Consider the following 142,247-nt stretch of genomic DNA (forward strand, 5'->3'; position numbering starts at 1 on the left):
CAAGGCCTAGAGAAGGGTGGATTAAGCTTAACTGTGACGGATCCTACCAAGATATTTTAGGTCTAACTGGTTGTCGTGCTCTCTTAAGGAATTCAGATGGTAGATGGCTTAAAGGGTGTTGTCGAAATAGGCATGTGTGATGCTCTCATTGTTGAAATGTGGGGAATGTTCTTGGGAATGCATCTTGCTTGAAGACAAGGATTTCATCACCTTCAATTGGAAAGTGACTCAAAAACTTTGGTTGACATGATCAAAGGGAACTTCAAAATTAATGGCAAAGCACCCACCTTGGTGTGTCATATTCAAGAGCTTTTAAAGTTAAACTCGCAGGTGCAATTCAACTATTCCTAACGGAAGGGAAATAGAAGTGTTGATTGGCTTCCTAATTTTACTTTCTCTTTATATTCTTTTAACATTCATGTTATAAAGAATCCTCCTAGTGAGGTTTCAAGTCTCATTTTTTATGATATTTCTGAAACTTGTATACCTAAGAATATGCATATAACTATGTAGTTTTTTTTTTCCGCTTGGGACTTTTACCCATCTTTTTTCAACAAAAAAAAAACACGGAGTTTAACTTTTGGAACGTACATAATGTGTCTAACAAAAGTTTTTCTTTTGTCTAACAAAAGTTAATTTCTAGGTCATCTTTTGATTATTTTTGTTTCAATGTATATTCCAATAATTCTTGTGTATCAAGTCAAGAAAAATAATCTTGTGCTTTAAAGAACTTAACCGTTATTCATGCACAACAACAATCTTCACCCTCATCAATTCATCGGCGCTCAAGTGTTACTAACAACCTTTAATGAAAAGAATATGGCTTAGAAGAATATGATGAAAGGAAAACAATTTCATGCATAAATATATTTCTCTTTTGGTTGAGAATTTATTCTTAACATAAATTAGTGTAATTTTATATTTATAAAATTAACATAAAGTATATATTTAATTCATATACACTATTACAGTGTAAATATTTTTCACAGTAGTTCAGTTAATCATAGTTCACTATATTTTTAGGGAAGTAATAATTGAACTAGAGTAAAAAAATATATACTCTATATATGAGAAGATGAGAAGATAGTATAATTTTCTCAATTTAAAAACATTAATTTCATAGTATATATACACTACTGTATTATTTTTATTTTTTTAAGGATGCTACTGTATTAAAATAAATGTTAAATCAACACCAACCAACTAATTTTAATTATCCCTCCTTAATACTACTATAGCATAAGTTTTTACTACTATGTATATTCTCTTTCCATCGTTATCAATATCAGTTTATGATACCTAGTCCAAAAAAATTATATAATCAGTTTATGATACAATGACGTAGAAACCGTACAAAATAATTTTTCCACTTGTCTCCCAAATGTCATCCACTTTGACTAAAGAGATATTCTTCCTAACCCTAAGCATATTCTTCTGCATAGTCTTTAACGACAATTTCCATGCTTCTTTTAGATTGATGAATCACAATTAATAAAAACATGGATAGCTAAATTGACATAATTTATTTGTCATAGTTTTTTTTTTGGCACGGAAAAGAATGAGTTTTTTTTTCTTTTTTTTTTAGGTGAAACTGAAAAGAATACTATAAAGTTTATCCCTCCTTAGAACATTTAATTTTTTTGGGTGAACAGCATAGAAATCTTAATTAGTCTCGATAGTTGGTACTATTAAGTACTTCATCGTCCCTTATTAGAAGCTGGTTTGATGAATTTCACATATATTGAGAAAAATCGATAATGTAGTTAATGTATTTATTTTATGTGTGAGGAGTATTAAATTATTATTTGTTTCATGTGTATTTTAATTTTACTTTTCATATTTTAAGATAAGTGATACTACTAATTATGATTATATATCAAATAATTTGTGTACGAACTTTTTTATAAAGATAAAACTTTTATTTCAAAGGGTGTATATAAATAGGGATGAAGGGTGTATATAGCATTTAAGAGTTTTTTTTCTTTCTTTTTTTGCTAAATAGTCTAGAACACCCCTCTTCTCTCTTTCTCAAACCTTAGATGTCATCCCGTTCTTCTTCTTGTCAATCGAAGATGGGTGATTTATGATTAATTTTGACTTAGAATCATCCCTCCGAGTTATTTTTATTATATCCTAATTAAATAAGTGATTTCCACATATTCTCAGTTTTCTTTCGTTTGTTTTCGTGATTCTGTTTGTTTAGATTTCTCGTCTTTGTGCGGTGTGTTTTTTATTCCCGTCTTAGTGCGATGTTTATTTGATTCAGGTTGAAAGATTAGCTTTGTGCAAGTGTAGATTCGATCAATGACTTTTGCGTCGTCAACGTTGCAGATCCGGAGAGATGAGTATTCCAAAGACTTGAATATAGTCATATTTGTAGGCATATGTACTTTTCTATTTTATACTATTAACATGAATGTTGTGAGTTATTCGCTGATTCATCCATTTTGTTTTTAGAGACTTTGGAATTGAATTATATCGATATATTCTATCAATTTGAATAAAGTTGTTTTCGTCATTTATGTTTAGGTGGTGACATCTATATTTTTAGGTGTTGTAACAGATATTAGAGGATTCATCACTTTAGCACATCTTGTGCAGGATGAATCACTCTCTTTTTAAGTTATATTCCATTTTGATTTGTTCAAAAAAAAATAAAATTGAATAAAGAATTCTATCATAAAGCTTACTAGAACACCATCAAGAATTCTATCAAGAAATCAAATAAATTTTGTTCAATAATTATTTTAGTAATAGGTCAAATTTGTGTATTGATCGATTCGAGTTTAAATGAAATGTATGCCACCATTCGATTACTAATATAGTCTAACCTTCATAAAGATATATATAATTTAATATCTCTTATTAAATAAATAAATGATAAAACGTAATGTCTTATGGCTGACTCCAGTACGATAGGCTGAGTCCAGAACAATATACTCAACATGATGCTGCCTAACTAATGTATGTTGGTACATATTAATAAAATAGCTTGGAGATGGATTTTTTTTGTTTGGTTTTGGTTTGGTTTTGTTCATGCATTTGACTTTGTAACCTCAAACATAAGCATCGTGACAAAGTTCAAATTTCATCTAAAAGACGACATTTGTAAAATGGTGGTTAGATGTGCCATTTTAATTAATAATAATAATTTCTCTTGTATCAAAATTTTTAAAAAATATATTAGGAGGGGATTTTACATTTGACACTCAAGTGCATTTCTATATATTAATGTGATTTTTGCTTATAAAAAAATGGATTAACCTCTCAACTATGAATCAAAAAAGTGAGTCGACACTAGATTTTAGCAAAAAATTAATCAACATTCTTGGAGACAAAAAATATCTTTCTTAATTTTATTGTTATAATAGTGATTGGATAGTTGAGAAAATTAATACTACCACTAAACTAGTCTAAGGAACTAGGTATACTGAGGTACTCCATTTAATAGTGATTTTATAAATTCTAAAAAAATAGTGATTTTAGGGAGAGGAAAAATTGGTCAAAGATTTGAATTTTATAAAGCTGAACTTATTGAAAAAATTTAGCCATATTTTTTGTTCTCCCAATTTAAAATAAAAGGATGCTGATGTCTTATTTTAAGATAACTGAAAGATTGTTGAAAAGAACCCATATGCATACCTAACCATCACTTCAAAGAAATGAGTGAGATTTTAATCAATGACATAGGAAGAGATATCCAATTAATCACATAATTAGCTTTTTTTTTGTTGGTAAAATGATGTTTACCCTTACGTACAGACAAAAACAAAATTGAGGAACAACTTTTAAAAAAAATACTAAGTTGTTATTGACAGATAAACCATGCTTGTTCTCGCCATGAGAAGCATGCTACCAATAGATTTTAATGGGGTCAATATTTTTTTAACAAGGATTTTAATATGGTCAATTAATTAAAATCTTTAACATGGTTCGTGTTCAACACATTCTGAGCAGAAAAACAAAGCAAGACATGTTTGATATGTTATATAATAAAAAAGAACAAATAATGATTCATGTAAGGTGGGTAAGAGTTTGCATGCGATGAAGTTTTTGCCAGATCCGTTAATCAAATTTTAATCATCGAAAAAAACATCATATTTCAATAAACCCTACAAATAGAGTTCGGTCTCGGACATCAAGCCTCAATATTGTTTTCAACTCTGATTGAGGAGTAGTATGTCAAAATGTCACATCTATCCTTTAAATAGTATCCTCCCTAAACATATGATCAAAAGAAATGCTAGGAATATGCTCTTAACTGTTTAATAAAGTAGAAAGATGTAATAAATTAATTCTAAAAAAAACATTATCATACTATAGTATACTAGAACATTATGATTATAATATTAGTTCATTTTTTTTTTTGAGAGCAAGTTTGATTATAATATTAATTCATGTAGGCTAGAAAGTCCGCAAGAAATTATGATATTAATTTAGTCAGCCGCTATAGTAGCTAGCTGCTGCATAGGTGAGACCGCGAGAGAATATGCATCACGCAGCAAGTCATACCCGCCATGAAATGGGACCCACGCTACCACTTTCCTTGATCCTTCGTCTTTAAGTTAAAGCTCATCTTTTGTGATAGAGAGCGAGTGAAAAGAGAAAATGAGTAGAGACAAAACAAGTCTTAAGATAAGGTTCTATATTTGGGTTATAATGTCGGTTCTCATTCCTTTACCAAGGGAAAACGACCTTTTAGAAAGTAAATTCAATGCTAAAATCATAATATACCACTTTTTATGATAGAAATCAGATGAATTCAATGGACTACAAGTGAGATAAGTTTTGCTTCTTGTACAAATTAATTTTTACTGATGCATCAATAAATCTTATAATTAGATAAAAAAGGATATGAGATGATTTATCGATTTTTGAATTAAATAAGATATAAATTGATTTATTGATGAAAAATACACTTAGGTATGGTGGAAGATCATTTTATTTATACATATTAGACAAAATCTACAAAACTGTAGAGTTTGTTAAATTACAAAATCGACCAATTTCTTATTTTTAAAAAATTATAGAATTTTATTCATATTAAAATGTTTAATATAACGAGATATATCAACCACGATATGAAAATTAATTAAGAATATGGTTGTCTCTTTAAGTATATGGGCAACATCGTTTGCTTATTTTCTAACAAACTTTTCACTAGAGTTTCTATATTAAGAGGAATCAAATCCCTACAGTTACGCATAGAGAAATGATATCTGTACAACTATTTTGTGACAATTTCTTAACAATTTTCTCTCATATTCACATTATATTTTTATTCTCTCTTATTCTTTTGCTCTCTCCATTATTTAAGAAAAAAGAAGTTGTCTTAAATGGTTGTTCAAATATCACTACTCTTACTCTTACGCATAATGTCACCAAATTCAATAACATCGTGCTTGATAAACTTAAGTTAGTCTAAGTCCACAGTGTGACTCCAAACTTTGTTTTGTTAAGTTGTTTCCAAATACTGCAAATCTGGAATAACGAAGCATCCAGGTGAGTACTATGGGTTGCACTGTTCTGAGCAGCAGAAAACATATTAGCATGCTACCAAATGTGAAAAACTATTTGGGCAACTAAGGAAAACATGATAAATATCTTCAAACTAGTTGTGGACGGCATCATGGGAAAACCAAGTCATAGAATAGAGTGGGACACTTTTTACGTGTTTGTAAATAAATTTTATTCAAAGACAAACCAATGATTTTTTTTTTTCTTTTCTTTTTTTACAAAAGACAAACCAACAATGTTGTTTACTAATTAACTATAATGACATTGTTTTACGATAGTCACCAAGTTACTTACTCTTCCATGTTCTACTGCTATTTTGATGAATCAAATGAGTTAATTTTGTTTCTCATAAAAGCAAGTTATATTATCAAATTGACTTAACTCACATGAGTAAATGGATTAAATTGATTGATTTTAAAGTTAAGGATCAAAGTAAACTTTTAAAATAAGTTAAGAGACCACCAAAGAGATATTTAAGCCAATAGTTTTTTTTTTATGACTCGAACATCGTAACTGCATAGACTAATTCTTCGAATCAAGTTAAACTGCAATGAATGACAAAGTTCTTCCTTAAAAGATTTAACTTTGATGCATTTTAAGGTTGAATTCAAACCAAAAACCTTTAATTACATCGAAAGAAATTCTTACAATCCTATTCAAATGTTCTTCGATAGCCAATAATTGTTTAAAAAAACTGATGTTATAATTTTTAATATCAAAATTAGTAACTTTTTTATGATAACGACTTTTGGTGTTGTCCATCTAATTCACCTAAAATATACCAAAATTATTATTTGTAACCTACGAAAAAGGGAAGAGAAAAATCAACAAATTCTTACTCATTATAACTTTTCTTTATTAATTATAAATTTTCAAATCAGCTTCGGTCAATAAAAAAATTCCAATCAACAAAGAAAGAGAAAAATCAACAAAATGTTACTCATTATAGTTTTTCTTTATTCTTTTGGTACAATCATAATTTTTCTTTATTAAAAATAGATATATTGATTGTAACTCAGTTGACAAGGACAAAAACGTTAACATGTGATTTAGATCTGAATTATAAATTTGTTAACATTTTGGGTGAATTAGATTATTAATACTAGCCAAAAGATAGACACTTTTGCGTGCTCGTCTTTTCACTCTTTTTATTGTGCTAACGCGTGTAAGATTATCAACGTATTTTATAGAAATTTTGCGTGTAAATTACAAATAATATTTTATATAAATTTTTAAGGAATGCTAGCGACACTCATTTTTACACACTCTCTTTGATTGGTTAAAATTCACATGGGTTCCACCAATTCACGTGGATCCCATATGAATTTTAACAAATCAAACCGAGTGTGTTGAAAAATATGTGTTGTTGGCATTTTTCTAAATTTTTTGATATATATTAAAATTATAAGTATAGATATGTGTGACTTTCAAATGTAACAAACTCAACAAACCATACTTATCTTTTTCAGTGACAACAATAATATAACAAAAAAATTTATCTTTTTAATAACACCAACAATATAACATTATTATAGAAAATACTGGTTTAAAGGTATAATTGAAATAACAAAAAAGTCAGCCCAAAACCCCTATTTTTTGGACCAGGATTTGCTGCTGTAAATAAACACAACCGTTTCACATAGTTTGCTATTGTAGCCATTGGATGCATTGACCCTACAAACCAACACGAGTCTTTTCAACGTGCTTTGTTCTCACTCGCACGCTTTTCGAGGAACTTACCGGAAGGTCATCCATCTTAAGACTACTCTAAGTCAAACACGGTTAACTGTGTAGTTCTTATGAAACGGGCTATCGAAAAGAAGATGCATCTTGTTGATATAGTTAGTACCAAACAATTCTTATAAACATTCCTTCAACCATGCAGTCCCATACCTGCACGACCTCGGGATACCTCTCATTCGGTGTGATTCAGTTCATCTAGAAGTTGTCGGGAGCCGCTCATTGTCGTGCCTTATGCATCGGCGACCATTTTACGCCCTCGTCAGCCTTGGGTGTTACAATAGACATATCAATTTTTTTACTATTATAAACTAAAATTGAAATACGGTATCATATATAGTTCAATTATCTAAAATGTCATATCAAATATTACATATGTTTCGTCTCCGTGAGCTTAGCTCACTTGATAAGGGATAATGCATTATATATGCAGGGCCGGAGTTCGAACCCTGGACACTCCACTATTTCACCTTTAAGGTGAATTTCTTCGGCCGCTAGGCTAATTGACAAAAAAAAAAAAATATTACGTATGCTTATTTTTTTAAAGGGATATTAACAAATGCTTAAACTCACTGATTGCTATTATAGTTAAAACATAGATCAAATTATTTATTAAACCATATGCATATGAAATATTTTTTAAAATATTAAACCCTATCAAATTTAAACCTTAATTTTTTTTATTGACAAATCAGATTTATGCATTACAAAACCTGACTCGAACAATCTTATTGGTGTATCTTATTTGGTTATTTTAAAATCACACGTTACAATACAAATTTCTCTCTCTTTTACCGCAACACAACATTATTAATACGGGTTGCTTGTTTCTGTTTACAACGGTTTAAGGTTAAAACAAATTTGTTCTTTTCATAGGAACCATGTTCCAATTTCTAGGAGAGAAGAACAAACACACTCTCTTAACAATTCTGTTCCGTACTACTGTTAAGTTAAGTGAGTGAAGATCAAGGATAAAGTTCAGATTTTTCTTTCAAAAAGAGACAAAGTTCTAATCTTTTGGTGGTTTTTCTGTGTTTTATAGAAAAATTATTGGTGGGTTTTTGATATTTTGATGATTAAGTTTCTGGGTTTATAGTAAAAGGTGTAATTGAGAGAAAAAGCTGTTTTTTTTTTGTTATTGGAGAGAGAGAGAGAGAGTTGATTTGAATTTCTGGGTTGATTGTGTTTGTTGCATACTGATAATTACAATCATTGCAATTTGTAACCAATTGTTGAGAGAGAAAGTTTAGTTTTTTGGAAAAAGGAGAGAGAAAGTTGAATTCTTTTTGTTTATGTTTGAACGATTGAATAGTTTTGAATCTATTATAATGGCTGTGGTGAGTTCTATGCCTGCAACAATACAAAGAACAGGTTCTGTGAGTTCGGTTCGCGATGTTCGGGGAGAAATTGAAGAGGAACCTAATCAAATTGTGGTTGATGAGGTAATCTGTGTTGCTGTGTCAAAGGATGTAAAAGAGAGTAAATTGAATTTGATTTGGGCAATACAGAATTCTGGTGGAAAAAAGATCTGTATCCTCTTTGTTCATGTGCCTGCAACAATGATCCCTTTGAGTAAGTAATTTGTAGCATATTTGTGTGTAGAAATACTATGTTTTTCAATGTTTGTGGCATATTTGTGTTTAGAAATACTATGTTGTTCAATATGTTTGTATATATAATACTATGATTGTCTAAAGTTTATACCATTTTCAATTGACTCAACTTGGACTCAATTTCTAGTATATATGTGCTTTGATGATCAATATTTTTGAAATTACCAAGTGATTTTAAAGTGTAACTAAACAAGGGCCATGAATTAATTAGGTCAATTTTAGAAATTTAGTTATAAGATTCGTATGTTATGTGTCAATTAAATTTTAATATTTAAAGGATACTGCTTTTTGGTGTTGGTGGGTTGAATTTGTCAAATTTATCATGTGATGTACTGCTTCAGTTTATCCGTATTGACTGTAATAGTGGTAGTTTCATGAATAAAATTTAATTGTAATAATATATGGTAACTCTTGAAATTTCAAAATTTTAGGCGTTTTTACTTTTAGTTTTATATAGTGGTCTATAACTTCGATATATTTTCTTCTTCGTTTGTTTATAGTGGGTGCTAAATTTCCCGCAAGTTCATTGAAGGATCAAGAAGTCCGAGCTTACCGGGAAATGGAAAGGCAAAACGTGCATAAGACTCTTGATGAATATCTTCGAATCTGTCAACGGATGGGGGTAATTTTTAATCGTCATGCTATATGCTTATGAATTTTTAGAAGTAAATCTTAATATATCACTTATAATTTCCTGATACAGGTGCGAGCAGAGAAATTGCATATCGAAATGGAGAATATTGAAAAAGGAATAATAGAACTTATATCTCAGCATGGAATCCGAAAGCTTATTATGGGAGCAGCATCAGATAAGAATTATTCTAGGTAAGAAGCCAGATTAAAACCCTCCCTAAACCATATTATATTTTGTTCATTTTTTCGCTAATGGAGTTACACATTCCTCTTCATTTTTGTTGCCCCTCAGGGTGTTTGTTTACACGAAACAATCACAATCCCTTTTCAGTCCATGCTCATTTGTAATTTTACCAAAATTATGATTATTCTTTATTTCATAAGTTGTGCTGATAAACTATTTGAATTAAGAATTTTCCAATCTTTATATTTGTTTTAGTGAAGTCAACATTATGTTTTTCAACGAGCTTGCATGACATAACAGGAGAATGATGGACCTCAGATCTAGGAAAGCCATCTACGTATGTGAACAAGCTCCATCTTCTTGCCATATACAGTTTATCTGCAAAGGCCACCTTATACACACAAGGTATGAGGCCTCCTAAAATATTGATATGTTGTAATATACAAGAGATAATAGCGTTGCATGAAAAAAATCATAAAGTTGATGATGTTGTCATAGTCTGATGGTCATGCAAATGATTACTGATATAAATACAATATCAACGCAGGGATCGCAGTTTAGATGAACGAAACGTAGAGGTTGCATCTCCTTTGCTGCAGCAAGGGCCTAACTCTGTGAGACCTTCAAGATCTCAATCTATTACACTGGGGCAAAATCATAGGACAAATTCAATAAGTTCTTCTCAAGAGTTATTTCGTAGAGTGAGGTCTGCCAATGATGGAATGACAGCCAGCATTACAACTAATTCTTCTCCAGTTGACAATGAGGGGTTTTCAACTCCACGTAACAGGCGAGGTACAGAAGTAAGTTCTGATGAGTCCGATAGGTTGTCAAGGACGAGTCCTTCAGGTTTGTCAACTTTCTCTGATAGTACAATTGATCCAACACTGACGCCATATTCTGTTGCCGAGAGCTGTGAGAATGCATCAGACTTGACTTTGAGTCACCTGATTAAAGACGAGGATCTTCGTCATTTATCGCCTCCAAGTGTACTGGTACAAAAATATTCTTTCTTTTTCTTAGTATTGTTTGTGCTTGCTATGATGCATGTGCGTATTTTATTTGTTGACTTTTAGCAAGTCATGTGACATTTTTACTTTCTAGATTTCGATTGATGAAATATTAATACTCGTACTATACGCTGATGCTTTGAATAATGGGATTGAACACTAGCAGGATGGTGGAGTGAATGATACGCTCTATGACCAACTTGAACAAGCTATGTCGGAGGCTAATAATGCTACTCGACACGCATACCAAGAAACTTTTAGACGCGGGAAAGCTGAAAAAGATGCCATTGAAGCCATACGCAGGGTAACTGTTCTGTTTTTATGCATAAAATATAAGCTCCTTTTTAAATTAAAATCTTTCTAAAAATACCGTTTGGACTAACTTCTTCTAAGGAGAATAAAAAAGTCAGGTCAAACGGAGTCCAAGGTAATTTAAATGATTAAGCATCATTTTAGGTTGTATTATCTTGCCATGTGTCGGTATTGCAACTTGATAAATTGTTAGGATATGGAATAGTTAGAGTAGTTAAGAGTTGGTTAGTAGAAGTTTGTTAGTGAGTTGATAAATTTGTTAGGTGGTTGTTAAGAGTTGTTATTTTGGTTATTCTTAGGAAGTCTTTAAATAGCCCTCAAGGGTGGAGGAGAATTTTAGTTTGTAATTATCTTGCCATGTGTTGATAAGGATGTGATTAGAGAATTATCTTGTGTGAAAGGAGAGGGCTCCTTTGGGGTAGCCTTCTGTGCAAGGTTCTCTATCATATTCATTGTAAACCTTTTGTATCTTCTCTTTCAATCTTACTACACAAAGAAGAAATTCTTCAGTTGTTGCAATCTTACTACATAAACCCTCTAATCCTTTTCAATGTTTGAACAACTCAATCAACAGGCTAAAGCATCTGAAAGCTTATATACAGATGAATTGAATCTGAGGAAAATGGCCGAGGAAGAACTAAGAAAGGAAAAAGAAGAACTTGAGAGTGTGACGAGCCAGAGAGACAAAGTAAATGAAGAACTTCGACTTGCTGTGGATCTGAAGTCATCACTAGAGAGTCAACTTGCATCGTCTGAAGTTATGATACAGGAGTTGGAGCAGAAGATCATATCTGCTGTTGAGCTGTTACAAAGCTACAAGAACGAGAGAGATGAATTGCAGATCCAGCGTGATAATGCATTGAGAGAGGCTGAAGATCTGAGGAAAAAACAAGGAGAAGGCTCAAGCACTCATGTGCCTCAATTGTTCTCAGAATTCTCTTTTTCAGAAATCGAAGAAGCAACAAGTAACTTTAATCCATCTCTAAAGATCGGAGAAGGTGGATATGGAAATATATATAAAGGTCTACTCCGTCACACCGAAGTGGCTATAAAAATTTTGCATGCCAACAGCATGCAAGGACCCTTGGAGTTTCAGCAGGAGGTGAGGATGGCTTGACTTTTGTATGATAGTTTTGAAAATCATCTTATTTAAATCTAATAATTGTGTGTTTATTATGCAACCTTCACGTACACTGTGCACCAACCACTTGTGCTAGATCCCGGTGGTGTTTATTAGTTAATCCTTGGCATAATGTATCACCAACCTTGCCTTAAAATCTCTGAGAGAAGAAAAAGATAATTAAGGTTTGTAGGAAAAAAGGATAACGATTTTGACACCATTTTTTGGTTTCTTATCAGGTCGACGTATTGAGTAAGCTAAGGCATCCCAATCTGATCACTCTTATAGGAGCCTGTCCGGAATCCTGGTCTCTTGTCTATGAGTATTTGCCAAATGGAAGCCTTGAAGACCGTCTTGCCTGCAAGGATAACACGCATCCATTATCATGGCAAACACGGATTCGAATCGCTGCAGAACTCTGCTCCGCTCTCATCTTTCTTCATTCAAGTAAACCTCACAGCATAGTGCATGGTGATTTGAAACCCTCCAATATCATTCTGGATGGAAACCTTGTCAGTAAGCTTAGCGATTTTGGAATCTGTCGCGTATTATCAAATTACGAGAATTCTAGTAATAATAATACACAGTTTTGGAAAACCGATCCAAAGGGAACTTTTGTCTACATGGATCCTGAATTCCTTGCTTCCGGTGAACTCACTCCGAAATCAGATGTTTATTCTTTTGGAATCATATTATTGAGATTGTTGACTGGGAGACCGGCATTGGGAATAACTAAGGAGGTGAAATATGCAGTAGATACCGGAAAGTTGACATCTTTATTGGATCCTTTGGCCGGAGACTGGCCATTTGTGCAGGCTGAACAGTTAGCTCGCTTGGCCTTGCGGTGTTGTGAGATGAATAGGAAGAGTCGGCCGGACCTTCATTCAGATGTATGGAGGATATTGGATGCAATGAGGGCTTCTTCTGGTGGTACAAACTCCTTTGGTCTAAGTTCTGAAGGGCCACATCAACCTCCTTCATATTTTATTTGTCCAATCTTCCAGGTAACTAACTAGCTATTATTTCCTTTGTTTTCCAGCTTCAGCTATTTGGATAAACAGCTTAATTAAGCCCTTATAGCACAAGTGTTTATTATATTAGTGCTTATTTTATGTATAAGCTATCTCTATTCTTTACAACAGAAGATAAAATAAAGTCAAACTGTTTTCATATTAGTTATAAGCTGTTATCATAAGTTATCCTGGAGAGCTTATGGAAATAACCCGAAAACAGTTTTTGGATGAGTTCTATGTTGTTTCTATAAACAGTCTCACAAGTGCTTATGTTAGTAGATAAGTTCAAATAAGCCAATCCAAACAGATCCTACAACTTGTTTGGTTTAAGGAAACATTCTCTATTTTTATTTCCTGTTTTCATTCTTAATTACAAAATGACACCTTTTTCCACTGTTTCTCACATTCAAAAAGTTTATACAGAAAATAAAAATAAAACCTTTTTTTCAAACCAAATGAATAATGTCCTTGCGATGTTTTAGGATGTCCACCACAATCAACACTTGTCACTCCGAGCAAATGTAATTCATCCTATATTGCGTATCTTTCTTTCTTTCTTTTATGTTTTATATCTTTGTTCTTCACTTGTGCAGTACTTTCCAAACTGATGGAAAATGGAACGATATAAGCTTTTTAGGATATAAAAATTATCATCAAAGAAAATTTTAATGATCATGATCTTCATACTTATGCAGGAAGTCATGCGAGATCCACATGTAGCTGCAGATGGTTTTACTTACGAAGCAGAGGCTATCCGAGGATGGCTTGACAGTGGTCATGACGCTTCACCGATGACAAATAGTACGCTTTCACATCAGAATCTTGTCCCCAACCGCGCTCTTCGCTCTGCAATTCAGGATTGGCTTCAAAGTCACTGATCAAGCTTATTACTTTTCATTAAACTGTATATCTACCTGTTTATAATATGTCTAGGAAAGAAATATCCCCATTATATTTTTTTGCAACCTTATATATATATATATATCACTTTTATTTCTTAGAGTTCTATATAAGTCACATTTGATACCTATATATATCCCCTTGTTTATATAGGTTAAATAACCACGTGGTATCTTCAGTCATTGCATACATGACATATATCAAAATAGTTTTTTTGTGTGATTATCTATCTTTTTTTGGTATTATGTTAACAACTGAGAGTTCTATGAAAGGATGTAGAACCTCCCAAAACAATAACATCAATGGAACCCCTAAAAATAGCACCAGTGGAAGATAGACCATGACCATGATTTTCCTTAGAAGCACCATATATATTACACTTAATCCAATCACAAAAGTCTTCATGCAATTAAATTGAATAGTAATTGGGGTCCTTTGGAGCATGACATTCAATAGAAAAGTACTTTAAAATAGTAAATTCTTGCATTTAATATATCGTTGAATGGTGATCAACCTATTATTAAATGCTAATTAATTCCACGAAAATAAATTACCTAAATAATATTGATAATTGTGTAAAGGACCTCATCCTCCACATGAGTACTCCAATTTTTACTAAAAATAAAAAACATAAACAAAACTGAAGAAATGGATGAAAAATCAATTCTAACATTCAAAATAGAGCACAACTAATTTTGCAACTAAGAATAAAACGAACGACCAAAGAAATGTTATAAAGTTTCACAACCCTTAGGGCAAACCCTACACAACACAACTTTATCTTTATTCGACAACTGATCTCTAGGTACCTCATCATGAAAAAAATGTCAAACGAGAACAGATTTTGATTCCTCAAGATTCTTATTTTTCCACACTTAAAACCATGTTGAAACTGCCTTTTTATAGACATGGTTGCATATTTGCGCCTGAGTGCAAAACAACATCCCAAAAGCACTCTCAACTGATCTTTTGTGCCTATGTGCAAAAACGGTAGAATATCCAAAAAAAACAAATTTTAAGGCGTTTTTCAACAAGCTATAAACCAACATCCCATAGATAATAGATTTAACCAGCTGAAGACGCTCTATAATAGACAAAAGGTGACCCTTTAAGATGGGAGTTTAGTTTTATAGAATCAACAATAGGTTGCAAATTGACATGTTTAGGCTTACCTCTAAATAAGGGAGTACCTAATAAGTAAACAAAAACTCAAAAACCCACTAACATTCTAAACGTGCATAGAGAACATAGAACCAGAGAAAGAAATTACATTTACTTAAGTTCAAATGTTGAGGGTGACTATTGAAATTGTATTAGAATGGAGTACTCTTGCATTGCCTAGGTTCTTCATCTAATAACTTTATTAATTATCCTTCGGTCCTATTTATAAGAAACATTTGACTTTTTTAATACATTGCATAAATGATGTATTTGATCTATATTCTATACCAAATACATTAATTACTCAATGAATCTAAAAAGTCAATTTTTTCTTATATATAGGACTAGAGGGAGTATTTGCTTTCATTTTCTTCGCCGTTTTTTTTAATGAATTTTCTTCGCCGTTAATGGTCATCATATTTACCATATTTATCTTTTTCAATGACAACAATAATATAAAAAAATTTGTTTAATAACAACAATATAATAGAAAAATTTGTTTAAGGTTATAACTGGAATAATAAAAATTTCAGCCCAAAATCTCCTGTTTTTTATATATACTAGTGAAAAGACGGGCACGCGCCAACGTTTGAAAATTATGAACAGTATTTCTTTTATAAAATTTTGATTTTGATTAAAACTAAAAATATAAATGTTTGCTGCTTTCAAGTTATAAAAAACCAAACTATCGGTGATTATCTATTTCAATGACACCAATATAACAAAAAAAATTAATCTAGAATAACTTTTGAATGACACAAATAACAAATCTTTATTATAGAAAAAGTTGTTTAAGGGTATAATTGGGATAATTAAAAAGTAAGTATAAATATATTCTTCTAGTTTGCTACACTTTTTAAATGATAAAGAAAAAAACTAGACATATATACGTTCATATCGTCTTTGTTCTATTTTTTAATATTTAAATTTATGGCTTAATTGTAGTTTTGGTCCCCCTATTTTCACAATTTTGCAAAATTGGTCCCCATATTTTAAAATTCGATAGGTTTGGTCCCTTCATTATATTTTTGAACCATAAAAATGTGATGTGATAAATTTTAAATGTCATGGAATATGATTTGAAGATGAAAAATTATCAACATCGATGAAATTGTAACAAAATTATGTTGAAAACTTTATTTAAAACATATCATATCACAATATTTTAGACAAAATATTTGATAGAATGACCAAAATTGTCAAATATTAAAATAGAGGAATCAATTTTGCAAATTGATGAAAATAGAGGGACCAAAACTGCAATTAAGCCTAAATTTATTCTTATCTATTTGTTACCTGTGTTATTTTGTATTGAAATTTGAGGGCATTTTTGGAAAGAGAAAAAGTCAGCCCAAAATAGCTGAAAGTGGTGGTTTTCTTTCTATATAGCTGTGGTTCGAACCCCAAACACCCCACTTCACCATATTTTAATGTGTGAGTTTTATCCATTAAATTACTTGAGAAAGAAAAAGGTGTAAACAAATTAATAGTTACTAACCACCTAGTTTTTTTTTTATATAATATTGTTATTTTTTCAGCAAATTATATAATATTGTTAGTGGTAGGTTAAAGTATCTTTTTATGCCAAAGTATTTGATTTTGGGTCTTCTTTTACTAGATATATTATATATAGTACGGCATTCGATTGTTTCGTTTGATTGCCAGCATTCTAATTCTAATATAATCACAAAGAAGAATCTGACATAGAATATCCAGTAAAAGCTGCATCATATCATTATCATAGAGAAATTTAAAATGTGTTGCATGTAAACCAAATTGATAAAAGTTGCATCCCAAATTTGACACTGATAAATTGATAGTTGCAAATTGTTTATTAATCGATTGATTAGAACTTAAATAAAATTGATCTTCTTGGTACATAAAAGAGAAAGAGAAGGATAGAAGAAGACTAAGTCCTAAGACTTAAGTCATTACTCTACTAGAGAGTATTAAAGAGAGAGATGATAGACTTCATCACTTTTCTTCATACCCACTGTTGATCATCATTTCACTATTTATGTATAACCCAAAGTTCTTTAATTTTAGGATTACTAGCCGCGTACCCATTTACTTCAACCAATTATATTATACTAAGTGTATTTCCTCATATATTATTTTGAATCATAACATAAGCCTTAACATATCATTCTTACAATAACAACTTTCTCGGTGTTTGTGTTTTTATTTAAAATAATGATACTCAAACATCAAACACAAACACCGTACCATATTGTATAGATCAACTTCATATTGATGAGATGTTCTTATAGTCGATAGAATGTCAACAACACCTCATATGTAAACTAATATTGAAGCACAACCTTAAAAAGTCATGACACATGTTTAATGCAAGCTTTTTATAGAATATTTTTGTGAACATTGTATATAAATTTTTAACTAATATGTATGTGGAAAAAAAAATTAATATAATATATCTAACTCAAATTAAACTACTATATTAACACGAAAAAGTTTTTAATAGAAAATGAATTTTATTTTAAAAATTTACTAATCTATAAATAATTAAATCAATAATGCAATATAAATGTAATTAATTATATAAAATATAAATTAAATCTAGTTTTAAATACATATCAATACCTTTTTGATAATTATACATCAAAATTCAAAACCAAGTTTGATCCAAACAATCTGAACAATAAGAATTTTATAAGAGTCACTTTTACGTTGATATAATATAAAAATTAATTCACATTCAATTCATTTTTATTTAAAATCAATTTTAAAAAATTAATTACCTCTGCCCGAAACCAAACACATGCATTATACTATATATATTTTTAGTTCCCACATTAAATAACTTGAATATGTAAGACCATCCACAATGCAGCACCCCATTTGGGTGTTTAAACGGATCCCGTCTGTACACATCATTCGTTTTATAATTAATATTGAATAAACACTCAATCTCTCCAACCCAACACCTCAAAATAATTATGAATTGGGTCCCAGCAATAACTATATGTCATTAAATTTTAACAATAATTTATATACTCATTTATAATTATATAATTTTAAAATATTGAAGTAATTTAATTATAAATTATAAAAAAAAGCGAACATTTTTTATTTTTATTAATAATTCAAGAAACTATTATTTGCAACTATTATATAATTTAACTATTATTTTCAACTATTATATAATTTATTTTTTAATATTAAAATAATATAATATTTGAATATAGACAAAAAATTGAATTAATTGTACATGTGGGACCCATGAGTAATAGGAGAAAGAGGGCGCGCCTATAAAAACACTCATTTTTATAAGCACCATATTCTATGATGTCATAATGGAGGTGTCTATTTAAAATGGTGTTAAATAGGAGAAGGACCTCCATTGTAGATGGTCTAAGAAGTTGGTTGTAAGTAGCTTTAAGTGTGAAATTGGTTTAAAAACTAGGGTTAATTAAGTAAATTGTCCCTATAAATATTCAAAATTTTGTTTTTAGTCCCTCAAAATAAAATCGCACCTTTTAGTCTCTATAAAATTTTCCTTTAGCATTTTTAGTCCCTATAAAAAATTTCCATCAACATTTTTTGTCCCTTAAATACTTAAGAAAAATATTACAGGGATTAAAAAGTATGATTTTATTTAGTAAGGATTAAAAACAAAACTATAAATATTTCGGAACTAAAAACTTAATTAATCCTAAAAACTATCTATATATAAAGACGATGGAAGAGATGGTTAATATTTTGGAAAGCTTGAACATGTTTTAAATTTAAGAGAAAGCTTGACCATGTGCCATCTAGAGAGAAATATATTATTTATAAATGAAAGAAAGTATGTATTTGTCACTTTTGTGAAAAACATGATCATGACGATTATCTCTTTTAAAAATTTGTTGACTCCGAATTTAAATTGTTTTATTTTTTAAGGAACCGAATTTAAATAGTTGATGATCACACTTCAATTTTAAATGTTAATTTTTATCAATTTTTTGAATTCGCAATCAACAAATTTTCAAAATTTGTCTTAACAATACATAAGTTTCATTACAATCAATCATGCAAACAACAAATATTAATTATAAAAAATATAAATGTAAAAGTGAATATATAACTAATTTACCCATGGAAAAAGGAAATAGCCAAACTTTTCTATTTATTACACATATTTATTTATTTTTATTGAAAAGGAATTAGAAACTCTTTCTTTTATGGGTCATTGACTTAGCCAAAATGAAAGGGTCCCACATATAAGAATCTTCACACGTGTGATCCCTTCATAAATCAGTGATGGTACGTGTGTCATGTTTGGATATGCTTTATCGTAACCTTTGGGCATGTGAGGGCCCTACTTTTTAGCCTTCGTGTCTTGTGCTTAAGGAAAAGGAAGAAAACTTCAGTATGCGGTCACGTCTACGATAAGTAAGATTTGGTTTACCAATCAAAAAGAAAAATTAATAATCAACGGTCTAGTTTACCAGAGATATTTAAGTCAACAAAAATTGATATATTTGATGTAAATTTTTAACCAAACACGTTATCTTTTATTGATCTAAAACATGACAATTGTCCACTGGTAAGTTTACTCTTGGTAGTGTTAGTAAGTAATTGGAGTAGTGGTTGATGGTGTTTGAAACGGTGATGGACATTCATTTGGATTCAACAGTTGGAGGTGGGTTTAGAGTGGTGATCAGAGTGACTGATATGTGTGTGGTTGCTTCAGTTGCTTCTTTCTAAGATGTTGGAAGGATGTATAAAAGAAGCTTCTTTCTAAGATCTTGCTTGCTCCACTATTCCTTGTCTTCATGCATGAGATATACATAGAGATAGAATAAGAACTTAACTCACTTGTCATGATTTCAATTGTGAAGCCCAATTCCCCTATAATGCAAACCAAATTGCAAAATTAAAATATAAAAAGAAAAATAAAGAATAAAAATATAAAATATATTCTATAACAATCAAGAATTTTTTTAATTTAATAAATTATAAATATTATTTTAATATAAAAATAAATGAAAAAGAAAGAAAATTTAGAAATATTTTGTTTGCATTTACATATATACTATATATAACAAAAAAGTTTTTATAAAAATAATCTCTTTAAAGTTTTTTCGAAATATTATTTATATTTTTAACAAGGGTATTATTTATATTTTTATTCTCTTTAATTATTTTCTTCATTTTATAAAGTTTAATTTTTGCTAATTTAATCAAGTACTTATTTTTAATTTATTTATATTCTTTTTATCATATTTAACTTTTGTTTACAGATTTTTTTTGTTAAGAACTTTTGCAACAATGTACTTATGTCATTTTATATAAATACATTCATTTTGTCAAAAATGTCTTTCATCTATGTTTTCATCACCAACTAAACAAATTGTAAATAATGTAATGATTAGTTTGTCCTTTTTTTAGCAACAAAATTAAATTTCACTATTTTTTTCGAGATTATAATGGGTCATCCTCTACCTCTTTTATTATAATCCAGTTTTGATTATATGTTCTTTAAGAACTTTGCCAAAAAAAATTAAAACCCTTTATTTAGCAAAAAAAAAAAAAATACAATGGTTCTTAACGTGGCCGACAACGCTTTAATTAACCCAGGTAAAACAAGATATTGTGAATTGGTTAGAAATTTTGAGAGAAATTTTGAATTTGCGTTCTATGATAGTGTAGGTTTGTCGAATATTTTGCAATACAGAAATTCATACCCTTAAGATTGGGATTAAACTTTGATGGGAGGCCGATAGTAAGAAACTAGTTTTTTTTTCTTTCTCTTTTACTCTCTTTATGTAGTGCATTTAGTGTCAAATGAAGTGTCGAGACTTTATCACTATGCAAACAACTTGAAGCTCATTCAAATGTATTTTGTTAAGGAGTGAGATATTTTCATTCATCATATTTTTCGAAAATAAAATTTTTACGCAGATATAAATACAAAATTAGGTGTTAATCATTCAAAATCTTTTATTACGTAAATCATGAAACACTTGACTCAAAGACATTAAACTTTAAGATCATATAAATTGAGCAACTTGCTAAATTTTCTGAGATTTGTTTGACTCTGTAATAAAGACATATATCATTTGTTTATGTAATAATCCAAGTTGGTGACATGTGTGCGGATGCAGCGGATTCATTCAAGTCTAAAGTCTTATCTGTACGGATCATACGGAACACACCATCACTGCTTTCAACGGTACCCGGTTTCATTTTTAGACGACATCAAACTTTGCTCCACGCGCATCATATTATCAAGTTCTTAAAGCAAATCAAATTTATTAAACAATATTTTTTCAATGGAAATTTAATAAACAATATGAAATTATAAATTGAAGAATATAAACAATGGAAAATTTAATTAATGCATAATATGATCCTACTTAATGGTATATACCTCCAATTTAATATTTAGTAAAAAATATAAATATTCAAAGGAACAAGGTGTAGGTAGGTTTCTGGTTGTGTTTGAACATCATGTTTAAACTTTTTATTGCAAAATTGCTAAGTCTCGTTCAGATGATAGATTAGCATGTGATTTTTTTTTAGAAATTACCCTACTTTGTTGGCTCTAAGAGTTTGGCAAAAATTACCTTACTTTGCCTCTTGGAGTTTGGCAATTTGATTGGGAAGATTGTCAAACCATCTCGTAAGATTGAAGATTTGAAGGGTTGAGGTATCAAATTCGTGGATTTGAACTTAGATCAAGTTAAATGTGATCGTGCAATAAGTAGATTTAGGGTTCTGGTCACCTTGTAGCACATCGTGCCCACATTAAACTATTATAATGGAAGATCATGGATCATCCACGAAGAGTAGACGTACCCCATAAAGAGAACGATTGAGGGAACTACTATAAAATTCGGTGTTTTCTCTTCCTTTATTTTAATAAAATTTGGCAAAAAAATACATAATATTATAAGAATCTCTCCCAAAAAATTATATTTTTTTAACAAAACATGAATTTAATATGAATTTTTATATTTTTGATGGTTAAATATTCATATTTAATTTGTGTTTTGTTAAAAAATTCTAATATTTTTTTGAGATTTTTTTACAATATTCTACACATTTCTGCATAATTCCATTAAAAAATACAAAAATTAACTTAAAAATAGGGACAAAAAGTAGTGATTGAAAATTTTATAAGGACTAAAAATTGAAGAATTTTTTTAGAGTGACTAAAATGAAAAATTGATATATTTATAGGGACTAAAAACATAATTAACCCTAATACATTTATTGTTTGAGTAAATTACATTCTCATCCATTAAGCATATGTTTGATCAGTTAAAAAAAGAACAAGACAAATCATGTTGTAGAGTATTTGATTTGTAAATATGTTTCAGGGACATGAAGAATCAGAGATGAGGGACACGACAAAAACTAAAATTTTTGTCCGTCACTAAACCACAACACAACTTTCTGTTCCATGTACAAGTTGTCTAAAATTTCAAATTAACCTTTTATCCACCAAAAATCATATAAGACCAAAAATTATTTAATACCATAAAAGTTTGTCTTGTATTGTTCTGACTTGCGTTGTGTTTTTCTGTCTTGTGATGTTCTGTCAAATATTTACTATTTAACGGATCAAACACACCCTAAGAGATGGTTAAATTACACCACCCTCCTTTAAGAGAAGTTTGAATAACATTTTCATCGTCTCTAATGTTATAATCAACATTCTCCTTCCTTGTTAAACTTCTAATAAGAATTTTTTTAATCTACATGTTTCCTTTAGCCCGTTTTAATATAATTAAACTTCTAATAAGAATTTTTTTAATCTATTTTGGACTGACTATATTGTCAACAACTTGTCATAAACTATGAAGCAAAATAAGATATAATATAAATATTGAATTTCATTAAAAATATATTAGACATATCGTTAAAATTGAGAAAAATCAGGGCTAATTAAAATTAAGTTTTATATTATAAATAAATCATAAAATTAATTGATCTGTCCAGTGAGGATAGATGAGAGGCAATAGTGGTGGAAAATGTTCTGGTACGGTGGTGATGAGTTTTTGCGGTGAAACGAAAGGTGCATGCAGGCATGTTAGGACTCCAATGCTCAAGTCAGTTGTGTAATTGAGAAAGAGTGTGTAGAAAATGTTGTGAAAATTGAATCATACCTTGAGGGTGAAGCAATGTCACCCTCATATAGGCGCGCATCGAGGACAAACGCCTCCGGATTTTGTGGCGTGTGATTTGGGACTGGTTAAAGAAAACATGTAGGGTGATCCTCGCGAGGGGACGTGCTTGGATGTGGTGCAGTGCACTAAAGTTGGCGTATTCCTTCAGACGATGGGCCTTTAGGAGGTGCAACTTCAGCCACGTGTCATCGTGGGATTGGTCTTCTGACCGATCCAGAACACTTATAAAATAATATTTAAAGTTATTTACCATTGACATTAATAGTAATAAAGAAAGGAAAATTGATTTCTTAAACGTTAGCTTGAAGATTTTTCTCATGAAATGGTGACTTAAAGTTACTTTTTATTATAAAAATGTATATTTGTATTAAAAACATATTAAAGTGTATTATATATTTGATTATTAAGAAAGTGGATTATAATTCAAACATCTCGTATGAAAGGGGATTATATATAAATTTTTCTATATATTTGATTTTCAAGGAAGATAAGTGTATTTTTTTAACATGAAGGTAATGTCATGTTTATCTTAGAGGAGGTGGGGGTAATTTACTTTTATTTTTACTATGTTTTTAATTTATCAGATAATATGGCTAATCACTTATCCACAAACCCTAGCTCAATTGTCAATATTGATATTGTTGGGTTGACGACATAGTCACTGGAATTCAAATTCATAATCTCATAGGTTTATAGATGAGTTTGAAGTGATATTTATTACTTCGTTTGTAGACCAAAAGAATCATAGATAACCATTTTAGTTTGAAGGCTTAGGTGGTTCAACTAGTTTAGGCTACATAAAAAGTTGTTCGAAACCCTGAATTTAAACTAAAAAAAAGTAAAATTTATCAAATAAATTAGCCACTAACATTTGTTGTTTAAAGAAAAAAATGGATGATCATTCTTACAAAATCTTTTTTTCCCATCATATCAATAAAAAACTTCTTTTCCAAATACGTTATTTTTCCTCATCTATATGTCCAATTTTTTTTTTTTAAAAGACTAAAATGAATTATATTACCACATCAAAAGGTCCTTCTTAACATAAGACATGCTAGGAAGAACAGAGTTTATACAATAATTACAACGGTCACCAAACCGAAAATAGCGACAAAACAAACAAACAAGACAATTAACCAATGCCCAAAATAGTGAAAGGTGAAAGCCACCAGCCATGATAGTTGAGATGAAGAGAAGGAAACTTCGCCTTCAACCACATAAAAGACAGCGATTTAATTTTATCCACCACCTGTAAAATTGAGCATTGTTTACCAGTGAAGATCCTATTGTTTCTTTCTTTCCAGATCTCCCACGATGTTGCAAACCAAAGAACCTGTAATATGGAATGACGCGTCTTTGCAAGACCACCAAGAGCGGTAAACTGAATAAAATGATCCCCCACATCACAAGGAGAAACTGACGAAAAATTCAGCCACCTATAAATATAGTGCCAAATCGTACCAAAAATATTACAATGTAATAATAAGTGATCAGAAGTCTCCTCAGAACCACAACCAGCAACACACAAACGGGCATCAGTAGAAATCACCCCACGACTAATAAGATTATTCTTCGTTGATAACCTGTCACGAGACAAACGCCAAGCAAACAAAACAACCTTAAGTGGGATGTCTTTATTCCAAAGAGAGGAAGCAGACACCACACTATCAATCGGAGGTTGAATAGTAAGCAACTTGTATGCACTACGGACAGAATAAACATGAGATGTTTCCAAGTTCCAAAGCCACCTATCTTCTTTATCAACCTGCAAAGCCACCCTGTGAAGTAATAAAATAAGTTCCCCCACCAACTCCTCTTCCCACACAAACAGCCCCCTCCTCCAACTCCAAGCCTGACCGCCTTCCGCCCACCCTAACTGACACATCTACGCCCCTGACACCTCCTTATGCACCGACAGATCAAATAATCTAGGGAACCTAACACTAAACGACACCTCGCCAACCCAAACAACCGTCCAAGACAGCGTTTTAACCCCATTCCCAACAACTCGGTCTACACTGTCTGTAAACCACTCCTCCCTACACAAAGCCTCTAACTCCCGCCACCAGCTAGATGCGACCCCCATCCCTCAACCTCCCATCTGCCATACCATAACTGGCTGACAACACCTTAAACCACAAACTATCCCGCTCCACCAACATCCGCCAACACCACTTCCCTAGTAACGCCATATTAAACTCCCTAATTCTCCTTACCCCCAAACCTCCAACCTCCTTACTCCTACAGCTAGATTTCCAATCAACCCATGATATTTTCCTGTGGTCCCCACCCCAAAAAAAAAAAATTAAAATAGATTTAATAGAGGAGATGATACCTGAAGAAACTTTCAAAAAAGAAAGCGAATAAACAGGAAGAGATGACAGGACAGACTTCAATAAGACCAGGCAACCACCGAAGGATAAATGTTTGGAGTTTCAGCTTGGCAGTCTAGATTTGATCTATATGTCCAAATTTAGAACACTTCTTATGAGTTTAGAGATTCAAGCTCAATTTGACTCAACCTAATCCAACATAGATTTTTTATAATTTGTAGTGCTTTTTCTATACACGAGACACAACAAATTTGGACAATTTGTAAACTTGTATCCATCACTATATCATGGGCAACATGGCGTACGAAAATTAACTTTATCTTTATTCTTTTTCATACAGTTATTTTGATTAAGACGCATGAACATCACGTACACGTGAAGCGCGTGTTCTACCAAACAAACCAATAACGTAAAATGGATGAAATTTTAGTTCAACGGTTACCACGCGGCGTTTTCTTCATGTTCCATCTTACATTCGACAAACACAAAAAATTTAACAAAAGATATTATCATTATCAAATAACGACAAATATTAATCAGAATAGTAAACAACTTAAATGAATTTCAATTACTTCATTCATTCACTCATTGCTTCGCACATATTGAGGTTCAATTTTAATTTTTAATATCTTTAATTATCTAACAATAAAATTAAAAAGATGATATTTCAAAAAAATTATCAAAACAAATACGATAATAATTTATGTTAGATACGGGATAGAGAAAGTATTTCAAAAAAAATTAAATTTTGCAATTGCACGCAAGAAATACATTTGGTTCAATAAAAAGATGAATAATGATCCACCTTAATGCCTCTAATTTTTCAGAGATCCAATCTAATCTCTAACAAAGATAAAGTTCAAATTAATCTAATTAATATATTATGTCAATGTATAATTATTTTATGCAATAACTTATGGCAGAATATAATAACACATCATTGCATACAAATTAGAGTTTAATGGGTGGATTGACGGTTTAAAACAATTTTGCACGGACAAAGAATCAAAACATTTAGAATCAGAATATCGATTATTTTTTCAATTTACATGACAATTCAGAATATATTTTTTTTGAACAATACAATTCAGAATATTTTAATTGGTTGTGTGAGCAAAGTTGTTTTAAACCGTCAACCACTATCGTTAAACTCCACTATTTAAACTCAACTAATTATATGTCTTATTTTTTATTTTTTTGTCAAGTAGTCGAGTGTCTTGAACTCACACATTTTAAATGCACAGAGGTGGAGTATCTGAGATCCGAACCTCAGTCTCTGTATATATTATTATGCATTGTCTCTACCAACTGAGTTAAGCTGACGATACTTATATAATCATTTTTATTTTTATTTTTATTTTGAGTAAAATATAATCATGTTTGATGATGTATGAAAATGTCAAAGAGAAAATTGTGAAGTAAAATGAGTCGTACTTTATCAAATATAAAAAAGTAAAACCTTTGTGTCTCTTTCTCTCTCTCTCTCTTGTCTCTTTCTCTCACTACACCCCTTCACGATTTCCTCTTCTTCATTTGTACTACCACCTTCATCTTTTCCATTTTTCTTTACAAAGATATAATCTTTTTCTATCATACTCCAACCCCTTTTCTTTTCACACCTCAAATTTCCATCTACAATCAAGATTCTCACAATCTCATCAACATGCCTTCTTTTACACCTATCTTCTTCTTCTCTGTGTTCATGCTTCTTCTCACTTTCTCTTTTGCTGGTGATATAGTTCATCATGATAGTATTGCTCCTAAGAAACCTGGATGTGACAACAACTTTGTTCTGGTACAAATCATAATATCATATATATAAAAAAATTTGCTTTGAAATTTTCTTGCTTGGTTTGTTCTAGAAATGCTGTTCTTATTGGTTCTTGAATTTGTGATTTGTTTTGATTTGATTTGATGCTAGGAAAGTAGAGAAACATGGAGAGCATTTGAATATGAAATTGGTTTTTATTTTTTTGAGGAAAATTTAGTGGGATCAGAATTCAAATTATAGTTTTCTGTTTTGAGAAAAGTGATAATTTTTTTCTTTGTTCAATTTGAAGCTTGTTCTTTGAGCATTAGATGCTTGGTTATGTTTTAGATTGCTTGTTGTATCAAACTCTATCATTTTTGTGAATGTATTAATCACTAGCATTAATTTTTTGTATTGCAATTAAGATAGCTTATTAATAAGCACTTATGAATAGAATTAATACCAGAATGATTTGATTAAGGCTTCTTTTAATAGAATTGATTTCTGTTGGTATAGTGTTGTGAGTCTTTTATTGTTTTGTTTGTTTTTATTTCTCTGGTTTTTGCAATAGGTAAAATTTTGCTGTAAGATTCCATTATGCTAATTTTGGTATATGTTTGATTTCATATTTTTCTCAGTTTTGTTAATCCAAACAATCATGAAAGTTGTCATCTTTCTTAATTTATCTCAACTTTAGCTGTTTTTTGGATACCACTTAAAACTTACTTGTTTTTAAATATCATCCAAAAATTACCCTTTATTAACTATTGGAAAGTGAAGGTGACAAGTGTGAAAAAATGATAAAAACTCTTAAGGTCTGTTTGGATTAGCTTATGGAATATTCACAACTTGATTTAAGCTTACTCATATAAGCTCTCTAGGATAGCTTAAAAGGAAAACTACATGACTTCATTTTATCTTGTCACGGAAACACCTTATTCATAAGCACTTATATGACAAGTGCTTGTTCTATAAGCATTAAAGGACCTGTTTGGATTGGCTTATCTTTGAGCTTATGCAAATAAATAAGCTTTTATGTATTATTTATGAGTTTGTCAAGGTAGTTTATGAAAAAACAGCTTATGAAGATACAATTTTCGTTAGTAAGAACTTATGAATTAACGTAAAAGCTTATTTATTTGCATAAGCTATTTTTCATAAACTCAAAAATAAGTCAATCCAAACGGGCCCTTAAGTTGTTTATCCAAAGACGGCCTTAACCTAGAGTAACTGACTTAACTGTCAGTTAATAGCTTTAGTAGAAAGTAAATTACTATTCTCTTGCATCAATGTAAAAAGGCTTTAGAATACACTAGGAGCTTAAACAAACACATAAATATTTTTATAGCTATATGCCTCTGTCTTCTTGATTAGTCTTCATTGATAGTTTGCTTTAAAGATAAAAAAGATGTTAATGTTGAGGACTAGAATGTATTCAAAGTTTGAAACGACGAGAACAAGGTGATGGTGATCAGATGAGTGATAAAAGTATATTTTTTCAAAATTGAAAACGAAATCTGCAAATCTCTTAGCTTATGTCTTGCAGGATTTCAGCAAACAGCTATATGGCCTGTTTCTATTTTCTGAGCATTGATAGGTCATGGAAGTATGTATGAGTTTTTTCGGCAGCTTTGACCGGTTTTTCTTTCATTAGGTTAAAGTTCCAATTTCGATTGATGGTGTGGAAAGCGGCGAGTATGTTGGTGTTGGTGCAAGATTTGGACCTACGTTGGAATCAAAAGAAAAACGTGCTAACCATACTAGAGTTGCCATTGCCGACCCGCCTGACTGTTGTAGCAAACCTAAGAATAAGGTATTCTAGTTTTATGATATAGAACATACTGAAAAATAATGCAAACTTCTTCTGTAGATGTGAAGTATAGATAGATGTCCATATTAAAAGCTCTAGAATTTTTAGTTTATTAATAATTTGTAATATGGAGTGCCTTGAAATTTTGTTAGCTCACGGGCGAGATCATTTTGGTGCACCGAGGACAATGTAGTTTCACAACCAAGGCAAATATAGCTGAAGAAGCTGGTGCTTCAGCCATCCTGATTATAAATAACGCTAAAGGTGTTTGCATGCAATTTTTTTCTTCTTTTAAAATGCATTTCAAAACCTGTAGTGTAATTTTTTTTCTTTCCTTTTTACCAATACTAAATTTTCAGTTTGTGGTTATAGGTTTCGGAGAAAGTCAATAATTTATGTTCCTAACTTGTTAGAAAAACAAAAGTAATTTGCAATGAGACATTATTTTCTTTTTTATAAGCAATAACTTTATATCCTTATTTTGCAGGACTTTTCAAGATGGTTTGTGAAAATGAAACCGATATTGATATTGGAATACCTGCTGTCATGCTTCCACAGGATGCCGGTGTAGCCTTGAAAAATTATATACAAAACAAGTCCATAGGTATGTTTCACTTCTTGTGTGAAGGTGTCTAATATTTTGTAATTAATTATGCTTTCCTTGGCCACAGGGAGATTTAAAAATAATAGTTTACATTTTGATACCTGACCTGGTTTTGTGTCTTACATGTTTGGATGTTCGCTCGCTCTTAAAGTGTCTGTGCAGTTATACTCTCCACGACGTCCACAAGTTGATGTCGCAGAAGTATTTTTATGGCTTATGGCTGTTGGTACCATTCTTTGTGCTTCTTATTGGTCTGCCTGGACTGCCAGAGAGGGTGTTATTGAGCAAGAGAAGCTATTAAAGGTTACCTAGTTCCTTTTCATGTCAATTTTATTCGTTTTCTTATGATAAATAAAATACCATTTATAGCGTTCCTCGCAGTCCTTTCACAGAGGATTCCTTTAATGGTTTGTTTTCCTTCTGAGATGAATTATTTTGGTTATTTATGAAGGAATCTTTCTTCTCATATCTAAAAGCTTGTTCTCATGATAATATATATAGATAATTTACCATTGCAGGATGATTCAGATGAGCTTCTAAATATAGAGAATGCTGGTTCCAGTGCTTTTTTGGAAATAAGCACCACGGCAGCACTTTCATTTGTTGTGATTGCTTCTTGTTTCTTGTTTATGCTTTACAAACTAATGGGAAGATGGTTCATTGATGTTCTGGTGGTTCTGTTTTGTATTGGTGGTGTTGAGGTGAGTTACTATTTTTCCAGGCTTGGTTCTTGATGATTACTGTTACACACACACACACACATATGTATATATTAGCGTCCAGACGGACACATTAGTGCCTTTCTGTTCGGTTTTTTCATAAAAATATTTATAGTTACAAAATATAATGCAATTATTTTAAAGTATCTTAAATCATCTCAAAGGATTATCCTCTTATTGAATTTAGCTTTCATACTTAGTATTTATCGCTCCAAACACTATGGTTTTCAAGTTTTGTCCAATCATCCACATAGCAAATGGCTCTAAAGTCATGGGATTTCAGAGTTTGATGTTATTGAAGCTGAATCTTTATCTTTTCATGCTTTCAGGGACTGCAAACTTGCTTAGTGGCTCTTTTATCACAGTAAGTCTTCTATATCCTTATAATGTCAACTTTACAGGAACCATTCTTTCAATGACTTTGTGTGAAGTTTTGTAGTGTTATATAGATAGTTTATTCTGTTAGGTTTGCCCAAAATGATATCGAATTGACAACAAAATATTCATAGTTTCAGATGGTCTCAACATGCTGCACAAACATATGTGAAAGTACCCTTCTTCGGTGCTGTTTCATATCTCACTCTTGCTGTCACGCCCTTCTGCATAGCGTTCGCTGTGGTTTGGGGAGTTGAACGCCGTGTATCGTATGCTTGGATTGGTCAAGATATTCTTGTAAGAATTGTTGTTTTGCTTTTCCATTGTTTCTTTGGTCAAATTCCTTTTTCTTTGGTTCATGTTTTAGACTGGTTGTTTTGAATAAAATATAGAAATTTATGGAACTATCATGAGCGTTAGAATGACAAACATATTTTTAATCTTCTCTTTTCAGGGTATCGCTTTGATAATTACGGTTCTTCAGATTGTCCAAATACCAAACCTCAAGGTGATGATTATTCAAACTTCATTTTTTTTACTCTTTCTGGCTATGGATATGGATTTACTTCATTCTAGTGACCTATTTTACAAATAAAGACACTAATGTATACATTCTTTTTACAAGGTTGGAACTGTTCTTCTCAGCTGCGCCTTCCTATATGACATCTTCTGGGTGTTTGTCTCTAAACTTATTTTCCATGAGAGTGTGATGATAGTGGTAAGTGTTTCAAGAAAGATCTCCCATTCCTACCATTCTTTGCAAAGTTTGATTTTGTTATCCCACTTTCCCTTCTTTATAGGTAGCTCGCGGTGATAAGAGTGGAGAAGATGGTATCCCCATGCTGCTCAAGATACCACGTTTATTCGATCCTTGGGGTGGTTACAGTGTCATCGGTTTTGGGGACATAATCTTACCAGGGCTTCTAGTAGCATTTTCATTAAGGTTAAATTGAAAATCTCACATGGATCACTTATTCCTTGGACTACTAATGTTAACCATAGTCTTAAACAGTAGGGCACATCAAATCCTTGTAACAAAAAAGTTTGGAACAGGAAAAAGAATGTTATGTATTTTGTTAATGGTTCATTCACTTGATTACTCTGTCGATACTTTACAGGTATGATTGGTTAGCGAAGAGGAACCTTCGGTCAGGATACTTCTTGTGGACGATGAGTGCCTATGGTTTAGGTATGCTATAGTTTTCAATGATATGATATATCATTTGAGTAATTTTCCTTGATTAAGTCTGGATTACAGTTTAAATATTGTTCCTTTAATTTTAATCTACAGGTCTCCTTGTCACATACATAGCTTTGAATTTGATGGATGGGCATGGTCAACCAGCTTTGCTGTATATAGTCCCGTTTACACTCGGTTAGTAAAACTATCACACAAATAAATTTGAATCTCAACAAACACTGATTATTTTGCAAAATAAATATTTGAACCTGAAGTGAATAACAAATCGCAAAAAATAGCAGTTTGTTCAAATTCCACTACACCAGTGTTATAGCAGCTATTTAACGATATTTTGCATTAAATTGTGTATCAAAGAATAATAGTAGTTTATTAAAACTCCGCTACACTAAAAACGCTAAACCACTGTGTTGTCCATATTTCTTATGAAACTTATCAGGTAAAAGCAAAAGCGCCTTGTGAAACTTATCCCAAGTCTTATCCATGTTTCTTATGATGTTTTCCTCTTCAACAATTTGTAGACTTTACCATTATGCCAATGAAGCATATCAGGTAGAAGCATCAAAACTGGTACAATTTTTGAAACATTCTTTTGTGTTTATGCAGGAACCTTTTTGTCATTGGGAAAGAAGAGAGGTGAACTTGAGATTTTATGGACAAGAGGGATGCCAAAAATGCCTTGCCCTCACATCCAAGAGAATCATCAACCCGTCGACGAGTAATCTCCCGCGGAATAGTATTGTAGGTTTTAGTTTACAGGAGACTTATAACAAATCATAGGAAAGAGATTATGTATAACATTTGTAGATCTATCATAAGTATAACAAAATTCAGCCTAATGATATCGTACAAGCACTGTACTTAAATCAGCAGCTGTAACTTGAGATACCTTCTTGACTGTTAGATGTTGGAGGAACCATGAATCTGTTTGTACTTTGGTGTAAGATTAGATTTTTTTTTGGAGAAAATTGTTCATAGGTCACAGATTTTTAACAGATTTCATATCTTGGTTTTTTTTTTTAATAGCATTTTCCATGTCTTCCTGAGCATGGTTCACAACTATTATCTTAATGACAAGAGCCAAATGATATCTCCAATAATTTTCAATGCACTGGAAAAAAGATTTCAAAGGCTGCTGCATAGTATTGCCAGAAACTTGAGTTTCATGATGAGAAAATATGACGATGACCACAATGATGGTATCATGAAATACCAATGCATCATCTTCACTTGCAGTGCTGAATCAGGCTCAATTTTTTTTCTTGGTACAAAATCAGGCTCAATTTTAATCAGCAGTATCAACTAATTTCAACTGGATACCAACACTGAGGACATTGAAAAATGATCCATATAAATCTCATAAATTCAGGATGTTGGTTCAGGGAAAGGAAATTAGATAAGATAAAAGTGAAATAATCAATATATCAGGGTTGACCCTGAAATCTAATATTTCATTTCTATGGTCTCCAATCTCCTTTGGGTATAATTTAATCCACTATTTGTGTTCAAAACTTCTACATTATCAATTAATCATGCATTAGAACATCTCCTGAAAGTAATTTAATCACAGTAACAACTAACAACTGCTTCTAAAGGTAAACTTCAATGTGTTAGAGAAGTATTGATTAATAGTATCAAAATGCTTTTTACAAGCAATGGATCAAGCCATCAAATTTCAACCTATTTTTCACCTAGCATTACATAAACAAACAGGCACAAATGAGCCTTCAAAACCTTTTCTGATCTAACATTCATAAATCATCTAAGGCACAAATGAGCCTCTAAATTAAAACTTGTAAAGGAACAAACTGAGGGCAAAAGGACAAGATATATACGTCCCTTACAAGCTCAGAGAACAGTTTTCTCATTTACGTCTTTCCTATAAATTAAGTACAATAGACAGCCCCCAGCATCAAATTTCGCCTGGACTAAGCACCGACAATGAAGTGCAGAGAATAAAATTGAAGAGTAAATCGGAAAAATAAAAACAACTGACATGCCACACTTTTCAAGTGCTTGTCAGCAATTCTCAAAATTGTTCCAGCCACTGGCCAGATGGGTAGGCTTGCGTAGATTCATTTCCCTCAAGTGCAGTCCTGTACAAGCAAAGATATTTATCAGAGTTAATCCAAAAAAAAAAAAAAAAAAACCATTTATCAGAGTTGTGGATGACAACATATATGATTGAAATGGTATGAAATGAAACACTGTCAATGTTAAGTGCAGTCCTGTACAATACTTTATTATTAAACTAAGACCCTGAATAAATTCAAGCCCAAATCAAGGAGATAACAGAGCTACAGTTTCATGAATTCAAGTCAAATTCAGAGGTGTGATATCAGGAGAAAGTTACATTGGCTAAATGGCATATTATGGCTCCGAAAGTTGATAGTACATGATAAGATGCAATTTTACTGTGCATATCAGGGTATGCTACTATGCTATTGGGGAGGGGTCACTTCTGCCAGTAGTTTTAACAGTTGAATAGGAATTTATACAATCTAATGGTTAAAACTGACAGCATATCGAAGCAGTGAAGGCTAGGGTGAGGCCCCTCCGATGTGCCACCATTCTCAATCCATTATGTATAAGCATAAAAAAGGACAGAACTAATTTGTAAATGAATGGAATGGAATGCCAAGAACATCATTGTACAAATATTAGTCAGCTACTAAAGAAAAGGACAAAACAACAGTTATAGAAAAGGAATTTAGAAGTTCAGCTAGCACGTGTATCACGGATAAGTAAAATAACTGCAAAGAGATAGAAAAGCATACAAGTATTTCGCCTTAGAAAACCATTCCCGTTTGTAGCAAAAAGCATTGACGTCCTTTCTTGCCCTGTTAAAAATTCTTGCATCCTTTCTGGCCAGTCAGAATTTAATCGGCGGGCAAAATCTTCTACTTCCCTGTATCAAAGGAAATCAAGCAAATAAGAACCCATGTATATAATGTTAAAAACAAAAGTATATAACCATCATGCAAACATTCCTTTATATTAAATTGATATCTTTGTGACCGAAAATGAATAAAAGAGATATGGGGAAGATAATTAACAAGATTGTCATGAACAAATACTTGGATCTATCTCAAGTGGGTAGAAGGCAGCAATAGAAGCAAATTTTACAGGTAGTTTTGCCAAATGCTTTAAAGAAAGGAAGGAGGGATTAGTAATCATCCTAAGCAGGAAAACAAAACAATTACCATTTTGGGAAAGTTTGGATAAGATCTCCATTATATGGCCAAATAAACGCTTGAGCACCCTCCACCCCGACGAGCTAGCTTCTGGGATTGAGTTGGGCCCAATTCAAATTCTAAGATGGTATCGAAGGCCGTTCCTAGATCTTTTTTTTTTTTTTTTGAAGAAGCAAAAGTAGCCCACCCAAATTGGCACCAAAGAGAATCAAACCTGAGACCTTGAGGAGGAGCACACTCCAAAGTCCCAAGCCAACACCATCCGGCCAACCCAAGTGGGAAATTGACTTATTCTTGCTCAAGTCAAGTGGAATCAGTTTCATTTGGCTCTAGACTATGATACAATAGAGAACGATTTGGCACGTATTTCCTGGTATGAAAGCTTGGATTTCTGAGTTCAAGATATTCGGGCTTTGGACGACCTCCAGAGAGCAGACGACCGGTAGAGTAGGTGCTCCATATCGTTCCTGCTGCGTAGGTCTAAGGTAATTAACAGTGCTGGCAGAGAATCAGCAGGCCTCGCCCTTCTCTAATAGGGACAGTGCCACCTATAGAACGGGAATGTTCATCCTCTCTTAAAAGTCCTTTAGGGATTGATGTAGAGTTGAGAATAGAGCTGTGGCAACCAATATAGATCACCCCTTACGCTCTCTCTAAAAACAGCCCTTCTTAGTAAATCTTCGGCCCTAGATCCAGATTTTTCTACGCATGAGGGGAGGTGTTAAATCATCATTATTGGGATATCCATGTTATTGGGACATCCATATGTTTCTCCACACTTTGGATGTCCAAACCTAAGGATGAAGGAGTGCGTTGATATTTCACGTTAACTAGAGATATGGTAGAATTTGCCCTTATAAGGCTTCGGCATCGCTCACTTCCATGAACTAGTTTATGAGAATGAGTTAGGTCTAGTCCAAATTCTAAGATGATGTAAGAGCTTATCCTAGACTTGTCATTGGGCCCCACATATTTGTCCATGGTCAAGGTTCCAGTCTTGGGTGTAAGAGTGCAAGTTAAGATATCTGTTACTGTGCCACCCGCATTTTTCCATGCTTCAGATAATCAATCCTGAGAGCAAGAGGTTGTGTTGAGATCCACACAGACTAGAGATGTGGTCAGATTAGTTATTTATTATAAGGGCGGAGCAGCCCTCACCCCCATGAGCTAGTTTTGGGGTTGAATATCATCTAGCCCAAATTCCAATAATTATACAAGCGTTTAAATATAAACTATACCTAAAATCAAAGAGGAAATAACAGTAAACTCCGCATATACTCTATATTAGTTGTTTCTATAAGCTATCTTAAGGAGCTTATAAAAATAATCAAAAACAACTTGTGGACTTACCATATTCAATTTTCATAAATCCTTCCAAATATTTACAGAGTGTTTATAACATAAGATAAGCCAAGTTATGATTTTCCAAATGTCGCCTATGTTAACCAATGTTACACTGAACCAGAAGTAATATTTTTAGATTAATTTATCTAGAGCAAAGCACACACGCCCAATCAAAATCATTAGCATTACCTAGCTGACAGTTTTACAATATTCAAGATCATGAAAAACTCATTGCTAGACTGCTATGAGATACAAGATTACTAAATTTCTCATTTTCCTCTAAAACTGCGACAAAGATTATAAAATTGAAGTCTAAATTCAACCAAATTTAAATAAGTGTTGTTATTTATCCCTCTCTGAAGAAACAACCACTTCATTCCATTTTCAACAAGCTATAGATGATCCAAAATGTACAATTTGTAGCAGGGTAGAGTTCAATCATTTAGACAGGAAAAGCTAGGGATCTGTGACTGCAACTATGCTAAAGACAATGATAGGCAGACAGCCATCGATTAAAGAAAATAAAGATTAGATTTTATAAACAATTACTGCAAACAATGTACTTAGAATGGAGCTCACTTGTCAATTTTCTCCTGCAGTGCCGGATCGATCTCATCATCTATGTTGTCGTCATCATCACCAAACTCTCTATGAGCAAAAGCGTCATCTTCTGTAAGCATATTTGAGGTCCCAGCAATATCAGATACAGCACTATGACCATTTAACTCCTATCACAAGAAAACAGGCAATAAATACTTTTGAATTTTATATGAAAAATAATCGAGTTTGTTTATTAGAAGAGGGAGAAAAAAAAAAGCGCAATAACATGATATTTCCAGTGACCTTATTTTTCTGTTTGGAAGCTTCAGTCAAAGAAGAGCTCTTCTTCTGCTCTTTTTTTCTTCTGTTCTTCTTTTTATTCTTAGAAGTTTTAGACACTTTTGAATCTGTGAAAAATTATTCACTCTTAATTAGCAGTTCAAAAGAAACAAACTGGAATGTAACTTAAGACCCTATAGCTTTCAAACAATCCATACGAAAAAAGAATTACACAACAGTTTTAAAATGAAATGAAAAAGTAGAGGCTGCAAGATACACGGGCAATAAAAGTTATAAAGAACAATGCTATAGACATTGGACATAAGAACACACAAGGTTCAAGGGAGAATGTCATACAGCTGTGATGTCAGGACGGATGTAAGGAACATTCAAGTATTTCTCACACCTTGATTTCAATTATATCAAATATATTTTAAGAACAATGGTAGCAACATAGAAAGGGAAACAACACTAGCATTAGTGTTGATTGTGTGATTTAAACTAATCTACCCTAAATTTAGACAAGCAAATAGTTCTACTTAATATAAGAACGCTTTCATCTTTAAATATAGAGAACCCACACTGGAGCTTTCAGTCTATACTAGAATTCGGAATTAGATGGCCAAAGTAAATGAGCAATTCAAATTTTGATTATATGGTCAAGGCCACAAATCAACTGGTTGGCTCATCGCGTGGGTTCAGAACAAAACTGTAAGTAATATTACTGATAATAAGACTTCAATCAGGGATGGGCTGCTACACAGTTCATCAATCTACAGGCAGAACAGTAGGAATAAAAGATTTTTGTCTTACCTGCATCATTTCCATTAATAAAAGACAAAAGGTCATCAACCGAACGCTCATCTACATGCTCTTCTTCTAATTCAACATTCTGAAACATGCGAGAGACCAATTCTTATTAAAGTCTACAGTTTAGAACATAATAAAAATAGATGCAAGCAAAATCTCTCAGCATTTAGAAATAAAGACAACAATGGACAATGGTGAATACTGTAATATTAAATAAAGAGGGAACATTGCAGTACCTTTAACCTCCCACGTTCTTTTAGCTCTTTCCTTTTTTTCGCATACAACCGGTTCAAGAGCCTTATCCTCGGGTCATCAGTTGTATTTTTCAGAGGCTCTAACTTCTCTTCCTGGATCAAAAGTATGTGTGAAAAATGAAAATTGAACATGAAAGGAATAATCAGCAGAGTTCTCGCAAGCACCACACACCTCTGTTAGATCATCCGGCAAATGAAATATCTCCCGTATCTCCTCAGGAGATTTTCCTTCAATTATTCTTGCAAGTGTACGGCTTGTAAGATCAACTAACGGTCTCAATTGAAGGCTGTCGGCAGCAGATGTCAAGTCACAGAGCCGTTTGGTATCCATCCTTATGAATTTCTCGTCATGAGACTTCCGTTCCTATACCAAGAATACCCCCTATGTCAAATCATCTTTGACATTCAAAGTTTTTCAGCCTTAAATTGTTTTCTAAAAAGATAAAGATAATGATGGGGGGAAAGCATTAAATGAAGATGGAGAACCTTGTTTGAGCGGCCTGGTACTTGATGAAAACGACAATAATCAAGAACTAAGCTCAACATAGCAGGAGAGACTTTTTCAGGAAGACATATCGCACAATTTTTGGAAGATCCCGTGCCTTTTTGTATTATTTCTTGACAAATAAGAGGGCAAAACATTGCAATTTCTTGTTCCACCTGTTGAATTGAACCATCCGAAGTCTGAAGCCAAATATAGGGCTTCATCATCTGAAAATGAAAATTAATTAGCAAAGCAAGGTATTGGTTCTTTAGTAGAGCTGTTTAATTCGGTTCAAGTGTTATAGTTTTGATTTTCCGGATAATGCAGGCAAAGAGAAAAGAATTAAATAAATTTTCCTAGGGTTTCTGTTTCACCCCACAATACATACAACAATGATTAAAAAAAAAACCAATTTGGTTTAGCTTTGAATGCTATAAAAGAGACAACATTGAACTTATTCAAGAATTCAAAAAGTAATGTGGAAGAAGTGAGGTATCATACCTCGGGTTTAATAACTGACATGTCGACTTCCGACATTTTAAACCAATTTGAAAACTAAAATCTGTTGATATTTGAAGTTTCTTGCTGGTGTAAAAGTATATGCTGAGGTCAAAACTTAACCTTCAAGTCCAGAAAATCAGATAATACATTTAAGTATTCCTTCCCTCGGGATTAGGTTGTCGCAGCAACATTTCTCAAATGTACATTGTCCACCAAAGTATTTGCAGTGATACACAATTCTCCTTAGCACAAAGCAAAATGGATATACCCTTGCAAAAGAGAAGAATGGAGAATAACTCAACCATCCAAATTTTAAGTGGAAGCTGCATAGTCACAAATAAAAAAGTCACTATGTTTGCAAATTCAGTAAGGATGCAAGCGCCCCCTAAGTACAATTCAGATGGTAAAAGGGTACAGTGACATTTAATATGTTGGGGCATGGCTATAACCCACAATTCCCCACTTTTCATAACTAAGTGCATGTGAGTTTCTCCACTAGGCTCCTTGAAATAAAAATAATATAAGGATCCTAGTTATCTTTTTTTTTGTCTGTTATGTAGACGACGTGGCAAGCAATATCTGAAACTCAAACACAATGTGAAGTATCGGGTTGGAACCTGGATGAAGGTATCCAGCCTAGCAATATCAGCTTTTCAGTTGAACTAGGTCTTACAGACAAAACAGCAGTTATCTAATAAGGAACAAACTACTGTTTGGATTGACTTATTTTTGAGCTTATGAAAAATAGTTTATGCAAATAAATAAGCTTTTATGTTAATTCATAAATTCTAGCTAACGAAAATTGTATCTTCATAAGTTGTTTTTCATAAACTACCTTTACAAGCTTATGAATAATACATCAAAGATTATTTATTTGCATAAGTTGTTTTCCATAAACTCAAAAATAAGCCAATCCAAACGGCCTTAAGCATTCCAATAACACTAATCCCCTCTATTAAACACACATTGTAGAGTAAATAATAAGTTAAGTTTAATCATTCCTATTACAAAAACAAACAAAAAAACTATTAGCACCCACCATTTTTGCTAACATCATCATTTCTAGCAAGCAAAACAAAAACAAAATTCAAAAACAACAACAAAAGAACATTAAAAAAACACATTTTGAAGACAACCCACGATTCTATACAACGAGGCTAGGTGAAAACAGCATAGGTATTGCAAAAAAAGGGTAAACATTAAAATGGAGCAAACCAATCCAAACGTTAAATACATTTCTAGAGAGAGAGGAAAAGGGGTTGAGGGTGAAGTACCTGAGAAGACGGAGAGAGAGAGAAAGAGGGAATTGCTTTGAAAAGGGAGGGAATTGGCGGTTGTCGGCGATGAACAGAGAAAATGGATAGAATAGAAGAGAAGAGAGAGAAATAAGAGAGAGAAAGAGGATTTTGATTTCGAACAAAAAAGAAAAAGAAAAAAAAAATGAAAAATTGAGGCTTCCTTTGGGCTTTGGGTTGGATTATGGGCTTTATCTTAGGGCTAGTTCTATTTGGGATTTTGAATTGCTATTTGCCTCACTTATCCCTTTTAGTAAAATATATCATTGCTCGTGTTGATTTCAAGTGTAAGTGGTTAGTCTCATGTTGATATTTTTTTTGTTAGATTTAGTCTCATGTTGATTTTGAATGAGTTAAATGTCTTAAAGTTTTGAATTGAGATGTGTTGTGTATATTTCTTTAGAGTCTTGGATTATTAGCTTCTTGTTGTTTCCAACACTCTTCTAGACTCACCGACAATGGGTGTCGGAGATTTGATGTGATCTAAGGATAGAAAATCTTAATAATTAAGCGTCCTTTTTTTACTCACTTTACTTTCTTGAGCACATTACACAGTTTACAATATGGATACATTTACAATGTCAAGTTATGATGTGAATTGTGGCAAAGTAAAATTTGATTAAAGAACCAATTTTGCCTTGTGAAATAAACAAGTCAAAAAAGTGTTCACACGGTTGAAATTATACAATGTGTTGATTAGAACATGTACATTTGTTATGTTCGTAATTTAACAAGTGAAGTTTACCTCTTGAGTTGGGGTGGGGTGTAGTCATCACACCGGTTACTGGATCCTTCAAGTGAGGGAATTTACCTGCAAAAGTCACTTTGACGCCAAAATAAGAAGATGTCACAGAAGGTAGCAAGTATATAAGTATATTAAGTGTGTAACGGGTGATTATACTTTAAGGATCAGACCCCTATTTATAATGAAGTATTTGACAGTACACTCCTTGTTGTAAATATTTTTGCTCATATGATTTAGTTCAGTTTATTACAAATATGATCTAGATTGTTTAGATCAACTGAATCTTAATGCATTATCGGCTACCTGGTTTGAATGAGCCCCCTCTAACCAGGAATGATCCATTAATTAACTAGTAGGTCATTAATGCTTAAGAAGACGAAGCAGGTCAATGCCTGTTGAATTTCGGATGTGGAAACGTTGTGGTTCATGAGATGATGTAGAAGGTATAATCATGTACTACGTAACTATCCAAGACATGGTGGGCACTTCAGACCGACTCACTATTGATTACGTTATTGGATATGTTTGCTCCTTTTTGAGTGAGATTTATTGTAAGACAACCTACAAAATAACTAGACTGCATGTTTAAGGTCCATACTATTACAAGTTGACATTGACACAAGATGTCTTATGAGATTATGACGATGACTGAAGAACTATATGAGAAAGCCCATGTGTAGATTGCCATAATTTTTCAACCTATTTTCGACATAAATTATTGATGCGGTTTAACTTCAAGTAAAGTATACCCTTTATGGTGGATCTTTGAATTATGATTTTTGATATAAGCAATGGAAGAGAAATATATATTCATTTCAATTAAGGTGGAGATTGTTTGAGTTTGTTGAAATGAAATAATTTGGAAAAAATCTCACGTTGTCCAATATGGTACATGAACAAGGAGGTAACGACTCTGTTTATTGGCCAACATTCTTTGTTATCATATGCACCTATTAAAGACACTTTAAGTTAATATATGAGTCATTTATTTCTTATTTACTTTTAATTTAGTGTTGTGAGATGTAGGTTAAATATTCTTTAAAAAGTGTGGGTGTTCTAGAATTATGGGATATTTGAGAGAATTATATGTCGTGTATAATAAATCACATGGTGTAATATCTTATTATCACTAGACAATAACATGATTTTTTTTTTTACAATATTGGAGTTTTCCATGTTAAATTCTTATGTTGGGCTGTGTTTTTGAATTTCTCTATGTTGTTTTTTCCAATAGCTCCACCATGTGTAGAAATGATGTTGAACAAGAACTTGACAACATTGAGTGCCTTTACATAGAATGAAGAAAGAGTCATGGATGGAAAATTAAAGATAAAGAGAAGAGCGAGTAAAGTGGAAATATGTAGATGTCGAAGTCCTAAGAAATGAGTAATTAGAGTTTGACACTTCTTATACTAGAACAATGTGAGACAAGAATTGTTAGACTTTTACTCTTAAGCATTTTATTGCAATACGATGTTGAATAGCCTTTTCAAACGATACAACAACCAAAATAATAAGAAAAGTAAAACTTTAAGGCTTTAATCCTTAAAGAGTTGTCAATCTTATCTCATAACATTTTTATAACCATATTATTGTGGACCAAGTGAAAGTTCATTAAGATGTACTAGACATCTACCCGTGCTGCCGCACAGGTCAGATAAAGTTAAAAATGTAACTTGAATCAATATAAAATTGTCAATGTGGTGATTGTTTGCTTTTGCTAAAATGTAGTTGAATTAGTTTGGTTAATTTGATGAATACATGTTAGTACATACCGGTAATATTTGGTTGACTACGCCACGCTATTTATAATGTAACTTATTGTGGAAGAACCGTAAATAAATATAATAACCTACAGCGGCAATTAATAATCCTAAAGATGTGTCTGTGACAATATAGCATAAGAACTCAGAATCACAATTTAATTCCATATAGTTGGAATACCATTATAAAACGATTTGGAGGAAATAGAATTGATATGAAAGCAAGGTGAATTAGCATTGGAGATAATTGACATAAGTTAAATCAGTAATTGTTTGCCAACGAAATTACAAAGACTAAATCATCAAATAATGCAGTAATAGTGCAATCCATATAAAATTGCAACATATATAGTAAGTTCATCAGATACATAAAAGCAACTTAAGACTTGCAATCCATATAAACAAAACACTATTTTCTGCACAAAACAGTTAATGTAAAATAGGCACAGATGCATAGGAAAGACAATTTTCTGCACGCTGGCCAAAAGTATTGTTGTGGCTTCTGATATCCCTAATGCTTTCCATAATAAATATTGTCTGCATCACTATTTTCTTGATCACGTTTAAATTTTGCACAACAAAATTTATGTTGGAAACAGTTGAATGTGCACTAACTTTGCCCCATTGATTTGAAAATATATATTAAATACGAGTCTGTTGCTTTACCCATACGAAAATCAATGATAATTATCTACAATTTTGAATTAAGTTAGTTTAAATTTTACATAAACATTTATGATATTGTGTGTTTCCAATAAAAAATTTAAGCATTTATTCAAAAAAAATAAAAATATAGCATGATATTTACTATTTTATTTTATTTTAAACCGTAAAAATCTTTTATGGAAAAACAATTTACATTAAAATTGTTGTGACATTACAATAGTTCTGCCTATTAAAAACAAAATATCAGTATTTGGAAGTAAAAAAAAAAAAAAAAAAACTTGTACACCGATTGTCACGCCTAATTAGCATAAAAGGAACATGTTCACCCAATTCTTAAGGTCCATTTTGTTTTATTTGAAGGAAGAAAAACCAAAACAATATATATGGTAATCATTTATGCACCACGACTAATTAGAACTGAAGGAGCATTCCTATTTTTAAGGTCTAATTTATTATACTTTTATTAAAATAACAATTTAATATATTGTTTCCTATTTTTTTGGCCTTAACAATTGATTGACCACGAGCATACAATGCAATATACTGTATAATTTGTTTTTTTTTTTTACTGAAAGAATAATCTTGCTTATTTTTCTTTTTTCTATTTTCCAGAATTGGTCAATTGATTTACAACAAAAATCGATATTAGATTTGAAAAATTGTCATTCTTTCTTTTACTGTACATTATGACGTATTTTAAGCCAATTAGTTGCGATTCCATAAATGAATTATGCAGCTCATCTCATTTACATATGACAAATATAACATCAGATAAATATCATATATGCACGTCTGTTTTAATTCAAGTTATTTTGATATGTGAGAAACATAATGATTTGTACGCGAAACAGAACAACAACCATAAGGTGCATATCTTAAATTGGCAGAATACGAAATGAAAACATAGTCTCCATATGACATTAAGTTAAATCAGATGTTCAAGAACTACAAAAAAGCCAAATCCCATGGCATAGTACAGAAACTAAAAGCTCAGACATTAAAAATAAAACTAAAAATTGAACCAAAAGAGCTAGCAGTACCAAAAGTGATGACTCCACATTACAGTAGATAATAAAAAATTAACATAACGTTAAGAAACTAACATAATGCATTCCAAAACTCAATCAAAAACTACCAAAGTTTACTGTATCCCCCAAGCAACCGTCTTCACTGTAACACTAATGGCTAATAACCTTAAAATTAACATAAGGCAAAAAGGAAGGTTATTGCACCCACCATCCAGCTAGAATCCAACTCAGTAGCAGACAACTTCTTCTGATATGAATATAGGAAACTCATATCGGAATGCACATTAGCAATTGGAACAACATCCATCATTTGGAAAGGCAGCCAAAAACGATCAATAACGAAGTTCATTGGTGGAGTAAACATGGCACTTTGTATCTTATCCCCAACCCTATCCTCCAAGCTTATCTCAAACCTGCCATTTCCAACAAAAACCATTGTTACCCAAGCACCAAGGAAGAGCTTGTAGAAATCACGCAGTGCACGCCATCCCCTTGTAAGGTATATGCCACTAGTGTGCTTCTCGACGTAAACCTCAAACTGATTATGTTGACTATCAACCAATGTCGCAATAAAATTGATCTGGTCGCCAAAGTCATGCATGAACATGTTTGGAAGATGAACAACACCCTGAACATCAATGCAAAAATCAACGTGTAAGAAATACAAATAGTGGCAGATATATTAAACTACAGAAAAAAACAACCATATTACATGCTCCATATCAAATTCAATGACAAAGATTCGATATTTTCGACGGAGCTTATTAACCAGCTTATGAACACCAGTAACGGGATTGGGAATCAATGTCGTTGCAAAAACATGAAAACTCAACATCAGAAAACGATTGCGAAATAGAGAAATAAAAACGGTTCATTTGAATTTGATACCCTCACGAGTCAGAGAAAGGTATGATAGGAACGTTTCCATGTTTATGTTGACCATGGTTTAGATGATAGGAACAAAAGTCAAGTGAAGGTGTACGGTTTATTGATGTGAAATAGCCATATATATAGCAACAAAATAAAGAGAAGTTGTTAAGTTAAAAACTGCATGGAAACCATAATAAAATTAAATGCCCCTAGAAAGTTGGATAGTTAAATTAAACCAAGGTAATTTAATTAAAACAATTAGGGAGGGAAGGTGGAATTCGAAACTTTTCAAAAGGGGAGTCAAAAATTTTAGGTTTAGGATTAGCAATTAGGGTAAGCATGTTTGCAACCATTAGATATAAATGATATCAAATAACATAAAATAGAATGGTACACTCTTCGTTATATTGATCAATACCAAATGAAAGCTTATTCAAATTAATCAATTTGATATTGCTTAGCATAATGATACACTATTTTGTGGCGAATTAGGATCAAAGATTCCTAAACCTCAAATATATGAATGTCATGATTTATTTAAAGGCTTAATTGTACTTTTTAACCTAAAAAATATTGCAATTTTGATCCAAACATTGTTTTGGACGATTTTGACCCCTTATTTTTTTCTTCAGATCTGGTAGTCCCCCTCTAAAAAAATTCTCGGGTTTCTGCTAAGGTGACATCGCTTTGGAGGCAACACTCATCTTTCATATTGAATATGACTTCTTTAAAATTGAAAACTAAAACATCTTAGTTATAAAAAAAAAAAAAAAAGAAGAAGTTGGAAACCCTTATTAGGGATTTCATTCTCTCCCATGTGTACAATGTTTTTTTTTTAAAAATTTAAATGAAAAGTCAAATTGACTGTGAAAGTTAGGTACCATGTCAACAAATAATGTCACATCAACATAGATTTTGGTAGAAAATGAAAGGGGACTACCAAATCACAAATGAATGGGCTTAAGGGGTCAAAATCACATGAAAAAGAATTATGAGAAGATAAAATCGTACAATCGTGGTGCTTTGAAGGCCAGAAGTACATCTAAGTATTTTTTAAATAATTATTACCGGTTTGATAGTAATATAACTCGATTATACAATTGAACATAAAAAAGTGCATGAGCTGGTTAAATAGATGGACCAATTTAAAAAATATTGAACAATGTAAACAAACAAATCAACTGATAAATATTACCTTGGCAATGGAAAAAATGGATTCCTTAACAAAACTCTACAATATGCACATTCAAATATGATTAGAAATCTAAATCATAGATATATATTTAACATTATAATATATTGAAATTGATATGTCGATGAGTGTAAATAGTTTTAGAGAAATACAAACCATTTTTCTTATGGTTTTGATGGGTGTTGCAAATGCAACATTCAATACTTGAGCAAGATGAATCAGAAAGATGTAGTTCTTGCTCTTGAAAACCTCACATCAACATTTGATACTTGAGTAAGTCGAATAACTTTTTCAATTTTCACATAGCCGCAGAATGCCTATAATGAAACACGACATGGAAGATTTTAAGTTGTAACTCTAAAATGTATACGAGACGCGTTTCAACTAACATATTATAGTCGAAAAGAATATAAGCCGGTTGAAAGTCTATTTTGCTTCAAATATGTATCTTAAATAACTCAAAAATGAACTAATTATGAGTCGATGTTGTTTGTTATAACAATGCATATTATCTATCACATATATGAATATCAATGTTTTTATTCCATATTACTTGATATATTATATATTTAAAATTAAAATATTATATAATTATCCTTGATTCAATTACAAATACATCATTAAGCTTTAAGCCAACACATGTACTTGTTCAATGACCTAATAAAGGATAGCTCATATGTTTGATGCAATACTAACACTTAGACATATGTAATATTCTTTGAAAAAACTAAACTTAAGTTCAATGAAACTAAATTGAACCGTTTATTATTTGTCTTAAATCAAACCAAACCAATTTTAAAGTTTAAAACACCAAATAGTGAACGAGTTTTTCTATCATGTTCAAATTTGCACATGTTAAGAAGTTTAAAATAGAAATTTTGTATTGGAACTTGTACATTTAATATTAAATATAATTGTTTTTCAATGAAAAATTAGTATTATTAGTTGTTTTAACATGTGCAATGTTGCACTGCACATGTTAGACAAACCCTTTTCTATCATCTAATTTTCAAAGTAAATTAATATTTGCATTTTTTTTTTCTTCCTATAATTGTTCACTTTACTAAACCATATCAATTCAGCCGCTTGCGAAAGAAGTTGATTTTTTGGTGGTGTGTGAAAGAAAGAGGTTGATTGACATAAATATCATATTATTTTGTAAATGTTAAAAGTTTGGTTTGCAAATTCACTATGGGTTTGTCTAACATGCTAAGAAATGAAAAAGTTTTAACATTTTGAGAGGTAGGGGTAATAATTTTTTTTAATTTTCACATAGTGAATTTACAAACCAAACTTTTATCATTTACAAAATAATATGTTATTTATGTAAATCAACCTCTTTTCACACACCGCCAAAAAATAGCCTCTTTCACAAGCGGCTGAATTGATATGGTTTAGTAAAATCAACAATTATAGAAAAAAAAGTAATATGAAAATACTAATTTACTTTGAAAATTAGATGATTGAAAAAAAGTAAAATGTTAAATAGTATTTCAAGGTCATTGGTTAAGTAATCAAAACATGCAAGTTTTTAACCCTTCTCTCAAAATACTTGTCTCTTTATCATTTTTTCTGTCTCAAAATAATTGTCTCTTTAGAATATCGATCAACATTTATTATTTTTGTTAAAAAAAAAAATTTGGGAGTGATTTTTGTAATATTCTATACATTTCTGCACAATTTCATTAAAAAATAAATTTTTTTACATAAAATAAGGACCAAAAGTAGTGATTGAAAATTTTATAGAAAGTAAAAGTTGAAGGAAAATTTTAATGGATTAAAAGGTTGGTATATTTATAGACCAAGAAATATATATATTTTCCTTAAAAAAAAAATATATAACCCTTAATTTTAAATGGGTTCATTCTTTTCACTCCAGTACAGTGGTTGTTCTTTGGGGACAATGATACGCCACGCGTTGCACTCTCAACCCCCCTTTCTCTTGCCTATGATGCCACTAGAATATGATTCCACTATAATTTCTCAATTTTAATCAATATTATTATCCAAAATAAAATGATTATTATGAACAAGAAAATAAAGAGAAAAAAATTCTCTAGTCAAGAAAATTAAATATGTCACAAAGAAAAACATGTTCTCTATACTTTGCTTATTATCTGAGAGAGAAAGCATAAGCAGAGAAAGAAAATTCCATGCATGACAATTTGAAAGTGAATTATGTTTCTTAATATATATTCTAACATGTGATAAGGCCACTCTCACCTTTCAGTTCTCAGTTTCATTATCAACATAGCACCAATGGCTATAAGTGGTTTAATTTCCAACAGAAGCTTCATCACTTCTTCCATTGCTTCAGGTTCATTTTCCTCAACCACTGTTAATTTTCACTCAACTCATTTTATTTTTTTCATTTATTATTATTTAATTTTAAACAAAAAAATATGGTGGCTGCCAACATTTTATGAATTGAATTATCTACTTTTTTCTTATAATTTGAGTTCATTTTTGTATTAAATTTTTATGCTTATGAAATTTGTTTAGTGCATAATTGAGCTGTAGATGGTAAAAGCAAATTATCAAGTTAGTTAGTTAGTTAGGCATAAATTTATTGTTTTCATGTAGTTCCTTATGATTTTTATCTTCAAAACAAATTTTCTCACAATCTTTTCATGGTAAGAGGAGCAACTTGTCCAATGCTGATGATCCTTTTATGGATTGTGGCAATATTTGTTTATGTGGATATGAATTGATATTTTGATAAAACTATGGTTAGAGAGAAGATTGCAGTTCACTTTCTTTGTACTTTACTTTAATTAGAGTAATGCTGCTGATGTTCAGAAAAACATGGATATTATTTTAGGACTTCTATAAATTAGTTTGGATTTTGCTCCTCTTGAAACCCTCTAGATTTGGATTATGTGGAAAATCATTATAATTTAAACTAGGATTAAATGTAGTTTTGATCCCCTATTTTTACCGATTCACGGTTTTAGTCGCTGTATTTGTAAATATGATTTTAGTAACTCTTTGATATTGGCAGGAAATTTATATCAATTAAGAAAGGATCTATCACTTCAAAGAGGAAGCATTTTTAGTGTTCAGCATGGTGGCCACATTGCGAGTAACCTTTTTGCAAGAAGCAGAAGTCATGTTGAACAACGAGAAGTGTATGGACTAGGAGTAAGAAAGCTTAATAAGATAAATAGAACCTGTGTTCATTACAGTTCAGAAGAATATGGCATTGATGAAACGAAGGTAGATCCTGTGGCATCTGATGAAGGAACAGGCGAAGCAATTCCATTGGAAGGGAATGGTTCACCGGTATCTCCTTGGTGGCAGCAGCTTCCTAAGCGCTGGCTTATCGTATTGCTGTGTTTTACAGCATTTCTTTTATGCAACATGGACCGTGTGAGTATCTTATATTGGTATTCACAATCTAAATTACCATGTGTTTGTTTGGATTGGTGGCGGATCGTTTATTATCGCTTCCTGATGCATGTGCGCCATGATTTTGTTAAAGCTTCAAAGTGTAGCTTTTGCACTACCGTGATTTTACACTGCGATTCTGTCAAACTTACCGCTAAACCAAACACAGTCATATGTCTTAATGTTTGCCATGTATCAAACTTCCAATATGTACACTACTTTATATGTCCACTTATTATGCTTTCTCCTTGAATTATGTGAAGCATGCAAAAATGTAGTTGAGTGTTTTTCAATTTCCGTATTGTTGATAAGCGATATGTATCTTAATTCATAAATTTTCCTTCTCATATTGTAATATATAGGTAAATATGAGCATAGCGATACTTCCAATGTCACAAGAGTTTAACTGGAACAGTGCAACAGTTGGCTTAATTCAGTCATCTTTTTTCTGGGGTTATCTACTTACTCAGGTGTGATTGCTATGCGCACTTCATAGATCACATTAGCCTAACAAGAATTGATTTCATATCTTCAGTAACCTAGCATAACATTGTTATGTTATGATGGTTTATTTCTTCTTTAGATTCTTGGTGGTATATGGGCAGACAAACTTGGTGGGAAGGTAGTGCTAGGATTTGGAGTTGTATGGTGGTCAATGGCAACAATTTTAACACCTATTGCTGCAAGAATTGGGCTACCTTATTTGCTAATTATGCGCGCCTTTATGGGAATCGGTGAGGTTGGTACATTCTATAGCAATATTACCTGGTATAGTAACTAGTCATAGCGGTCAGCTCTATCGATTTTTCTGTGTCATGCAAAACCAATTATAAGTTTATCTATGAACTTTTGAGTACATAAGATTGCTTCTGCAAACAAATTAAGTTGTATTAACATACAACCAAATTGAAGATATTTTCTCTTTTGAATGATCTCATGTTCAGAGTATAGCTTACTAAAGTAAGTTTATGAGCATACCACAAGCTGTATTTATGTTATTTTTTTCAATAAGAAATTTTGTAAGCTACAATTAATGTTAGTTATGCATGGAGTGGGATCGAACTCTCAAACATTAAAACAAGTGCTTATATCATGAAATATGTACTATGAAGCTCTTAACACAAAATAATGCTAACTATTTGTTTTCAGGGTGTAGCCATGCCCGCCATGAATAATATACTGTCCAAGTGGATTCCAGTTTCGGAGAGAAGCAGATCACTTTCACTAGTATATAGTGGCATGTACCTTGGTTCTGTGGTAGGCTTGGCATTCTCACCTTTTCTTATCCAAAACCTTGGGTGGCCATCAGTGTTTTACTCATTTGGATCCCTTGGAAGTATTTGGTTTGCCTTTTGGTTGAGAAAAGTAAGTCAGCTTTCCCTTAATTTCGATGAAATCTACTTCGTGTATCTTGTAGCAAAACCATATCGCTATTCATGATATGTTAAATAGAAGGGGCCCTTTCTTTCTTGGCAAGTAAACTCATTTCATTTCCAGGCATATAGCTCACCAAAAGATGACCCGGATCTCGGGGTAGAGGAAAAAAAGCTCATCCTTGAAGGCGGTGTATCGAAAACACCTGTTTCGGACATTCCTTGGAAATTAATTTTATCAAAAGCACCAGTATGGGCTCTTATAATCTCTCATTTCTGCCACAACTGGGGAACATTTATTCTATTAACATGGATGCCTACTTACTACAATCAGGTTATTAACCTATGCTTTGTATAATACATTTTTTACATCACTTTCTATATAGTTGGATTTACCTTTGCAATGAAATTGTAGGATTTAGTACATCACAACTCCCACTTATTACTCCATTGAATCAACAAGTTGATTGATCATTTTATCAGGTTCTGAAGTTCAACCTCACCGAATCTGGGCTCTTATGTGTTCTTCCGTGGTTAACCATGGCCGTGTTTGCAAATATTGGAGGGTGGATAGCAGACACATTAGTTAGCAAAGGTGTTTCCATAACAACTGTTCGAAAGGTATGATAACCACTTGTTACTAAAATATTGTCATGCCTGATCAACAACTATTTACAAATAATGTTCTTAACAGAATGTGGTGAAGGAAATTGTTAGGATTCATTTCACTCTTTGAAATTATTCTGCTCTTAATATTTATGGATAATATGGCAGATCATGCAATCGATCGGATTTCTAGGTCCTGCCTTTTTTCTTACGCAACTGAGCCATGTCAAAACACCCGCCATGGCAGTATTGTGCATGGCATGCAGTCAGGTTTGAGCTAGATCAACATTTCTTAGTGTGAATTCCTCAAGTTTTGGCACTTTTATGCCAATACAACATGTTTGCATATGATTTCCATATATGCAGCCACCTAATTCAAACCATAATCTTTTTTTTTTACAGGGATCTGATGCCTTCTCACAATCTGGTCTTTATTCCAATCACCAAGACATTGGACCACGTTATGCTGTGAGTCATTTCTTTTACATATACCATGACCAGTAGTTAGTAATTCAGAATGCATGAAATCCTGGAACAGATTCCATTATACAAGTCACCACTCAGGCTATTTTGTTTATTCAATATCTCTATATCATAATGCTCACGAGGTTCAATTTCAGGGCGTATTGCTGGGACTATCGAATACAGCAGGTGTGCTTGCTGGCGTCTTTGGCACAGCTGCAACTGGATACATACTTCAAAGAGGTCCGAGAGTTCTCCACATTCACTTTCGAGTATACTTCTTTGCAATTTATATATTATTGGTTTCACTTATATGTGATTTTTCATTGCAGGTTCTTGGAATGATGTGTTTAAGGTTTCTGTTGCATTATACATAATAGGTACATTGGTATGGAATATATTTTCAACTGGGGAGAAGATTCTTGACTGAAGAGTGTGATGATGTAAAGGAATATGTGGCCTATATATAGCAATGGAGATGTATAGAGAAAGAGATACCATGGAAGTTTTCACCAAAAACCGTGGCCTTCATTTTAACTTCTCACCTTCTGTATAAAAAATACCTCTAAAGTGAGTTTGCATCTAAAGTAAGCAAAGGAATATCTACATTAATATTATAGTGAGATGAAATTACAATACATTTCAAATCAGTCTTAGATGGACTTGTTTATTTTAGAGCCAAACTCAGTTTATAAGAACATTTCCCCCATTTTGCAAGCACATAAAATTTGACACAGGTTCCTTCCACATGTAAAACATTGTCTATTATATATAAGCACAATCAAACTTAAAGTTAAAACACATGTTATTTGAGTAGCTCTACCTTATGATATCTATCTAAATAGGAACTTGATTGTTCATATTTTTTTATTAGACCTCTAACAAATAACAAAGACATCAGCATATCTATTAATTTTTGCCCTTAAATATGGCTTTTAAGCATGCAGATCCACCCTTGTCATACACAGGATATAAGTGCATCCAAGAACTTCCCTAGAGATAAATATCTTTAACAAGGTATTGTTCTTTATAAATGAATGAAATCATAATTTCGCCAGTATACCCCACTCAATATCCAAAAGGCATGACAAACATACACCACCATTAAACTCCCTTCCAACCTTAAGGCATTCATTCCTTTTAGGACATCAAAAGTGTTCATATGAAATTTGGGCAAGAGCACAAAATTTATGTCATACTACAAATTTTATCGGCTACTGGCAACATGATTTCAGCATCTTTACTACTTGCAATCAACAATATTACAAACACTTTTGGGGGCAATATTGAAGACAGAGCACTAAAATAATTCCTAGAAAATACACTTTCCATCTATCTAATGAACTGCAATGGTCATACTTATCCATTATACCACTGGCTTGGTTCCAAGCAATCTTAATGTATTCCAGCCATTTCATGTTAATAAATGTAGATCATATTGAAAGTTGTAGACCGCTCTTGGTAGATCTACCAGAACAAAATTTGAGAACCAAGCTCTGCGAGGCTGTCATTGTTGAAGGTTACTAACTTCTGTATAAATACTTTGACAATGGGAACTTAAGGCTCCTTGCAACCTGCTTAAATAGTATTGAAATTAATATCCTTTATTACACATGTAAGCTAGCATTGAATTTCAAATACACAAAAAAAAAAAATGAGAGTATTACGTGAGCGAGACAAAGATGTTACCTTTAAGACCAAGTCTTCAGATATAGTTGATCGATAACGAGTCGAGCCTTCGATTGGGCAGCTTTTTCCCTTAAAAATAAAATTAGCATTGCAGAGAGTGGATAGCTGCAAAAGAACGTCAGACATCAGCGAACCGCTGCCACATTGAGCTCCTAGTTCTTCATTCTTTTGTTCATCTTCATCAGCTGGGTCTTCTGCAACAGAAACAATGCACTGAAAGATGGCTATCAACCTCTCCAATGGAAAAGTTCCAGGTCCTTTCATTAGTAGTTCCTCTTCCAACATCTCTTTCTTTTCCAGCGCTTTCTCAGAGGCCCTGTAGGCATTAAAAAGCATATTCAGACAACAATAAATGAGCAATGCTCAATAAGAATGTACTACAGGCACATACCTAACTGTTATCAATCAACTACCAAAAAAAAAAAAATTAACAAATCCATTCGGACAATGGTTGGAACTTCAATAAATAATTCTTCTCACAGTAAAAAATGAAAATGGAAATAAGTAAAAGAAAAATAAAACCAACAAGAGGCTTCATTCGAGTAATAAAGAAGTATTAAAGTCTCAAAAATTCATACACTATTGTTTTCAGCACATAAAAAAATAGTTCGAAATTGCCATACTTACTTCCTCTTTCGCTTTCGATTATCAGAACCACCTTTGGAATCAAAAAGTGAAGCATCAAGAGTAGCAGGGTTTCTAGAGGCAAGAAATGCTGAAATAAGAAGATACTTTGCACTAGTAGACATGTGAAAATCAAGATCACCGATTTCCTCAGATCTCTCTGATCTCTTCGGATTCCCCTGATGCTTCGTCTGTTTACCGGTTTCAACTTCACTCGAAGGAGCAGATGAAACCTTAAATACATCATTCAGAGAGGAGGCAATATGCGGCTTGATATGATTGAATAGCCTCCTCTTCATGTCTTCACTAGGGACAACTCCTTTTCCCTTGTCACTTAGAGGTTCACAATATTTTTCAAATAGTGGCTTTAATGCAGTAGACAATTCACCAACCTGCCTAGTAATTCTACAGAAAGGCTTCAGAGCTACACTGCATGAAAAGAAACAAAATTCTTCAATATATCAGATCATGTAAAGCTTAAAATGGAATCTGATATTAGTGATAAAAACAAATGTCTTACTCGAGAAATGACGAATACAACTTCTGGTTTGCTTGGTTCCTCAATAGGATTTGACGAATATCACCTTCTGTGTAATCAGGAAAGTAAATGGGGATAGGCTCCACATAACCCATGTTAGTGTAAAAGGTATCTGGTGAAGTACTGCTGATGAAAATCAGACCAACCTCGAGCATCTTTAACATATCATAGAGATTAAACAGTAAGGGCAATATAGTCGAGCTTTTATCCCAATCTCTAACAAGATGAAAATTGTCAAATACCAAGTAGATCATGTTTCCCGTTTTCCCATCATGTACCTTCTTTTTTGAGATCATCTTCTCTGATTTCTCCTTCAGATTATTTATAACACCGGTCAATGCTTCGCGAAGAAAATTGACAAAATCAGACGGTCTTTCACAGCGTTTCGCATTTGCATAACAATTAGCAGCATTTTTACTATGGAGAAGTAACTGATTCAGAACAGACTCAAACAAGATACGCTGGTTATAACACGTCCTACAGCTAGAATAAACAAGAGGCCTATTGAGATGTCTGAATAATTGAAGAATGATACTGGTTTTTCCGGTAGAAGCCCCTCCATACACAAACAAAGGAAGTAATGGCGAATTCAACGGTCCCAAAAGACGCACAATCTCATGAATTTGACTACTTCTTCCAGGAAAACTGGAAATTATATCATCAAGGCTAACAGGGTCTCCTCCAACTAAAAGGTCGTTAATTGTTAGGGATTCAAGGCTGCTGTTTACTTTTGCCGCAGGTACAATATTTGAAGTGGATGGCGTAGATAAAGACCTAGTCGTTCTTCTGGGGATTTGTGGGGATTCCTCTTTATCCATGTATCTTAGTTACTAAAGAACATTATTTCTGATCAATGAAGGAATGAATATTCAGTTAGATATGAAAAATGCAAACACCAAAACAAGTAGTAATGCAAATTAGTGGTTAAGGTGGGAGATCATATTCATATCCCAACACACGATTCTACACCTTAAAGAAAAAAGAAAAAGCATCCTAAAACAACAAAAAACAACTGATTCTAACATGTTTGGTTGCTCTTGAGTAGAATTAATTCTAATTGAAACATTTGATTCTAAAATTGATTTTTTGAACACTCAAATTTATAGTTCAAAAGGAAAAAACTACAGCTAAGTTCGAAAACCCTAAAATCCCATTCAATTGAACAACAAGATACCCAACAACATGACACGGTGGAGAAGAAGTGAAAAGTAGATTCGAAAACCGAAGGGGAGATGAACTCACTCTTGCAGTCTTGTAGTCGCAGAAGGAGGAGGCGGCCAAGCGGTGCTGTCACGGCGGAAGAAGTATGGCGGGAAAAAGAGAGAAACTTCCTTACAACCTAAATAGTCGCAGTCTCGCGTAATAAAAAACGAGGAAAAATATAATGGGGATAAAAAAAAACTAAATTGTCTTTTTTTTGTTTTTTTGAAGGAACTAAGTAGTATTGTTTATTTTTAATAGATTAATTAAGTAAATATTTGGGTGACATTTGCAACACTATCATATGAAGGAAAATACTTGGGTGATATTGTCGTCGGTGATATTGGCCAACTACAATGTCATAAGTGTACAAAGAAACAAAAAAATATTGTGAAAGAGAAAGAAGAAAGACAGTTGTGACATTGTAGTTGACACATCGCTACAGATCCAACCATTGTTCACTAATGAGCTTCAAAATTGCAACTAAAATAGGAGAAACTCTTCTATAGATACAACCACAAATGATAAATATTTGAACACATTCACATCAAATAGAAAAATTAAAAACGATAAAAGTATTTATACTAATAGGTTTTTTGTGTTTGAATTCACAATAAAAATTGCTAAAGAAAATTTCATGTTTTTGTTCATCGAAATTCTAGTTAGGCATGCTTTGTAACGTGCTTAGATAGTTTTAACTCGAGTTAAGTTTTCTAACAGCAGTTCTGTTTGGTGAATTAAACTTTCCATGAAATATTTCTACAAAAAAAAAAAAAAAAAACCATGAGCTCTAGTTTTGGTGAATTAAGTTTTGTTCAATTTTGATTTGAATCAAGACCGAATAATACATCTATGAACTCTAGTTTTGAGAACAATGAATTTGGACAAACCAACTTAACATTAAACATCCATATAAACACTTTTTGATTGAGTTTGATGAAATTAGAATAATAGTGCAAATATTTTATGACTTAAAAGGACAAATTTATAACAAAAAAACTTAAAAACTAACTTATTACTCCATCCGTCCTAATTTGTACGTCGCATTAGAAAAAATAGGCTTAATACATTCGTTGGTCCTTTAATTTATTTTATTTTCTCAGTTTGATCCCTTAACTATAAAATGTTTCAAATTGGTCATTTATCTGTGTTTTGTTAGTAAATTTAGTCATATTTTGTTAATTTTAACTCATTTAAAAAGTAGACCATTGGATAAATGAGGTCTATCAGATCTAACGGTGTATCACCAACACCTAAATTGATCTTCATCATCTTCATAAAAAAAAAAACAGAACAGCCACCCAAATTGCTTCTAACCCTCTCGTCCTCTCTCCAGTAAACAACAATAACCTTTCCTTTCTTTCTTTCCCTATCATTATCATCAACAATAACAAAAACAAACAATAGTAATATCATCTTCATAAACACATGGCCCCAACCTCCATCTGTTTTCAATCCATAATTAACTCTTGTTCTCTACAATTCTTCTAATTTTGGAATTCATGTTTATTGATTTTGTTCTTCTTTCTCAATGTGAAGAAGAAGAATACCTCGGCTCTATTCCTAAAACCATTGCATCGGATGATTCTTCGACCCAGGCCATCCTTTTCTTTCTCTCTATAGTTTCCAAAGTCATTCCATCGTTAATTTACAGATCTAAATCCTTTCCTGCCTCTGTTTTAATGACGATGACGAAGGAGTCGAAGTGGTTCAGTGGTGGTGTCGAGTGGTGGTGGTTATGAACAGATTGGTGTGAGAAATTGGGAAGGTGTCGGTGGTGAAGGAGAAAGGGTTTTGGTGATCCAATTTTAGATGATGGTGGTGGTGTTAATTATGGATTTAAGGGTTTGATTTTATGGTTTTTGTTGAAGTTAAAATGATGAATTTTTGAAAGAAAAAAAAAGGTTGAAGATGATGAAGATTGATGATAGTTTTATGAAGATGAAGATGAGGAAGAAGATGAATAATAGTAAATAAATTAGGTGTTGGTTATACACTGTTAGATCTGATAGATCTCATTTATCCAACGGTCTCCTTTTTAAATGAGTTAAAATTAACAAAATATGACCAAATTTACTAACAAAATACAGATAAATGACCAATTTGAGACATTTTATAGTTAAGGGATCAAACTGAGAAAATAAAATAAGTTAAAGACCAACGGATGTATTAAACCGAAAAAATATTTGTTCCAAATTATACGTCGCTTTACAATACAAATGAAAAATTAATGTTACTTTTCCTATTATATTCTTAACTATTTATTGCTCTCTCTTCTTTCAATTCCTTCATTTATCTTTCTCATATAATTTATTGAGGACAATTTTGTAAAACAACTCATAATATTTCTTTTCCACACAATATTAATACATTTCTTAATATGTGTGAAATGCCCAAAACGTCATATAATTTGGGACGGAGGGAATATAATCATGTAACTTAAAGACTTTTCTTTATCAACCCTTGCACCATTTCTTAAGAGAAATGGACAAGCTGAATCATTAATATTATCCACTCAAGGAATGATTAAATTTGTCTTCAAATTGATGTTTGGATAAAAATAAAATCAGCTAATCATTAAATGCATATTTTTGAGAGCAGTCCTAACAACACATTTATTTAGACACAATCCTGAATACATTTTTAAAAATTGGATAAGTTTTCGTGAGTGATAAGGGTCAGTAGTGATAAGTCTTTACAAATAACAAAGTTTACAAGATAATTTATGTAACTTATTTTATTGCCTAAAATAATGCCTAAAATAAAGAAACTTATTTTATAAATTGACCAATTACATGAGTACAAGCAGTACTCTTAGTAGGATGTACTTACTTCTTTTAGTGTGTCTCTGTAGACCCATATATATATATATATGTGTGTAATGCTATAAAACACCCATATACTCCCTCCGTCCCAAATTGTATGATGTTTTTGGCATTTCACACATATTAAGAAATGCAATTAATATTGTGTGGAAAAAAGATATTATGAGTTGTTTTACAAAATTGTCCTTAATAAATAATATGGGTAAGATAAATGAAAGAATTGAAAGAAGAGATAATAATAAATAGTTAAGGTTATAATTGGAAAAATAACATTAATGTTGCATTGGTATTGTAAAATGACATATAATTTGGGACAAATTTTTTTCCTAAAGCGACATACAATTTGGGACGGAAGGAGTAGTTTTATGTAGGTGTGTTTTAGCATTGAACAACATTTTGTCGTGCATGGAAGAATTTGTAATGGCTTAAGTAAATCGAGGAAGAAGAGGCGGAATAAAAAAAATAAACATTGTTAACAATAAATTGTAAATTACACAGTTGCCCTTCAACTTTACTTGTGTTAAAAAAGAGATGCTTGGGTTATTTGTCAAAACAAAATGGTGTTCAATGCTAAAACACACCTACATAAAAGTAGGTGGGTGTTATATATATATATATATATATATATATATATATATATATATATATATATATAGTAGTAATATTAGTGAGGCGGGACCTATTGTGGGTTGACTCGACCAATTATTTTTGGAAATAGAATTTCCAGCGGAAGGTGCTATATTTGGGTTGGTGGTAGAATCTCTTGCAAAAGTTAAGAAAAATACCACCATACCACTAGCTACTTATAAAGGCTAAATCTAAACTTATACGCAGCTCTGCCTTTTGAACCAAACCAACAGTTTTTGACATATTTATGTAGGTGAATTAAGCATTTTGAAAGACAAATTATCTACAACTGAGATTCATTCAATTCCACTTGATTATCTGAATTTCAAATAAGTATTTCATCAATTTGTATGCAAGAAACTCTGACTTGTTATGTTTTCAAGTGTACTTTGTTGAACGGTATCCACTGAAACATAAGCATATGCTGAATTGCTGATATCAGTAACCGTGAATAGGAGCAATATGTAATTCAATTCAACATTTTGGGACCAACAGCTAGAGTAAAAGGAAAACTAAACATCCGTCGTCAAAACAATCACTTCATTAACTTAATTTACATATGATATTTGGTGTCTAAACTGCCAATTCCACATGCCAGGAATACATAATAAGTTGGATAACATCGATAGCTATACAATGCAAATCAAAGAAAATATCAAGAAAATTCACAATATAAAATGTTTGAACAGCGGAATTCATAGTTTGGTAAAGGTCAAGCAATCCTAGTATCAAACCTGCACATCACAAACGTTACATTTCCCATTCTCAACCTCTCTGACATACAACTTTTCGTCATCATCTTAGCTTTTAGCCTTTTACCATAATGGTAGGAGTCACCTTCACCGAGTCACCTTTACCTTAAATTTCAGCGGAGGAGCTTTCTCTGATCAAGGAGCCACGGCGGTGGCCACCAACAATCACATCTTTGAGTCGAATCATGGGAGAAAGCATCCTGCTCCTTGCCTGTGGAAACGGTCACTATTGGAATGTTAAGATTATTTTTAAAGATTAAAACGATCACTATTAGTTACACAAAATACCTATTATGATTTGTAGAGAGATTTATGTTTCTGTATAGGATGAGGAAATTCAAAAGTTTAGCTCTTCAAAATCACATTACCACTCATGTTTCAACCAAAGAAAATAAAATATTACATTGCACAAAAGTTTACTCATAAGTCATAACCTTCATTTTTAAAGTAAGTGTAAGTCAAGTTCATTCTGATGTGAACATTATTATGTATGGGTAAACATAGTATCATGACTAATTAGTGTTACCTTATGATGTGCTAGTAAAAATGAATTTGTTGTACACAACTGGAATAATCAACAAAAGAATCCAAGTAATTGACACTATCAAGCATCTTTATGTATAACAATTATAAACGAGGTTTTATGCTTCGTTTTAACTTTTATATAATACTATTGCTTGAGAGAAGAAATTCGCTTTGACAACTTTATGCTTCATTTGTAACAAAGAAGAAATAAAAATTCCTTAGAAGAATGAATATAAATATACCTCATCAGAAATACTGACTTGCCACTTAAGTTGTAAAGCTTTTTCCTGTCGCCAGCGTTGACCAAGCATCACCAAACCCATCACTGTTGCTGCAATGAAAACGGACCATAATGTATTTGCCTCCTTTGCATGAGCATATATGGAGGCAACTCCTCGCTTCCACCAAGCTCCGCAAGGAAGACCTGAAGGGTTTTGTTTGTCATCTTTGGAAGAGTTATTTGACAGTGATAAATCATCAGGAGATACCTTTGTCTCCTGCTCTGCTGATTCGGTTGTTTCAGACCCAACTACGTTTTCATTGTATGCTGTCACAGCACCAATGTCTGTTTCACTGGGGAAAGAAGTGTATTTTGCAGGGCTATGATATATACTTTCCTCTTTTTCAGTCAAACCAAAATCTGGTAGAGTTGTACCTTCCTCAAACTGTTTTCCATGAATAGATAATCTGTTGATTTTCTCATCATAATATTTCATATCCTCAAACTCCTTTGACACATCCAATCCTTCTAATGTCAAGTTTTCTTCATCCTTTCCACTAGGCTTGGATGCTTCTTCATAAGTCTCTTCAAAGGCAACACCTTTGTCTCCGGATTCATTCTGAATCTCACTATAGTCCTTTTCCAATGGCAAGTTTTCATGCTTACTTGGTGGAAAGGCGAAGTGACCAGACATGAACAAAGCGTTCGATGTCTCAGCTTCATTTATTGCGTATGCATCTTCCTTGTCATCATCCTTCAACTCAACTTCACGTGGACCAGGAGCAGCTGCATAAGTTGATGCTGTGAGAGATACAACCTCCCAGTCATTACTGCGAGAAGACTTTTCCCCTTCATCTTCAGTTCCTGCCATCTTTTGTCTTCATCAAAAAGTTGATATCAGAGTTCTAATTTTACTACAAAACCAAAAAGTGAAAAACAAACGCACGTAGCAAAAACAATTATGCAGGCAGGGGAGAGGTAGGGCAGTTAGGTTGACCAAAAAAGGTGTCTGATTTCATCACAACAATGCATACATCTACAAGAAAACTACTACTTTTGGGAAGAAAGAAAAAAACTAAAAGTTTCACAGTTCACAGGCATGTGCACAAAATGATCGATAGAAATAAATAATGAAAAAATGAGAGTCATTCCTTGTATAAATAGAGTAACACTAATGATCATTCTACAAACATTTCCAAGAGGGATTAAAATCAGTACGAGATATTATAAGGTTATACTCTTAGACTGGAAAAAAACTAAAATAATAAAAATTTCATGCAAATAGTTACATCAATCTCTTGCAATTCACCTCTAAATCTTCATCCCCCTAAATCTAATAATAAATTAAAATAACATGACCTTTTTCTTTCACTCACTCGAATCACAAAATTCACATTAATTTTCACTAAATCACTTAAAAAACCAATCATAAACTTCATCAATTCACTGAATTCAAATAACAAGTCAAAATATAACCATGCAATTGAACTAAAAAAATCTACACAAACAAAGATCCAATAACAGCACAAATTAACAAATTAAACACGCTACATAGAGTTGCATGATCATAGAACAAAAAAAAATCAACAGAAAACAGATAATAATTATAATTATTACGCGTTAAAATGAAAGAAAATAAGAAAGAAGGATAAGAATGAAACTAACCAGAGATGAACGAGACACGATCTTCGTAGTGGGTGGAATTTAGAAGCGATGTTTGTATATCGATGAGGTTGAATTGAAACTGTTGTTTTTATATTATTATTATGGATGATGTTGAATGATTATTCATTCATATGTTACCGGATATAGCAGGTTCTTAAAGGAGAGTGTTACCGGCTATATCCGTTTGTGTTGCGTGGTGTCAGAGACTTCGGATCTAACTCAACTGTCACGCCCTGAGCCAATAACGTTAGTCTGCTAAAAAGATATACATGACCAATTACTCTACATTTTTTTTTTCTTTCTTAATTTAGAATACTTAAATAAAGACTCTTTTGTCCCTTAACTATTTAATTGGTATCGCTTTGGTCCCTTAACTAAAAAACAGATTGTTTTAAGTTTTTTTTAGTCTCGTTTTGGTCCCTTCTGTTAGGTTTCCGTTAGTTTTAATAAAAAACGTTAAGTGTGGACACGTGTCACCTTGTTATTGGCTCTGAGATTTTTTTTTTTAACAAAAAAATATTTTAAAAGAAATAATAATTTTTTTTGTAAAAAAAAAAAAATACTCAGAGCCAATGACAAGGTGACACGTGTCCATGAGTTAACTTTTTTTTTAAAACAAAACAGAAACCTAACAGAAGGGACCAAAACGAGATTAAAAAAAAACTTAAAATCTTCAAACAATCTTTTTTTTAGTTAAGGGACCAAAGCGATACCTATTAAATAGTTAAGGGACCAAAAGAGCATTTAAGTCTAAAATAAATAAAGTGTCCCGCGAGCTTAGTTCGGTTGATAAGCTATTGCATAAGATTTTGCTAACAAATGCCCTAAAAACATTGTTTAAGGAAGCCACAAAATGGAACTTTGTCTTGAAAATACAAGTCAAATACATGTAAAAGTCATACCTATACAATTTTCAATGTAAAAATTACTACTTATGCTCTAAAGACATTTGATAGCATTTCCATATTGCATATTATATACATGGGTCGATGTTCAAAATCCAAACACCCACTTTTTCATGTTTAAAATATGTAGACTCTAGCCATCAGGTTTAGTTCGACTGACCCAATTTATATTTCTCTTCTCCTTTATTTGATGAGAACTTATGAAGGTTAATATCTATTTTAAAATCAGAGGAGAAAGGGAGGTTGATGTAATTTTTCTCATAAGAATCACTATTTGATATTTTGAATATAAACCTTCTAAGGATGTATTTGATTTACAATAGAGTAAGTACTTTAATAAATGATATATTTCTGATAAATTAGAGTGAATATATGTTTGAAATCAGTTTTAATAAATATAAAGAAAAGAAGACAAATAAGGACCTTAAAAAAAATAAAAAGAGAAATAAGGGAATGTTTGGATGACACAAAAATAAACAATCTGTAGTTAAGCTGAAAAAGCAGGAGGAAAGTGAAATGGGAGAGCTTTACGCTTTGGACTTCGATGGAGTCATCTGTGATAGCTGCGGAGAAAGCTCTCTCTCTGCTCTCAAGGTTCCTCCATCTCTCTCTCTCTCTCTCTCTCCCTCTCTCCCTCTCTCAATGTCAAAATAATTTTTGGTTTTTTGATTTTTTGATTTTAAATGTTGTAAATTTTCAATCTTTTCTTATGTTGGAATTCATGGAGTGTGATGAATTCAGCTCATGATTTAATTTGTTGGAAATTTTTTGCAGGCTGCTAAAGTGAGATGGCCTGTTTTGTTTGATGGGGTGGATTCAACCATAGAGGATTGGATTGTTGATCAAATGCATACAGTAAATAATTTCTTGACGATTTTACTTAGTTTCAGCTGTTATTGGATTTTTATACTACTGTGCTATGTTTTGTGTTTTTGGAATACAATAAGCTTGAATTTGCATTTAGTTTCTATGATTTGTTTATGTATCTTATGACGAGGCATTCAATTTGAATTCTGGGTTTATACTTTGAATTGAATTGAATTTATTTACTCAGTCAGTGTAATTTTTTTACACGTCCATCTAATCACACATCACTATGTATGTAATACTTTTGGATTTTGGAACGATGGAGAATTGTAGATGTCTTGTACAGTTTGTTACTTGTAGATACATAAAGGGTAGTCTTGACCAAAATGCCAGTAATCCACTCTACTTTGATGCGTGAATTTGAGGACAATATTTTTACATGCTTATTTTTATTGGTTGTTTAAAGTATAGAGTTCCGTTGCATACCTTCATTCGAACTGTTGAATTTCATGAAATATTTTTATTGGTTTCTAAAAACATAGATAATATCTTCAAACATAGAAATGCAATGTACATATATTTCTATCGCCAAATGGCTGGACTTGATTTCAATATTTTAAAGATAAATTTATATAGTTGTTCATGTCAGGTGCGACCGGTAGTGGAAACTGGATATGAAAACCTTTTACTTGTGAGATTGTTGCTAGAGACCAGAACCCCGTCCATCAGGAAGTCTTCGGTGGGTAAAATTCCTATACCTCATTTTTTGTCATTAATTACCATGCAGCCGAGACTAGGTATATAACTTATGATGATGCTTGTTTCATTGAATCTGCTTCTGAAGTCTCTTGAGTGATGTCATTGTTCTTGTGCAAGGTTGCAGAGGGGCTTGCCGTTGAGGGTATATTGGAGAGTTGGTCCACGTTGAAGCCTATTATTATGGAAGAATGGGGTGAGAATAGGGAAGCTTTGATAGATCTTTTTGGAAAGGTCAGAGATGAATGGTTGGAGCAGGATTTTGCTGCTTGGATCGGTGCAAACAGGTAGTCCAATCATCTCTTGACGGGGCAATAATTTTTATATTTTGTATGTAACCAATGTTTTAAAAGTTGAACTGTACATCGAACTGGCGAGACCTCTGAGTCATGGTCCAACTGCTCTAAACCATTCAAACCGGGACAAAGCTGTGATTGAACCGTTCAAATAACCGAATTTCAGACAGTGTCGGTTCATGGTTCAACCAGTTGAAATGTCCAATTTGGTTTTTAAAACATTGGTTACAACTTATACCAGATACATGATGAGAAACCTTAAGCATTCTGTGGAGATATCTTAAAACATGAATCCATGAACATTCAGTTTATGAAAATTTCCAGTGCAAGATTGAACATATGTTATTATCCCAATTCAACCACTTACCTAACTTGAGAGTGGGAGATCCGTTAGATTGGGGCAGTGGGAAATGTTGTTATTCTTTTGGACTGTGGTAGATCAATTATTTTCCTTTCTGTTCAAGGAAGTCCTGTTAGAGATGATATTCTAAAAGGAATCAATTTATATCTGTCTTTGTATTCTGGATATGTGATAGGAATCCAAATTAAGAGAAACAAGAAATAATATTATAGATTGAAAAGAAAATGAGTAAATAGGCAATTACCCCCCTGAAATTGTAAGTTTCGTCAATTACCCCCCTGAAATTGCACAACGTTAATCAATTTACCCCCTCCGTCAAATTTTTCTGTTAGTCAACATGACGTTTTGCAAATACCCCCCTGAAGTTTTGCAGTTATGTGCAAAATGCCCCCTAAACTTGAAAATTCATTTTTTTTTTCTTATCCTAAAATTCATTTTTTTTCTTCTTATCCAAAACATGCAAATTTGGACTTAGTAATTGGCCAATGAAAATTGATATATTATCCAACAACCTGAGTGACTATAGAATGGTGAAAGCTGAACAAAAAAGGATCAAAAGGGTCTTGTGCAAAGCGTTAAAAATGTAATCAAATGTGTTAATTTAATAGTTGAAGGTGAACTTAACAAAAGAATGGTAAAGCGTTCAAAATCATGCCAAAAAAACTGAAATTCAATCGTTGAAAGTTTAAAGCTAATGCAATCGAAGCTGCTCAAATAAAATGGTTCATTATGATTCACATTTAGGGATTCAGAAACACATGTAGTCGATCATGTAACCGAATAAAAAAGATGAGCAATAGTCACTCCTTTTCTAAACTAAGACAAGACAATAATATAATATGTCACCACTTATAACCATATATGGAGTAATTGCCTATTTAATCCATATATATCCTAAAATTTATATGGAGTAACGCAGCCATATATTTTGACATCTTGGTTATGCCAATTATATGTCATTTATGTGTTTCATCATGTATGCCATGCATTAGTTTGATCGTTTCAGGGAACATATATGGTTGTATACCGACAAAACTTAGCTAATATGCTTCACAATCAGTGACAATGCAGTCACTTTTAAGGATAAGAAAAAAAAAATATAAATTTTCAAGTTCAGGGGGCATTTTGCACATAAGTGCAAAACTTCAGGGGGGGTATTTGCAAAATGTCATGTTGACTAACAGAAAAATTTGACGGAGGGAGTAAATTGATTAACGTTGTGCAATTTCAGGGGGGTAATTGAAGTTTTGTTAATTTCAGGGGAGTAATTGACGAAACTTACAATTTCAGGGGGATAATTGCCTATTTACTCAAAAGAAAATATTACAGAAGATTCCCTCTGTAATCCTAGAGCAAAAGCTCCTCAGAGAAGAGACATTTCTCTCTCTCTCTCTCTCTGCCCAAAACCAATAAGGTTCCTAATTGAATAATTCTGAATTCTCCCTACTGTTGTGGCCAAATGGCCTTATTTATACAAACAAAGGGCATAAACTGCCTGTAACTGCTCCTAATCAATACAAATTTGCATAAACTGCCCAACTGCTCCTAATCAACACAAATACTGCATATTATATAAAATGCTAACTGCTCCTAAATAACTATATATTAAAATAACTGACTATTTATTGAAATAACTGACTGCATGTTACCCTATCAATACCACCAGATACCTAACAATATGCTTCAGACTAGATATTGTCATTAGTTTGGTACATTAAGCATATTAAGATCTTGCTGTATTGCTATTTAGATGTGTTCATGATCCTAATCATATCCAAATAAAAACCAATTAAATGGATTAGATTAGCCAAACAAGATTTTTTCCAAAACTGAATTAACAAAAACCTGGTTTCGGATATGGTTGTAGTTTGTGGCTTCCAACCGGATATTTTGCTCACCCCTACTCCTGTTGGCTGAATATTGACATCTTATAAATCGTTATATGCTGTAATATGTTCTTTGCACATGTCATGAATGAGATTTCCTATTATTAATTTGTGATGCTTTGCCTATAGAATATATCCCGGTGTTTCTGATGCATTAAAATTTGCAAGCTCAAAGGTTTTCATTGTCACCACAAAACAGGTAAACTTTGCTCTTTACCCGAGTAAGGGAACAATAATCGCAACAATAGAGAGTTTTGCATTTAGTGTTAAGAAAAATAAGAGGGGACGAAGTAATTGGTCCATTATTTCAGAGCCGATTTGCTGATGCTTTACTTCGAGAGCTTGCTGGAGTAACCATACCATCTGAAAGGATATATGGTCTGGGAACTGGGTTAGTATTTGATAAATTTCACAGTAATTATGCATTGAAATATTTATATTTCACTTATATTATCTCTTAATTTTATTGCTTTCTTTTGATAATAATTTTACCCACAGTCCCAAGGTAGAAATTCTAAAGCAGCTTCAAAAGAGACCAGAGCACCAAGGGCTGACACTGCAGTAAGATACTGAGCTATTATAGCAGTACTCAATGTCTTTTGGTTATGACTATTTATGTGAATTTTCCAAAGATGGTCTTCGAGATATTAATTAATTCCAATTTATTTTAACCAGCTTTGTTGAGGATCGGCTAGCTACCTTAAAGAATGTGATCAAAGAGCCTGAGTTAGACAAATGGAATTTGTATCTAGGTAGTTCTCTTTTTCTGTTTATAATTTCCCCACCCTCCCTTATTTTTGTCTCAGTTCCGATTTTGTGGATTATTACTTTTCTTTTTATGTTGTTGTTTACTTGATAATGATATGACTGTTTGGATCAGGGAATTGGGGTTACAACACTGCACAGGAGAAAGAGGAAGCTGCAGCTATCCCCAGAATTCGAGTTCTTCAGCTCTCAGACTTCAGCAAGAAGTTGAAATAGGGTTTTCGTTGAACTTTCAATTGTCAGTCATTGAACAACTAAATATATTCTTCAAACTTCTTTTTAAACATTATAAAAGTTTCTAGTGAAAACACTCTTTCTACTTAGAAACTTATGTTAAAGAGAGAATCAACTTAATCTTATTGTTTCTATTATTTGGGCTGAAAAGTATGAAAAGAATAAGCATGCCATTTATGTATATTACTTTTGATAGGACAAATTGGGTATTAGAATTAATCTGTGATTGAGTTTTTTTTGAGTAATAATTTGTGATTGAGTTGTAAATGTGCTTATTTGTATTTTAAATAGACAAGAAAATAAATTGAGGAGGCATGAAGCCAAAATTTCTTGACATGGTATCACAAGTCTTTTAGCTGAGATACCTCATACTTTTCTCTTGCTTGCTTGCTTTCGTTCTTGGCTCTGGTTTAGTGAGAAATCGTCTTTCTTGTTTTAGTGCTCCAGGCTTCTGTTTTCAGCAACCGTCTTGGTTCGTCGTTTATCGCTCTTGTTTGGTTCTTGCTCCATGGTTTTGCTTACAACCACTGTCTTGGTGTGTTTTTTTTTTTTTTTTTTGGGACTCACGTTAAGCTTTTTAGTTCTCATTTTCATCTAAGGTTCTCGATCCTTGTTTATAGCCCCAATTTCTATCTTGGTTTGTGCGTGGTTCTTGCCACTATTGGATTTTCTGGTTCTCGTGTTCCTAGTTTGTTTGGCATCATGTCGATCGAGAAGGAGAAGGAGAATTTTTGTATTCACTTTAGCAGCAAAAATTATACAGTACGAACGACACATGTGCAACATGGTAGACAAATGATGCCTAAATTATAACTTTGATTCTAGCTTCAATCAAACCTCAAATTGTTAACAATCGATGTTCATTTTCTATTGCCAAGGATATGTTGGATTCTATAAAAACGTGTTTACAACCTAGTTAGTGCCACTATGCTAAATTGGTCTCATGTTCCTTCTTTGGCTTGATCCCACCAACAGCACTACATAGATCCAACCGAACTCATGTAAAACCCATTGGCTACATATGAGTATATTCTGTGAAGCTGAATTTAGATGGCTCTTTATCTAGATTCAAAGCTGGTGGATTTTAAAGAGAGAGTCCTTGTCAATCTTATTTCAATTATTTGGGAAAAACATTAGGAAAAGAATCAACATGTTATTTATGTATATTGATTTTGACAGGACAAATTGGATATTAAAAATGATGTGTGATTATGAGCTGCAGATAGAGGGAGACGTCAGACCAAAGCTTCTTAACAACTTCCTCCTCTTTTTTGGTCTTTGCAACTCTCTTAAATGAAGTGACCTTGTTTTATCTTCAAGTTTGGCCTTGTTACATGCAGTGAGTAGTTTTATGTAAATTACAAAATTCTAGCTGTTTTGAGTATTGAAATAACTTAGGCGTAACTAACATTGGTACTTAATGCGCATATCCTCACTTGGTTAATAACAAATCACTTGTTCAAAGACTTGTATTCTTAAAATTGATATCAAATGTTTGAATTAGTAAAATTCACATTTTTATATAATATGCAAAGTTTAACACTCAATGTCACTTGACTCAGACATGCACTCGCCACACAAGCATACAATCCATGTCAAAGATAAGATTAGTAAACTTGTATTTTTCACAAAAAATAAATAAATATATAAATGTAAAATTATCTAAATTTTAACATCTAATATTGATGGTTTTTTTTCCTCAAAAACAAAGTGTTGATGGATTTTGTCACGCACACACAAAGTTCATATATAGGTTTATAGGTTTATCATATACAAATTAAACCACAAATCAACTACATGGTAAGTAGTTATCCATTGTAAAGAAAAAGACAAAAAGAAGAAATTGCTACATATAGGCACGTGTCAAGATTTCATTGATGGTGGCACCAATATAATCAAATCTTATTTGAATGGCGGGTAATGGTATACCATGCAATCTTAATATATATCATATTTTGATTGGTTTTGGCAACATTGAAAGGAAGGGAAGCAAATGGGGCATCTCTATGCATTGGACTTTGATGGAGTTCTCTGTGATACATGTGGAGAGACAGCTATCTCTGCTCTCAAGGTTCTTCCTCTCTCACCAATAAAATGAAAGAAAACAACTTAAAATAGTAGAAAGTTTTTTATGATCACATTCAGTTTCATATGGTTTTGGACTTTTTTTGGTTTTGAAATAAGTGTGACTATGTTGTTTGATGATTTGCAGGCTGCCAAGTTGAGATGGCCTGACTTGTTTGGCAGTGTGGATTCATCCACAGAAGATTGGATTGTTGAACAGATGATTAAAGTAAATAAATATAATTATGGCTAGTTTTGTTTTATTTTATCTTGTCTTGTTATTACTTTTTGGTTATTGTACATTTCTACTCCAAATTAGAGAAAACTGTGTTGGTAGCCAAGCACTGCTAGAGGTGAAACAATCTTGAATTCACTAGCAGGAAACTACTTAATTTATTTGAAGTTGAACTTAAGTTTTTTCATGTCAGGTGCGACCGGTGGTGGAAACTGGATATGAAACTCTTTTACTTGTGAGGTTGTTGCTGGAGACAAGAGTTCCTTCCATCAGAAAGTCATCGGTGAGTATAAAACTATAAACCATGGCTTTATATTTTTTTGATGCAAGCCTTTTGCCTTTGATTTTTTATCATGGATTAACAAGTGAAAGTCACAACATTATCATCAGATTCTAAGGAACTTTGTGATCTATGATGATGCCATTTGACTGATGACATAGTTCTTCTGAAAGGTGGCAGAGGGGCTCACAGTTGAGGGCATATTGGAGGACTGGTTCAAATTGAAGCCTATTGTCATGGAAGAATGGAATGAGAATAGGGATGATCTGATAGATCTATTTGGAAAGGTCAGAGATGATTGGTTGGAGAACGATTTCGCTGGTTGGATTCAAGGAAACAGGTACTTCAATCAAATGTCGTGAAATGTGATAATTCTTTTCAGTGTTGTCAAATAACATATAGCGGCGCCATAGCGCTACAACATAGTAGAATTTTAACAAATTGCTATTGCTCCGCAGCATGTGATTTAGTACCAAGTGTTGTCAAATAATTAATTTTTGGATGATTTACCTCTAGATTTTATCCTGGTGTTGCTGATGCATTAAGATTTGCAAGCTCAAAAGTGTACATTGTCACCACAAAACAGGTCTGGCTTCTCTCTTTGCTCATAGCATGAAAACAATAATCCTAATCCTATATATTTACATCCCCTTGTGCCTTTGAATTTTCTATGTACTTTCCTTTCTATGGTTTCAGGGTCGCTTTGCCGATGCTTTACTTAGAGAACTTGCTGGAATAACTATACCACCGGAGAGAATATATGGTCTTGGAACTGGGTTAGTATTGCTATTTTTTATTTTATTTTTTTGGATAAACTCAGGTGGCTTATACCTTCGCTAATTGACATATTTCTCAAACCATCTTGTCTTTTTTGTTTTCAGTCCTAAGGTAGAAACATTGAAGAAGCTTCAAAAAATGCCAGAACACCAAGGACTGACACTACAGTTAAGATATTTGTGCATCTAGAGGCTATTTAAATTGATATAAACTTGTAGTTACATGTTAAGATGATTTGGGAGGAATTAACTGTAGTTAAATTTTAAACAGCTTTGTGGAAGATAGGATTGCAGCCCTTAAAAATGTCATCAAAGAGCCAGAGTTAGATAATTGGAATTTGTATCTAGGTATAATTCTTTTCTTACTGTCTCATTATAACTTCTGCACTCTCCAATTTGTCTCTTTTCTTACTGTATAATAATTGTTAAACTTGGTTGTTTGGATTAGTGAATTGGGGGTTCAACACTCAGAAAGAGAGGGATGAAGCAGCAGCCAACCCCAGGATTCAGCTTATTGATCTCTCTGATTTCAGTAGCAAGCTCAAGTAATAGTTTCAATTGAATCATCAATCATTCAGTTGAAGAATATTTTCTTCCATCTTATTTATACATAAACAATAATGATTCCTTGAGAATTTCTATTATTACAACTGCAACTCATGAGATATAAATAATATTTCCATCACCTGTCTATTATTAACTTTTGGCAATGATAATTTGGATGTAATCAACAACACAAATTACAAAAATTTCAAGTTTTTCCCAAAAATAATCTCCCAGGTAGAAGTGTATTCTCTTAGTCTTGCCAATGCAGCAAGGGTTGATTTCGATTACTTCTTCACTAGCATTTCAATGCAGTTTATCACCTTAATTAAAAGGGAAGAAAGAGTTGTACATTGTAACTAAAAATAATAACAGTGGGAGAAATCCATTTAAAAAAAGTGATACAATTGCTTTATCTCAACGTCTGGAGGAATATACCTGTACCGTTTAACTACAATTCTGTTTTTGAATTTCCATCAACTTCCTCTTGACTAGCGTTATCTGCTTTGTCTTTCTCACTATTATGCTTCTGAATGAGTTCATCTAGGGATGGATCTCCGGGTCTTTGAAAAAGTTGCTCCCCCATTTTAATCTCGTATGCCTCTGATTGGTCGAAGACAAATTCCTTTAACTGTTGACACGATAAGAGTATGAGACACTATCAACAGAAAGCATCATAAACTAAGGACAAACAAAATTACTACTTCCTCGAGGCTGAATTTAAAGATAGTTTTTCACTACGATTAGACCAAACGTTTAAGTTCCTTGATTAGAATCCAACATCATTTGATAGCCAAGTGAAGAACAACATAATATCAATGACAATCAAAATTTTTCGCAAACTAGGTGAGGTTGGTTACTTGCTTCGTATCATATGATGCCATAATGTCTTATCATAAATTATATACGATGATAGACCATTCTTAGTTCTTTATGACTGAAAAAAAAGTGTAAAAAAGGAACCCATACCTCCTCCAAGTCCTTAATGCTGTCCATATTGAACATGATTGTATTCAGATCAACACCTGTAAACCTTACTCCAACAGCTCCGGTTCTAAGAACGTGTGTCCATTTCATGGCAAGTTCAGCTACGCTGTCCTAAAATCAAACACGAAAAATTGCAATCTCTCTACTTCAAAAAACAAATTATATAGAGCATCAACAAGCACATGTTAAAAGCTTAAGCACCTCTTGTTACTTCACTTAATCTTTCAACGAGAATCACTAGCAATGCACACTTTGTTATACTATTGCATGAAATTAATTCATTTCTTATTTTGTAAAACACATCAATTTCATCCAATAATAATGAAAGAAGTATTAAAGAGTATCCTCATTTTTCTTTCGCAATCCAATTTATCCGCTTTAAGCAACGCAATCCAATTGGTTACCCTATAATAACAAGTAAAAACTATGTGGAAAAGTTGAATTTATCCGCTTTAAGCAACACAATCCAATTGGTAAATTAGCATAATCAGACAAAAAACTCAAACAACAATAGCAAAAAACTCAGTAAAAGGGAAAAGCCACAGGTTCAACTCATTATTTGGAGCTAATTTTTTTCATTCAAAAAAACGGACATAATAGTTAATCACAAACGTTAATTAACTCAAATTCAAGCTCAATTAACAACAAAATAAAAGATGAAAATCAAAACTTTAACTCAAACCCATCATTTTTTTAAGAGGAACTCAATTTCATCATTCACAACAAGTAAAAATCACTGATTTAACTCAAAAACATCATGCATAACAAGTAAAAATCACAAATTTAACTCAAATTAAGAAAAAAAGGTAACATTTTTGTCATCTAAATCCAGCAAAAATAGTAATAATCAGAATTCAACTCAAATTACAAAATGTAGTTACCGGAGTCCGGCGAACACCAAATCGGAGCTTAACGAATCCGATAACAGGTCCAGTGTGGCGTTTCATCATCTCCTCTTTGATCTTCGATTCATCCATCTTGGTTAAATCAGCGGGAGCGAAAGAGGGTGAAGGTTTCTTGCCCCATTCCTTCCAATCATCATCCTCCTCATCGTCGAACACGTCGTCCAATTCGTCGGTGATGTGGACCTTGCGTTTTCCGGCGAGGGTAAAATGGGAATTTAGGGAGATTAGAAGAAGAAGGGAAAGTAGAAAGAGAGTTGAGAAGTTCATGATGATGCAATGAAGAATGAATGAATTACTTCATGAAATTATTATTATGCCTTTGGTTGTGGTGTGTCTTTGCATGAAGTGCTTAAAACTTGGATTATCATTAATTTTTGATTTGTTTTTGCTAAGATTAGTTTAAAAAGATTTGATTTAAATAAGAACTAAATTGAAATTAATTTGATTCAAAATTTTGTTTGTTGTGAATCAAGTACATTTTTTGTGTGTAATAATATTGATTAATTTAAACACAGTTGTATGATTGAAAGTTGTACCTATGAATAAGTTGACATAAATCTTTTACAATCTCTGTCATGTTAGGAAGAACATCAATTGTTTGATTAGATAAAGAGAATAGTAATGAAAGGTTAAGTCCAAAAATGTAAAGTATAAATTTGTAAATAAACGAGTTTAAATGAGTATTGAAATTGAAAGTAAAAAACTCAACATTTGGTATTTGCTTTATACTCCATATCAACTATTTAAATGAATCTTAGTTACCTCACAATTATACGCAAAAATACTTTGATTTATAAATATATATAACTTGACCAAAACAATGTGTATATATACAAGAATTGAATAGGTATTGTAATATACTCCCTATCAAGTATTTATCATTGTTGGTTACAAATTGCAATTGATGATATTTATCTCATATTAGAGTCATATATGGAGTTTCAGATGTTACTGTTGAGAGATCAAACATATTGTATTTGGTATCTGAGAACCGAGTTCTAAGTACTGTGAATATTCTGATCCAGAATCTCAAAAATACCATGTCTAAAAGTTTGAACACCTCGAAATAAAAGCATTTCTTAAACAACAAATAGCTGTAAAGTACATCAACGAACACAAAATATCCAAAAGTTAAATAGCCACCCATCAACAAGGAGGCCCGCCAAATAAGAAAGAACACCGAACTCTGCTTACACCTTGCTCCTCCGTTGCATTGTAATCCGGAAAACTAAAATACAAGATGAAGGGGTAAGTCAAAAAGACTTGGTAAGGAGATAACAACCATCACCAACTACATCAAATATATATAATTTTCAATGAAGTATACACATGAAACTCACTAACTTGTAAATTTATCCATTCAAAAAGGAATATGTCTAAAACTGAATTAATTAAAGAGGTAAAAATAAAAAAAAAATAAAAAGGAATCATCGTGAGAGGACTAAGAGATGGCTCAATCTTGTTGATAGCCCTTCTTCCTAAGGGTGGCCTCTACCTAACGGGCGGCTGCATCTAATGGATAGCATTTTCCTTAAGATCTAGTAACGCATCATATCATATTATACTCCCTCTCCATTCATTTTCTTTTGATGTTTTACCTCTTGACACAAGTTTTAAGGAGTAATTAAAGTATATAAACATTTGTGTGTTTTTTACTTAAATGTCTTTATTTATCATTAAATTCACATGTGATAAACCAAAGATCACAACTACTTTAATAGTTTATTGTGTTTTCCAACAAGGGTAAACTTGAGAAAACAATAATAAATTCACTAAAACATCAAAAGTTTTGGAATATAGTTGAAGTTCTAAAACATCAAAAGAAAAGGAATGGAGGGAGTATCAATTAGGGAGTCTACATTTAGTTGCGACAACCGTCTCTTCGTAAAGGTGGCTTCTCCCATAGAGGCAAGTCCATCTAACGGGAAACACTCCTTAACGATTAAATGAGTAAAATGTCGGGGTTTTGAGCAAGAAAACTTCTATTTGTGATCAAAATACGCAATAAAACACAGAATACATGGATGCAGAAGTGCTTAAATGATCTCCAACAGCAAACCATACAAGAGAAATTTTAGTTTTCTCTTTGAAAAGCTATCTTAACCTATATCCCCAACAATAGAACTTAACTGTTTTCCCTTAATCATAATTTTATCTCATTTTTTGTGCACTGTGCCAATTTTTCATGCGACAAATTTGTAACACATCAGCGGTTTAGTTATTCTGCCACACTTTTATTAGAGTCCCTTTATACAGAATGAGTCTCACATGGTGGTGATCCAACACCGTAATTCTATTAATATATTAGTTGATTTAACTATTTAACTAATACAAGCTTGATACAAGGTTGTTATATATGTTTGCAGTTGCATACACATCAAATAACTTAGCTCAGTATCCTGCTCAGCTCTTACCTTTTTCTTTTCCTGACTAATTTTACAGCAATCTTAACAAATAACAAGCATTGAATATATTATGAATTTCCTAACTAACAACCATACAACACCAACCAAGGAGGTAATAATATCATAAGAATAATAGCCACTCATGAGTTGGCAAAACTCATATTAACCAAACGTTTGGACTTTAGAATGTTGGGTTCAAGTCTCATATTAAGGAAAAAATCTTTAGGAGATTTCAAGGTTTTATACAACAACCTCCTATTATGAAAGAGTACAATTGAGCAAGGAGATGAATTATTGTAGTGAACTTATATTTGACTGATTGTTACCGACAACCAACATTGCATCTCTTTTAATTGATTGTTGCTCAAACTCTAATTTCTGCTTACATTTTGCTAAAAGAAAAAAATTACCCTCTAGCTTATTTGAAAACTAGTTATCACTCATTCAATAGCTTAGTCATCCAAAAGTAATAAAAGATTTGCAACTCACAAACTTACTTGCAGTTCAACCAGAAAAATACTTTCAAAGTAAATGAAACTACTGCATGTTTGAAGAAATAAAGTAAGACTGATTTCCCTATCCTTATCTATTTATAAACCTACTCATCCTTGACGTGTGTAACTTGCTCATTAATATGTTTCCCACTTCAACCTTTCATTTAATTTCTAGTTCATAATAGTTTTGTTTAAACATTTGAATGACAAATCAAATAATGAACATTCAAGAGAGATTGAATTTCCTTTCGGGAGAATCGCCTTCCAGTTGGTGTCAACCGGGTATCAGGCGAGCGCAACTGCAGAGACTAATCCCTCGAACATTGTGGGATCCAAATGGTCGGCAAACTCTCCCTAAGGCTTTGTTTGGATTGGTGGAACATGATGGAATAGGATGGAATGAAGTGGTATGGAGTTATGTTCCATTGTTTGGATTTGTAAAAAATGAATGGAATGGAATGAAACATGATGGAATCCATTCCATCCCATAGCACTCTCTCTTCCAATTTATCATTCCCTCCAATTTGGGGTGTATGCAATGGAATGAAGGTTTGTTAGGCTTTGAACTAAGTAGCTAATGGTATTTGCATTCGAGACGACCGTTTTGTGTTGGCAAAAACAGAATGGACATCTCCACGATACCACTAGTTGATGTTGAGTTGGCGAGGCAATGTTGGGCTCGTGACTTACATCTAGGTAATGTTGACTTTGAGGTGGATTCCAAGCTAGTAGCAATGGTGTGTATGTAATCTTTGATGGCATCTAGGATTTTGGTGCAGTTATAAATGATTGTCGACATTTACTTGTTCTTGATTTAATAATCTCTGATGTTAGGTTAATTCAAGGACAAACCAATGCAGTTGCTCATAACTTAGCTAAGGTGGTTCCTTGTTATGTTAGTCTTTACATTTTCATCAAAATTCTGTCTTGTATTGAACCTATTATTATAAATGAAATGCACTACATTTCTTGTCGAATAAAAAAAAAAAACAGACCAAGATTTATCAGTAATAAATATATATAATAATACGATGCACCAAATTGTGATGCATAAAATTATATGTCTAATATGTTAAGCCTAACAAACCAAACTTTGCAAACAAATAGAAAAATTAAGACAAAAGTAATCCCATAATTTCAATAATACCCAAAATCAGAATCATGTTTGCAAAAATGTATTCGCATCCAGAATCTCAAAGATACCATATCTAAAAGTTTGTACACCTTAAAATAAAAGCATTTCTTAAACTCCAAATAGCAGCAGAGTACACCAACAAACCCAAAATATACATAAGTAAAATAGCCATCCATCAAGGAGGCCTGCCAAAAGAGTAAGAACACCGAAACTTCAAATCTACTTGCAGCTTGCTACTCCGTTGCATATGAATCTGGAAAAAAAAAGATTTAATAAGGAGACACAATCATCACCAACTAGAAGAAAAGCACACAAAGGCAAGAGTTATGTTAAATAGTAACTACATCAAATATAAATAATTTTCAATAAAGTATACACATAAATCTAATTAAACTTGAAAATTTAACCATTGGAGACATGTTTTTACTCTTGAATATGTTGGGTTCAAGTCTAATTTTGAGGAAAAAACCTTTAGGGGATTTCAAGGTTTTATATAACAACCTCCTATTATGAAAGAGTACAATTGAGCAAGGAGATGAATTATTGTAGTGAACTTAAATTTTACTAATTACAGACGAACACCATTGCATCTCCTTTAACCGATTGTGGATAAACCAGAAAAATACTCGCATTTCATTATATGTCATAAAGTTTTAAAGTAAATGAAACTACTGTATGTTTGAAGAAATAAAGTAAGACTGGTTTTCCCTATCCTTATCAATCTATAAACCTATCCATCCAATTCTATTGATGTGTGGAACTTGCTCATTAATATGATTCCCACTTCAACCTTTCAATCAATCATTAGTTCATACTTTAATTAGTTTGGTTTAAAACATTTGGATGGCAAATGATGAACATTATTGAATTTCCTTTCAGGAGAATAATCTTATAGTTGATATTAATATAAAAATACAAACAAATTCGTTTGAACTTGTAGACTGTCAAGTCCTTAACAATAATCATTAGATAGTCATTCAAAATTACAATCAATCTAAGCAATCAGAAAATCGAATATTCACTCAATCGATTATAATGAAAACAACGTATACAAATGAATGAAAATTCAAACAAGTAAACCACAGAGGAGGAACTTACTTTCATAAAACTGAAACTAAGCTTTCGGCGTAGTCCATGGTCGAGTACCAACATATATAATCTTTACAAGTATATGTACCTGTAGTAATTTTTGTCCGCCTTAGTTTATTATCTCTGCAATTATAGAGAATTGCATTGTTTCCATAATAATCACTTTCATTATACCTGTTCTTAAATATTAGTGTATGACCATCCTCGTAAAGAAGCAATGGCACCAATAGCAAAGTTGGCTTGTAACCAAAAAAGTCATAATCTATTTGAAGATCCTGATAACTAATTTTAAGGAATTGGGTCCAAGAATCTTTAGCCCCAAATTTCATCATCCGCCATATAACAAAATAGGTGTCCTTAGAATAAGAAAAACAAAGGCATCCCCCCAAAACATGAACCATTGGAGCCATAAATGGCACCTCATCAAAATCACGAGGCAACAAGTACTTATTATATGTCTCAGTCCCCAAATCAAGCGAAAGAATAACAAACTGCTCAATTGTAATATCCTTAGAATAATAGTTCAAGTGATTGTGAATAGCCAACCAATTAAGTGTTCTGCTCAGATACACACCACAGTTCACATCACGCTCATATCCTTCAGGATAGTCAAATTCAAGAGGAACAACAGGGAAACTTTCAATATCTCTCCAAACATTATCACTCAAACTTAAAATTTTGACATTGCTTCTCAGTTCATCTTTTGGATTGTAACGGGACGCCACCACCTTATAAGTGTCGGTTGCATTGTCAAAACCAAAGTTAAACTTGAAAAAGGTCACGAGGCATGAAAGTCGCGCGTTGAGAGCTGCCAGCATCATCGCGAAAATAGCCAAAATCCTTAGTTGTCCTGGTGGCTGGGTTCCATAAACGGAGTCCATACACTTCATGACCATATTCTCCACCTATAGCTGCTAGCAAACAGATCAATCCGTTGCAAGAACCAACTATAGTATGATAGTTATCCTCACAGCACGAAAAATAACAGTCAGCATTAATGTCGGAATGGGTGAATGAAGGGTTCTCAATTAAACGGGGCATGGAGTAGGGAACAACACTGCAACTCAACGGCATCACGTAACCGTCTCCGTCAAAGTCGTGATGCGTGACTAATGTGAATTGCGGATTTCGTGATGCTGATCGTTTGAGGTGTAATTTGATGAAGACGGGATCAGAAATTAGGGCTTTCCAATACTTATTCACGCATAAAGAATTAAAGCCAAAATACCAAATCAAAGTAGATCGATTTTTTTTTATTCCCGAAGAAGTGCATATTTTACCCGAATCCAAGAAGAATTTTGACTGGAAGATAAGAAAGCACCTCTGCGATGAGTTCGTATGGGAGGACCACTGCCGCCGTCAACAGAGTTATACTGGCTGTGTCGATATCCATGTTAACACAGTGAAACCCTAAACCCTAATTTGTCACAGCCCTACTTAATATGTATGATGAATTGTTCTCATTCTTACTCTGGTTATAGTATTTATAAAAGGAATTTCCTTCAATAAAATTTACTCTCCGTCTAAAAAAAAGGGACTTATTAGAATGTGAATGCATATCTTTAACCATTTATATTATCAATTTTTTTGAGGGAAATATTATTATTATTATTAATTATTTATTAGCAAAATAATTAACAAAATTATAAAATTTGATATTATAAAAATATTCATCGAAACAAATTTAATATTTTATATGCTACCATTTGTTAATAGTTATTAGAGTTCTTTTGAACAAATGAACTTATATATGACAACACATTAAAAAAACTTACATGTGACAAAATATGTAATCAATTTCAATATTTTGTCACATGTATTCCATAAAAAAAAAAGAAAATATCTTATCACATGTAAGTTTTTGTTTTTATAAATATTTATTAAAAAAAAAAATTTTTGTAAAAAAAAAACATACATGTGACAAAATATGTTATCAATTTCAATATAAATAGGCATCTTTTTCCACAAGAACAAATTTAGCGTGGGGCATTAGGGTCGCCTGACCCCATTTGTTTATTATACTTTTAAATAATACTTGATATTTATTCAATGTGACCCTATTTATATGGTATTGTTGTTTCCATTTAATCCATTCATAACACTATAATAACCTATAAAATTAAGAAGAATGATGTCAAGTTTCATAATTAATATCATTGGTTAAGAACCAAAAGAATTAACTTTGTATAAAAATATTGTTGTAATAACAAATATGACTTTGACCCTACTTACTAAAATTTATGGATCCGTCCTGTTTTTCCTCCACTAACAATATAGTATATTAATTTAAAGCAATAAGAGTTGTTAAGAAAATGAGATTTATCTTTGTGGTAACGGACCCGTACACCTTTAATATATTAGAGTTTAATTTCCGACTCCTGTCTTGTAAATTGAGAAAATCTAGATGGGATGAAATAATTCAATTTTTTTTAAGGATGAAACGATTCACTTTTGTATTACTAACAAATTTTTCGACAGATATAAGCCACGACTAAAAGATGGTGGATGTAACATAGTTATATAAAAGAAAATACAAAGTTGTTATTGAAGGATATTATAGGCTTTCATACTTCTCCTCCTTTTTTTAATGGAAGTCGTTTTAATTCATTTCATTCATCAACAAAATATCAATGATTTACCTGTGGATGATAGAATACTTGGGAACTAACATAATTGAGATCATAGAATAAATGGATCCAGCATAAGTTAACGAACGGGTCGCCATGTTTTGGCTATGTAAAATTTGCTTACAAAGAGAGATAAATGATCATGCCAAATTAAGAAACATCCACCCATTTGTTAGTGACTGCATTCACTTATTAAGTTATAGGTTTGTTTTTCACTTGTTTGATTGGAGTAACTGTGGTAAGTGAGTTCATGGTTATGGTTTGTAATTCTTCAAATTGTTGTGAGGGTGTGAATCCATTTAAGTATTTGGGATTATCGGTTTGAGCGAATCCAAAGAAAATTTCAACATCGGAGCCTTTGTTGGGAAGCTTGAGCAGGAAGTTGAACTCTTGGCGTAATAATTATGTTATCCATGGAGGTCGAATAGTCCTTAATTTGGTGTTGAATTCAACTCCAATTTTCTATTTATCCTTTATGAAGTTACTGATGAAGGTGGGGAAGAGAATTGTTAGGATTGTTTTTTTTTTTTTTTTGGGTGAAGGGTGGTCGGATGATTAGTTGGATGAATTGGAAGTCGGTGTGACAACCCCATAATAAGGGTGGTTTAGGAGTTAGAGATGTTAAATTGGTGAATTTAAGTCTTCTAGCTAAATGGCGATATAGGTTGATCCAAAGTGAGAACCTACTTTGGAAGGAGGTTTTAAGTGCGAGGTATGGCCCCCGGATTGGAGGTATTTTTTTATTAGAAAGAGGTGACATGGCCTAGTGGTGCTTTGAAATGGTGGAAGGATAGTTTTCTTGGAGGAGTCCGCTGGAACTACTTGCTTTTTTAGAGAGGTGGCGAGGAAGGCATGAGATGGTAATAGTACTAGGTTCTGGTTGGACCGTTTGAGGGGAAATGAACCGTTATGTGTTGTCTTTCCCGTCTTATTTAATTCTCAACACAAAAGGAGGCTTAGGTGGGGGAGTTGTGGAGTAGACCTTTGTTTGTGTGGAAAAGTGATATTTTAAATATGGTTGGAGGAGTTTGATGTTAGAGGAATCGTGGTGGTGGAGGCCGGAGCCGGAGGTTAGATTTTCTATATCCCAACCAAAGCTAATCTTGTGAGAAGGAATGTCTTGCATTTGGATATTAATTTATCTTGTACTCCCTCCGTTCTAGATTAACTGAGCCAAAAGCTCATTTCACACATATTAAGAAAATTTTTTAAATGAAGAGAGAGAAAAATAGTTTTAAGTGCTTTTGTTAAGTATTGGTGGATTCTCCACTTTCATAAATGCAAAGTGGAATATATTGAATTGTGAATGATGAAAGTAGTATTAATTAGAGTTATAAAGGGGAAAAAATAATTAATATTGTATTGGAAAGCGAAATGACTCAGTTATTTTGAGACACTTTTTTTTTGCAATTGGCTCAATTATTTTGAGACGGAGGGAATATTTTCTGCGATTATCAAGTGGAACTTTGATGCATCTTTTATGACATTTCCAAGTGGGGTCAAAGATGTTCAATTGGCTGGATATAAGTTTCATCACTCTCCAAAATCATTTTTTGCATTTTGATATGGTGCGAAATCGTTTTTGGTTTGTTGGTATGTTTCTCTTTGTGTGATTTAAAATCTAAAAATGATAGAATTTTTAAAGATGTTAAATATATTTTTGTTTCTTATAAATATATCAACTTTTTCGTTTTGTCCCCCTAAATTTTGTTAAACTTTTAATTTCTAAAAGTTTTTCATCACTATTTTTGATACATACTTTTTAGTCACTCATGTCTAACCTTTATATTTTTTTAATGAAATTTTTTCGAAATGGGTAGAATATTATAAAAATCCTTCAAAAAAAAAAAAAGATATTTTAATAAAATATAAATTAAATATGAATTTTTATGTTTTTTGAAAACCAATAGCTATTGAATAGATTGTTATATAGTACCAATATATCATCCAAGGAAGACACTCAAAAGGGATTGCCAACTACGGAATTTTTACTATTTAAACGCGAATTCAATAACAAACATCATCCAACAGTAACAACAACTAAGATAAATCAAAGGGTTTCCATAGAAGTAGTGCATAACAATATGAATAAAGCTTTCTTTTCAAAATCATTTCCTACAAGTTGGAAAATAGAAAACAACGCATATCTAAGTCTCTTTAAAATTCGAATTTATATCCCTTGTCAAGCTTCATCATTTCGAAGCATAGATAGCATATTACCAAAAGAGATGAGTGTTACTTCTATGTTAATCCAAATAATTAGCATTCCAAGAATAGCATATTAGGACTTAGTGTTGCTTTGACCTTTTATTGTGCACCTGTCAAAATAAAAAATAAGACAATTTATATCATGGTTCTCAATTTCAAATTCTAAAGCAAATGCAATCTTAAATAGAAACCAGAAATAGTATCGTTGTGTTATGCTCAGTGGTTCCTAACTTTAGTTATGAAAAATAAAATGGTGAGTCCTCATGGATATAATCAAGGTTGACATATATGTTTGCAGTTGCATACATCAGAGATTAAATCATTTTAGTGAACTTAAATTCGACAGATCGTTACCAACAAACAACCTCTATTGTCCAACGCGGACTCTGTTATTGTCATTGTCTTTTAAAATGTCTATTTGTAATGGTTCTGTTCATGTTGATATTTTCCAATAGGAAATAGCGAAATAAGAGAGCAGATTGGCGAAAGTGAATTATGTTTCATGTAAGGGTGCATGAAGATGTTGTTACCAACAAATAACATTGCATCACCTTTGACTGATTGATTGTGGCTCAAACTATAATCTATCCTTACATTTTGCTAAATGAAAAATTACCCTCTAACTTATTGGGTTTATTTGGAAAGCAGTTGACACATGACACTCATTCCAAAGCTTCACACCAAAAAGTATCATTAAAATATCAACTATACGAAGGTTTTTGTAGAAAAAACAACAGTAAGGATCAACAGAAAGGGTAAAGGACGGGTTCTCAATTAAACTGTTCACCGAGTAAGAAGAACACTGTAACCCAATTCAAAACTAATTTGAACGAAACATCTAAACAGATCTTTTTTGTGAAGCGTGACTATTGTGAATTGCGGATTTCGTGATGCTGACCTATTGAGGTGTAATTTCACAAAAGAGGGATTGGAAGTTAGGGATTTCCAAGACTCACTGACACATCTAAATTGAAGAATGGATTTAACGGGAAGAAACGGAAGTATCTCGGTGATGAGATCGTCAGGGAGAACCACCACCGTCCTCGACAGAGGCCTAGACTTCTTGGCTGATTGGACATCCATGTGAAAGCAAAGAATGACGGTGTTGTTATTTGAACCTAAAAAACAATGCTATATACCGTTCTGATTGTGAAGCCCACTGGTTGGAGCAAATTTGTTTGCGCCCCTCAATTATATACAAGAACATGATTGAGCAGTTTTCCATAGAATGAATAGGTTTTTTAGTCTTTCAATTTGTAGGCAATTTCATAGTCACATTAATCGAAATAGCCAATACGTCTCTTGATTTTTTTATAATGTTCAATCAGTTTAGTCCCTCGGTCAAGTGTTGATGTGTCACGTCCAAGTCAGCTTCTAGGGATGAATTTAATCAAAAAAATTATTTATTTGTTTATTTTTGAAATGAAAGGCGTAACAAATTGTTACATTATCAAATCAAATATTGAAAATTATTCATTAAAATCTAGAACATATTTTCTTCCAAATTTTTTATTTACTCAAAAAATTTGAAGCATGATATCTTTTAGACTTTTCATGCATACAATAAATTCTATGACTATGGATTCGTCATGTCTAATCTGATTATCAATACAATAAATTCTATTATTCTCATCAATGAAGTTCAATCTGATCTTTTTGTTTACATTTGAAGTGTGTTACATTGATCACGATTTTTGTGACTATGGATTCGTCATGTCTAATCTGATTATCAATATAATAAGGAGAACTTCAATATGATGCACAAAACTTCAATCTAATTTTCATTCAGTTTATCATGATCTTATTTTGATTTTGAACTTTGAAGTGTTTTGATTGATATGCTTCTAAAATCTTAGTTCTGAAAAGTCATTTTGAAGTCCTAGTTGAAGAGGTACTAGTTGAACATGGTGATTTTGTTTTCAATGTCACGACGGAATTTGAGAAACTTTTCCCGCTTTCGGTTTTAATGTCAATCTATTGGATATTCTATTTCCTCTTGTAGAAGAAATCTTCACTTTGTACAAAACAATAAAAAATTCCACCGCTAACAAGGAAAAAGAATCGTCCCTAAATTTTTGCTTAAAAAGCCTACTGTTGGTGAATTTGTTAGAACTAAAGACAAACAAATAGAAGCTACTTGCGATGGTGGCAATTATTCCGCGACTGTGGAGAGGTAAACAATAAATTTCGATTGATTTTCAAATAAATCAGAAGCTGGTGTGATATCTATCTGGCAGTATTTCCGCCATTTTGTGGTGGTGGGAGCATCTATGAGGTGGTGAAAACGTGGTATGGTAGAAAAATTTGGCATGACTTATTCTCATATATGATTATCATATAAACCAAACCTATCACTGTCTGGCATAAATTATATGAGCTAAGTACTTGCGATTGCATACTAGTAACGTATGAATATACATTTAATGTTGAAACTGATATGCAAGAAAATGAGAAAATAAGCTAAGTACTTGTGTTTTGTGACTTTTTCAATCCTGGGGAAACAATTAGAAAATGAGCTAACTCATGAAATTCCTTCCATCAATGTTTGTAGCTCGTTGTGATGAAACTTGACCCTGGGAAACCATTTGTGAGTGTCCAGGACCTTGAACACAGGTTTGACCCATTCCGACACCAACCATCTGCTGCTGCAGTTGCAGTTGTGAAAACTGATGCAGCAATTGTGGAAGATTCTGTTGATGTTGTTGTTGCATTTCTTGCTGCTGCTGAGGAAGTTGTGGATGTTGCAGTCGCAGTTGTGAAAGCTGTTGTTGCAATTGTGGAAGATTCTGTTGATGTTGTTGTTGTATTTCTTGCTGCTGCTGATGAGGAAGTTGTTGACGCTGCAATCGAAGTTGTGAAAGCTGCTGCTGCATTTCTACAAGATTCTGCTGGTGTTGATGTTGCATTTCTTGCTGCTGCTGAGGAAGTTGTTGAAGCTGCAGTCGCCGTTGCGAAAGCTGTAACTACATTTGTGATGGTTGTGGCTTAAATATGATAGGTAAATAAACAAAGGTGTAACCCATCAGAGGAAAAATCAACGACTATATGTTACCTGAGGAATAAACATCCCAATCAACTGGTTGGGTTTTTCAGAAACAAATAGCAGCAATGTCTGTGATGGCAATTGAATAACTGCACCCTGAAATTGAATAATATATTTATTACCACAGCCATACTGTGTAGACAAGTAACACTTGTCACCAAAGAAGGTATAACTCTACGGAGTTATTTTTGAATATGATGGTATTAATATTCTACCGGTCATGAAATTAATACTGTAACATTTGTCATTAAAAAAAAATCTAGCAGTCATGAGTTTTATTAATGATTAAGAACCAAAAGGAATTGAGTTCTTGAGCTTAGATGCCCACAGTATCATACCTCAATTTCATTATTTAGGGGAAGAATATCAGGGGAGAAAACATTGACATTCTAACTAAGAAAACAACCCGAAATTTAAAACAAGTGGGTTTAAATTAGAAACTCAGAAATAACCTACCAGCTTCTTTTCCTTCAGGTGACTAAGAGAACGACCTGGGTTCACTGGCCGAAAAACTAGGAGATCTTCCTTTCTTGCATGTTGCCTAGTCAGAACATACAAAATTAGCACAGCTATAAAAAAAATTCTAGGAACAAAATACACCTAAAGACATCAATATATATTAATATATTACAAATTGAATTAAGGACTTACTTGTGAGAGACTTCTCCTCATGTAATAAAATAAATAAAATTAAGGACTTACTTGTGTATAGTCATGCGCTCTTGAGATATAAGCCGAACTATTTGCATGTCAGAAGGCCAGTTTGTTGTAAGTCTGAAATAAAATTAGTATCACGTATGTTAGGACTTACTTGCGTATATGATTTGGTCAGATAGGGAAGTCAAAATCAGAAAATTCCAATACATACTCAGTCATTTAATTTTTTTTTTTTGTTACAACTCAATCATTACATTGAAAATGGAGGAAGCAATGCCATGTCAAGAGTGAAACTTTCTTTCTATTGTTCTGAATCAAGTTAATTCAAAATGAAATTATAAAACTGAAAATTGAAGCACTAAGTTTTTTTATTAATTTTTATTGTGGATGAATTTGAATTTGGATTATACAAAATTATTCTTCAACGGTGCTAGGTAAGCATTATATAAAACAATTGATGACATAATAATAAGCAATTTAAGTTTAATGAATTGAATGAAGAGTGGGGCACTGCAGAACTATTCAGTAACCTCTGACTGAAACATGGCGCGTATAATACAGGTAGGTATTACAGCCAATGGAAACTGACAGAAAATCCACCATACTATAACGCCATGGCAATCAGTTCGAGGATTTTATTTTTATTTTCCAGCTGAATTGATTTTTCAAATAGATAGAATTGAAAGAAATGACAAACGAATGAATTGCTATTACTTCCATCCACAGGTAATACAAAATGCTCTTACACAGAAAGGAAAATAGTAGAAGTAACAATAAACTCAAGCGGAAAATTAAGCAATGTTAATATTTTTATCTCGGAAAAAAAAACATGTTTTATTTTCTAACCAGACAAAAATATGTTGTACTACAATTAGAATCTCTTGAACAACTAATCATTTTTGCACAATAGGAAATTCACTATTTGAGGCTTAAGTTTAATCAAATGGACCGCCGGTTATAAATTGCTGAGATTGCTCTGCCAATTTTTTCTTCATTGAAGCTTCAATTGCGGGTAGCAGAAAATAACAGATTCTTAAAATTCCGCCACGCAATAGTGCTAAGCTATATTTTGTACTAAATAACATATCGTGGAACAATAGCAGTTTTTTCAAACTCCGCTAAGCTATGGCTTCAATTAAACAACACTGAATATAATATTTTTTTATATAAAGGAATATCTGAGCATAAATTAATTACCAATAAAAGTTAGTCGGAACTAAGAAAACTGTCCAAACAAACCATTTTAAGGAAATACTACTTTACTAATCTATAAAAATACCACATCATAAATTCTTTGCTCTAAAGTTTAGAAACAAAAATCAACCCAACACCAAATGGTACTAATAAATAATAATTTTGCAGCAACAGTATTATAAACTTCAACTACAATATGATCTAGTCTTTTGAAAAGAGATAATACAACTTACGTCTTAGAGGCAGAAGAACTCCTGGAACACTGCCACCGAAAAATTATACATGAGGATTACACGTTAAAGAACTTAACAGTTTTCACAAAATTACATCAATTACAATTGTTAAGAATAAAACTATAATGTACACAGGAAAATGATAGTAGGCTGAAAAACTGAAAAAGCAGAATTTAAATAGATTGAAATAAGCATTAGATATGTATTTTTCTTGCAGTTAGGAACATACTTCGAGTTTGGTGATTAATACTCGCTGTCCTTGCCTTAGTTCTGTTAAGCTTCCCTGCATGACTTTCAATCATTGAACATATAGAACTGGTGCACAAGCATGCTAAATAAATCCAATAAATTGCTACCACCACCGCACCGGCTCATTCTTCGACAATTACAAATGAAAATATACAGCACAGCATGTATATATTGTCTATGATTTAATGTTATTGTCTTTCACAGTAACAAAGTGTTTTCACTGGAACCGCTCCCTATATATATATTTATATTGAAAAGGATCTAGATAGCCAGATATCCATACCATAAAAGACCTATATTTATATTGAAAAGAATCCAGGGAAACTAAAATATAAACAGAATTACATTGAAAAATAAGAAATTCCGATCATTAAGATGAGTCCACATTTTTGCCAAAAGAATACCGCTTGGTTATAAGATAAAAGTAGCAGCGATGATGCTTACAAGATAAATACTGCTTGATTATTCTTATTATACAAAGTTACCTATTAGTGTCAAACAAAATGAATTGGTGATGAAAAATTTTGTGTGGCCAATTTACAAGAAAATTGTGTAAAATAAGAGTGAAGATAGAGTTGAATTAGGGTTTAAGAAGGAAGTGAACATGCATACCTTCCAGAACCTTGTATACTTTGATTGTGCAGAAGAAGCTGTCTGTTGTGCAGCAGTTGCATCATTCTCAAGCGGTTGCATGTCTGATTCTACTTCTTGCTGAGGCATTCCTGTTGTGATTGAACCATTTGCTTGAGCCCCTGATTATATACATGAATACAATTAGAGCATTTCCATTTTCCCGAAATACCCTTATTTTAACAAATTAAAAACATTTCTTTTACGTTCCCCTTTCAACCCTTCAAAATTTACAAAATAAGTGAAATACCTTTTTAAAACTGTTCCAGACCGTATAATGGCCCAATATGACAGACCCATTAACTGGTTATACCCCCTTAAGAACTCTTAAGGGCAGTCATATGCGCGCCTACCGCACAAAAGAAATGCCCTTGGTTGATCTAGCCGTCAAATCGATCTCCAACCGACTTAGACAATCCACACTAGGTTTCATGGAAGTAGTTACAACCACAATTTGCCACATTTTATACTCCTCAATCACATACCGACTTGAGTGTCCGAGAAAATATCTATTATGAATGTTTCTTTCCCCACCCGTCAAAGGAAGCCTACTTTCGCACCAGATCGTTCCTAGAACGAGTGTCGAGATCACGTCATCCTAGTTATGTTTCTAGATAGATAATTGACTCCTTCTGTGGAAATTAATGGTAAGGGCATTGATTAGAACCGGTTTACTTCTACCATCACTATGGATATGGACAAATGAGGTACACCCAATATTCTAGGAGTGAGATTATTGGAAGTGGGCATATAAGGATAGAATGACGATAAAACTTCCGTAGGAGTTTTGGAGTCAAAGACAATAGAAGGTAAACGATTTATGAGATAAGATGCAGTTAAAACCGCATCCCCCCAAAATTTCTTAGGATTTTGTAATAACATGGCTCGAGTTTGATCTAAAAAGTGTCCGTTTTCCCTCTCAACAACCCCATTTTGTTAGGGGGTTGTGATACAAGAAGACTCATAAATAATACCCTTTTTGACAAAAAGAATTAAACTCGTGAATAAAGTAAGCTTTGGCATTATCAGACATGACTATCTTAATACTCACTCCGAACCGAGTTTTAACCATTGAGAAGAAATGTAGAAACTAGGTAGCTTCAGACTTTTGTTTCAATATATTGACCCAATTAACTCGAGTACAATCATCAATGAATGTTACAAACAATCGACTAACTAATATATTTGCAACATTAGACCACACATTAGTATGAATTAAATAAAAACAAAAGCATTGTTATGAAAAACAACATTACATGATAGGTCTTTTGTGAGTTTATAGAAATTAGGCTAGTTGACATTTTGCGAATATAAAGGACATTTTGTAGGACTATAGTTGTGTTTATTTGGAAATTTCCTTAATCTGCTACAATTTTAAGGGAACCATCTTCCGTTGATAATCTCTTGTTTCTAGGACAAGGAGAATAAGTGGAGGTGTGTGGATAAGGGTGTCATGTGGTGAGTGGCTCTAAAATCTAGTATGCAATATTAGTTAGATGGTTTATATAAAGCATTAAATCCAACAGAAAATTGAGAGTTTCCAAAGTGGAGAAAGAGATGTACCTAAGTAAGACTTACATGTTGTTTTTATCCAATTTCTTAAGAAAATATCTCACATTTTTTATTTCATCTTGACTAAACGGATGGGTCAATCCTCCTTTTGACATATTGACTGATGTCTTACCAAAGAGAACAAATAGGCAAAGAACAACAGTAAAAAGCTTCCAATGTGCTCAGATTGAAGAAACACAACAAATTCAAAATATTTTTTTATGATGAACAATACCAATGCGATGAACAGTATATCACGATGAAAAGTGTGATTGGAATGAAAAATTTCTCGTGGTGAACAATGACTTGTGCTGAACGGTGACCCACGATGAATAGTGTTTTATGATGAACAATGGTTTTCTGGATCTCAAAGAGACCGCATTGAAGGTTGAAACTCACAATAAATTGCAATAAAGATGAAGAAAGCAAAAGTAACCACAAAGACGACGACTAGGGTTTAACTGGAAGCAAGGCTCCCAAGATCGGAAGCTCATGTCATGTGAAAACTGAATATTATATTTCACTGATAAATAATATACAACCACTAATGTGTTTATATAGACTATTCTAACCTAATGAGTATGATTACAAATTACTAATAATAACAAGTGCTATTCTAAATGGTTGCAGAGCTTCCTTCTGAATCATCAAAACTTTAAGATAAGTTTTCATTTAGACAAGCAAATAAATTTGTTCACTTGTTAGCAAGGGCATTATTATCTTATGTTTGTTCTCATGTTCATGATTATATGTCATATTGTATTACGATTACTGTTATTAATGAAATGAGTTGAGTTTGTTTATGTAAAAAGAAAATATATTGCCCTTAACTACACTAATTTTTTTTAATGATGATGCCGTTTGAAGGAGAGCTGATGAAAATATATTGTCCTTAACTATCTCTAGAAGCTACCGCTCGAATTGAAAAACTGATGAAAGAGTTGTTTTGAAGATGAGTAGTGATAGTATGTTTTATTGTTCTTATGTGCATGCATCACTGTCGAAACTTTGTGATGAACATGAAGATTTTTTCGACAATTTGGAGAGCTAAGATCCTAAAATGGATGAGATGTTTGTTGTGGTGTATAATTTGGGGTTTGATTATGACTAATTTCGAACGGGCATTAAGAGGATTTGGCTTGATCACGAATGAAGTTTTAAGAGTATCGGAAGCGCTAAAATCGTTGTGTGGTTGGAGTGCTCACACTATCATGATCAAGAATGACTCAATGCAAACTAATTCAAACAGCCCCTGAATGAGTTTGGACGCATCATTACTAATTGTAAAAATCAATACAATCCTGTATTGATAATATTGTGATGAATGATCCCTTGAGTTTTGGTAAAAAAGAACCAACTTAGGGCATAAAAATTCGGTTTTTAAAGCCGGTTGTTAAAATTTTCAAAAACAGGTTATGAATATAAAAATTAAGTTTTGAAACAAAACTTGCTGTAACCGGTTTTGGCCTACAATATTGAACAAAATAATTAACATCAAGGTAAAAGCACTGAGGTCTACCAAATCAATCATTGATGCAATCTTAAATTCGTAGAACAAATGGACTGCTCTTGTATCATTACATATGTTTTTGCATTCCTAATCATGATTTATCAGTCAATTGAGACTAAATAAAATGTATTGCGACCACAACAATGAAAGAAAAAAGAAGATACTTGCAGAAGAGTAATGTTACATGGACAGTCTTAACTCTTAACACAACACCAAAATGTTCCCCCTCCTTCTGTTGTCTCTACTCTCAACTCTATTGTAAAATAAGCTTAAACAACTTTCCATTCATCATAATTTATATAGCATCTCTGACATAGCAATGGTGCGAGCTAGTCCCCCAAAGCTTGTAGCATTCTGCACATAGCAACACTTCTATATTATAGTATCTCAAAAGATATTTTGCATTGAATCATATAATACCACAAGGATAAAAGTAAATCCGTGTTAAGTTAACATACTTGTTCTCATTGTAACCATTCATCCAAATTTGATAAAAGTCGTAAGATTATGAATTAAAGCGATCACATGTTTCTAAATTCCTACACAAGGTCGCTATCACACATTTCAAACAATCTAGTTATCAGTACATTCAGTCTCTAATATGCGTGTACTAGTAAAAACCAATAGGAGCAGATGCAAAAAAAAACAAAAATGAATATTCACTAAATCTATTGAAATGAAAACAAAATATACAAATGAAGATAAACTCAAACAAGTAAACCATAAAACAGGAACTTACTTTCAAAAAATTGAAACTAAGCTTTCAACGTAAACCTTGGCCGAGTACCACAGTATAGAATTACTTGTTCCATTATCATTGATAATAGTACTACTTGTAGTCAATTTTGTTCGCTCTGCTCTATTTTCTCTCCAATTATAGAGAATTGCTTCTGATCCTTGACTGCTCCTAAGTACCAGTGTATCGTCATCCTCATAAAGAAGCATCGGTACCAATTCAAATTGATATTTGATCTCGTCATCACTAGAGTCTTCATCACTAAAGTAGTCATAATTTCTTGGAAGATTTTGTAGATTGATTTTTAGAAATTGAGTCCAAGAGTCTTCAACCCCTAATTCCTTCATCTGCCATATAAGAAAATCGGTTTCCTTGTAAAAATAAGAACAACAAAGGAAGCCCCCCAACACACTAACAATTGGCATCATAGGTGGCATTTCATCAAAATCACTAGGCAGTCGGTACTGACTAAATGTCTCAGTCCCCAAATCGAATGAAACAATAACAAACTGCTCAACTCTAAGATTTTTAATATCATAGTCAAATTCATTGCGAATAGCCAACCAATTAAGAGTTCCACTCAAATACACAGAATCATGCACAGCTTTTCCACCTAAGTAGAAATGAAGAGGAACAACGGGGAAACTTTGAATCTGTCTCCAAACATTATCACCTATACTTAGAATTCGGCTTGTATGTTGTCCATCTAGATTGTAATAGGACGCCACAATCTTATAAGTGCCGGTAGAAATATCACAACCGAAGGTGAAACTGTAAAGGTCAAGGTCGTCTGGAAAAGGGTGGCCTCTAGGGCTACGGCAGAAATCTCCAAAATTTTGAGATGTTACCCTTGTGGCTGGATTCCATAAACAAAAATTCACAACTTGACAATCATCACCGCCAGCCAAAAGAATCAAACCATTGCAGTTACCAACTATAGAAGAACATCCTTGATAGCTCAAATGATAGTAAGGATCCACGGAAAGAGTGAAAGATGAATTCTGAATTAAACGATTAAACGAGTAAGGAATGACACTGCAATCCATCCCATATCCACCGTCAAAATCAGTGCAATCATTTGTGATGTGACTTGTGACTAGTGTAAAAAGAGGATTCCGAGTTGCTGATCTGTTGAGGTGTAATTTGACGAAGGTGTTATCGGAAATTCGGGTTTTCCAATACTTATTGACACACTTGAATCGAACAAGAGATTTGACGGGAAGGAAGGAAAAAACCTCGGCGATGAGATCATCTGAAAGGGATGGTAATCCAAACATAACTCTTTCTCTTTTACGAGTGGGGATGAAGTTAGGGGGGGTGGCGGACGGAAAACAAAATTGCCGAACCATAGCTCGTTAGTTTTTCACTAGGTGCACCTTGATATGTAATTATAAATACCAAAAGATTATTTATATATATAAATGTAACAAAATATAACAAACTGTCCGATTTTTTTTCTTCCTCCTATCATTTAAAAAAGATAAGGTTTTTTCTAGATTAAATGGTGGGTAATTTACCCACCAACCAATGAAAATGAACAATTTGTTGGTGGGGTCAAGATAGTTCATGGATACCACTTAAAAATATGCTTATGTGACTAATGTGTATTGGTTGGAGTAATTACCCACCATTCTTCCATGGGTACCCTAGTTGTCACCGAAAGATAATGGATAAGAATGAATTCAAATATTAAAAAAACTGTAAAAAAACACAATATTTATTCTTTTGGTTACCACATAAAATATATCCAGCTTTTTTTCCTTTACCCATAAAAAAAAGTAATAAACTAGATCAAGTATATGTCACTATAAATATAATCAATAAGAAAATGAAAATTATCATTGATACATTGAGATAAAATATTTTCAAAGGAGCAATTAGAAAGTTTTTTTTTGGTAGAATGACAAAAGAAAAAGAAGAAAAGAAAAGAAAAAATCCTAAAGAAAGGCTTAGCCTGGTGCATCAAGTCTCAACACTGACTTCAACTCCGATGGGGAGCATGTCAAAAAAATCACATCTAATCTTATAGAGCGTTCGAGTCTGGCCAAGAAATGTGTGCAACAGTTACCCTCTTAAAGCACCTGTTTGAAAGAAATGTTAGAAATATGTTCCTTTAACTCAAAATCTTCACCAAGGAAGAAGATCTTTTGAGTCTCTTAAAAGTTGACACGGCGGACATTTTCTTTTCTAGAGAGTATCTTGTGTGCCTTTTGTATTTCTTTTTTCGTTTTGTTTGTTTGCTTTGATTAGACATGCAACAAAAAAAATTCAACGTTATTTGCCTTACATTTTTTATTTATTCATTTACGTTCCTTTTCACCAACTCTAAATTAACTAAAATTTGTGGAATAAATGAGATGACAAATCCACCATGTTTTTGAGTCCAATTGTAAAGTTTGAGATGACAAATCCACCATGTTTTTAAAGTTTGTTTGCTTTGAGATGACATCTAATATGAGATGGAGAGAGTATTTATTTATTTTTTAGTTAAGTTCTTGTCTTTATCTTTGACTCTAGATAATGTTTATGATAATTGAGTGTCTATTATTGATAATATACTTATTCTAGATTTTATAAGTTAGTTTTTTTCTTTTAATAAATTTTGTATAAGTTAGTAAAAAAAAAAAAAAGATGTTTGATAAAATTAGGGATTAAATTAACTGATAAATTAACTGAGTGAAAAATATGGCAGATTTAGAGTTTAATTTATATACAGGGTCAGTGTATAAAAGTTTTACACAAACATTATAAGTTATTGAAAATTGCTATAAACGCTTGAGAAACTTTCATATTAAATAGGTCTAATTTGATCATGTGAACTTAGAAATTGCGAGCTTGATAATCGACCTTATCAAAATTGAGTTATAATTTTGCAACTCCTGGTCGAGAGTCCTAGCTACACTATTGCCCATACTCTTGCGGGATATGAGTTAAAATTTTACCAACTGAACCAACCTTCATTGAATGGGTCTACATTTTGGCATATGTTTGAGATTTTTATAAAATCTAAAGCAAAACATGATAGATTATTTAATTTTGAAATATTCTATAGTTTCTTTAATTTAGAAAATAAAAAGAGAAACTCCTATGCGTGTGTAGTTCAAAATCCCCTACAAGTGGACAGTGGGATTGAACCCCTCGAATTAGTCGGTTTTTGGGCTTAATATCAAGTTTTAAAATAAAACATATAATTAGCTTTTTTTCTACATTCTTCAAAGTTGTTTTCCTCTCACTCTAAGGTACCGTTTGGCCAGGCTTTTTTTTTTTCGGTCTAAAAGCTACTTTAAAACAAAGTTAAAATAAAGTTCTTTAAGAAAAAGGTTAAAGCTGTTTGGTTTCTTTATTTTTTTTTTAGTTCTAAAGTTATTTTGAGTTAAAAGCTGTTTGGCAAAATATTGTACAAAACTTTGAATTTATTATTTTTTGGTGGTGTCTGGGGTTCGAACCCAGGACCTTGCATATATTTATGCATTGTCTATAAATAAAAAAACTTTGAATTCATTATGAATTAACATAATAAATAAAAAAATGTCTAAAATATTTTTTGAAGGGAAAAAATGTTTAAAATATAAAAGATATATTTTTACCAATACTATATTTACTCAATGACGTTTATTTTGTGTAACATGAATACAAATTTGTATCATCATATAAACGACTTGTTAAATATTTGAATTAAGGTACCGTTTGGCCAGGCTTTTTTTTTTTTCGGTCTAAAAGCTACTTTAAACAAAGTTAAATAAGTTCTTTAAGAAAAAGGTTAAAGCTGTTTGTTTCTTTATTTTTTTTTTAGTTCTAAAGTTATTTTTGAGTTAAAAGCTGTTTGGCAAAATATTGTACAAAACTTTGAATTTATTATTTTTTGGTGGTGTCTGGGGTTCGAAACCCAGGACCTTGCATATATTTATGCATTGTTATAAATAAAAAAACTTTGAATTCATTATGAATTAACATAATAAATAAAAAAATGTCTAAAATATTTTTTGAAGGGAAAAATGTTTAAATATAAAGATATATTTTTACCAATACTATATTTACTCAATGACGTTTATTTTGTGTAATGAATACAAATTTGTATCATCATATAACGACTTGTTAAATATTTGAATAGGATAAATAATTTAAGGAGGCTCAAATAATAACATAAATAATATCAAAGTAGTTTGGAAAATTAAAAACAATAATCATTTTTTTTAAAGACATAAATCATCACAAACTCAAATATTTCTACTCTCCATCAACGCAACTCCTATTTGATTTCTAACTTTATTCATGTAGCCTCCATCTTGCACTCTTCCTGGATTATATGAACTGATTTCTTCATTTATATTGCTTTCTTCGTCACACTCAATCATATCTATAATATGTATATGTGTGTATATATAATGAGAATAATTGATTTTTTCTTTTCCAATTATACTCTATAACAAATTTTGTTATAAGAATACCATATTTTTAGTGTTGGTCAAAAAGATAAGAATTTATATATATAATATTATATTTGTTACATTGTTGGTGTCATTGAAAAAGATATGTTTAGTTTTTTTAATAAGAAAAAGATATGCATAGTTTGTTACAATACAAATGTGTAAATTATATATAAGTATAATTTTTTTAGGCAACTATACTTGTACTTTTAATTAAAATCAAAATTTTATAAAAATAATTATACGCATTACACAACACTAACAAAAATTATACGCATTAGCATAACAAAAAAAAAAAAAAACAGAAAGAGGAACGTAAAGTATTACTCTAAACACTAATGTGTGTGTGTATTTTCGTGGTTGAAGAAAGAGAATAAAAATATTCGGTGTCATTCATTGACAGCGTGAATACAAATATTTGCGTGGTTGTGATGATCAAAAGATATTGAAATTAATATATAAGTGATAAAAAGATAATAAAATTCCTTAAAAAAATAGATAATAAACTTAAATGGAACCTCATTAAAAAATTAAATGGACCGGTTAAAAAAAATAAAAAAAAATAAAATGGATGAAAAAAGTGTATTGAAAAAATAAAACAAAAGGTTGCCGGCGGGAGTTGAAGAGAGGTGCTTGTGAAATAAATTGGGGTGAAATAGTTTTTTGAAGTAGCATTCAACAACTTTTGGTTAAAGCTCATTCCATTCAATTTTATGCATTCTAAAAAAAGTACTCTTTTTCGAAGGTACTTTATTGATATTGTGTTTGGCCTAGCTTCTCCTTAAAAACGTAGAAAAGCTGAAAAAAAGCCGGGCCAAACGGTACCTAACTAGCATCCATTTTGGTTGTGTGTTTTTACTTAAATATGTGCATTCTCCGGCTTATACACAATGATATTTTTTCTAGTTGAAATAATCTTCTTTACTTTATATTGATTGTGTATATGAGGAAATATTTTCACTTGATTGTTACTCAAAAAATTAAAATTTAAAATATAATTTCAACTTACAACAATAATTAGAAGAAGAAAAAATCAGATGGAGTTGGCAAAGTAGCAATCTTAGAGTTTAAATTCATTGTTTTCTTTTTTTATTTTTATTTTTAAATCAGCAAATATTATTAGGCACGGCTAGCACAAGGAGCACTTGACCGGCAAGGAGGAAAAAGAGTACAATTCATTGTTTAAATCAGCAAATATTGTTTAAATTCATTGTTTATTTAGTTCATTGTGCTCTTTGACAAATTTTTAGTCATAATGGGAGTTGACTAGTTATATTTTCTGGTACAATCTCCTAGTAACCTTTTTATGTGGTTATCAAAATGTTGATTTTATTGAGTTTTGGTCAAAATTTTTTTTTTTTCTTTGACATTACATACTAACTTGTTTACTATTCCAATTGGTCTTTCCTCAGTCTGTTAAGTATGTCTTCTAAGAGATACTCACTAGGTACTGTTAGTTCTTTTTTGAGGTTATTCAATTATTCGCACAACATTGTGAATTTTACCAAACGTTGTAGTAATACCTTAAGGACTATTTACAATGCTCCCGATAGATGGGATTCTCGATTTTCCGGTGATTCTGAAGCAGATGATTCTGAGTTACCAGCAAATTGCAGAAAGTGTTAATGGAGACTTTGGTTGAACCAGCAAAATGCTTTTGTTGAGAAACATAACTGGAGACAAGAATATGGACAAAAGGTGCAGGGAAATCAGAAAGGGAAACTCCATTTGTTTGGTTGTTTGGTACACAGATAACCACGCATATAGTAATTTCATGATCACTGTTCCAAGAAATATTGGAGTTCATCTTTATCTTGCGGCTGAAAACAAATCAATAATCAATTTAACACTTCATGAAATTAATATTATCTTGTCCCGGATCGAAACAATTCATCAGCGAATTCAAAAGCCAATTGGTAATTTCACTGGATCCATATTAGGCTTCTTTTAAACCATTGCGTTCGCTTGCTTCCTAGCAAAAAGCACCATATTTTTGTTGTGACTATGTAAAATGAGTTACGATCCTCTCTATTTTTCCTCTAATTTATTATAGTTTGAAGTGTTTATTAAAATAATTGAACGGTTGAACCCACCAAATATCAAATTATTGTACTATGTTCCCAAAACGTAAGTAATGAAAAAAATGGAGAGGATCTTGACTCATGTAAATTTGTTGATATTTCTGAAACATCCACTATATTATAATTTACTGCATCCAAAACTATCTTACAATCATGCACAAATATCACACAATCAGCTTGAAAATCATTCATAATCAGAATTTTGTTGATGTTAGAATGAAGCAAAATCCACTTTGCATTTCAAAAAGCCCACCGGAGGCTTTGTGCAAAGAATCAAAAAACCTGGAGGGACAGCATTGTAATCAAGTGTTCATTCTTGCTTTCCAAAGACTACCGAAGTGCATAGAAAATAATTGTTGTTATATATCACAGGAAAAGTCAGGTATCAGCTCAAAAAACAGCAAACTGAAATTTGCAGATTCGGAAATTTTGCTCTGAAATTTATTCCACCAACTCGGTCTCTCTCAAACTGCTTTGACAAGAGTGCAGTGCACCATCATATGCTCTGTACTCTCCTCTGTCTGCACTCTGCAATGGCATTGAACATTGTGACATAACCACCAGAGAGTTTTGATTTTGGATGGGATGTGAATGCTCCAAAGCATATCCTGGCCACCAGGTTTTCTTGCATAGCCTGTAAGCCTATTTGACAGTGTCGTTTCTGTCCTGTGCAACTCCATATTCTTTCATGTTGAGTAAAAAGAGGCTGAAAGGAAATGTTAATATTCAAGATATCCTAATGATTTCAGATTATAGCGGACGAACACCTGTCATTAATAGGGAGAATATATTTTTTCAGTTGATTGATAGTGTGATGATATTAAATTAATCTTTGATTTTTTGACATTATTGCTTATATTTACTGAATAGTTTGAGCCTTGAAAATGCACCATTGTTTAAGATTATTACCGTAGATAAACACTTCGTAATTCTCATTTTCTGATGTTAAGCAGTCTGAAAAACATTTACAGGCAGTTCAAACTTTCTCCAGTAGCAATTCCTGAATAACCAACCGTATAAACTACTCCTTGCAATACATCAATGATGACATAAGAGAACAACTATGGACGAAGATTTAGTAACAAACATGAACCAACAGAGACATACATCATCAGTAACAACAACTCAGATAAATCAAAGGCTTCCCATTGATGTAGTTTATGAAAGTATAAATAAAAACTTTCTTTCTACCTTACTATTAAAAATGATATCCTACAAATTGGAAAATTGAAAACAACACAAATCTAAAGTCTCTTTAAAATTTAAATACATATCCCTCGACAAGCATTGTTTTCTAAACCTTATTACCAAGACACACATTATCAACAGGGATTCGTGTTACTTCGAAGTGGAGCCAGAGAATTAGCCTCCAAGCATAGCAAATTAGAATTCAGCCTCCACATTTTGTTGTCCACCTGTCAAATAAAAACATGACAATTTATTTCATGGTTCTCAAATTTCAAATTCTAAAGTAAATGCAATCTTACATAGAAACCATAAGATAGAAGATAGAAGAGTGGCAAAGGTGAGAAGAGAGAAAAAGTTGAAAAATGTTATGGTTTACAAAATCCTCAAAATGTCCGATTTTTTTTTTTATAAAAAAAAAAGGATCAATTTGAAAATTTCCTATTAAAATCAAATAGCGGTTGAAGCGGCCGCCATACGCTCCACATCGCTATGCCGCTATAGCAGCTGAAACGGACGCTGTTTGATTCTGCGCACCGCTACGATGATTACCATAGTGGTTCGTCGCCGCTATCGGCCACTATTGACTACTATGGGCTAAACCGAAATTTAATGAAGAACTTTGAGTTTGACACATGACACTCTAGCTTATTAGGTGTATTTGAAGACTAGTTGATACATGACACCCATTCCAAAGCTTTGTCACTCAAAAGTAACAAAGGAGATGCAATTCATAAACTTATGTACAGTTCAACCAGAAAAATACTCTCATTATATGTCACATGGTTTTAAAGTAAATATTACTGTATGTTTGAAGATATAAAGTTAGAATGGTTTTCCCATTTCCTATCTATCTATAAACATATCCGTGCAAGTATATTGATGTGTGTGACTTGCTCATTAATCTGATTCACACTTGAACCTTTCATTCAATCATTAGTTCAATCTTCAATTTTGTTTATAACATTTGAATGACAAAGCAAATAATTAGCATTCAAGAGTGATTGAATTTCTTTTAAGGAGAATCATCTTATAGTTAATAATAATATTAAAACAAAAACAAATTCATTAGAACAAGGAGATTGTCAAGTCCTTATAAATAACCATGTTAGATAATCATTCAAAAATACAATCAATCTAAGCAATCATAAAAACGAATATTTACTCAATCGATTATAATGAAAACAACATATACAAATGAATGAAAATTCAAACAACTAAACCACAGAGGAGGAACTTACTTTCATAAAATTGAAACTAAGCTTTCAGTGTAGTCCATGGTCGAGTACCAACATACATAATCATAAGTACTATCTCTAATAATTTTTGTTCGCTCTACTTTATTATCTCTCCAGTTATAGAGAATTGCAGCATGTTCATATTGCCTCTTAATTATTAGTGTATGACCATCCTCATATGGAAGCAACGGCACCAATTGAGTTGCCATGTAGTAGTCATGGTCTATTTGAAGATCTTGATAACTAATTTTAAAGAATTGAGTCCAAGAATCTTCAACTCCAAATTTCATCATCCGCCATATAACAAAATCGGGTTCCTTGTAAGAATAAGAAAAACAAAGGCTTCCCCCCAAAACACCAACCGTTGGAGCTTCAGGTGGCACCTCATCAAAATCACGAGGCAATTGGTACTTATTGTACGTCTCAGTCCCCAAATCAAGTGAAATAATAACAAACTGCTCAACTGTGATATTCTTACTATTATAGTGCAAGTGATTGTGAATAGCCAACCAATTAAGAGTGCTGCTCAAATACACACCACAATTCACACGACGATCATGAAGTTCAGTGTCGTCCAAATGAAGAGGAGCAACAGGGAAACTTTCAATATCTCTCCAAACATTATCATGCAAACTTAGAATTTTGACATTGCTTCTGCAGTGATGTTCTGGATCGTAACGGGACGCCACCGCTTTCTAGGTATCAGTTGAATTGTCATAGCCAAAGTTGAACTTGAAAAGGTTAGTGTTGCCTAGAGAGCTGCTGCCACAATCAAGAAAATAACCAAAATCTTTAGTTGTCCTGGTGGCTGGGTTCCATAATCGGAACTGGTAACCATCTTCTCCAAAGAAAGTTGACAAACAGATCAATCCATTGCAGGAACCAACTATAGTATGATAGTTCTCCATTAGAAAATAACAGTCATCATCGATGACGGAATGGGTGAATGAAGGGTTCTCTATTAAACGGCGAATGGAGTAGGGAACGACACTGTAACCCAAATCAAGTACATAATCAACCATATCATCGGCGTGATACGTGACTAATGTAAATTTCGGATCTCGTGATGCTGACCTATTGAGATGTAATTTGATGAAGACGGTGTCGAAAATTAGGGCTTTCCAATACTTATTCACGCACCTGAATTGAAGAAGAATTTTGACGGGAAGATAAGAAAGTACCTCAGCGATGAGATCGTCGGGAAGCACCACCACCGTCGGAGGCCTATTCTTCTTGGCTGTTTGGATATCCATGTGAGTGATAGCAGTGAGTTGAGTTGCGGCGTTGTAAATCGTGATGAAGCCCTAAACAAAAAGCTTATATTGTATTGAGGTGCAAATCGACACTACTTTACTTTAATCTGCCACATGCCAACATCCCACGAATTCTCTTTTTTTTTTTTTTTGAAGGAAGCCCACGAATTCTTTCTGTTTACTTTTCTTTAGCAATGTAAATATGAAGTGACACGGGTCTTTTTTTAGTTAAGTAAGGTTTTGGCTTTGAATTCAACTTTCAACGGTACATGTAGAGGATAACGTTAATGCATAATGTATTTTTAAGGTACTTGTTAAGAAAACAAAGTTAAAAATTTTGTGGGAAAATTGTGTTTAACCTAAGTAAAAATTTGTAATTTTCAATGCAAAATTTTCATTTTTTGCTTGCTTAACTAGTATTTTTAAAACATTTGTTAACATGACACAACATAAAATAAAAAATGCTAACATGTGCACTTAGAGCATCTTAAATAAGGATGTCAGAAGTTTCATACACCAATGATTTTGTATGTTAATATTGTTAATTTAGTGGAATAATAACAAAATTGGTAGGTTAAAAATTGTTGAAGTATCTTCAATAAGATACAATATGGGTGCATTTGATATAGTAAAAATTGAATAACATGACCGGTGAACTACAGTTGTGCAATGTTTGATTTGTAACACTATTTCAGAGACAGTAGAAATTGGAGGCAAGGGACATAACAAAAACTAAAATTCTTGTCCTTCGCTTAACAACAACACAACTTTTTGTCCCACATACTAGTTATAAAATACCAAAATAGCGTTTTGTCCACAAAAATCATATAAGACCAAATATTATTCAATACCATAAAAGTTTGTCATGTGTTGTTTTGCCTTATGTTGTGTTGTTCCATCGTTTGTCGTTTTGTCCAATATTTACTGTTTAACCGATCAAACACACCCTATAATAGAATAACATTGAATGCAAGTAAAATAAAATCTATAAAAATGTGTGTTGTTAAGAGTTGTATTAATTTTTTACATTTTTTATTATAGGGTATTGTTTTTTTTTTTTTTTGGTAAAAGAGATTACTTTTATTAACCAAACCATAGTTAATACAAACTACATGGAAGCATGAACCATAACAACAAAGGAACAAAAGCTAAGCTAAAAAAAAAAAAGAAGCAAGAAGAAGGTCCCAACAGCTCACAATCTTAACATTAGGCTCTTCAGCGGATTAATTTTCAACCCTCTATTGTATACAACCTCTTTCATTTGGTGAAGGAGCTCCCGATGATGATTATGAAATATTATGTCATTCCTTTCTTTCCAAATATATTGTGTTACACTCACTATCATTCTACTCAGTTGATGCATATCATTGCTCTTGTTGCATTGACTTTGAATATATTGCATCACATCTTGCCAATTACTAGTATTAATGCTCATGTTACTCCATTGTGTTGCACCTTTCCAAACAGTCTCAGAATACTCACAAGTAAAGAAGAGATGAGAGTGAGTTTCATTCTCCTTTTTGCACAAAGTACACAAAGGGGCACATTGTATTGCAACTTTACTTAATCTATCATAAGTTGGCAATCTACCATGTATAGCTAGCCAAGAAACAAACAAACAATTTGGAGGAGCAAGATTATTACATGTCATTTTCCTCCAAGCAACCTTGGCAAAATCACCTCTTAAGTCATTATACATTCTCTTAATAGAAAAGTGGTCTTGCTCAAAGACATTACCATTGACATTTGAATAGGTCTTTGTTGCATCAAAAACATTTTTCACTACCCATGAAGCCTGTGAAGGAACCTCCATGAGTAGAATCGACAAAATAGAGGGTATTGTTTTACTATTGGAACAATATATATATATATATATATATATATATATATATATATATATATATTGCATAAATATGACGTGGCATCGACAAATCATATTTTACTAGTGTATGGAACCTAAAGTAGGTTCCTTAATATTGATAATTGAAGATGCTCTTAATAATTGATCCTGCCGAACCTAATGTTGAATGGTTTTTGAGTATAGGGACATTCCTTAGCAGGCTTGGTCTCCAATGGAGGTGGTGGTACCTCTAAAGGCACTACATCACTTAAGTCAATAAGCGTCTTGGATCTGTGACATATTTTACGATCAAATGTATACGAACCTAAACCAATGCCTTAGGTTAAAATTTATAGAGTAGGTTTAGGGTTTTGGTCCTTACCTTTTTTTTTTGACGTTCGGTTTTGGTCCTTACTATGTAACCTAGAAAGTGTTAATATCTTCACCCAGTAGTAATGTTGCACCTCTTTTATGTAATTTTTTTTTCTAAACTATAAATGTTTTGCCTTGTAAACAAAACAAAATACATTTCCTAACAATTTGTGAGTGAATATTAATATAATGGGCGCATACGGTTAGTGTAAAAAATTAGTTATACACCGGCAATTAATGGGAGCTCTCCGTTTTTTTTGTCATGTTATTATTTTTCTCTTTGAGAAAGAGAAAAAGAATTAAACTCATTTCATTAGATAATATATTGTTAATACAAGCGGGTACAACAATAAACAATTGGGTGCTAGCTTTTAACGAGGCTGCATATATATGCTAAGTTGCTAACTCATGAATGACCCTATTTGCTTGCTTTCGGCTAAACTATACCTTATAGTTGGTAAAAAGAGTATTAAACAGCTTCCTAAAATGCCGAATTATGCTGCCAAAAGCATCGATAATGATCTTCGAATCCATAGAAAAATCTGTGCTATCAAAGCTTAACTCAGCCACCCATTGTAGCGCTTGACAAAGTCCTAAAGCTTCTTAACATCCAGCAAGCATAATGGGGCGAACCATGTGATTTTTGCTAGAACAAAACTTCCGTCTGCCAATGCTAACCTTATTATTGGTGGAAGAGAAGGAGGCATGCATCAACATTACATTTAAATCTACATGGGGCGTCTGTGCCATCGAATAAAAGTTACTTTCAGAAGAGTAATGTTACTTGGACTGTCTTAACACAACCTTCATAGAAACCAAATCTTCACTATTTATTTCTCTGTTTTTTTTTCTTTCCCTAAGCATCAAAAGATTCTCCCTGTTTTTGTTGTTACAAGAAAACTGATTTAGATATAATACAATTGCTTTTTAACCCATTCAGCATAACTTGTAGCATCTGCTAAAGTAGTCGTGGCACGAGCTTGTCCGCCAAAGCTTGTATCATTCTGCACATAGCATCTAAAAATATATTTTGCATCGAATCATATATAATACCACAAGGACACAAGTAAATATGTAAAAATTAACATATTATTTGGTTTCAGGGAAACCAGTCACTCAAATTTGACAAAAGTTGTCAATGAGTGTTCTTATATTGAGTTAGTTGTCGGTGCATTCAGTCTCTAATATGCAACATCTAGTAAATAACAATAGGAGCAGATGCAAAACAGAGATTTTTTCATAAACTTTTTCTGTGAACCATTGATGAATAAAGTTCATTCATTTAAAACTGATGCAATTAGACCATTTTTACTTTGATGTTTGAACTGATGCAATTATACCATTTTTCGACTTTGTGGTCTTATTACAATACATATTGATTATGAAATAATGTATTGGATATCATACCAAATTCAGACATTAATTTCTCCGTGACGCTTTTTTACAAGAATATTTTTATTATGCTGCAAATAAGTTATTGTTAGAAGATATCCATTTACAACGAGCAATATAGCACAAAATAACCACATATCAGCCTATCAAGCCCTTTCAAAGTTGCAAAATCCAACGCACACTGAACTTTAGAGTCGGGAGTCTACCTAGCTTCAGCCACGTAGTAATCAAATTGAACGAACACTGAAATTCGGAATACTGAAATTGAACTGAACTGAACAGAAACTAAAATCTAAGTGAACAAGAACACCGAAATCGGAACTGAAGAACACTGAAATTGAAGTGTGATCGAACTCAATCGCCAATAAAATTAAATGAAAATAGCAAATCTAGAGAGCAAACCATAGAGTTGAATTTATGGTTATGAGTCAGTTAAAAAACCAACATATTTTATCCAATTTTTTTATAACCTGATATGGTTATGGGTATGGATAACTCACTTATCTGGTGAAAATGAACAACCCTGCCTGGGATTTTATGACAACAGTCACATTGTAGCATAATTGGTTATTTGATTTTGACTGTGACATATGTGATATGTGCATAGCCTGCAATCTCCTCTGTTTCATATTCGGCAAAAGCAAAATTAGGAATGTGAATGTGAAACTCTACCACTCTTGTCTGAATTAGAATAGCATAATAGACACTGTCTACATTCTTCTAAACCAGCAATAAAAGCAAACTTCCTATTGTGATAGCGTAAGGAAATACTGAGTGATGTTGAATTCAAAAGAATAAAAGAAATAATACTTTTGTTTAGAATATAGGATGAAAGAACAGGAGAGAAAACTCTCCCCCAGGGATTTCGCCTTTTTCAATAGAGTCACTATCCATGCACTCTCCTATTTATACAAGACAAGGTACACTTATTAACGGAACTTACATATCAATCATAAAAATAAATATTCACTCAATCTATTAAAATGAAAACAACATATACAAATGAACATAAATTCAAACAAGTAAATTAAACCATAAAAGAGGAACTTACTTTAAAAAAATTGAAATTAAGCTTTCAACATAAACCTTGGTCGAGCACCAGCGTATAGAATTGCTAGTTATATTATCGGTAATACTGCTTGTAGTAATTTTTGTTCACTCTTCTCTATTTTCTCTCTAATTTTAGAAAATTGTTGCTGATTCTTGATTGCACTTAAAGTGCCAATGTATCATCAATTCATCATCCTCGGAAAGAAGCAGTGGAAGCAATTGAAAATGATATTTTTTCTCGTCATCACTACACTCTTCGTCACTAGAGTAGTTATAATCCATTTGAAGATTTTGATAACTTATTTTAAGGATTTGAATCCAAGAGGTGGAAAAGGTAGCACTTCATCAAAATCACGACACAGATGGTACTGAATAAATGTCCCAGTCTCTAAATTGAGGAAAAAATAACAAACTGTTCAAAAGTGGCAATGAGATCGACCAGGAGAATCACCACCATCGAAGTCATAGACTTTTCAGAGTTGATAATCTTCGATGGAACTGTTTCATAGAAAATGGAGTGTCTAATGAATACAGGAATATAAATAGTGTCTATTTTTTTCTTTTGAGCAAAGGCAAAATTAATACATTTCATTCATAATTAAAGGGTATAAAGTAGATGGTACATCATAGAAAATATGGGGGATAAGATTAAATAAGAAAGCTCTAGCAATACTATGGGCAACCTTATTGGCTTTCCTCCGAACATAAGACACTCAAAGTCAGAATTATCTAAGAGATTCCTACATTGTGATATGAGGTCCTTAAACTCATTGAGAGGGACATTAGAAGTAGCAAGTGCATCAACTAAAGACTTACAGTCCGTTTCAAAGCAAATGTTGTGCAATCCATTTGATGTTCCTATTTAGATAGATTCTACTTTCTAGTAAACCAATGGATTATGCTTTTAGTATCGTGACGGAGAAATCCAACATGTTTGATTTAACGAATCAACCCCAATGAGTCTCTAAAGCACATATTGTATCCCATGATTGAGTTGTTGTGGAAGGTAGCTGCGTTGACGTTACACTTTATCATGGAGGACATCTTTGGCACGAGTAACAATGAAGGTGGGAGAGGTGCCGGTGGACTCCCAAAGCTTAGTGTTGCGGCTCTTCCATAGGCTCCATAGGGTCATAGAGGTTAATGTTTGATGTTGCGTCGATAACTTGCTAAGTAAGTCAAACAACATTACAGTAAAGTTATGTTTCGAGTGGAGTACTCACATACAGTATTATGAATGCTAATTCTCTCCCAACAACTTGCAGCTTTTGAACATACAGAAAACGTATGCATGTGCGTTTCCTGCAAGGATAAATAAATAGTGTCTATTTATAATTGTTGTTTTTTGGAAAATGTTAAGAGATATGTCGTTATTTGAACAAAAAAAAAAAAGGATAATTTATGGGACAATCAAAGATACACATAGAAATGTAAGTATTGACACAAAAATCAAAACAAAATAGAGATAGTAAAAATACAATAAGAATATGAGAGAGATGTCATAAAAATTGTCACTAAGTGAATGAAATAATTGTACAAATATTATTTATCAATATTAAAGAATGTTTATAGATTACATTATTTGGCAAAAAGTGCCTACTTTTTTCTAAATTACATTATTATATACCCCTCATCCGATCAATCAATATGTCATATTAATTTATTTTAAGATAAACTTAAATATCGAACATTTTTTTTAAAGGTATCGGTATCCATCAAACTTACGTAGGAATTTACCTAATTTGTATTGAAGTACCCACGTGAAATATGCATTATTTTATATTCCACATTCAAAGTTGTCGGATTCGCAATGAAAATTGAAGGAATCTTGCCGATCTAATGATGCCCTTGCCTTGTTTTATATTAATATTATGGTTCATTATTCTTGTTCAAAAAAAAATATTATGGTTCATTATTATTTTTCTATATAAACAAGCCGATTCAAATTTACATTGACCATTCGAGTAATGTTATCAACAATTTTTTTTGTCAAATAACCTAGTGGATGGAGCTTACACATTTTAAATATAGAAAAGTGGGGTGTCCAGGTTCGAACCTCCGACCCCTGCATATATTATGCATTGTCCCTACCAACTGAGTTAAACTCACGGGAACTTAACAAAATCTTTCTAACATTTTTTTTTTATTGGATGAAATACATGTAGGTTTAATTACTTTAAAAATGGGTCCCGTATAAAATAGTGAGGAGTAGTGCTAGCAACACTCTTTTAAACTTCGATAAAAAAAAAAAAATACTTTTTTCAACACTCACTTTATAATTGTCCTAAATTATGGTTTGTCTCACTTTGGAAATGTGTTCCACTTAAAGTAGTGAGTCATACATTGATTTTATTCAATAAAAGAATGAGTGTTGAAGAGTGTTAAAAAGAGTGTCTCTAGCATTCCTCAATAGTGAGAGTCGAGTATATTTCATCTAATAAAATAATGAGTGTTAGTATGTTAAAATAGGTGTTGTTAGGATTATTTTTGACACTGGTGTTGTGATTGTTGCTGATGTTTGTATTTGTTGCTGATGTTGTATGTTGATTCCTTGTGATATACTAGTAGTCACTATAGTGTGCTTGATAATTTAAAAAAATGCCTAGTTGCTCACCTTGGTTGGTGCAGAACAGACAAAATAATCAAACACTTATTTCTCTAATTGGGTAATTTTTAATACCTCATTCACTTATATTGGTCTTCTTGCCCATCCTATTTAAATGTTTTCTCCTCTTTTATTCTCTATACATTAGTTCCACATTTTGTGTTAGAGCAGGAAAGACTTTTATTCTGGTGTTGTTTGCCTATCAATATGGTGGTAGAAAACTCAAACCAATTAAAGGAATCCAGTGATTTCACTTATGATAGAGAAGCCGAAGTTAAAGCTTTTGATGATTCAAAAGTTGGTGTCAAAGGTTTGGTGGATTCTGGGGTGTCAAAGATTCCACGCATGTTCTACACTAGGAAGTTGGAAATCTCTGAAAGCACAGCTAGTGACTCCAAGTTGAGTATTCCTATCGTAGACCTCAAAGATATACACATCAATCCAGCTCAGCGTGTAGAGGTAATTGACCAAATTCGAAGTGCATGCCATGAGTGGGGATTTTTTCAGGTGATTAATCATGAAATTCCTATTATTGTCTTGGATGAAATGATTGATGGAATCTGTAGGTTTCATGAACAAGATGCCGATGTAAGAAAAGAGTTTTATACACGGGATTTAAAGAAAAAAGTTTCGTATTACTCTAATGTACGCTTGTTTAATGGACAAGGTGCTAATTGGAGAGATACATTTGGTTTTGCTATTGCTCCTGATCCATTCAATCCAGATGAAGTGCCACAAATATGCAGGTAATAAACTCAATATTAATTTGGATTCTCACTCTCTAAATCATAATCAGATTTAATTGTATATCTACAGCAGAAATGAGCTTAGGACTGCAATCCTTACATTTTTTGAAAACGTAGGAAACTTACTCGTTGGACTTGAATGGTAAACGAGCTTAAGTTAAGGATAAATCATTTAGGAGAATTTGAATTCGAATCCTACCTACAAAAAAGTTTGGCCATATTTACTTATCTTCTGACCGAACTAGAATTACCATGGCTCCATTCCGTTAGGAACCAAAGAGTTAAGGCCCAATTTTTTTTTTAAAGGATTACCTTGATGTTTTTCTATTTTGTATGACTGAATATATTTGACCCTTGATTTATTATGTAACTCTTATGTTATAAATAGAAGATGCCTTGCAAGTTTTCTATTAAATATAGTACAATCAAGTTTTCTAGAGTTCACAATTGTCACATTGCATCACACATATAACATGATCAGAAGTACATTTCAGTTACAAATCATGTTCATTTGAATTATTTTAGTCATTGATGGATTGATTGCATACTTGCAGAGATATTGTGATTGAATATTCACAAAAAATAAAGAATTTGGGTTTCACAATCTTTGAGTTATTGTCAGAGGCACTAGGACTTAACCCTTCTTACCTAAAAGAGTTTGGTTGTGCTGAAGGACTCTTTACTTTGGGTCACTTCTATCCAACATGTCCCGAACCTGAATTAACTATGGGCTCGACCGCGCATACTGATAGTACCTTCATGACATTACTTCTACAAGACCAACTTGGTGGTCTTCAAGTTCTTCATGAAGATAAATGGGTCAACGTTCCTCCGGTACATGGAGCTCTTGTTGTAAACATAGGAGATCTTCTACAAGTAAATATTCTAACCCTAAACATAAGGCAACTCAATCTTTTGCTTTAGGTCTACACAAAATTTTTAATATTAAAGAAACTTCTACGATTATTTAGTCTAGTCTAGTAACCCATTTAAGTGTTTTTGTCTTGGAAGAACAAAGTTTATCATTGCTTGAGCCAATACAACAGTGGCGGAGCCCTTCCTGGGTTCAAGTGGGCCGACCCACACAAAAAAAATAAAAAATTAACAACGAGGTCAATTTTGTGAGATTTTAAACAATTTTGCAACGGTTTTAATGCATGGCAAATTCAAATCCCCGCAAAGTGGTGTAGTGACCCACCCAAAAAAATAAAATTAAAATCCTAAGTCCATTTGCGAGATTTTAAACATCTTTTCAACGGTTTTAATTTTCGAAGGTTTCAAAAGCGGCATACATAATTTTTGACATGGTTGAACTTGCCTGGTTAGCGAAGACTTTACCATTAGCAATTTTTGTGAAATATAATAACAAAACTTTATAAAAAGGCAAAAGCAATAAAAATAAAAAGTAATATTGAAGAGGTTGCCAATTCAAATTTGCAAAATCCATATACGTACTTAATGAATTGAGTGCAAGACTATCAATATATACTAATCACATCATCACATGTCATTTTTACACATTATTTCACCAACTTGTGCATACTTAGAATGTGATTATAGTGAACTGCAATTGTTGGCTAGAAACCATTTCCAAAATTAAAATCATTGATTTCTTCATCATTGAAAGTTTGTGGTGACAGTTTTGTCATTTTTTTGTATACCTATGCAGCTTATCTCAAATGACAAGTTTGTAAGTGTTTTACACCGAGTCTTATCACAAAACATTGGTCCAAGAATTTCTGTAGCAAGCTTCTTTCTGAATTCTCGTGACCCAATTGAAGGAACATCAAAGATTTATGGTCCTATTAAGGAGCTGATTTCAGAAGAAAACCCGGCAATCTACAAAGATATTACCATAAAAGATTTCTTGGCACATTTTCATACAGAAGGCCGTAATGTGAAATTTTTGTTGGAGCCCTTCAAGTTGTGAATTCAACATGTGAATATACTTTATATATATATATATATATAAAACAAGCAATAAGTGTGCTCTATATGTATAAAGTTTGAGACTGAAGTAAATGAATTATCTATGCTTGTTGCATTTTCAAAAAGTACTTGGAATGAACTACAAATTTATAAACATGAACTTTTTTTTTTTTTTTTGATCAAGCAAAGAAATACTATAAAAGACCTGGAGAGGGCTAGAACCCTTAACAACAAAAGTGCTTACATTCCTTCAAAAAAAACAAAAGTGCTTACATCAAAACAAAAAGAGGGTGTAAATCCTGAGGATGCAATTCAAAGGTCTAAGGTCTTCAATGTAAAAGTGTCCATCCAAATAAGCATTAAGAATTTTAATTTATTTTTGTATACTTACTAAATTTAATTTGTTCAACTATTTTTAATTTTGGACTGTCGGGGAGAACCAAAGTAGTGTTACATGTGTTGTGGTTGTGTCGTATTTTATTCTATACGATTGTTTGTTTGTTTTGATATAAAGTTATTTTTTTGGTAGGTAAAGTCTGATTAATTGTTTCATACATGAATCAAACTTAAGTTCTTCTAAACAACTTGTTCTCGGTATAGCTCGTTAACTACTCGAGCCTAATTGATTTATTTGGGCTTCAATTTTTTTTAAATAACTAAATAGTCTCTCAATTTTAAAAATAGTTTCATAAGTAAATGTCGATTTCTCTCAAAAAAAAAAAAGTAAATGTCGATCGTTATAAAATTTCTAAATTTGTTTTAAATTCCTCTATACTTTATTTTATCAAGTTTTGATCTTTTAAAATTAGGTAGATTCTTAGGAACCTTGGAGTTTTGTCGGATACCAATATCCTCTAGGCAATATTTGTTTAACATTTAAATTTATTTTAAAATAAAATTAATATGAAAATATGACATGATATTGATTGATTAGATGAATATGGTATATACTCAACTAAACTACAAGAGTATTATTCACCTTAAAATATTTCGGTCACTAAGAGTCTGATGTGGAAGTGCCACATGTACTATCTTTGTCTGCGTGGCACTGACATGGCTATGTTTAAAGTTGCAAGTTTTTTGGCCACGAACCACGATAAAATCATGTTTAGCCACGGTGGATCCATGGCTAATTTTAATCTTTTTCTTCAGCATCTCTTCAACATCATCACCTCATCGTGGTTTCTTCAACATTATCATTGGATTTCATCATCACCACCACCACCAAAACAACTATTAGTGTTTTTCTTTCTCTCAATTCCTCACCAAAAATCCCTACTCTCCACTGTAACCCCTTCCCAACCAGCATAAAGAAAAATCAAAGAATAAGAAGAAAAACGAAAGTGATCAAATTTACAAAACAAAATTTTCGAAGAGGTAGGAATCAACGAATTGTGGAAAATCCAAATTCTTTGGCTTTGCATCAAGGTTGGATTTTATTTTATTTTTTTGTTTGATTTTCTGGATTTGATTTTTGTGTGAAGATGAAGATTAAGATGATGGAAAGTGATTTTCTTTATTTTCTTTTTTTCAGTTATTTTTTTTAAAAAATTTAAAAATAAATAATTTGTTGAGTTGGACATTCACGTGAGCATTTAACAGACACATTATATATAGAATCATTGTGAAACTGGGTAACATTTCTAACTGTTACAGACGACATATATATAGGATCATTGTGAAACTAAAAAAAAAATCGTAAAGGATCAATATGAATTAAACGTAAAGGACCGCGAAAGGTATTTGACCTGTTTATCAAGGCCTACCAAAAATAGTGAGACCATTAAACTTTGAGCCTGCTAGCAGCTAGCTACTCAGTTGCTTGTGAATTCGGAGAGAAAAAAATAATAATTTGAAAGGGTAAGTCACAATGATTTAGCGAGGAGACAACAACCACCACCAACTTAGAAGGGAAACACACAAGGGCACCCATGATTACTTTCTCACATCTAATTTCAATTTTCTTATCTAGCACCATGTAAAAATTTAATAAATCAACAATCAAGTGTACCATGGAAATTCATAAATTTATAAATTTATCCAATCAAATAAGACTAATCAAAAGTCCAATGTCATAAAGAGGTGAAAACCAAATCGACAACTTTAAAGAAAATAAAGAAATTGGGTATAAATTAAAAGAAATCAAAATAATCAACTTCAAATAGATACAATTTAATAAGATAAAATAATCAACTTTAAAGAAAGTATAAAAATCTGACTTTAGTGAAAATGAATTAAAATGATCAAATCGATAGCTAGCTCTATCTCGATGATAGTTCTTTCCTCCTAATAGTGGTCTCCCTTAGTGGTAGATTCATCTAACAGATATCTCTTTTCTCTCGACTCAAAAAACGTAATGAATCTCTAAATTAGGGAGCCTACATTTCGTAGATAGCACTCTCCTTCTAATGGCGGTCTTTTCCATATTTTGGCTCCATCTAACGCGTAACTCTCCCTAATCGAGATCATATAACTAGGTGCACCTAGATCGTCGTCACTATAATCGTGATTTTAAAAACATAGTTTTCAAAACGTCTCTAAAAACATATTTGACAACATATCGAAAACATGCCAAAATATGTACAATCAAAACTCAATGGGAAATCTACAGGTTAAAAAACATATGTAAATCCAAATTTAAATCGAGTACATATTAATATTGAAATTTCCCAAAAGCATATATCTCAAACCATACTTCTATATACTTATATTAAAAGAAATGTCCCTTGAATTTACCATTTTGCCCCTATAAGGGGCAATTTGGTAATCTACTTATTGGTTAAGTTTTTTTTTTTAACCATGACCTATGAATTTCCATTTTTGCCCCTAACCAATTTTTTTAATTACTTTCTAATTTTTATATTTTTAATAACTTTTAATTATTTTCCAATTTTTATATTTTTAACTATTTTTTAATTTTTTCTCCCAAATTCAGTTGCTTCTACATTCTTTCGAAGAATTTTTTTTTTATGCCGTGATTATCTAAGGTTATTATTTTACCTTAGATAAACATTAAATGTAAAAATGTGGAGGAAAAAATTAGGTTAAAATTAGAGCTGACATTTTGCATAAATTAAATCTAGAGTTACTATTGTAAAGTCACGCGAAAAAATAGGTTAAATCTAGGGTTAATATTGCGTCACGGGTTAACATTTAGAAATAAGAGATGACATTTTGCTTAAATTAAATCTAGGGTTAATATAGTAAAGTCACACGAAAAAATAAGGTTAAATATAGGGTTAATATTGCGTCACAGATTAACATTTAGAAATAAGAGATACCATTTGGCATAAATTAAATCTAGGGTTAATAAAATTTGTTTAGTAAAATTAAAGTGAAAAATTAGGAGCGATTTTTTTATTTTGATTTCCCTAACAATTAACGTTAACATTTTGATTAAATTAAACAGGGTTAATTAAATAGGGTTAATATAGTAAAATTAAGCAAAGAAGTTAGGTTACATCTAGGGTAAAATTTTGCGTTCAGGTTAACTTTAAGAAATAAAATAGGTTAAGTATTGCAAGACGGGTTAACATTTATAAGTAAGATATTAAGTTAACTATAGCGAGACGGGTTAACGGTTATTTCTTTCAAAAAAACAGCATATAATTGGGAACATACTTTTATTTTACTTTAGATAAACATTAAATGCAAAAGTGTGGAGGGAAAAATTAGGTTAAAATTAGAGATGACTTTTTGCATAAATTAAATCTAGGGTTAATATAGTAAAGTCACACGAAAAAATTAGGTTAAATCTAGGGTTAATATTGCATCACGGGTTAACGTTTATAAATGAGCTGACATTTTGCATAAATTAAATCTAGGGTTAATATAATTTGTTTAATAAAATTAAGGAGAAAAATTAGGAGCGATTTGTTATTTTGATTTCCCTAACAATTAACGTTAACATTTTGATTAAATTAAATAGGGGTAATACAGTAAAATTAAGCAAAGAAGTTAGGTTAAATCTAGGGTAAAATTTTGTGTTCGGGTTAACTTTAAGGAATAAGAGATTGCAATAATTGTTATGTTATTTTTTATGTAGTGCTTTAGACTCTGTGTTGCAAATTTTCGGTTTACACAACTTTGATTTTCATATTTATAAAGGGTAACAATTTTCCGTAATTTATAAGATTTCTACTTCAGAACTAAATTTTAAAAAAATACGTTATTCAACCCGTGCAAAGCACGGGTTTATAACTAGTTACAACATATAAACTAGTTTTATGAACATATCAAAAATAGAAACCATCACAAAAACGTATTTTCAGCAACGTATCAAAACAAGTGTCAAAATACATGCAATCAAATTTCAATTTCAAATTGCTCAATAAATCATAGATGAATCCAAATAGAGACCATATTAATTTTGATGACTTTAAATGTAAGTATCAATGACAAGAAAATATTGAAAGGGTGTGTTCCCCATTTTTATAAACACTTTAACATAGAAAATAATCAATAATATTAATAGTGAAGATATGTGATAATGATCGTCACTACGATGAACAATCAGCTGTTAAGAGTCCCACATCGGACAGGACATGGCCTGACAATGTGTTTATAAGTGGGGGCAATCCTCACCTTACAAGCCGGTTTTGTGGGGTTGTGTTAGGCCCAACCACGATTTCTAATATGGTATCAGAGCCTCTCCAAGATCCATTGGGCCACCTGTTATCAGGCTTCCGCTATCGGGCCACCCACCATTTATGTCCACGAATCAAGCCCAATAGTGCTGGTCGTGAGGGGGTGTGTTAAGAGTCCCACATCGGACAGGACATGGCCTGACAATGTGTTTATAAGTGGGGGCAATCCTCACCTTACAAGCCGGTTTTGTGGAGTTGTGTTAGGCCCAACCACGATTTCTAATATCCGCTACCATAATTCCAACTCTTTCAAAAAAATTTTAAGACCACAACACCCATAGAAAAAGAATTAGACAAAACCCCCCAAATTGTTATACTTAAGGTTTGAAAAATCTAAGATTTTACTATCTACACAATTCTACTACTCATCCAAACTAGATATCAATTCTAAATTTTTATGAATCATAAAATTTCACCTCAAACAATACCAAAGAAAACACTTTCCATTAGTGGGTTTTGGGGGAAATGGCGAATGTTTGGCGAACAGAGAAGAAAGGGGAAAATAGGGAGATGAGAAAAGTTGGGAGAAAATAATAAGGTGGGATGGGGTTCGGTGTCTTTAGATTTATTTATTTATTTATTTATTTTTGTATGAACGTTTCTATGTAACGTTTTTCATGCATTTAAAGCTACTCTATAACAATAAAATGAATTTGGCTAAAGAAAAGAGATATGTGTCTGTTGATCGAAATATCAAGGGAATAAAGCTAGGAAGAGATTCTCTTTAACATTCTATAAAAGGGAATAAATGATTCACAATGAAGGGTGTTGGATTATGTGGCTCTCATTCAATTACTTCATCTATAAGCTACTTGTAGTCAAGTTCTTAATTTTTGAAGTTTCCTTTTGCACTTTACGGTTCCTTATCCTTTAGTGGTTAAGGTTTGTCTCCAAGCTTTACATGTCACATATGTTGCATGCTTCACACCTCCTACTTGCTTGCATATGTTTTACACCTCCTACTTGCTTGCCATGTGCTACTTTGCTTCACCATTAAGAATTGTGGAATGGAGGCTATATATACAGCAATCACATGTCGTGAATAGATATCACATAACCAATTACAAACACACTTTGTAACATACACTTAAGTGTATTTTTGGTGAGAATTCTTGTTCCATTTTAGAGAGTATTTTAGGAGATATTGAGAGAAAATATTGTCCTTTGTCCTCATTACTATAAGAGGACTTGCTATACTCTTTTCTTTTACATAGTGGAACTTTGCTCTTGATCGCCCGTGGTTTTTTAGTTCTCATATTGAGGAGTTTTCCATGTAAATCTTGTGTGTTTTTTCTCTTGTTATTTTACTTACTTCTCTTTAATTCTCAATTTCATCGATCATGTGCTTCCGCATTGCACTGATACCTTAACAAGTGGTATCAGAGCGCTTAGTTGAGAATTTCAAAATGTCTCCTAAATTTGACATTGAGAAGTTTGATGGCAAGATTAGCTTTTCTATTTGGCGAGTCCAAATGAGGGCCATTCTTACTCAGAACGGATTAAAGAAAGCTTTAGATGGAAAGACGAAGAAACCGGCTTCCATGACCGACGAGCAGTGGGACGAGTTGGATGAAAAGGCGCTTTCATCAATCCAACTTTGCTTGTCCAAAGAGGTTCTCCGTGAAGTAGTCAATGAAACAACTGCTGCGGGATTATGGCTGAAGTTAGAAACTCTATACATGACCAAGAACCTTGCAAACAAGCTTCGTCTCAAAGAACGTATATATACCATTAGAATGGTTGAAGGTACTCCTATTCAATCTCATCTTGATGAATTTAACTCTATCATTTTGGATCTGGAAAATATTGATGTTAAAATTTATGATGAAGATAAAGCTGTTTTGTTGGTTGTCTCTTTACCTTCTACCTACAAACATTTCAAAGAAATCATGTTGTATGGAAATAATGATACCTTGTCCTTTGAAGATGTTTAATCTAATTTATTGTCCAAAGAAAAATTTGATCTTGAAGTTCATTCTGTGGAGAAGGGTGAGGGCTTAAGTGTTAGAGGTAGAACTCAAGAAAAAGGGAGTACCAGTTAGAAAAAATCCAGATCCAAATCCAGAGGACGCAAATCCAACAAAACCTGTCGCTATTGCAAGAAATCTGGCCATGAGATTTCTGATTGTTTTCTCTTAAAGAAAAAGCAAGAAAGACAAGAAAAAGGGAAAACTCCACAATCCCCTAAAGCTGCCAATATTAAATTTGATTCTGGCGATGACATTACTTTATTTGTTGTCTCCTCTAATAAGAGGAGTAAAACAGAATAGATTCTTGCTACTGGGTGTACTTTTCATATGTGTCCTTATAAGGATTTATTTACCACTTTTGAACCTGTTTATTTACCACTAATAAGAGGAGTAAAACAGAATAGATTCTTGCTACTGGATGTACTTTTCATATGTGTCCTTATAAGGATTTATTTACCACTTTTGAACCTGTTGATTGTGGTGTTGTCTTGATGGGTAATGATGCCCAATGCAAGGTTGCAGGAATAGGTACAGTTCAGGACTAATGATGGTGTCGTAAGGACTTTGACTAACGTCCGCTATATACCTGATTTGAAGTGGAACTTAATCTCCCTTGGCACTCTCGAGTCTCTTGGGTGCAAGTACTCAGCTGAAGGTGGAGTTTTAAAGGTATCGAAAGGATCTCTTGTTTTACTGAAAGCTAACCGAATTGGTAGTTTATATGTCATGCAAGGGACTGTTATGACAGGTTCAGCAGCTGTGTCATCTTCTATGCCTGAAAATGATGTCACCAATTTATGGCACATGCGCCTGGATCATATGAATGAAAAAGGCATGCATCTTCTGAGCAAGCAATGTCATCTTGGTAAAAAAGGCATTAGTATGTTGGAGTTTTGTAAACATTGTGTTTTTGGGAAATAGAAAAATGTTAGTTTCTCTACTGCAACTCACCGTACCAATGGTATTCTTAATTATATTCATTCTAACCTTTGGGGGCCTTCAAAAGTTGCTTCCTATGGAGGACGCCGCTATATGATGACTATTATTGATGATTTTTCTTGTAAGGTTTGGCTTTATTTTTTGCGGCATAAAAATGAGACTTTTCCCACATTCAAGAAGTGGAAAATTCTTGTTGAATCTCATACAGGGAAAAATGTGAAGAAGCTCGGGACAGATAATGGATTAGAGTTCTGCATTGGTGACTTTAACGAGTTCTACTCAAATCATGGTATTGCTAGACACAAAACCATTCCGAGGAATCCCTAGCAAAACGGTGTTGCAGAACGAATGAACAGGACTCTACTTGAGAGAGCTCGGTGTATGCTCTCAAATGCTTGGTTATGGCATCGGCGTGATCTTTGGGCCGAGGCAGCATCTACTGCATGTTACTTGGTCAACCGTTCTCCACATTTGGCAGTTGACTTCAAAGTTCCAGAAGAGATTTGGTCCGGTAATCCTGTTAATTATTCTAATTTAAGAATTTTTGGATGTCTTACATATGCACATGTCAATGATGGCAAATTAGCTCCAAGAGCTGTTGAGTGCATATTTCTTGGTTATGCATCTGAGTCTAAGGGGTATCGTTTGTGGTGCTCTGATTCAAAATCACAAAAATTAATTCTTAGTAGAGATGTGACTTTTAATGAGGATGTATTATTATCTTCTGGAAAACAGTCTTTTGTGTTTTCTTCTACTAGTACAGGTAATTTGCTAGCGAGAAGGTGGAGTTTGTATTAAAGCATGCAGCTCCTAATGTTAATGTCCCATCTTCCTCTACAAATGAATCCAGCATTGATGACTATCATGTTGATGATGATCGTGATGATTGTACCACTTCTCCTATTCAGCAACAAGGAGATGATTACTCTATTGCCCGAGACAGAATTAGAAGACAAATCAGAAAGCCAACTAGATACACTGATAATGACAATTTAGTTGCTTATGCATTGTCTATTGCACAAGAGGTAAATGATGGTGTTGAACCTGCCAGCTATACTGAAGTTGTTTCTTGTGTTGAATCTTCTAAGTGGCTAGTGGCTATGAATGAAGAAATTGAGAGTCTTCATAAAAAAGATACTTGGGATCTAACAGAGCTTCCTAAAGGCAAACGACCATTAAGGTGTAAATGGATCTATAAGAAGAAAGACGGCATTCTCGGGGTTGAAGATCCAAGATGCAAAGCACGACTAGCCGTTAAAGGCTTTAATCAAAAGGAAGGTATTGACTTTAATGAGATATTCCACATGTTGTTCGTCATACTTCCATTCGTGTTTTACTTGCATTTGTTGCTTTATTTGATTTGGAGTTGGAGCAACTTGATGTTAGGACAACTTTCCTACATGGAGAGGTGGAAGAAGAAATTTACATGGAACAACCTAAGGGATTTATTGCTCCTGGAAAGGAGCATCTTGTCTGCCGTTTGAAGAAATCTTTATATGGCCTTAAGCAAGCTCCTAGGCAGTGGTACAAAATGTTTGACTCTTTCATGATTGGGCAAAATTATTACAGAAGTCAATATGATGACTGCATTTATTTTCAAAATTTTCAAAATGGATATTTCATATACTTGTTACTTTATGTTGATGATATGTTAATTGCATCACGTGACAAGTCTTTAATCAAGAAATTGAAAACTCAACTCAGTAATGAGTTTGATATGAAAGAATTAGGTGCAGCAAAGAAAATTCTTGGTATGGAGATTCACAGGGAGCTTGACCGTCAAGCTGGTAAACTATTCTTATCTCAACAAAAGTATATTGAGAGAGTGCTTGATAGGTTTAATATGAATAATTGTAAACCAAGTTTCTACTCCACTTGCTGCGCATTTCAAGTTATCTTCAGAATTAAAAAACAAATATTTGTTTAATAAAAATACATAATAATAACAAACAAATCATGTTCCCTTCTTCTGTCATATCACAACAACCTTTTATTGTTTTTTAATTTAAAATTTCAACCGTTAGATATTTTTTTCTACATGTCTTGCATCCAAGCTCTAAATAGAGTAAATGGAGTTTAGCCTAAATGGAGCACACCCATCCGAACTCTAGGAATACTATATCAAACAAAATATTTGATATCAAGGTTAAAACACAGGTCCACCAAATCAACCATTAAAGCAATCTTGTACCATAAAATAAGTTTTTGCATTCCTAACCATGATTTATCAGTCCATTCAGAGACAAAATAAAATGTATTGAGACCACAAACAAAGAAAGAAAAAAGAAGTTCTTGCAGAAGAGTAATGTTAAATAGATACTTTATAGAAACCAAATGCTCACTGTTGATTTTTCTTTCTTTTTCCTAAACATGAAAAGGTTCTCCTTTTGTTCTTCCATTCATGATTCATCATAACTTGTAGTAGCATCTGTTGAAGTAGCTGTGCCGCCAAAGCTTGTATCATTCTGCATAACCACACTTCTATATTATAATATCTTAAAAGATATTTTGCACTGAATCATATAATACCACAAGGATGAAATTAGCATATTAATATGTTCTCAGGGAAACCATTCTCTTATTTGATAAAAATTGTCATTCAGTTCTGACATTGAGTTAGATGTAAGATTATGAATTAAACAACCAACATGCAGTTTCCAAGTTTCTACGCAAGGTCACCATCATATATTTCAAAGAATCAGTTAGAGTTAGCAGTGCATTCAGTCTCTAATATGCATGTACTAGTAAAAACCAATACGAGCAGATGCAAAACAATGATATATAAGGGTTGAGCAGGTTGGCTCAGTCCATTTTTATAGCCTTTTTCTGTGAACCATTGATGAATAAAGTTCATCTATTCATAACTAATGCAATCAGACCCTTTTAACTTTGCTATTTGAACTTATTCAATTAGTCATTTTTTGACTTTGTGGTCTTATAATAATGCATATTGATTATGAAATCATGTATTGGATATAATACCAAATTAAGCCTTTAATTATGCTAATTGTATATACATCTTGAACAATGCAGTCTAAAAGTCAAGCCATATGCATGATTAACATAGTTGCATATATCCTCTTAAGCGAAAAAAAGAAATACTTAACTAGTAAATTAACTTCAGGACAGGAAAACAAATCAACTAAGATAGTAATATATGACGGAGTAAGACCAAAAAAATATTAGTATTGGACAGACACCCACATATCAACCAAACAAACCCTTTCAAAGTTGCAAAATCCAACACACACTATAATCCAAGACTCACGACAAAATCCAACAAAAACTGAAATTTAGAATCGGAATCTAAATACAATCATAAAAAATACAATCAATCCAAGCAATCATAAAAATCAATACTCACTCAATCTATTAAAATGAAAACAAAATATAAAAATGAACATAAATTCAAACAAGTAAACTATAAAAGAGAAACTTACTTTCAAAAAATTGAAACTAAGCTTTCAAAGTAAACCTTGGTCGAGCACCAAAATGTAGAATTGCTACTTCCATTATCATTGATAATAGTACTACTTGTAGTAACCTTTGTTTGCTCTACTCTATTTTCTCTCCAATTATAGAGAATTGGATGGGATTCTTGGCTGTTCTTAAATACCAGTGTATCAGCATCCTCAGAAAGAAGCAGCGGCACCAATTGAAAATGATACTTTATCTTTTCATGATTAAACTCTTCGTCACCAAAGTAGTCATGGTTTATTTGAAGATTTTGATAACTTATTTTAAGAAATTGAGTCCAAGAGTTGTCATTCCCTAATTCCTTCATCTGCCATATAAGAAAATCGGTTTCCTTGTAAAAATAGGAACAACAAAGGAAGCCCCCCAACACAGCAACAATTGGCAGGGCAGATGGCATTTCATCAAAATCACGAGGCAGACGGTATTGATTGTATGTCTCAGTTCCTAAATCGAGTGAAACAATAACAAACTGCTCAACTCTAAGATTCTTAATATCATAGTCAAAGTCATTGTGAATAGCCAACCAATTAAGAGTGCTACTCAAATACACAGCATTATGCACATCATTTTCACCAAAGTACGAATGAATAGGAACAACGGGGAAACTTTGAATCTCTCTCCAAACATTATCTCCAAAACTGAGAATTCTCACATTCATTCTGTGTTGTCGATCTGGATTGTAATTGGATGCCACTATCTTATAAGTGCCAGTAGAATTATCACATCCAAAGGTGAAATTGTAATAGCCAAGAAACGGGAAAGGGTGGGTTGCACTGCCATGGAAACGGACAAAATACCCAAAATTTGGAGATATTGTCATTGTGGCTGGGTTCCATAGACGAAAATATCCCAATTGAGAATCACCGCCAGCCAAAAGAATCAATCCATTGCAGCTACCAATCATTAAAGAACATTCTTTATCACCCAAATGATGGTAAGGATCGACCGAAAGGGTGAACAACGGGTTTTGAATTAAACAGTTTAACGAGTAAGGAACGACACTGTAACCCACCTCCAATCCACGGTCGTCAACATCATCGATGGGGATAGCTGCGATGGGGATAGCTGCGATGTGCAGCGTGCCTATTGTGAAGAGTGGATTTCTTGTTGAAGATCGATTGAGGTGTAATTTCACAAAGCTGGGATCAGAGATTAGGGATTTCCAAGACTTGCTAACACATTTGAGTCGAACAAGAGATTTGACGGGAAGGAAGGAAAGTAACTCTGCGATGAGATCGTCAGGAAGGACCACCGGCGTCACCGGAGTCATGATCGTGGAAACGCAGTGGGGTGGCGGCGTTGAGGATGAAACCAAAATAGGTCTCATATACAAATGAATCGGTTTGGACAGTAAGGAAGCCTAATCCTCGCTATTTTATTCGACTTTTAATTTTGGGAGTTAATACCGTCTTAGTCACGATTAAAACTCTGAAATTTATGTTTTATTTTTTTTCTAGTCAAACCACCACCACCCCTCACCCAGAATTCTATTCTCTACGTCCAAATGATAAGTCGCTTTACGTCCCACGTTATAAATTATTTTACAATACCAATTGTTGGAACATATGGAGTGTTATAGTGTGAATTAAAAAAAAAATCATGTCAACTTTCTTAATTAGTGTTAAGCTATAAATTGAGCCCATCTCCCTCACTTCTACTCACACCAAAAGTTCTCTTGAGTTGTCAAAGAACTTTTCTCTCTTCTCCCTCCTTTAGCTTGTGTTGATGAGCTATTCTTTTCTTCTCCCTCCTTTTCTGTCCCTTCGGATTTAAAGAGTGTTCTTAAGGTCATAATCCCTTCAGTTTATAATATCCCTTCGGAATTAAGAATGGTCTTAAGAACATATATAGTCCCTTTGGTAAATTTTGTCCCTTCAGAAAAAAGAATATTCTTAAGATCAAAGTCCTTTTCGAGATAAAGTGTCACTTCGGAATATAAGAATGATCTTAGTACTATAATAGAGTGGTATCAATACCATATTAGAGTGGTCTTAGCACCATATTTGAAGGTGTATTTCTAGAACATATCCTGTGGTGCAATATGACTATGATACTGTTGTAGCTGGGCTATTTTATCATGTGGGCGTCATGGTTGATAGTCTGTTTGCACAATTTTGGGCAGTGCCACGAAACGTCTTGAAGAGAGCGACTTAGTCCACGACTCAGCCTAGTAGTCTCTTCGATGACAGAAAAATCTTTATAACTAATTTTTTACTATTGTTCCAACACCAATAAAATATTAATGTTAATTTACTATTATACCATTAACTATTTATTACTCTTTTTTCTTTCAATTATTTTAATTTAGCTTTCTAATAACATTTATTAAAGAAAATTTTGTAAAACAACTCATAATATCTCTCTATCATATAAAATTAATTACATTTCTTTATACGAGAGAAATGTCTAAAATGTCATGTAATTTAAACGGTGGGAGTATATTCTTGTACCCACCCCTTCTAAAATTAGGAAAAAAAAGACATTGACTACGTAACACTGACACGTGGCTTTAAAGGCTATGACCCTTTTTTTCTAGGGAAAAGTCTATGCCCCTTCAAATTGATGATAAATAGTCAAATTGGTCCTTAAATCATTAAACTTTAAATTGTCAATGCTACTTTAATACAAAAAAAAAAAAAAAACAAGTCAAGAGATATGTTATGCATTAGGGAGAGACAGAAACCTTTCAATTAGGTTGACACGAAACTGAAACTCTCATCCTCTACCGCCTACTCAATATATATTATTCAAAAAAAGGAAAATATATACCAGAAGAAAGATTATACCAAAACCCCACAAAACTAACATCCTTACCCCATAACACATAGAGATTAGGCTTTAAAGGGTCTTTATTATTCATACAAAATTTTGTAACCTATACCCTTGAAATTTCAGAGAGAGAAAAAATCTTCATTTGGGAGGTGCAAGAGGGGGACCCGGAGTAATGAGACTCTTTGTAATTTTCTTTTTCTGACTCTTTGATAAATAAGGAGTAAATTAATGAGACTTCTCATGCACCTTGAATCAATAAATGCTGGACAAGATCAATTTCCCTCTGTAAATTTGGATCAATATGGTCATCAGGATTAGCCACTATATCACGAATATTATCAACATGAATTATTTTCCTATGCACAAAAGCCACTGCAGTTCTTGAACAGCTACATTAGGTGCTGCCACAGCAGGTACCGCAACCAGTTCATTTGTTGTGACAGTAGGTACTTCAACAATTTCCGAAACAAGAGTCGAATTAGAAGACACATTAGACCGAAATCTGAAAAGGACGAGCCTATACCATTAGGGTTATCCTTCGCTACATATATCAGTGGCACCACAGGTTTTTTACCTCGGTCAACCTTTTCAATAGGTTATTTGGGTAAAATCCAACGACAACCGGTAACATCATGACCAATGAGAACAGAAGTCTGGAATCCATTCATATTCAACTACCAACCTGAAAGCGAACCCCTCTTTTTCAACCATAATTTCATGAAACAAGCATCGAGAGAAATCCACATCCACTAAGACCCGCGCATAATGACCAAAGATTTTCTTCTGTGTAGCGGTGTCAATAATTAAAGGGGTGGCAACTGCACTAGTAATAACTTATAATCACAACAAGATGATTATCGCAATAGTACTTAAATAAGTCAGTAGACATAAATAAAAGTTTGTGAACTACATTATATATGATTGTATAGGAGATGTAATGGTTTCATTTGAAAGATTATCAATAAAAGTTTTATGACTTCTCAAAGAACTTCTACCAACACTCTTTTTGTAAGAAAAATAAATTCAAATAATGAGTCGTTCAAACAATTTTGTGCAAGAAGGGTTACTTGCAGTTGAGTGCATTAACTGTTAAAATGCATATTTTTATGACCTAACTTTAACACTATATGGATTGCTAAAATGGCATTAGTTTGACGGTAATAGCCAAAATTTGGAGGAATTTCCATTGTTGCTGGGTTCCATAGATGAAAATATTCAAATTGTGAATCACCGCCAGCCAAAAGAATCAATCCATTGCAGGTATCAACCATACAGGAGCATTGTTTATCACTCAAATGATAGTACGGATCTACGGAAAGGGTGAACAACGGGTTCTCAATTAAACTGTTCAACGAGTAAGGAACGACACTGAAACCCATCTCCAATCCATGGTGGTCATCTTCGATGATGGGATAATTGCGAAGTGCAGTGTGACTAGTGTGAAGAGGGGATTTCGTGTTGAGGATTGATTGAGGTGTAATTTTACAAAGTTGGGATTGGAAATTAGGGTTTTCCAAGACTTACAGACACACTTGAATCGAACAGGAGATTTGACGGGAAGGAAGGAAAGTAACTCTGTGATGAGATCATCAGGAAGGACCACCGGCGTCATGATTGTACACGCAGTGGGGTGAAGGCGTTGAGGATGAAACATAATAGGTCAGATGCAAATGATACGGTTTGGAAAGTGAGGAAGCCTAATCATATACTATTTTATTTGAAATTTTTTTTTGGTAGTTAATACCCATCTTAATCAAGAATAAATTTCTGATATTAACGTTTTTTTAGGCTAGATAAAAACCTTGAAGAATAAGCCCCTGACAATCATAATCACAACAAAATGATTATAACTACCAATAATGCTTAAATAAATCACTAAACATAAATAAAATTTGTGAACTACAGTATATGATGGAAGGTGCTATATATCAAGAAAAAATATCCGCCAAATGTTTCACGAATTGCATATTGCTTTGGTAACAAACAAAAATGCTACCACTTGCCAACATGATGGTCAGCAACAATAAAGGTAGGAGCGTTTTGAACGGTCATGAAACTCTCGTAAATTCACTCTTCGCTTTATAAAGCCTTTTCCTTAACACCATTGCTAAACACAGCGAAGGAAATTATAACGAATGCATCGCCAACTAGAAATTAGCCAATTAAAAATTGCATCTGGGTGGATTCATGGGAAGTCTGAGTAAAAGGTGCCTGGCAGTCAATTGAATATTATAAAAATGCTAACAAAAGTAGAGGATTTCCTCGTTTACTATTTTTTAGTGACAATTCTTAATTAATTATTCTTGCTTACAATGTATAACGTATATATAATTAATAAAGTTTACATATGTACAACATAACTTAAACCATCTCTTTCTTTTACTCTTGACTTCCAAGTAAAACAAAGAAAGAATCTGTGACACCAGAAACATATATGATACTACTTCCATGTCCTTAAATAATGGATTACAGAACATACTTAAAAAATTTGTTCCATTTCGGAATATTCTCCTTAGCAATTGATTCGTGACGTATTATGTCAAAGGCTTTGTTCAGGTACCACGTTAACTTTTGCTCATCTATGAATTCTTCTTCTGTTGTAGTGGTCACTCTTAACATTCCCATATAGCTCATGACTGTAATGACAAGACTCTGCAATAATGAAAGTAGAGTACTCTCTTAACATGCAAGTCACAGAGAGATGAACTATAGCAATTTACACTTTTCAATAAAATTATTTTGCATTTATAAAGTGCTAGTACAAACCAAATTTTGGTATATCTTAGAAGATGAAAGAGGAAGGGAGTTAGGTTTACCTGAGGAATGCCGGACAACGTAAAGAAGAAGCCTCCTATAGGATGATTTGCCCAAGCCATTTGCTCGATTGGTCCAGCCACATTTGAGATCAGTAAGCTTGATTTTCTCATTGTTCCATGGATATGTTTAGCCAAAGCCTATAACATTACCAAAACAAAAAATTAATTAAGTACATAACCAAATTTACTCCAAGAAACTAATTATAGTTTAAAACTGTTTACTTAGATCTCTCTATTTGTTTTCATTAGTTTCTTTTCCCATGTACCAAAACAATAATACAACTGAAGAGAAGTCTTTATCTGCCATTTATAACTCACCTCAGGGCCTTCAAGCTTATTCTTCATTCGGAGAAGCTTGGTAATCAAAGGATTAGCAAAAGAATTTTTATTCCTCTTGATTGAAGTGTGTGCTTTCCTGACAAATTGGAGAGGATTTGAAATTGGGATGTCTTGTAATTTCGGTACTGACACATGATAGTAAGTAATATGGTTACCCCAAGCACCCTTTTCAGTCTTTAACATATCCTGCACTATTTGGTAATCTTTAATGTGCCTTGTGTTTGCTATGACCAATGCAGTTGAACTAAAAGCTCTTGATCTATAGTCAATATTTTGCATGTAAAGCCGAATCCCGTAGAAGATTATTCCAGTAATCACATCATTTATAGTCTGCAGTTATGTAATACAAAATGAGAAGATAAAAAGTTTTAGTTTCTGGTACAAATATTCAAAAACAGAAAACAATGTAAACAAAGACACAGTTATGTAATACAAAATGAGAACATAAAAAGTTTTCTCAAACCAAACAGACATGTTGAGAATGACTCATATTTAGACACAGAAGAGTGGCAAGGGGGTGGGGAGCTGAGTTGGCGAAGCTCCCATATCGCTGAAACTCTAATTCATCACAAAATAAAATGGAAATAAAAATGCTCTATAGCAAAACTATATATATTGAGTCAGCTCAGGTATATCCATTGTTTGTAACACTAGTTCGTCACAGAAATAAAAAGGAACTATAAATGCTCTATTGTCGCAAAGGTAGGCACCATTGGTCGAATTGCAGTAATAAAGATCGATCGAGTTTATTGTCTTTTATTTTTGTTTCTCTAATCTTCGGTTACTAGTTACTGTTCTAACAAGACACTTTTGAAAAATAAAAACAAACAAACCTCCGAAGTTTAGATGAATTCAGAACAAAGTTCAATATATGTGCAGGAGAAAGCCATATAATGAAGACTAAAATGAACAGGGGGAAAAAATAATCTTACCACTCCAAGATTAGACTTAATTTCTTTGATATGATCCTTTGAAAATGTGACATTTGACAACTTGGTTCGCCTAAACTCAACAGCTTCAACTCCTGACCTTATTGGTGTTTTATCATCTTCAACTAATGTACTTTTCAGAAGACTCCATCCAAACTCTGACACAGAAGTGAAAGGCATGGAGAGATACTGAGACATTTTATTCATAATGAATCTGCTGATACTTTTTGGTCTAGGTGACTTCAGTGATGGAAAGGACAAACGGAGAGAAGGATCATCAGCTCTTTGAAGGCTCGAAAGAATGACACCCATGAGATTGTAGCCATCTCCAATTGCATGGTGAAATTTGAACACCAAGGTTCCTGCAGCATTGCTTGTGGGGTATTTGATTACATGGACTTGCCATAATGGCCTTGTCCGTGGTAAATCCTCCATCGCCATCTTTGATATGTAGTCAGCAAAATGCTTGTCATTTGAATCAACTGACATGCCATCGTCAATGAATTTGGGTTCAATGATATGTTCTTCCAACTTCACTTCAATTTGTTTCCATCTTTTCACTCCTCTTCCATCATGAACCTGCTCTCAAACGTTAAAAATGTTTACCAAACCATAAAATTGCGTACATTCATTTTCAAAGAAGCTTATTATCAAATCATGAATGAATATTATATAGTGCAGAAAAGGTTATGCTTTATTTTGGTGATTCCTATGTAGTAGCAAATCAAATAAATGTAAGATAGAGAATCAAAAAATCATAGGAAGACAAAAAAAAATGAAAAAATACTTTAAAACAAAGCAATTATGTAAAAGCTAATAATTGTTTCTTATAGCAATGAACATATCCTTTAGCTTATCAATGAATGACATGAACAACTATATCACATACATCATTTCATAAAATTTGCACATGTGGTAGAGAGAGGAGAAGAGAGAACCATTATAGAGGTGAAGCGAGGGATGTAAAGAAAAGCATCTTCAACCAAAGAGAAAATTGGCAAGTCATGGATAGGAACTTGAAATTCTAAGAATGCAAGAATATGCAAGCATAGAGAAGTGTTGTCCAAGCATTGTCCCATGGGACTCACTGGTTCATTTAACTCCTCTCTGAAATTCTCCTCCATTGCCTAAAATTTCTAATTAATGTTTTTCTTTAGCTAACTCGTTTGAAAGAAATTAGCTATAAATTCGCTACAGAATTCGTCGTAGCAATTAGTGTGAAGGATGGAGAACAAAAATTATTTTAAAAATAAAAAATAGGAGTGTAACCAAATTTATTTATTTCAAAATACATTAAAAACTTTTATTTTAAAAAATAGCCTTTGGCAGGAAGTTGGATTTTGTACTCAATTACAACTAGTCTGTTCTAAAATGAAACACACAATATAAGGTGGTTTCAATAAATATTATAAGATTTCCTCAAAAAAAAAAATATTATAAGATTTAATTAGCATTACGGTAAAACTAATCCAAAAAAAATGTACGATACTAATTTTGTAATATATTTAAAAAAAGGTAAAATTATCAAGCTTTTGACGCTTGAAATGACTTTTCATGAATATCATAGGATTAGCAGGTTTGTTGGGGTCAAATTCACCCTAAAAAATGATTTTATATCATCAAGCAGCCAGGTTCAAATATCTTTTTTTAAAGATTTATGAGTGTCTCAAGCAAGCACATTCGTTAACATCTCTCGTTTTTTTTAAAATAAGTACATTTTGTATTTTTTTTTATTTATTCAAATTTTTTTATCTATATGATGACATTGACATGATGCTTAAGCTATATGACCAAATTCTTTTTTTTTTTTTTGTCTTATATGAAGTGATAATCCACTGAAATTAAACTCACATACAATTGTGAGGTCCCGGGTTCAAACCCAGATCATGACGTCCGGCCTTGCAATTTCGGCATTTGCCAGTTGAGCTAGGACTAGACATTATATGACCAAATTCTACTAACACCAAATCAGGCTATTTATTTTAATTATATATATATTACCCATCAATTTATTTCATGTCTTCTCCTTGCAATCAAAATATCTAATTAATAAAAATTAATAAGATAGAAAATTGAGAAGATGACAAATTAACAATACAAAACGTTAAAGACAAAACCTGCAAAAGTCACATCTTTTAAACTAATTTTGTAATACATTCAGTATAATAATGAGAAATTAAATAAAGAAAATATGTAGAAAGAAAGTCAAAAAACCTTAATAAAAGAGATGACAGAAGGGTAAGCAAACCATATGTTTCACCATTGAAAGGAAGGAAAATTTTAACATATAAGGAAATCACGGGTTCACTCTTTCTTAAAAAATGAAGTCCTTCAGAATTAATATAAACAAACAAAATATCACTTGAAATGAAGTGAGAAAAGAATTTAATTTATATACACCGAAGTCTAAAACTCTTTTGCAGATGCATCTAATTAAATCACGTCAAGTAGATATTTGTGGACATGTTTTAGGAAATGGAAGTAACATAAAAATGTCTTCTTCAAAAAAAAAAAACATAAAAATGTGTCTTTATGTGTGAATTGATTGGATGTGGTGTAAAATAGTTTATGTTGTCCGTGCATATAAAAAAATTAATCTCTTAAAAAAGTCTCGCCAAATTTTATAATGAGAAAATCAAAATGACAAAAACATGAATGCATAAACTTATAACACCATTTAACTTAACAAAATAAACTACAAAAAACAAAAAGGGAAAACTTGAGATAAAATAGCTTCCATTTTGGCTCCACTTGTGTTCAACTCAACGTACACTTAAGAACTCTTAATCCATACTCCAACTCTACAAGTACATTTCAGAAACAATGAAGAAAATGGAAATGAAACATTTTCAAACAATATTTGATCTCTACTTACTCGATCTTTGAGTTGGATACCGATTTAAAAAAATTTAAAAATATGAAAAAAATTTCAAACAATATTTGAAACACAGTTGAGGAATTGGTAAACATGTGGGTACAAATTTTGTCTTGTTTGAGGAATTGGTAGGTAAGTGAGTACAAAATTAGTGCTTTGCATTTTGTAAGTCTTATCTGTTATTTAAAATCGATACGAACTAAAATAAAATAAAAAAGAGCTGAAACCCTCTAAGATTTGAACCACAATTGCATTGTTTAACCAATAAACCAAAACAACATTTTGTTCTTGAATTGAAAGTTAGTTATAATTAATGTTTCATTTTGGTATGGCCAGTGTGAAAATATTTTGTAAAATTGCTCATTTAATTTAAATGCATGTGTGCATGTTGTTTTATCTATATACTCTATTAAAATTGATGCCATATGAAATTCCCATTTTGTCCCTGGAATGGGCATTTAAGTAATTTTCTAATTGGTGGGTTTGGTTTGGTGCCACCTCATCTTTTTTATGCCAAATTTCCCATTTTGCCCCTCACCAATTTTTTAAATTATTTTCTAATTTTTAATAACTTTTAACTATTTTCCAATTTTTATGTTTTTAACTATTTTTCAATTTTTTCTCCCAAATTCAGTTGTTTCTACATTGCCGTTGTGGGAGATTAAGGTATCGTTTGACCCGGCTTTTTTCCAAATTCTCTACATTTTTAAGGAGAAGTTAGGTCAAACACAATATCAATTATTTTAATTTCAATATTGTTTAATCATCACAACCTCACAGATATATTTATTCACGTTGTCATTTAATGATATCAAATATTTTTATTTCCTTTCTTCAACCTCGCGAATATACACACACATTAATGTTTCGAGTAATATTATATGTCTGTTTGTCTATTTTTTTGTTACGATAATGCATATAATTTTTTTTTGGTGTTGCCTGGTTGGGTGCTACCTCACCGATTTTTTTATTTTTTAGTTTTAACTATTTTCCAATTTTTTCTCCCAAATTCAGTGGCTTCTACATTACCGTTGTGGGAGATTAAGGTATCGCTTGACCCGACTTTTTTCCAACTTCTCTAAATTTTTAAGGAGAAGTTGGGTCAAACACAATATTAATTATTTTAATTTCAATATTGTTTAATCATCACAACCTCACAAATATTTTTATTCACGCTGTCATTTAATGATACCAAATATTTTTATTTCCTTTCTTCAACCTCGCGAATATATACACACACATTAACGTTTAGAGTAATATTTTATGTCCGTCTGTCTGTTTTTTTGTTACGCTGATGCATATAATTTTTTTTAGTGTTGTTTGGTTAGGTGCTACCTCACCGATTTTTTTTAACTATTTTTCAATTTTTTTTATTTTTAACTATTTTCCAATTTTTTTCTCCCAAATTCAGTTGTTTCTACACTGCCGTTGTGGGAAATTAAGATACCGTTTGACCCGGTTTTTTTTTTCAACTTCCCTATATTTTTAAGGAGAAGTTAGGTCAAATACAATATCAATTAAGTACTTTCTAAAAAATGTACCTTTTTTAATGCATAAAATTGAATGCAATGAACTTTGACCAAAAGTTGTTGAATGCTTCTTCAAAAAACTACTTCTCGACAATTTATTTCACAAGCATCTCTCTTCAATTCACGTTGGGAATCTTTTTTTTTATTTTTTAATATTATACTTCAATATATTTTTTTCTTCCATTTAATTTGAAGCGTTCAATTTAATTTTTTTTAAGGAGGTTCCATTTAATTTTATTACCTTTTTTTCAAAGGAATTTTATTATCTTTTTATCACTTATAATTTCAATATCGTTTAATCATCACAACTTCACAAATATTTTTATTCACGCTGTCATTTAATGATATCAAATATTTGTATTTTCTTTCTTCAACCTCGCAAATATATACGCACATACACATTAGCGTTTGGAGTAATTCTTTATGTGTGTCTGTTTTTTTGTTACGCTAATGTGTATAATTTTTTTTAGCGTTGCATAATGCGTATGATTATTTTTATAAAATTTAAATTTAAATTAAAAGTAAAATTGTAGATGTCTTTTCTTCAAAAAAAGGTATAGATGCCTAAAAAGGTATATATATATATATATATATATATATATATATATATTGCACCTTTATATCGTAACAAACTATGCATATCATTTTCATGTTCAAAAAAATTAAACATATCTGTTTCCATGACACCAACAATGTAACAAATATAATATCATATAATATAAATTCTTATCTTTTTGAAAGACACAAAAAATATGGTATTCTTATAACGAAATTTGTTATAGAGTATAATTGAAATAGAAAAAATCAAATATTTTGATATTATTTATATTATTATTCCAGACTCCTTAAATTGTTTCTCCTATTTAAATATTTAACAAGTTATTTATATGATGATATTAATTTGTATTCATGTTACACAAAATAAACGTTATTGAGTAAATATCGTATTTGTAAAAAAAATATCTTTTATTTTTTTAACATTTTTAGCCTTCATAAATTATTCTAAACATTTTATTTATTTATTATGTTAATTAATAATAAATTCAAAGTTTTGTCCTCATGAGTTTAGCTCAGTTGATAGGAACAATGCATAAATACATGCCAAGTCCGGAGTTCGAACCCCAGACACCATATAAAAAATAATAAATTCAAAGTTTGTACAATATTTTGCCAAACAACATTAAACTTAAATAGCTTTAAAACTAACAAAACAAAAAAACCAAATAACTTTAGTTTCTTTCTTAAAGGCCTTTATTTTTACTTTGTTTTGAAGTAACTTTTAGACTGTAAAAAACCTTGACCAAACGGTATCTAAGTTCAGTCGAGAACACTGTTTCACTTTCTTCTTCATAAGATGTCATTTTCTTCGTCCTCGTGAGCTTAGCTTAGTTGGTAGGACAATGCATAAAATATGCAAGGTCCGGAGTTCAAACCCCGGCCACCACAAAAAAAAAAAAAAAAAAAGGTCATTTTCTATCTTTTTTCATGGTTCTGAGACCATGCATGACTTGAGTTGACTGATTTTTATGGCTTATGGGCTTCATTTTTCGACACCGTTTTAATTTTTGCTTCATCATAGATGGTTTTCTTCCTTTTTTCATGATTATGCATTTTAAGGGTTTTTTATTTTTTTTCCAATTGTTATTGGATTATGTACCAAAATTTGTTATGTTGCATGGCTGTAGAAAAATCATCTTTTGTTATGTGGAGTATAGTAGAGGTCATGATGACTGAATTTTAACTGATGGTAAGGTTTTGACACAATTGTTATTTTAGCTTCTGGTACAGGAGTTGAAAATAATTGATGCATTTCAATTATTTTAGTTTTTGTGAGTAATCCTAAAGCTGTAACAGTTTTCATATTTTATTTATTCTTTCGTATATCATTGAGCCCTGCAAAAAGTTGATTGGTGTAAATTTGTTTTGATCAAATCATTGGGGTCCAGAAAGTTGATGATAGAAATTTGTACATTTAAGATCAGGTTAATTTGATGATACAAAAATTGATCACATAGAAATATGTTAGCTTCTTTCGATATCAGAATGAACAAAGGGAATAAAATTAAATGATGTATTATTGTATTTCTATATATGAATTTCAATGTCAAGGGATTATGACTACATTAAGTATCTCAAAAATTATTTAGACGTTTGGAAAATAGGATTTGGAGTACTGGATTCTTGAATTGTGACTGGTAGTAATGAGAATCAACATATGAAGCTCATTATTTGTGATGCAAAGGTTAGATAAGTTAGTTAAGATTTGTAGTAATTTCTTTTATGATTTATCAATGTTACTTATTAGTATACATTTTGATTTATTTATATTTTTTGGTTTCTTTCTCGGATTTAGGGTGATCGATTTCATGTAATAACTCGATATAGAGATTTAGAGCATTGGGAATATAGTTGATGTAACATTATGGGTAAAATACTTTGTAGCTTTATCATTTACCATTTATTTACCTTGAATTCTTTGCTTCTATTTTGTAGTCAATGACAACGCAAATAGATGTAACAATTGGTCAGGTTCGAGGCTGCTCATCAACCTACATCATCCGATTGTTGAAAAGTTTAAGACTTAGTAAGTTTGTATTATGATTTCACAATACAGTGTTAGAGTAACTTATTATTTCACAATATGATTTGATTGTTTATTGACCATGTTTCTTGAATTGTTGTCGTGAACTTAACACTTCTCAAGCTCAGATAGATTAAAAAGTAAAGTTTAAAAAGTACTTCGTAGAACGATTTTTCCAATCTGTCTCAAGTTAGGCCAATTGATGAATCTATAAACTTAGTAAAGGTCTGCTTTTTTTTTTTATGCACAAACATGCTTTGAGTTTTTTTACGCACAAATTAAAAATGCATATTGCACTATTCTTTATTTCACGTGCATAATTTGTGTTAGGATACATACTCCATCACTATTTGGAAAAACAACTAAATTCAATCCTAACCAGTTTGGATGGTATTATGAGAGTTGCACCAAATGTTCGAAGACATCAATGTCAAATGGTGTTAGCTATAGATGCACATTCGGGAGTGATGCTTAATTTTCATTTGTTTCAAAAATGTTAATTGGTCAACGGGGTACATATAATGCACATGCATGCATTTCTCTAGACTTTATAGGAAGATAATAGAAAGATAAATTAGAAGTCATGGTACATTTTCTTTAGCTTAAAATCAGTTATGTTACCTTCATTTCATAAGTTATATATAACTATATTCGCATACATCTTATCCATGTTAATATGCATTAGATTAATATTACAGTTATTTTCCTGTTTAGCATTTCCCAAACTAGGTGTCAAGAACAATTCTGAAAGGAAAGCGCAAAATAATCACTCTCATTGATGAACAAACATAGAGAAAGTATAAGTGTCGCCTCTATGCAATTAGAATCCATTGATTATAGGTATTTAATATGCTTCTTTTTTTTTGTTTGCTTGATCACTATAGCCAAATATGATTTCATTTTTGACGATGCCGTTTATTTGTTTATAGTGTTTCTTCAATAATTTTTGTGAATTTTGCGGTTTTCAAACTCAGAGTCATAACTTCAAGCCTGATAAAAAAATTATAGAGAAACTCAATGAAGTCCAATATTTTTTTTGGTCTAAATTGTAACAAAAATAAGTTTAAACAAATTGTTAATTCTTTAATAAATTTATTTCTATACCCTTTACTCTTTTTAATTCTTTTATCAATCATCACAAATATTAATGTGTATTAAAGACTTGATAAAGCTTTCATAAATATTTTGATAAAGATTTATAATGTTTGTGCAATATTCATTAATTTGCTCATTTTTCTTTTAAAATATTTTTTTTTATAAAATACGTTATTAAACCCGTGCAACGCACGGGTTTGTAACTAGTTTTAATATAAAAATAGCGCATATGAATTGTCAAAAATATCAAATGCATGTAGTATGAAAGTAAATGTGTTATTTACATCATTTTTGTTGAGTTTTTCATGCGTAGTAGTAGTTAGCAAATTGAAACAATGAACAGTGTGTGGTGTGGGTGCTAGTCAAATTTGCCAATTTGGTCATTTCTATGACTTTTATTTCCACAAATACTAACAAAAAGTCTAGCACATGCTCGTTTCTTTTTGATTCAGAAAGATATACAAAAACTATATATGCATGTGTTATGTAAAAATTAGCGTAAGCAAACTAACTTACTTTTTTCTAATGTATGAAAAATTTGAAATTTGGTATTTTTCACTATATGGAAAGTTTGAAACATTATTATGCAATGAACGTTCTATTTTAGAAGAATTTGGAATTCCAAACTATCAATCAATCTGGGTGGTATAACTTGAATAGAACTCTCTCGAAGTTAGCATAAGGGATTAGATAGTCAGCAAACAATGATTTCTAATCATAAACGTAAGTCAATTATACTTATAAATACTGATCAATTTTGTGGTGTACAAATGAGACAAATATTTCATTATATGTAAGTTAATTTTTACGATTTAATCGATAAATTTTGCCATTAAACTAGATGAGATATGGACTTCTTGATCAAATGATACAAAAGACACTTGTGTTTGATGCAAGATCATTTCTTTCGTGCACCAAAGATTCCTTATCTACTTAAAAAAGTTTTCGGATCCACACATGATCAGACAAAAGGAAACAACAGCGTATATCAGCCGGCAAAGAAACTGATGCG

The 142,247-nt window shown here is 32.4% G+C and overlaps 14 protein-coding genes and 2 pseudogenes across 22 annotated transcripts; 6 read left to right on the forward strand and 10 right to left on the reverse strand.

Moving 5' to 3' along the window:
• Window positions 1-8,025: 8,025 nt before the first annotated feature.
• Window positions 8,026-14,231, forward strand: LOC11439401 (U-box domain-containing protein 33). Of its 3 annotated transcripts, none has more exons than XM_024769551.2 (9): window positions 8,026-8,829; window positions 9,371-9,492; window positions 9,574-9,695; window positions 9,988-10,092; window positions 10,235-10,682; window positions 10,861-11,001; window positions 11,584-12,111; window positions 12,369-13,133; window positions 13,838-14,231. In XM_024769551.2, the coding sequence occupies exons 1-9, from the start codon at window positions 8,550-8,552 to the stop codon at window positions 14,018-14,020; spliced, it is 2,694 nt and encodes an 897-aa protein (XP_024625319.1). In that variant the 5' UTR covers window positions 8,026-8,549; the 3' UTR covers window positions 14,021-14,231. The 3 variants fall into 3 exon arrangements, with proteins under 3 accessions (XP_024625319.1, XP_003623970.1, XP_024625320.1); XM_003623922.4 differs by having other exon boundaries at window positions 8,027-8,829; window positions 10,864-11,001; XM_024769552.2 differs by lacking the exons at window positions 8,026-8,829; window positions 9,371-9,492 and having other exon boundaries at window positions 9,943-10,092.
• A 12,907-nt stretch (window positions 14,232-27,138) lies between these two features.
• LOC11437859 (signal peptide peptidase-like 4) lies at window positions 27,139-33,153 on the forward strand. 3 transcript variants are annotated; one of them, XM_024770390.2, is made up of 14 exons: window positions 27,139-27,469; window positions 29,079-29,237; window positions 29,387-29,498; window positions 29,722-29,838; window positions 29,990-30,141; window positions 30,357-30,539; window positions 30,887-30,921; window positions 31,073-31,229; window positions 31,387-31,440; window positions 31,558-31,650; window positions 31,733-31,875; window positions 32,051-32,121; window positions 32,224-32,307; window positions 32,737-33,153. In XM_024770390.2, the coding sequence occupies exons 1-14, from the start codon at window positions 27,338-27,340 to the stop codon at window positions 32,850-32,852; spliced, it is 1,608 nt and encodes a 535-aa protein (XP_024626158.1). In that variant the 5' UTR covers window positions 27,139-27,337; the 3' UTR covers window positions 32,853-33,153. The 3 variants fall into 3 exon arrangements, with proteins under 3 accessions (XP_024626158.1, XP_003623971.1, XP_024626159.1); XM_003623923.4 differs by having other exon boundaries at window positions 27,140-27,469; window positions 31,067-31,229; XM_024770391.2 differs by lacking the exons at window positions 27,139-27,469; window positions 29,387-29,498 and having other exon boundaries at window positions 29,100-29,237; window positions 31,067-31,229.
• A 561-nt stretch (window positions 33,154-33,714) lies between these two features.
• Window positions 33,715-40,944, reverse strand: LOC11437860 (SKP1-like protein 21). Of its 2 annotated transcripts, XM_024770392.2 has the most exons (10): window positions 40,811-40,944; window positions 39,537-39,859; window positions 39,038-39,262; window positions 38,724-38,915; window positions 38,534-38,644; window positions 38,301-38,379; window positions 37,512-37,615; window positions 37,248-37,396; window positions 34,908-35,038; window positions 33,715-34,226 (listed from the first exon to the last, which is right to left on the reverse strand). In XM_024770392.2, coding segments are annotated over exons 2-10 (1,029 nt in total). In that variant the 5' UTR covers window positions 39,573-39,859; window positions 40,811-40,944; the 3' UTR covers window positions 33,715-34,224. The 2 variants fall into 2 exon arrangements, with proteins under 2 accessions (XP_024626160.1, XP_039684295.1); XM_039828361.1 differs by lacking the exons at window positions 33,715-34,226; window positions 34,908-35,038 and adding an exon at window positions 35,477-36,395.
• Window positions 40,945-49,109: 8,165 nt separating this feature from the next.
• On the forward strand, window positions 49,110-53,724 carry LOC11430128 (ascorbate transporter, chloroplastic). Its single transcript, XM_003623926.4, has 11 exons — window positions 49,110-49,412; window positions 50,097-50,464; window positions 50,845-50,952; window positions 51,066-51,221; window positions 51,632-51,847; window positions 51,980-52,189; window positions 52,339-52,476; window positions 52,630-52,731; window positions 52,864-52,929; window positions 53,082-53,166; window positions 53,256-53,724. The coding sequence occupies exons 1-11, from the start codon at window positions 49,355-49,357 to the stop codon at window positions 53,351-53,353; spliced, it is 1,605 nt and encodes a 534-aa protein (XP_003623974.1). The 5' UTR covers window positions 49,110-49,354; the 3' UTR covers window positions 53,354-53,724.
• Window positions 53,725-54,027: 303 nt separating this feature from the next.
• On the reverse strand, window positions 54,028-57,172 carry LOC11426931 (origin of replication complex subunit 5). The gene is made up of 5 exons (XM_003623927.4): window positions 57,017-57,172; window positions 55,757-56,620; window positions 55,240-55,665; window positions 54,613-54,928; window positions 54,028-54,497 (listed from the first exon to the last, which is right to left on the reverse strand). The coding sequence occupies exons 2-5, from the start codon at window positions 56,590-56,592 to the stop codon at window positions 54,447-54,449; spliced, it is 1,629 nt and encodes a 542-aa protein (XP_003623975.1). The 5' UTR covers window positions 56,593-56,620; window positions 57,017-57,172; the 3' UTR covers window positions 54,028-54,446.
• Window positions 57,173-60,939: 3,767 nt separating this feature from the next.
• On the reverse strand, window positions 60,940-63,747 carry LOC11436478 (ATG8-interacting protein 1). Of its 2 annotated transcripts, none has more exons than XM_003623929.4 (3): window positions 63,589-63,747; window positions 61,946-62,801; window positions 60,940-61,389 (listed from the first exon to the last, which is right to left on the reverse strand). In XM_003623929.4, the coding sequence occupies exons 2-3, from the start codon at window positions 62,792-62,794 to the stop codon at window positions 61,285-61,287; spliced, it is 954 nt and encodes a 317-aa protein (XP_003623977.1). In that variant the 5' UTR covers window positions 62,795-62,801; window positions 63,589-63,747; the 3' UTR covers window positions 60,940-61,284. The 2 variants fall into 2 exon arrangements, with proteins under 2 accessions (XP_003623977.1, XP_003623978.2); XM_003623930.4 differs by having other exon boundaries at window positions 60,940-61,404.
• Window positions 63,748-64,922: 1,175 nt separating this feature from the next.
• Window positions 64,923-69,932, forward strand: LOC11436943 (uncharacterized). Of its 2 annotated transcripts, none has more exons than XM_024769575.2 (9): window positions 64,923-65,087; window positions 65,268-65,348; window positions 65,950-66,097; window positions 66,184-66,343; window positions 68,729-68,798; window positions 68,911-68,990; window positions 69,098-69,160; window positions 69,275-69,351; window positions 69,480-69,843. In XM_024769575.2, exons 1-9 carry the CDS (start codon window positions 65,010-65,012, stop codon window positions 69,578-69,580), a joined length of 858 nt encoding a protein of 285 aa, XP_024625343.1. In that variant the 5' UTR covers window positions 64,923-65,009; the 3' UTR covers window positions 69,581-69,843. The 2 variants fall into 2 exon arrangements, with proteins under 2 accessions (XP_024625343.1, XP_003623980.1); XM_003623932.4 differs by having other exon boundaries at window positions 64,926-65,087; window positions 65,950-66,039; window positions 66,177-66,343; window positions 69,480-69,932.
• Window positions 69,933-71,365: 1,433 nt separating this feature from the next.
• Window positions 71,366-73,693, forward strand: LOC11436479 (uncharacterized). Its single transcript, XM_003623933.4, has 9 exons — window positions 71,366-71,669; window positions 71,811-71,891; window positions 72,091-72,180; window positions 72,351-72,517; window positions 72,694-72,763; window positions 72,874-72,953; window positions 73,059-73,121; window positions 73,225-73,301; window positions 73,402-73,693. Exons 1-9 carry the CDS (start codon window positions 71,592-71,594, stop codon window positions 73,500-73,502), a joined length of 807 nt encoding a protein of 268 aa, XP_003623981.1. The 5' UTR covers window positions 71,366-71,591; the 3' UTR covers window positions 73,503-73,693.
• LOC11435598 (uncharacterized) lies at window positions 73,621-75,773 on the reverse strand. Of its 2 annotated transcripts, XM_024769453.2 has the most exons (4): window positions 75,365-75,773; window positions 74,466-74,594; window positions 73,935-74,127; window positions 73,621-73,819 (listed from the first exon to the last, which is right to left on the reverse strand). In XM_024769453.2, the coding sequence occupies exons 1-3, from the start codon at window positions 75,653-75,655 to the stop codon at window positions 73,948-73,950; spliced, it is 600 nt and encodes a 199-aa protein (XP_024625221.1). In that variant the 5' UTR covers window positions 75,656-75,773; the 3' UTR covers window positions 73,621-73,819; window positions 73,935-73,947. The 2 variants fall into 2 exon arrangements, with proteins under 2 accessions (XP_024625221.1, XP_003623982.1); XM_003623934.4 differs by having other exon boundaries at window positions 73,621-74,127; window positions 75,365-75,771.
• Window positions 75,774-80,522: 4,749 nt separating this feature from the next.
• LOC11435599 (F-box/kelch-repeat protein At3g23880-like) lies at window positions 80,523-81,585 on the reverse strand (annotated as a pseudogene).
• Window positions 81,586-87,686: 6,101 nt separating this feature from the next.
• On the reverse strand, window positions 87,687-92,547 carry LOC11433196 (mediator of RNA polymerase II transcription subunit 25-like). The gene is made up of 8 exons (XM_039827492.1): window positions 91,603-92,547; window positions 91,335-91,474; window positions 90,703-90,756; window positions 90,474-90,502; window positions 89,092-89,163; window positions 88,846-88,930; window positions 88,399-88,485; window positions 87,687-88,309 (listed from the first exon to the last, which is right to left on the reverse strand). The coding sequence occupies exons 2-8, from the start codon at window positions 91,440-91,442 to the stop codon at window positions 87,863-87,865; spliced, it is 882 nt and encodes a 293-aa protein (XP_039683426.1). The 5' UTR covers window positions 91,443-91,474; window positions 91,603-92,547; the 3' UTR covers window positions 87,687-87,862.
• A 2,607-nt stretch (window positions 92,548-95,154) lies between these two features.
• Window positions 95,155-96,495, reverse strand: LOC11439403 (F-box/kelch-repeat protein At3g23880). Its single transcript, XM_003623940.4, has one exon. It carries the CDS (start codon window positions 96,424-96,426, stop codon window positions 95,155-95,157), a length of 1,272 nt encoding a protein of 423 aa, XP_003623988.2. The 5' UTR covers window positions 96,427-96,495.
• A 6,411-nt stretch (window positions 96,496-102,906) lies between these two features.
• Window positions 102,907-105,378, reverse strand: LOC11430129 (F-box/kelch-repeat protein At3g23880-like; annotated as a pseudogene).
• A 7,319-nt stretch (window positions 105,379-112,697) lies between these two features.
• LOC11438884 (1-aminocyclopropane-1-carboxylate oxidase homolog 12) lies at window positions 112,698-115,427 on the forward strand. Its single transcript, XM_003623943.4, has 3 exons — window positions 112,698-113,338; window positions 113,893-114,214; window positions 115,008-115,427. The coding sequence occupies exons 1-3, from the start codon at window positions 112,800-112,802 to the stop codon at window positions 115,266-115,268; spliced, it is 1,122 nt and encodes a 373-aa protein (XP_003623991.1). The 5' UTR covers window positions 112,698-112,799; the 3' UTR covers window positions 115,269-115,427.
• A 9,429-nt stretch (window positions 115,428-124,856) lies between these two features.
• Window positions 124,857-127,789, reverse strand: LOC11426932 (F-box/kelch-repeat protein At3g23880). Its single transcript, XM_003623945.4, has 2 exons — window positions 126,263-127,789; window positions 124,857-125,287 (listed from the first exon to the last, which is right to left on the reverse strand). Exon 1 carries the CDS (start codon window positions 127,624-127,626, stop codon window positions 126,265-126,267), a length of 1,362 nt encoding a protein of 453 aa, XP_003623993.3. The 5' UTR covers window positions 127,627-127,789; the 3' UTR covers window positions 124,857-125,287; window positions 126,263-126,264.
• Window positions 127,790-131,300: 3,511 nt separating this feature from the next.
• LOC11436480 (O-acyltransferase WSD1) lies at window positions 131,301-134,504 on the reverse strand. Its single transcript, XM_003623947.4, has 5 exons — window positions 134,094-134,504; window positions 133,159-133,734; window positions 132,206-132,556; window positions 131,888-132,025; window positions 131,301-131,723 (listed from the first exon to the last, which is right to left on the reverse strand). Exons 1-5 carry the CDS (start codon window positions 134,277-134,279, stop codon window positions 131,538-131,540), a joined length of 1,437 nt encoding a protein of 478 aa, XP_003623995.1. The 5' UTR covers window positions 134,280-134,504; the 3' UTR covers window positions 131,301-131,537.
• Window positions 134,505-142,247: the final 7,743 nt, after the last annotated feature.

The sequence above is a fragment of the Medicago truncatula genome, chromosome 7 (genome assembly GCF_003473485.1).
Source record: "Medicago truncatula cultivar Jemalong A17 chromosome 7, MtrunA17r5.0-ANR, whole genome shotgun sequence".
In the NCBI taxonomy this organism is placed as follows: domain Eukaryota; kingdom Viridiplantae; phylum Streptophyta; class Magnoliopsida; order Fabales; family Fabaceae; genus Medicago; species Medicago truncatula.

Excerpts from the sequence above, each read along its gene's own strand:
- LOC11439401 (XM_024769551.2), top strand. The coding sequence starts at position 8,550 with ATGTTTGAACGATTGAATAGTTTTGAATCTATTATAATGGCTGTGGTG. Across the intron at positions 10,093-10,234 it reads GGCCACCTTATACACACAAG|GGATCGCAGTTTAGATGAAC; the intron begins GTATGAGGCCTC and ends ATATCAACGCAG. Across the intron at positions 13,134-13,837 it reads TTATTTGTCCAATCTTCCAG|GAAGTCATGCGAGATCCACA; the intron begins GTAACTAACTAG and ends ATACTTATGCAG.
- LOC11437859 (XM_003623923.4), top strand. The coding sequence starts at position 27,338 with ATGCCTTCTTTTACACCTATCTTCTTCTTCTCTGTGTTCATGCTTCTT. Across the intron at positions 29,238-29,386 it reads GTAGCAAACCTAAGAATAAG|CTCACGGGCGAGATCATTTT; the intron begins GTATTCTAGTTT and ends AAATTTTGTTAG. Across the intron at positions 32,308-32,736 it reads TATAGTCCCGTTTACACTCG|GAACCTTTTTGTCATTGGGA; the intron begins GTTAGTAAAACT and ends GTGTTTATGCAG.
- LOC11437860 (XM_024770392.2), bottom strand. The coding sequence starts at position 39,572 with ATGTCGGAAGTCGACATGTCAGTTATTAAACCCGAG. Across the intron at positions 39,263-39,536 it reads TGTCAGTTATTAAACCCGAG|ATGATGAAGCCCTATATTTG; the intron begins GTATGATACCTC and ends TTTCATTTTCAG. Across the intron at positions 38,916-39,037 it reads TACCAGGCCGCTCAAACAAG|GAACGGAAGTCTCATGACGA; the intron begins GTTCTCCATCTT and ends TTCTTGGTATAG.
- LOC11430128 (XM_003623926.4), top strand. The coding sequence starts at position 49,355 with ATGGCTATAAGTGGTTTAATTTCCAACAGAAGCTTCATCACTTCTTCC. Across the intron at positions 51,848-51,979 it reads TTGCCTTTTGGTTGAGAAAA|GCATATAGCTCACCAAAAGA; the intron begins GTAAGTCAGCTT and ends TTTCATTTCCAG. Across the intron at positions 52,190-52,338 it reads TGCCTACTTACTACAATCAG|GTTCTGAAGTTCAACCTCAC; the intron begins GTTATTAACCTA and ends TCATTTTATCAG.
- LOC11426931 (XM_003623927.4), bottom strand. The coding sequence starts at position 56,592 with ATGGATAAAGAGGAATCCCCACAAATCCCCAGAAGAACGACTAGGTCT. Across the intron at positions 55,666-55,756 it reads TTGTATTCGTCATTTCTCGA|TGTAGCTCTGAAGCCTTTCT; the intron begins GTAAGACATTTG and ends CTTTTCATGCAG. Across the intron at positions 54,929-55,239 it reads AATCGAAAGCGAAAGAGGAA|GGCCTCTGAGAAAGCGCTGG; the intron begins GTAAGTATGGCA and ends TAATGCCTACAG.
- LOC11436478 (XM_003623929.4), bottom strand. The coding sequence starts at position 62,794 with ATGGCAGGAACTGAAGATGAAGGGGAAAAGTCTTCTCGCAGTAATGAC. Across the intron at positions 61,390-61,945 it reads AAGTCAGTATTTCTGATGAG|GCAAGGAGCAGGATGCTTTC; the intron begins GTATATTTATAT and ends CCGTTTCCACAG.
- LOC11436943 (XM_024769575.2), top strand. The coding sequence starts at position 65,010 with ATGGGAGAGCTTTACGCTTTGGACTTCGATGGAGTCATCTGTGATAGC. Across the intron at positions 69,161-69,274 it reads CACCAAGGGCTGACACTGCA|CTTTGTTGAGGATCGGCTAG; the intron begins GTAAGATACTGA and ends TATTTTAACCAG. Across the intron at positions 69,352-69,479 it reads CAAATGGAATTTGTATCTAG|GGAATTGGGGTTACAACACT; the intron begins GTAGTTCTCTTT and ends TGTTTGGATCAG.
- LOC11436479 (XM_003623933.4), top strand. The coding sequence starts at position 71,592 with ATGGGGCATCTCTATGCATTGGACTTTGATGGAGTTCTCTGTGATACA. Across the intron at positions 72,181-72,350 it reads CTTCCATCAGAAAGTCATCG|GTGGCAGAGGGGCTCACAGT; the intron begins GTGAGTATAAAA and ends TTCTTCTGAAAG. Across the intron at positions 73,122-73,224 it reads CACCAAGGACTGACACTACA|CTTTGTGGAAGATAGGATTG; the intron begins GTTAAGATATTT and ends AATTTTAAACAG.
- LOC11435598 (XM_024769453.2), bottom strand. The coding sequence starts at position 75,655 with ATGAACTTCTCAACTCTCTTTCTACTTTCCCTTCTTCTTCTAATCTCC. Across the intron at positions 74,595-75,364 it reads TTGGTGTTCGCCGGACTCCG|GACAGCGTAGCTGAACTTGC; the intron begins GTAACTACATTT and ends GTTTGATTTTAG. Across the intron at positions 74,128-74,465 it reads GCATTAAGGACTTGGAGGAG|TTAAAGGAATTTGTCTTCGA; the intron begins GTATGGGTTCCT and ends TCGTGTCAACAG.
- LOC11433196 (XM_039827492.1), bottom strand. The coding sequence starts at position 91,442 with ATGCCTCAGCAAGAAGTAGAATCAGACATGCAACCGCTTGAGAATGAT. Across the intron at positions 90,503-90,702 it reads TATTAATCACCAAACTCGAA|TGTTCCAGGAGTTCTTCTGC; the intron begins GTATGTTCCTAA and ends TTTCGGTGGCAG. Across the intron at positions 88,310-88,398 it reads TTGGGATGTTTATTCCTCAG|TTACAGCTTTCGCAACGGCG; the intron begins GTAACATATAGT and ends TCACAAATGTAG.
- LOC11439403 (XM_003623940.4), bottom strand. The coding sequence starts at position 96,426 with ATGTTTGGATTACCATCCCTTTCAGATGATCTCATCGCCGAGGTTTTT.
- LOC11438884 (XM_003623943.4), top strand. The coding sequence starts at position 112,800 with ATGGTGGTAGAAAACTCAAACCAATTAAAGGAATCCAGTGATTTCACT. Across the intron at positions 113,339-113,892 it reads GAAGTGCCACAAATATGCAG|AGATATTGTGATTGAATATT; the intron begins GTAATAAACTCA and ends GCATACTTGCAG. Across the intron at positions 114,215-115,007 it reads ACATAGGAGATCTTCTACAA|CTTATCTCAAATGACAAGTT; the intron begins GTAAATATTCTA and ends ATACCTATGCAG.
- LOC11426932 (XM_003623945.4), bottom strand. The coding sequence starts at position 127,626 with ATGAGACCTATTTTGGTTTCATCCTCAACGCCGCCACCCCACTGCGTT.
- LOC11436480 (XM_003623947.4), bottom strand. The coding sequence starts at position 134,279 with ATGGAGGAGAATTTCAGAGAGGAGTTAAATGAACCAGTGAGTCCCATG. Across the intron at positions 132,026-132,205 it reads ATAAGCTTGAAGGCCCTGAG|GCTTTGGCTAAACATATCCA; the intron begins GTGAGTTATAAA and ends GTAATGTTATAG. Across the intron at positions 131,724-131,887 it reads CGTTGTCCGGCATTCCTCAG|AGTCTTGTCATTACAGTCAT; the intron begins GTAAACCTAACT and ends TCATTATTGCAG.